Source organism: Lolium perenne, chromosome 5 (assembly GCF_019359855.2).
Source record: "Lolium perenne isolate Kyuss_39 chromosome 5, Kyuss_2.0, whole genome shotgun sequence".
Taxonomy (NCBI): Eukaryota; Viridiplantae; Streptophyta; class Magnoliopsida; order Poales; family Poaceae; genus Lolium; species Lolium perenne.
The window spans coordinates 21,101,338-21,236,506 of record NC_067248.2 but is presented as its reverse complement, the minus strand read 5'-3'; the positions used below and the strand labels follow the sequence as shown (position 1 = coordinate 21,236,506).

Below are 135,169 nucleotides of genomic sequence, written 5' to 3'. Positions count from 1 at the left end.
CAATCACAGTCAAAGGAAGCTTTGCCTTAGCCGATAAGTGTGATAAGGATTTTCATCGGCTATCAGAAACTTTCGGGATGCAAGCTGAGTATTTGGCGTCAAAAAGCATGACTGATTACGACGTACTGCCAGACGTTGGAAGGCCAAATAAAGAATCAACTTTCAATACCGAGAAAAATTCTAAGGAGGTGCAGATTCACCCGACAGACCCGAAAAAGACGACATCTATCGCAAACGACATGGATATCGCATAGGAAAGCGCGCTCGTCGAGTTCCTCCGTGAGAACTGGAAAATCTTCGCATGGTGTCCAGCTGACATGCCAGGAGTACCCAGGGAACTTGCCGAGCACCACCTAAACTTGGATCCATTAGCGAGACCAATCAAACAACCTTTGCGGCGTTTTTCGGAACCAAACCGCAAAGCTATGCTGTCAGAAATCAATCGACTACGAGAAGCTGGTTTTATCAAAGAGATATTCACAGAAGCCACATGGGTAGCAAATCCTGTGTTGGTGCCGAAGAAAAACACTAAGGTCCTTCGCATGTGCGTCGACTTTACGTGTCTCAATAAACATTGTCCAAAGGATCACTTTCCCCTCCCGAGGATCGATCAAATTATCGACTCCACGGCTGGATGTGAACGTCTTTCCTTCCTGGACGCATATTCTGGTTATAACCAGATCAGATTGAAAGAAGAAGATGAAGTAAAGACCGCGTTTATTACACCTTACGGCGTGTTTTGCTACAGAACAATGCCCTTTGGTCTAAAAAATGCGGGAGCAACATATCAGAGGATGATGCAGAAGTGTTTGGCGACACAGATTGGGAAAAACGTGCAAGTATACATCGACGATGTCGTCATAACGTTAAAAAAGGGGACAACACTGATCGAGAATCTCAAGGAAACTTTTGACAACCTCGACAAATTCTGCCTGAAGTTGAACCCGACGAAGTGTTCTTTTGGCGTCCCAGCAGGAGAACTTCTAGGGTTTCTAGTCTCAGCAAGAGGGATTGAAGCAAATCCTGATAAAATACAAGCTATCGTAACAATGAGAAAGCCAACAAAGTTAAAAGAAATACAACAGCTAACTGGGCGAGTCGCAGCTTTGAGCAGATTCGTCGCCAGGCTGGGAGAAAAAGCGTTACCATTCTACGCTTTGATAAAGCAAGGAGATAAATTCCAGTGGAACGAAGAGGCCGACAGAGCCTTCGAGGATTTGAAGCGCACAATCTCGACACCACCAATTTTGGTGGCGCCGAAGGAAAAGGAACCTCTCCTGCTGTATATTGCAGCCACGCCCCAAGTGGTGAGCACGGTGCTAGTTGTCGAAAGAGAAGAAGAAGGAAAACTCCACGGAGTACAGAGGCCAGTATACTTCATCAGCGAAGTTTTATCGCCATCAAAACAAAGGTACCCTCAGTACCAAAAGCTAGCATATGGAGTGTTCACAACAACACGAAAATTGCGCCACTATTTTTCGGCACACCCGATCATAGTGGTCAATGAAGCTCCCTTGTCAAATATACTAAACAATCCAGAAGCTACGGGTCGTGTCTCCCTTTGGGGAATAGAACTTTCCCCTCGGGACATCACGTATGAAAAAAGAAAAGCAATCAAGTCGCAAGTTCTGCCGGACTTCATCGCAGAGTGGATGGAGTTGCAAAACACAGGACCCCCAGACTTGTCAAGAACCTGGTCCATGAACTTTGATGGGTCCAAAAGACTAGAAGGAGCTGGCGCAGGAGTAGTACTCATATCACCTGAAGGCGACAAGTTGAAATATGTCCTTCGGATGACGTTCCCTAACGCATCCAATAACGAAGCAGAATATGAAGCTCTCATACACGGGATGAAGATGGCGAAAGCTTGCGGTGCAACTCGACTAAAAATCTTTGGCGACTCACAATTGGTGGCTCAGCAAGTTATGAACCAATGTGACGCAGTCAATGATAGCATGATGGCATACAAGGAGGTGTACAACGAGCTCGAAAAGTTGTTTGATGGATGCGAAGTAAATCATATTAGCAGATTGAGCAACGACGAAGCCGACGTTCTTGCAAACATCGGGTCGCAATGCCTTGCAGTTCCGCCAGGTGTATTTTGGGAAGAGATAACAGAGAGATCTACAAAATCGACAAAATCAAAAAAGAAGGAGAAGAAACCCTCGGGGGCTACCAAGGAAGAGCAAGAGGAAGAAGAAGATCAGGACCTGGTAATGGTGATACAGATACCATGGATGCAGACGTACATATCATACATCCTCAGGAAAGAAATACCCGATGATCCAGTTGAGGCAAGGCGAGTAATTCGACGCTCCAAGGCTTTCACGGTGATCAAAGGAGAATTGTACAAGCGAAGTATTTCAGGCGTCCTGGAAAGGTGTGTCACACCCGAAGAAGGAAGAATAATTCTGAAGGATGTACACGAAGGAATATGTGGCCACCACGCAAGTAGTCGAGCTATTGCAGCCAAGGTTTTTCGGGCAGGATTCTACTGGTTGACAGCAATAGAGGACGCCAAGGAAATAGTAAGAACTTGCGACGCGTGTCAAAGGTTTGCCGCAAAACCTCATTCTCCAGCAGCAGAACTAACACCAATACCATTGTCATGGCCCTTTGCCCAATGGGGACTTGATATGGTGGGCAAGTTACACAAATCCTGGCCAGGAGGAAAGGAATGCATGCTAGTAGCTGTCGACAAATTTACAAAGTGGATAGAAGCAAAGCCGATAAATTCACCCGACGGAGCGTCCGCAGTAAAATTCATAAAAGGCCTCGTCTTCAGATTTGGAGTGCCCCATAGCATCGTCACAGACAATGGCAGCAACTTCACATCCCACGAATTCAAAGATTATTGCGAAGAAGTGGGTATCAAGTTACACTTTGCGTCAGTTGCGCACCCGCAGACCAACGGCCAAGTCGAGAAAGCTAATGGAATCATCTGCAACGGCATTAAGAAACGCTTATTAGCGCCACTGGAGAAAGCTCGACACACCTGGCCAGAGGAGCTGCCCAGTGTATTATGGAGCATACGAACAACACCAAACACAGCAACACAAGAAACTCCGTTCTTCTTGGTTCATGGAGCAGAAGCAGTACTACCAATCGAGATAGAGCATAACTCTCCACGAGTCGTAGAATATGATGACGAGGTATCGAGAAAAGCGCTAGAAGATGACGTCGATGCACTTGACGAAGCTAGAGACGAAGTATTGTCTCGGGTAACCAAATACCAACAGGACTTGAAAAATTACCACAGTCGACGTTTGCGGCCAAGATCCTTTCAGGTGGGAGACCTAGCTCTTCGGCTCACGCAAAAAAGTCATGAAAAACTCGAGTCACCATGGCTAGGCCCCTACATTGTCACGGAAGTAATTGGAGGAGGAGCATACAGGATAAAGGACAAGAAGACAGGGGTGGAGGAGCAAAACCCCTGGAACGTGGCGCAACTCAGGCGGTTCTATGCCTAGAGTTGAAATATAGTCCTTGTAAAACTTCAATGTACTGAAACGCCCGCGAGTTTTCAGACGCACTCTTTTCCTTTTTCGGGGCACCGAGTGGGGCCGGGAAAGGTTTTTAATGAGGCGGGCTCGCGGTGCTGCAATATAATAAAGATAGTGTCAATATAACTTTTCTTTATCGACATGCTCAAAGTCTCCGACCCGACGAATTTCAATATAGTTCCTCGAAAAAAGAAAAGCCTTGCCTTGGTATTAAAATACCTCGTGAGTCAATAAAAATACAAAATAGTACTCAACAAAGAAGCTCGGGGGCTGATATTCGCCAAAACTACATATTAAATAAATGCCTTGGTTCAAAACCTCGCAATACACAAATACAGTAAATAGCCACCGAAACACTCGGGGGCTAGACAAATATAGAAATATGATGATTGCTTCACAATATAATCACAATCATGGGTTACAAAGAAGAGTTATCTACCAAAGGAAAATAATTAGTCATGATTCAATATGTCATCAAGGGTAATTCTGTTTTCTTCAGGAGCAGCGCCAAGAAAATCAGCATAATGACCATCTGCAAAAAAGTCGGCATCCATCCGAAGAAGGTCTTCAATCATTTCTTCGGCTATAGGCGAAACCTTCGTGTTAATTCGGTCGACACCAACTCTTCGGCGCCTTACCTTCTCATGAACTTTCGCAACAACTTGGGTCAGGTCAAGATTTGAGTGGCAGATCTGAAGCATGATAAGAGCAAATCTGGCGCCAGCTACCAGTTGAGCTCTGACAAAATCATGGATCTTGTGGGCATCCTTAAATTTCTCCATTAACTCGGGAAGAGTTTTTGGTTGAACGTTCCGAGGAAACATGGAGTTATAAACCATAGACAGGGTCCTGGTACAGAAGTCAAGGAAGTCGCGAGTTTGAGAGGTGCGATCCTGAAATCTGACAATCTGGCGGGTCCTCTCTGGAGTAGCCCAAAACAGAGAACCATGGTCAAGGGAAAGGTTAACAAGGAGGTTCGTCCTAGTATTTACCCTCTCTTCTTCGGCAACAGCATCAGTAAAGGAACCTATTAAAACAACGAAGCAGAAAACTTTAAGAGACGTAGCATGAAGACGGAAGATATCGGAGGATGAAACAAGCATACCCGACATATCCGCACTGGCTTCATTCATTAACTCGAGCATGAAATTTTCTCGACTAGTCGCCTTTTCAGCCTCGGAAGCAGCGATTTCCTTAGCAGCCACGGCCTCGCGAGCTTGCTGAAGTGCAATTTTTTCGGCTTCAGATGACTTACGGGACTTTTCCATCATCACAAGTGTTTGCTTCTTTGCATACTGAAGTTGCTGCCGAAGTTCATCCAATTCTCGCGGCAAGGAATCTTCGACAGGTGTAGCATCAGCAAGAGTTCTCCTTGAGCGAGAAGAAGAAGGCGAAACATTGGAAGGAGCGGAAGATGGAGTATAGTTATCAAATACCAACTGAAATTTAATAAAACAAGACAACATCAATCAACAAGCAAAGATAGAGTTTTCATTAATCTTTCGGAATAATTACAAAGGCCTTACAGTGGAACTAATGAAGTACGTGTCGCCAAATAACTACTTTGGCGACAAGAGCAAAAGAAACAGAGAAAAATAAAGAGGCATGCAACTAGACCTCCGGCCTTGATGAGCTAGGAGTCAAAGCTGGTTTGATCCCGAGATAGGCCAAGATTTTCTTTGTGTTGGGCTTGGCTGCCTTAATCAGCGACCTCCATCTTGATTGCTCTATCTGATCGGTGTCGCCAACTTTCATCCAATCAACAGTCTGTTGGCTGTCAGCAACCAGGGCAACAGTGCTTTCGACAGCAATCTTCATGTTTTCCTGACGCATCTTCAGTCCAAGGTCCTCTGATGAATTGAAGCTCTTGGCAAGGGCAAGGAAAGTCGGGGGCCCTCTACTTCCAACTAAACCCTAGCCTACAATCCATAGGCATTGACAAGTTGATACCCTGTCACCTGGCCGCGCTCAACCTCGCCCTCGCAGCTCCGACGGACTCCACTATGGTCACCGCCATGACCGGCTCTGGCTATGGTCCGGCCACAGGGGGTCTACCACCACTGCCATATGGCTACCCTGGTTACGGTGGCTACGGCGGTTATGGTGGCCACGGTGCTGCTGGCGGCTTTCCGCCACCGTATGGGTACCCCAACTATCAGGGCTACCCGGGTTATCCCATGCTAGGGTTGCCAGGGCTCGGTGCTCCGTCGCTGGACGTCAATGGCTCTACCTCAACATCGCCATCGTCTGGACCTGTGCAGCTGTCTACGCCGACACCCTCAACTCAGCCAGGCCTCTTTCCGAGCCAGGGAGTTCCACCGGTGGTGAATATTGCCTCGGCGATTACTATACGCCTGACGAGTGACAACTACTTGTTCTGGCGTGCGCAAGTTGGACCTCTACTCCGCAGTCATCTTCTGATGGGATATGTAGATGGTACCATTGTGTGTCCTGACCCTCATGTTGCTGTGCCTTATGCCGAGGGTGTTCATCATGTTCCAAACCCGGCACACCAACATTGAACACAACAGGACCAAGCTATTCTGTCAGGGTTTGTCTCCTCCATGACTGAGGGTGTTCTTGGGATGATTATGTTCTCCGGCACCTCTCGTAAAGCTTGGGAGACTTTGAGTGGAGCTTTTGCCTCTACCTCCATTGCCAGATCCTCTGCTATTCGACAGGAGATGGCTGAGCTTAAGAAGGGAACCAAGACTGTCAACACATACTTTCACTAGATGAAGGCGCTCTCGGATTCTCTCACTAGCATTGGCGAGCCTCTGCGTGATGCAGAGTTTGTCTCATATATTCTTGCTGGACTTGATGAGGAATATGATGCTTTGTACCAAGTGGTGACTAATCGCACTGTGCCCATACCAATCCATGATTTGTTCTCACAACTTCAGGCAATGGAACAGCGGAAACTGGCCCAGCGTCGCTCAGGCAACTCGACGCACTACCCTGCTGCTCATGCCGCCGCTGTCCCTCCAGTCGCCTATGGCGCGACGCGCGGTGGACCCCGGCCTTCTTCACCAGCACCAACGTCTCCGTTCACGCCGTCTGCCAAGCAGGCGCCTCCGGCCACCTCTTCCAAGACTGGCCGAGGTCCTATTGTTTGCCAGCTCTGTGGCATCCCGCGGCATGTGGCGTCCAAGTGCTATAAAAGGTTCAACCGTGAGTTTCTTGGCCTTGGCAATGATGGGAGCAACACGGAGAAACAACTAGCCATGGCGATGACCGCCTCTCATGGTCCTCAAGGCACCACCTCGACGACCGTTGATCCAGCTTGGTATGTGGATTCTGGCGCTATGCATCACATCACCCACGAGCTCGACAAGCTCACTACACGCGAGCCCTATCACGGCACCGACCAGGTTCACACAGCTAATGGTTCAGGTATGCGCATTCATAATATTGGTCAAGCTACTCTTGCTACTCCGTCTTCTAGGTCTCTAGCTCTTAAAGATGTCCTCCATGTTCCTAAAGTCACTCGTAATTTATTGTCTATGAGTAAACTTTCACATGACAATAATGTCTTTATTGAACTCCATCCTTATGATCTTTTTGTTAAGGACCTGGACACGAGAGCACCCATCCTTAGAGGACGTTGCAGCGGCGGTCTCTATGAGATTAAAGCACCTGTCATCAAGCAATCCCTTTCCAGTGTCAAGGTGTCTCTTGATATGTGGCATCATCGTCTAGGACATCCAGCATTACAAGTCATTCAGAATGTTCTTCGTAGTCATGAGTTACCATCTACACATGAGTCCAATAAAATTGAGTCAGTTTGTGATGCTTGTCAACAAGGAAAGAGCCATCAGTTACCCTTTTCCTTGTCTACTCGTGTAACAAAATTTCCATTAGAGATCATTTACTCTGATGTGTGGGGCCCTGCCCAAACTTCTGTCAGTGGACATCGTTTTTATGCCAGTTTTGTTGATGCTTATAGTCGTTTTACTTGGCTCTACTTGCTCAAACATAAATCTGATATCTATGATGTGTTTATTCAGTTTCAGAAACATGTTGAACGCCTCCTAAATCGTAAGATTATTCATGTCCAAACTGATTGGGGTGGAGAATATGAAAAACTTCATCCCTTCTTTCACAACTTGGGTGTCTCACATCGTGTGTCCTGTCCTCACACACATCAACAGAATGGTACGGTCGAACGTAAGCACCGGTATATTGTTGAAACTGGTCTTACTTTGCTTGCTCATGCATCTGTTCCTCTATGCTACTGGAATGATGCCTTTGCTACAACTTGTTTTCTCATTAACAGGCTTCCTAGTCGCACCATTAATATGAAGACTCCTCTTCAGCGGCTCCTTAATGAAACACCTGATTACACCTTTTTTAAGGTTTTTGGGTGTGCTTGCTGGCCACACCTTCGACCCTATAATAATCATAAACTTGATTTCCGCTCGAAGAAGTGTGTGTTTCTGGGCTATAGCTCTCTTCACAAGGGATACAAATGTCTACATGTTCCATCTAATCGTGTCTATATCTCTAGGGATGTTGTCTTTGATGAAAATGTTTTTCCCTTTGTTAATATGCCAAATTCTCATAATGTACCACCTGTCTCGGAGTCATCCTTACTTCTAGCTGACCAATTTATGGATGTTGCAAATTCCTCGCATTTGCTTGCTAACCATGGTGCAGGTATCGGTCGCGGCAGTCGTCTTGAAGTGTACGTTGATCCGGTGCTGCCTGTGCATGGCTTCGCCTCGGGCTGCGGGCAGCCATGCAGCGAGCCGCCTTGGCGGCCTCCTGCTCCTTCGGCCTCGGGCTCCGTCCGGCTAGAGCCGCTCACCGAGCCGCCGGCTGACTCTGTCTCGGGCTTTGGCCCCGACCGTGTGGACTCCACGCCGGGCTCGCCTCGCACGCCTGAGCCAACTGCATGCAGCGAGGGACCCTTGCTGTCCCCTGCTCCATCAGTCAGTACGCCGGCGCTTGCCCCGCCTGCTGCGCCGATCGGGAGCAGGCCTGTGTCCCCAGCTCTGACAGCCTCACCGCCTGCCACGCCTGCTCCGACACCGTCGCCACCTTCGACGTCAGCACCTCCTCCGCCACCACCGGCTCCTCCAGCTGGTCCTATCACTCGTTTGCGTCGCGGTATTTCGCAACCTAAACAACGAACTGATGGTACAGTGGCCTGGTCTTGTGTGCTTGCTGCTCATGCTGCCCTCAAGCACACACATGAACCTCGTGACTACAAGGAAGCTCTGCGTACTCCTCATTGGCGTGAAGCTATGGAAGTTGAGTTTTCTGCGTTACAGGCTAATGGTACATGGAATCTTGTACCTCCTGTTGCTGGTGTTAACCTGATTGATTCATGGTGGGTGTTCAAGGTGAAACTTCATGCAAATGGTTCTGTTGAGAGATACAAGGCACGACTTGTTGCTAAAGGCTTCAAACAGCGTTATGGTCTGGATTATGATGAGACTTTCAGCCCTGTGGTCAAGCCTACTACTATTCGTTTGTTGCTCTCTATGGCTCTCTCTCGGCGTTGGCACATTCGACAGCTTGATATTCAGAATGCCTTTCTGAATAGCTTCTTGGATGAGGAGGTATACATGAGACAACCTCCTGGTTTTGTTGATTCTGATAAGCCTGGTCATTACTGCAAGCTTGTTAGATCTTTATATGGACTGAAGCAGGCACCTCGTGCTTGGCATGCTCGTCTCAGTTCTGTGTTAGGCTCTTTGGGGTTCTCTCCTTCAGTGGCCGATACGTCTTTGTTTGTTCTGCGCCGCAAGGAGGTTACAATCTATCTCTTGGTCTATGTTGATGACATTATTGTTCTCAGTTCTCTGTCAGCTGCTATTCCTCGCCTGATCAGTCAGCTCCGGTCTGAGTTCTCTGTCAAGGATCTCGGTGTTCTGCACTACTTTCTTGGGATTGAGGTATCTTCGCCTACTTCTGGTAGTCTGGTTCTTCGACAGCGCAAGTATGCTCTTGATCTTCTTGCACGAGATGGTATGTTGAAGTGTACACCTGTGACTACTCCCATGGCGTCCTCTGAGCGCTTATGCAACACTGATGGTGATCCGCTCTCTTCTGAGGAGGCTACTCAGTACCGTAGTATTGTTGGCGGTCTACAGTATCTTACAGTCACACGTCCTGATCTATCGTTTGTGGTGAACAAGGTGTGTCAGTATCTTCATGAGCCTCGTACACCTCATTGGTCTGCTGTCAAGCGTGTTCTACGCTATGTGCGGTATACTGTGGACACTGGTTTGCATCTCCGATCCTCCTCCTCTACTCTACTTTCAGCCTTCTCTGATGCTGACTGGGCTGGAAATATTGATGATCGGCGATCCACCGGGGGACATGCTATCTTTTATGGAGGAAATCTCATTGCCTGGAGTGCTCGTAAGCAGTCTACAGTTTCCAGGTCAAGCACTGAGTCTGAGTACAAGGCCCTTGCTAATGCTACTACTGAGCTTGTTTGGGTACAGTCTTTGCTTCGTGAACTTGGTGTTCCTCAAGGTCGACCTCCAGTTTTGTGGTGTGACAATATTGGTGCTACATACTTGTCAGCCAATCCAGTTTTTCATGCTCGGACAAAGCATATTGAAGTGGATTTTCTCTTTTTCCGTGAGCGTGTTTCTCGGAAGCAACTTCAGATTCGGTTCATCTCTTCAAAGGATCAAGTTGCTGACATTTTTACTAAACCTCTCCCGTTACCATTGTTTGAACATTGTAAACGCAATCTCAGTCTTTCACTAGTTGAGATTGAGGGAGGGTGTTAGAATATACGTATGACTTGTATACGTATAGGTATAGGACTCTGTACTTGTACCTCATGTATAATAAAACGATCCCTACCCGACGAGGCACGTCGGGTCAGCGCAATCTCTCTTTCCCTAGTTACGCTTTCATACGCAACATTGAATTACTGTTATAAATAATAATCATTAGAATTATTGTTGGATAATTATTTTAGGTGAATTCAATTGAGGATGACATTTTTAGGAAGAATTACTTTGAAAAATTACTGATAAGTCTGGTGTTGTCAGAAAAGTCTGATAAACTTTTGACTAATGTACACTCTGCGTGGGTTCTCTCACTTGTAGAAAAGAGGGCTTTGGTTTTTTTCTCTAACGGGCATTAGCACCGGATTTGGTACGAATCGGTGCTAAAGGGGTCATTAGCACAGGTTCGCGCGGTCTGGACTTTCAGGGGACCAACCGTGACATTAGCACCGGTTCGTGCGGGACCTTTAGCACCGGTTCGTAACACGAACCGGTGCTAAAGGGTTGGCGTCAGCCGCGGACCCTTTAGCACCGGTTCGTGTTAAGAACCGGTGCAAAAGTTTTTTCTGCTCCCCACGCACCTCCACCCCCCTCCCCCATGTGGATCGCCTTTTTTAACACAGTAAAATAGAAAACAAAATGATAGAAAATTTAAAAAATAAAGTATATTGAGATACATGTATGTTACGCAAACTACTATTAGGGAAAATTAACAAATTTGAATTTCAAATTTTTTTTGCATAAGAAGTTTAGAAAAAGGTAAAATGGCATTAACTTTTGCCTACGACATCGGAAAAAGCGTATAATATATCAAAACGATCGTGGGAAAAAGTTAAATCCGGCCGGGTTCATCATCATAGTGGCATTCTCCGCCGCGATGAGCTCCGCCACGGCACAGTGCTCCTCGGCGCGTGCTCTCCTCTCCTCAATGCCGGCCTTGCGCTTTGCATCCTTCCAGAGCGTTTTCCACTTTGCCTCTTTCTCCTTGGCCTTCGCCTCCATCATCTCCTTCTTTACCGCCAAAGTTTTCATGAACAACTCCTCTTTGGATTTGACCATTGATGTCTACGGGTGCTTCTATTCCTGTAGACAGTGTTGGGCCTCCAAGAGCAGAGGTTTGTAGAACAGCAGCAAGTTTCCCTTAAGTGGATCACCTAAGGTTTATCGAACACAGGGAGGAAGAGGTCAAAGATATCCCTCTCATGCAACCCTGCAACCACAAAGCAAGTAGTCTCTTGTGTCCCCAACACACCTAATAGGTGCACTAGTTCGGCGAAGAGATAGTGAAATACAGGTGGTATGAATATATATGAGCAGTAGCAACAGCGCCAGAAAAGTGCTTGCTGGCGTGTAGTTGATGGTGTTAATATTGCGGACAGTACAGATGCAGTAGAACAGTAAACAAGCAGCGATAGCAGTATTGGAAACAAGGCCTAGGGATCTGATATGTCTCCGACGTATCGATAATTTCTTATGTTCCATGCCACATTATTGATGTTATCTACATGTTTTATGCACACTTTATGTCATATTCGTGCATTTTCTGGAACTAACCTATTAACAAGATGCCGAAGTGCCAGTTCCTGTTTTCTGCTGTTTTTGGTTTCAGAAATCCTAGTAACGAAATATTCTCGGAATCGGACGAAATCAACGCCCAAGTTCCTATTTTCACCGGAAGCATCCAGAACACCCGGGAAGGACCAGAGGGGGGGGCACTGGGCCCCCAGATCATAGGCCGGCGCGGCCCAGGCCCTGGCCGCGCCGCCCTATGGTGTCGTCGCCCCTTCGACCCTCCTGCGCCGCCTCTTCGCCTATATAAAGCCCCTGGATCGAAAACCCTGATACGTTCGACGAAAACCACAGAAACCTTCTAGAGCCGCCGCCATCGCGGAGCCAAGATCTGGGGGACAGGAGTCTCTGTTCCGGCACCCTGCCGGAGCGGGGAAGTGCCCCCGGAAGGCTTCTCCATCGACACCGCTGCCATCTCCACCGCCATCTTCATCACCGCTGCTGCTCCCATGAGGAGGGAGTAGTTCTCCATCGAGGCTCGGGGCTGTACCGGTAGCTATGTGGTTCATCTCTCTCACATGTACCTCAATACAATAATCTCATGAGCTGCTTTACATGATTGAGATTCATATGAGTTTGTATCACAATTTATCTATGTGCTACTCTAGCAATGTTATTAAAGTAGTTTTATTCCTCCTGCACGTGTGTAAAGGTGACAGTGTGTGCACCGTGTTAGTACTTGGTTTATGCTATGATCATGATCTCTTGTAGATTATGAAGTTAACTATTGCTATGATAGTATTGATGTGATCTATTCCTCCTACATATGCATGAAGGTGACAGTGTGCATGCTATGTTAGTACTTGGTTTAGTCTTTTGATCTATCTTACACTATAAGGTTACTTAAATATGAACAAATTGTGGAGCTTGTTAACTCCGGCATTGAGGGTTCGTGTAATCCTACGCAATGCGTTCATCATCCAACAAAAGTGTAGAGTATGCATTTATCTGTTCTGTTATGTGATCAATGTTGAGAGTGTCCACTAGTGAAAGTGTAATCCCTAGGCCTTGTTCCTAAATACTGCTGCGTTACTACTGCTTGTTTACTGTTTCACTGTGTTACTACTGCTGCAATACTACCACCATCAACTACACGCCAGCAAGCTATTTTCTGGCACCGTTGCTACTGCTCATATATATTCATACCACCTGTATTTCACTATCTCTTCGCCGAACTAGTGCACCTATTAGGTGTGTTGGGGACACAAGAGACTTCTTGCTTTGTGGTTGCAGGGTTGCATGAGAGGGATATCTTTGACCTCTTCCTCCCTGAGTTCGATAAACCTTGGGTGATCCACTTAAGGGAAAACTTGCTGCTGTTCTACAAACCTCTGCTCTTGGAGGCCCAACACTGTCTACAGGAAAGGGAGGGGGAAGTAGACATCAAGCTATTTTCTGGCGCCGTTGCCGGGGAGGAAAGGTAAAAGGTACTCACACTCCGGACCTCGGCTACCAAGCTATTTTCCGCCGTCGTAAGTACTCAAAGCTATTTCCTTTAGATCCTGCAATTGCATCTTTTTGTTTCTTTTTTACACTAGTTTGGCATAATGGACAAAAATGAGCTTCTTCTGCTATTTCCTGATTTAAAACATGGATTGTTTGATGCGAAAATTAAAAAACCTATGGAATCTTATTTGCATGCTGGTAGTAATATTAGTATGAACGCTTTGAACACCATTGTTGATAATGATATAGAAAGTTCTAAGCTTGGGGAAGCTAGTTTTCATGATCTTTTTAGTCCCCCAAGCATTGAGGAGAAAATTTTCTTTGATGATACTTTGCCTCCTATTTATGATGATTATAATGATAGTGGTCTTTTAGTGCCGCCTACTATGGAGAGTAATTTTTATGATGATAATACTATGCCTCCTACACTTGATGAGAATAATAATGATAGCTACTTTGTCGAATTTGCTCCCACTACAACTAATAAAATTGATTATGCTTATGTGGAGAGTAATAATTTTATGCATGAGACTCATGATAAGAATGCTTTATGTGATAGTTATATTGTTGAGTTTGCTCATGATGCTACTGAAAGTTATTATGAGAGAGGAAAATATGGTTGTAGAAATTTTCATGTTACTAAAACACCTCTCTATATGCTTAAAATCTTGAAGCTGCACTTGTTTTATCCTTATATGCTTGTTGCATTATGCTTCATGAACTTGTTTACTTACAAGATTCCCTTACATAGGAAGCATGTTAGACTTAAATGTGTTTTGAATTTGCCTCTTGATGCTCTCTTTTGCTTCAACTACTATTTCTTGCGAGTGCATCATTAAAACTGCTGAGCCCATCTTAATGGCTATAAAGAAAGAACTTCTTGGGAGATAACCCATGTGTTATTTTGCTACAGTACTTTATTTTATATTTGTGTCTTGGAAGTTGTTTACTACTGTAGCAACCTATCCTTATCTTAGTTTTGTGTTTTGTTGTGCCAAGTTAAGCCGTTGATAGAAAAGTAAGTACTAGATTTGGATTACTGCGCAGTTCCAGATTTCTTTGCTGTCACGAATCTGGGTCCACCTCCCTGTAGGTAACTCAGAAAATTATGCCAATTTACGTGAGTGATCCTCAGATATGTACGCAACTTTCATTCAATTTGAGCATTTTCATTTGAGCAAGTCTGGTGCCATTTTAAAATTCGTCAATACGAACTGTTCTGTTTTGACAGATTCTGCCTTTTATTTCGCATTGCCTCTTTTGCTATGTTGGATGAATTTCTTTGATCCACTAATGTCCAGTAGCATTATGCAATGTCCAGAAGTGTTAAGAATGATTGTGTCACCTCTGAATATGTTAATTTTTATTGTGCACTAACCCTCTAATGAGTTGTTTCGAGTTTGGTGTGGAGGAAGTTTTCAAAGATCAAGAGAGGAGTATGATGCAACATGATCAAGGAGAGTGAAAGCTCTAAGCTTGGGGATGCCCCGGTGGTTCACCCCTGCATATTCTAAGAAGACTCAAGCATCTAAGCTTGGGGATGCCCAAGGCATCCCCTTCTTCATCGACAACATTATCAGGTTCCTCCCCTGAAACTATATTTTTATTCCATCACATCTTATGTGCTTTGCTTGGAGCGTCGGTTTGTTTTTGTTTTTATTTTTGTTTGTGTTTGAATAAATTGGATTACATCATGCTTGTGTGGGAGAGAGACATGCTCCGCTGTTGCATATGAACACATGTGTTCTTAGCTTTTAGTATTCATGGCGAAGTTTCTCCTTCGTTAAATTGTTATATGGTTGGAATTGGAAAATGATACATGTAATAATTGCTATAAATGTCTTGGGTAATGTGATACTTGGCAATTGTTGTGCTCATGTTTAAGCTCTTGCATCATATGCTTTGCACCCATTAATGAAGAAATACATAGAGCATGCTAAAATTTGGTTTGCATATTTGGTTTCTCTAAGGTCTAGATAATTTCTAGTATTGAGTTTGAACAACAAGGAAGACGGTGTAGAGTCTTATAATGTTTTCAATATGTCTTTTATGTGAGTTTTGCTGCACCGGTTCATCCTTGTGTTTGTTTCAAATAAGCCTTGCTAGCCTAAACCTTGTATCGAGAGGGAATACTTCTCATGCATCCAAAATACTTGAGCCAACCACTATGCCATTTGTGTCCACCATACCTACCTACTACATGGTATTTTCCGCCATTCCAAAGTAAATTGCTTGAGTGCTACCTTTAAAATTCCATCATTCACCTTTGCAATATATAGCTCATGGGACAAATAGCTTAAAAACTATTGTGGTATTGAATATGTAATTATGCACTTTATCTCTTAATAAGTTGCTTGTTGTGCGATAACCATGTTCACTGGGGACGCCATCAACTATTCATTGTTGAATTTCATGTGAGTTGTTATGCATGTCCGTCTTGTCTGAAGTAAGAGAGATCTACCACCTTATGGTTAAGCATGCATATTGTTAGAGAAGAACATTGGGCCGCTAACTAAAGCCATGATCCATGGTGGAAGTTTCAGTTTTGGACATATATCCTCAATCTCAAATGAGAAAATTATTAATTGTTGCTACATGCTTATGCATAAAAGAGGAGTCCATTATCTGTTGTCTATGTTGTCCCGGTATGGATGTCTAAGTTGAAGAATAATCAATAGCGAGAAATCCAATGCGAGCTTTCTCCTTAGACCTTTGTACAGGCGGCATAGAGGTACCCCTTTGTGACACTTGGTAAAAACATGTGCATTGTGATGATCCGGTAGTCCAAGCTAATTAGGACAAGGTGCGGGCACTATTAGTATACTATGCATGAGGCTTGCAACTTATAAGATATAATTTACATGATACATATGCTTTATTACTACCGTTGACAAAATTGTTTCATGGTTTCAAAATCAAAGCTCTAGCACAAATATAGCAATCGATGCTTTTCCTCTATGGGGGACCATTCTTTTACTTTTATGTTGAGTCAGTTCACCTATTTCTCTCCACCTCAAGAAGCAAACACTTGTGTGAACTGTGCATTGATTCCTACATATTTGCTTATTGCACTTATTATATTACTCTATGTTGACAATATCCATGAGATATACATGTTACAAGTTGAAAGCAACCGCTGAAACTTAATCTTCTTTTGTGTTGCTTCAATGCTTTTACTTTGAATTATTGCTTCATGAGTTAACTCTTATGCAAGACTTAATTGATGCTTGTCTTGAAGTGCTATTCATGAAAAGTCTTTGCTTTATGATTCACTTGTTTACTCATGTCATATACATTGTTTTGATCGCTGCATTCACTACATATGCTTTACAAATAGTATGATCAAGGTTATGATGGCATGTCACTCCAGAAATTATCTGTGTTATCGTTTTACCTGCTCGGGACGAGCAGAACTAAGCTTGGGGATGCTGATACGTCTCCGACGTATCGATAATTTCTTATGTTCCATGCCACATTATTGATGTTATCTACATGTTTTATGCACACTTTATGTCATATTCGTGCATTTTCTGGAACTAACCTATTAACAAGATGCCGAAGTGCCAGTTCCTGTTTTCTACTGTTTTTGGTTTCAGAAATCCTAGTAACGAAATATTCTCGAAATCGGACGAAATCAACGCCCAAGTTCCTATTTTCACCGGAAGCATCCAGAACACCCGGGAAGGACCAGAGGGGGGGGGGCACTGGGCCCCCAGACCATAGGCCGGCGCGGCCCAGGCCCTGGCCGCGCCGCCCTATGGTGTCGTCGCCCCTTCGACCCTCCTGCGCCGCCTCTTCGCCTATATAAAGCCCCTGGATCGAAAACCCTGATACGTTCGACGAAAACCACAGAAACTTCCAGAGCCGCCGCCATCGCGGAGCCAAGATCTGGGGGACAGGAGTCTCTGTTCCGGCACCCTGCCGGAGCGGGGAAGTGCCCCCGGAAGGCTTCTCCATCGACACCGCTGCCATCTCCACCGCCATCTTCATCACCGCTGCTGCTCCCATGAGGAGGGAGTAGTTCTCCATCTCTCTCACATGTACCTCAATACAATAATCTCATGAGCTGCTTTACATGATTGAGATTCATATGAGTTTGTATCACAATTTATCTATGTGCTACTCTAGCAATGTTATTAAAGTAGTTTTATTCCTCCTGCACGTGTGTAAAGGTGACAGTGTGTGCACCGTGTTAGTACTTGGTTTATGCTATGATCATGATCTCTTGTAGATTATGAAGTTAACTATTGCTATGATAGTATTGATGTGATCTATTCCTCCTACATATGCATGAAGGTGACAGTGTGCATGCTATGTTAGTACTTGGTTTAGTCTTTTGATCTATCTTACACTATAAGGTTACTTAAATATGAACAAATTGTGGAGCTTGTTAACTCCGGCATTGAGGGTTCGTGTAATCCTACGCAATGCGTTCATCATCCAACAAAAGTGTAGAGTATGCATTTATCTGTTCTGTTATGTGATCAATGTTGAGAGTGTCCACTAGTGAAAGTGTAATCCCTAGGCCTTGTTCCTAAATACTGCTGCGTTACTACTGCTTGTTTACTGTTTCACTGTGTTACTACTGCTGCAATACTACCACCATCAATTACACGCCAGCAAGCTATTTTCTGGCACCGTTGCTACTGCTCATATATATTCATACCACCTGTATTTCACTATCTCTTCGCCGAACTAGTGCACCTATTAGGTGTGTTGGGGACACAAGAGACTTCTTGCTTTGTGGTTGCAGGGTTGCATGAGAGGGATATCTTTGACCTCTTCCTCCCTGAGTTCGATAAACCTTGGGTGATCCACTTAAGGGAAAACTTGCTGCTGTTCTACAAACCTCTGCTCTTGGAGGCCCAACACTGTCTACAGGAAAGGGAGGGGGAAGTAGACATCAGGATCATACTTTCACTAGTGGACACTCTCAACATTGATCACATAACAGAATAAATAGATAGATGCTAGACTCTACACCCTCTTGTTGGATGATGAACACCACTAACTGTGTAGGATTACACGAACCCTCAATGCCGGAGTTAACAAGCTCCACAATATTCGATGTTCATGTTTAAATAACCTTAGAGTGCATGACAGATCAACATAACCAAACCAAGTACTAACATAGCATGCACACTGTCACCTTCACGCTACGAAAGGAGGCATAGATCACATCAATACCATCATAGCAATAGTTAACTTCATAATCTACAAGAGATCATAATCATAGCCTACGCCAAGTACTAACACGATGCACACACTGTCACCATTACACCGTGCAGGAGGAATAAACTACTTTAATAACATCACTAGAGTAGCACACAGATAAATTGTGATACAAAACACATTGCAATCATAAAGAGACATAAATAAGCACTTCACTATGCCATTCATAACAGTGAATAAGTATTCTGTGAAATATAGCCTAAGAGACCCACACGGTGCACACACTGTCACCTTTACACACGTGGGACAAGGAGTCTCCGGAGATCACATAAGTAAAATCCACTTGACTAGCATAATGACATCTAGATTACAAGCATCATCATATGAATCTCAATCATGTAAGGCAGCTCATGAGATTATTGTATTGAAGTACATAGGAGAGAGATGAACCACATGGCTACCGGTACAGCCCCGAGCCTCGATGGAGAACTACTCCCTCCTCATGGGAGACAGCAGCGGTGATGAAGATGGCGGTGGAGATGGCAGCGGTGTTTGCTTCTTGAGGTGGAGAGAAATGGGTAAACTGACTCAATATAAAAGTAGAAGAAAGGCCCTTCGCAGAGGGAAGCATTGATTGCTATATTTGTGCTAGAGCTTTTATTTTGAAAACATAAAGAGAGCATAAAAATAAAGTTTTGAGAGGTGTTTGTTGTTGTCAACGAATGGTAGTGGGCACTCTAACCCCCTTGCCAGACAAACCTTCAAAGAGCGGCTCCCATTTTATTTTATTTTTGTGTGGCACTCCTTCCAACCTTTCTTTCACAAACCATGGCTAACCGAATCCTCGGGTGCCTGCCAACAATCTCATACCATGAAGGAGTGCCTTTTTATTTTAGTTTTATTATGATGACACTCCTCCCCACCTTTGCTTTCTCAAGCCATGGCTAACCGAATCCTTCGGGTGCCGTCCAACAATCACATACCATGGAGGAGTGTCTATTTTGGTTAATTAATTTGGGACTGGGAATCCCATTGCCAGCTCTTTTTGCAAAATTATTGGATAAGCGGATGAAGCCACTAGTCCATTGGTGAAAGTTGCCCAACAAGATTGAAAGATAAACACCACATACTTCCTCATGAGCTATAAAACATTGACACAAATCAGAGGTGATAAATTTTGAATTATTTAAAGGTAGCACTCAAGCAATTTACTTTGGAATGGTGGAGAAATACCATGTAGTAGGTAGGTATGGTGGACACAAATGGCATAGTGGTTGGCTCAAGTATTTGGATGCATGAGAAGTATTCCCTCTCGATACAAGGTTTAGGCTAGCAAGGTTATTTGAAACAAACACAAGGATGAACCGGTGCAGCAAAACTCACATAAAAGACATATTGTAAACATTATAAGACTCTACACTGTCTTCCTTGTTGTTCAAACTCAATACTAGAAATTATCTAGACCTTAGAGAGACCAATTATGCAAACCAAATTTTAGCAAGCTCTATGTATTTCTTCATTAATAGGTGCAAAGTATATGATGCAAGAGCTTAAATATGAGCACAACAATTGCCAAGTATCACATTATCCAAGACATTTTAGCAAATTACTACATGTATCATTTTCCAATTCCAACCATATAACAATTTAACGAAGAAGAAACTTTCGCCATGAATATTAAAAGCTAAGAACACATGTGTTCATATGAACCAGCGGAGCGTGTCTCTCTCCCACACAAGCATTTATTCAAACAAAAACAAAAACAAAAACACACAGATGCTCCAAGTAAAGCACATAAGATGTGACCGAATAAAAATATAGTTTCAAGAGAAGGAACCTGATAATTTGTCGATGAAGAAGGGGATGCCTTGGGCATCCCCAAGCTTAGATGCTTGAGTCTTCTTGAATTATGCAGGGGTGAACCACCGGGGCATCCCCAAGCTTAGACTTTTCATTCTTCTTGATCGTAGTATATCATCCTCCTCTCTTGACCCTTGAAAACTTCCTCCACACCAAACTCGAAACAAACTCATTAGAGGGTTAGTGCATAATCAAAAATTCACATGTTCAGAGGTGACACAATCATTCTTAACACTTCTGGACATTGCTCAAAGCTATTGGAAGTCAATGGAACAAAGAAATCCATCCCACATAGCAAAAGAAGCAATGCGAAATAAAAGGCAGAATCTGTCAAAACAGAACAGTCCGTAAAGACGAATTTTATTGAGGCACCAGACTTGCTCAAATGAAAATGCTCAAATTGAATGAAAGTTGCGTACATATCGGAGGATCACTCACGTAAATTGGCATAATTTTCTGAGTTACCTACAGTGAATTTTGCCCAGATTCGTGACAGCAAAGAAATCTGTTTCTGCGCAGTAATCCAAATCTAGTGTGAACCTTACTATCAACGACTTTACTTGGCACAACAAAGCACAAAACTAAGATAAGGAGAGGTTGCTACAGTAGTAAAAACTTCCAAGACTCAAATATAAAATAAAAATACTGTAGCAAAATAAACACATGGGTTATCTCCCAAGAAGTTCTTTCTTTATCGCCATTAAGATGGGCTCAGCAGTTTTAATGATGCACTCGCAAGAAATAGTATTTGAAGCAAAAGAGAGCATCAAGAAGAAAATTCAAAACACATTTAAGTCTAACATGCTTCCTATGCATAGGAATCTTGTAAATAAACAAGTTCATGAAGAGTAAAGTGACAAGCATAGGAAGATAAAACAAGTGTAGCTTCAAGATTTTAAGCATATAGAGAGGTGTTTTAGTAACATGAAAATTTCTACAACCATATTTTCCTCTCTCATAATAACTTTCAGTAGTATCATAAGCAAACTCAACAATATAACTATCACATAAAGCATTCTTATCATGAGTCTCATGCATAAAATTATTACTACTCCCATAAGCATAATCAATTTTATTAATTGTAGTGGGAGCAAATTCAACAAAGTAGCTATCATTATTATTCTCATCATCAAATATAGGAGGCATATTGTAATCATAATCAAATTTATCCTCCATAACAGGCGGCACCAAAAGACCACTATCATTATAATCATCATAAATAGGAGGTAAAGTATTATCAAAGTAAATTTTCTCCTCAATGCTTGGTGGACTAAAAAGATCATGCTCATCGAAGCCAGCTTCCCCAAGCTTAGAATTTTCCATAGCATTAGCAACAATAGTGTTCAAAGCATTCATATTAATAACATTCCCATTAGCATGCATATAAAGTTCCATGGGTTTTTTAATTCTCTCTTCAAACACATCATGTCCTAATTCAAGATAAAGTTCATAAAGATCTCTCATATTTTTGTTGTTTTCCATTATGCCTTACTAGTGTAAACAAGAAACAAAAAGATGCAATTGCAGGATCTAAAGGAAATAGCTTCGAGCACAAACACAATGGCGCCAGAAAAGTACTGTTACCTGGAACCGGAGTATGAGTGCCTTTTACCTTTCCTCCCCGGCAACGGCGCCAGAAAAGTGCTTGATGTCTACGGGTGCTTCTATTCTTGTAGACAGTGTTGGGCCTCCAAGAGCAGAGGTTTGTAGAACAGCAGCAAGTTTCCCTTAAGTGGATCACCCAAGGTTTATCGAACTCAGGGAGGAAGAGGTCAAAGATATCCCTCTCATGCAACCCTGCAACCACAAAGCAAGAAGTCTCTTGTGTCCCCAACACACCTAATAGGTGCACTAGTTCGGCGAAGAGATAGTGAAATACAGGTGGTATGAATATATATGAGCAGTAGCAATGGCACCAGAAAAGTGCTTGCTGGCGTGTGGTTGATGGTGGTAATATTGCGGACAGTACAGATGCAGTAGAACAGTAAACAAGCAGCGATAGCAGTATTTGGGAACAAGGCCTAGGGATCATACTTTCACTAGTGGACACTCTCAACATTGATCACATAACAGAATAAATAGATAGATGCTAGACTCTACACCCTCTTGTTGGATGATGAACACCACTAACTGTGTAGGATTACACGAACCCTCAATGCCGGAGTTAACAAGCTCCACAATATTCGATGTTCATGTTTAAATAACCTTAGAGTGCATGACAGATCAACATAACCAAACCAAGTACTAACATAGCATGCACACTGTCACCTTCACGCTACGAAAGGAGGCATAGATCACATCAATACCATCATAGCAATAGTTAACTTCATAATCTACAAGAGATCACAATCATAGCCTACGCCAAGTACTAACACGATGCACACACTGTCACCATTACACCGTGCAGGAGGAATAAACTACTTTAATAACATCACTAGAGTAGCACATAGATAAATTGTGATACAAAACACATTGCAATCATAAAGAGATATCAATAAGCACTTCACTATGCCATTCATAACAGTGAATAAGTATTCTGTGAAATATAGCCTAAGAGACCCACACGGTGCACACACTGTCACCTTTACACACGTGGGACAAGGAGTCTCCGGAGATCACATAAGTAAAATCCACTTGACTAGCATAATGACATCTAGATTACAAGCATCATCATATGAATCTCAATCATGTAAGGCAGCTCATGAGATTATTGTATTGAAGTACATAGGAGAGAGATGAACCACATAGCTACCGGTACAGCCCCGAGCCTCGATGGAGAACTACTCCCTCCTCATGGGAGACAGCAGCGGTGATGAAGATGACGGTGGTGTCGATGGAGAAGCCTTCCGGGGGCACTTCCCCGTCCCGGCGGCGTGTCGGAACAGAGACTCCTGTCCCCCAGATCTTGGCTTTGCGATGGCGGCGGCTCTGGATGGTTTCTCGTACCGTGGTTTTTCCGTATCGTGGTTTTAGGTCTGGGACCTTTATATAGGCGAAGAGGCGGAGTCGGAGGGGCGACGAGGCGGTGAGGGGGTATGGCGGCGCGGCCAGGGCCTGGGCCGCGCCAGCCACCCTCCTGGGGCCCCTGTGGCCCACCTCTGGTCCTTCCCGGGTGTTCTGGAAGCTTCGTGGAAAAATAGGATGCTGGGCGTTGATTTCGTCCGATTCCGAGAATATTTCCTTACTAGGATTTTTGAAACCAAAAACAGCAGAAAATAGCAACTGGCCCTTCGGCATCTCGTCAATAGGTTAGTTCCAGAAAACGCATAAATATGACATAAAGTATGCATAAAACATGTAGATATCATCAATAATGTGGCATGGAACATAAGAAATTATCGATACGTCGGAGACGTATCAACCATCACATCGATCTTGAGGGACAATGATGCAACCTTTCCTTGTCTCTTGATCTTTTCCTTGGTTGCCTTGCATCCATCAAGCCGCTTCTTGTTCTTCTTGGCCTCAAGCATGTCATCCTCCTTCATGTCCTCCAACTCATTAAGCTTGTGCTTTGGCGGTGGCGCCTCTTGTTCCCTAAACTTCCATTTCGGATTGTGCTCAAGAAGGGCATAGCAATGAGCGAAATTGAACGGTATGTTTTTTAAACCCGGCATTTCCCGAAACCTTTGTTGCGCAATAGCTTCCCAATCGCCGATGTTAGTGTTGCTCGGTGGCGCGTTCCTCACGCCCTCGACGCAACCTAACCACCGGCTGCACGCCAACTTGATGGTGTCCCATCGGCCTTGGAGCAAGCGGTAGGAGTGAACCGGAGTAGTAGAGAGAGGTGGCATCAACTGGAATAATTTATCCTCGATGCGTTGCCAATACCTCTTGCAGGTTTGGTCGGTGCCGGTCATGGAATCCATCGAAACCGCCTCCCAAGCACGGATCAAGATCACATCTTCAAGTTTGGTGTAGTTGCCGGTCCGGATCGCTCCCCCTTCGCCTTGGCAACCGCTCCATCGGACATTCCCTCCTCGGTCTCTTCCATTTCATCTTCTCCCTCGCCGATGGTGTATTCTTCGTCCTCAAACTCCTCGCCCTCGAGCCCCTTGCTTGTGACGGTAAAGCACACGTCCGTTGGGAACCCCAAGAGGAAGGTATGATGCGTACAGCAGCAAATTTTCCCTCAGTAAGAAACCAAGGTTATCGAACCAGTAGGAGATGAAGATCACGTGAAGGTTGTTGGTAAAGGAGTGTAGTGCGGCGCAACACCAAGGATTCCGGTGCCAACGTGGAACCTGCACAACACAATCAAAATACTTTGCCCCAACTTAACAGTGAGGTTGTCAATCTCACCGGCTTGCTGAAAACAAAGGATTAAACGTATGGTGTGGAGAATGATGTTTGCTTGCAGAAAACAAAAGAGAACAATGATTGCAGTAGGTTGTATTTCAGATGTAAAAGAATGGACCGGGGTCCACAGTTCACTAGTGGTGTCTCTCCAATAAGATAAATAACATGTTGGGTAAACAAATTACAGTTGGGCAATTGACAAATAGAGAGGGCATAACAATGCACATACATATCATGATGACTACTATGAGATTTACTTAGGGCATTACGACAAAGAACATAGACCGCCATCCAGCATGCATCTATGCCTAAAAAGTCCACCTTCGGGTTAGCATCTGCACCCCTTCCAGTATTAAGTTGCAAACAACAGACAATTGCATTAAGTACTGTGCGTAATGTAAACAATACAAATATCCTTAGACAAAGCATTGATGTTTTATCCCTAGTGGCAACAACACATCCACAACCTTAGAACTTCTTGTCACTATCCCAGATTCAATGGAGGCATGAACCCACTATCTAGCATAAATACTCCCTCTTGGAGTTACAAGTATCAACTTGGCCAGAGCCTCTACTAGCAACGGAGAGCATGCAAGATCATAAACAACACATATATGATAGATCGATAATCAACTTGACATAGTATTCCATATTCATCGGATCCCAACAAACACAACATGTAGCATTATAAATAGATGATCTTGATCATGATAGGCAGCTCACAAGATCTAAACATGATGGCACAATAGGAGAAGACAACCATCTAGCTACTGCTATGGACCCATAATCCAAGGATGAACTACTCACGCATCAGTCCGGAGGCGGGCATGGTGATGTAGAGCCCTCCGGTAATGATTCCCCTCTCCGGCAGGGTGCCGGAGGAGATCGTCTAAATCCCCCGAGATTGGATTGACGGCGGCGGCGTCTCAGTAACTTTTCTCGTATTTTGGCTCTCGGTACTAGGGTTTTCCGATACGAAGGAATATATAGGCGAAGGGGCAGCGTCGGGGGAGTCCCGAGGTGGGCTCCCCACACCTCGGCGCGGCAGGAGGTGGGGTCGCGCCGCCCTATGGGGTGGCCCCCCTACTGGCTGTCTCCGACTCTTCTTCGATGTTCTGGAACACTCCGTGGAAAATAGGGCCGTGGGCTTTTGTTTCGTCCAATTCCGAGAATATTTCCTGTGTAGAATTTCTGAAACCAAAAACAGCAGAAAACAAGAACTGGCGCTTCGGCATCTTGTTAATAGGTTAGTCCCGGAAAATGCATAAAAATGATATAAAGTATGAATAAAAAATGTAGGTATTGTCATAAAACTAGCATGGAACATTAGAAATTATAGATACGTTGGAGACGTATGAAGCATCCCCAAGCTTAGTTCCTACTCGCCCTCGAGTAGGTAAACGATAAAAAAAAATTCTGAAGTGACATGCAACCAACATAATCTTGATCAATACTATTGTAAAGCATATGAGATGAATGAAGTGACTCAAAGCAATGGTTTATAGTTTGCTAACAAAAAGATAATGACTAAACAACTGAATCATATAGCAAAAACTTTTCATGAATAGTACTTTCAAGACAAGCATCAAAAAGTCTTGCATAAGAGTTAACTCATAAAGCAATAGATTCTTAATAGAAGGTTTTGAAGTAACACAAAGGAAGATTTAAGTTTCAGCAATTGCTTTCAACTTTCAACATGTATATCTCATGGATAATTGTCAACACAAAGTAATATGATGAGTGCAATAAGTAAGCATGTAAGAATCAATGCACACAGTTGAAACAAGTGTTTGCTTCTAAGATAGAAAGAAGTAGGTAAACTAACTCAACATAAATCATGTGCTAGAGCTTTTCAAGTTTTGAAATCATATAGAGAGCATAAAAGTAAAGTTTTGAGAGGTGTTTGTTGTTGTCAACGAATGGTAGTGGGCACTCTAACCCCCTTGTCAAACAGACTTTCAAAGAGCGGCTCCCATGAAGGACGTTATCTCTACCAGCAAGGTAGATCATCCCTCTTCTCTTTTGTTTACACATGTACTTTAGTTTTATTTATGGATGACACTCCTCCCAACCTTTTGCTTTCACAAGCCATGGCTAACCGAATCCTCGGGTGCCTTCCAACATTTCACATACCATGGAGGAGTGTCTATTTGCAAAATTAAGTTGCTTACTGATGAATCAGGGCAAAACATGTGAAGAGAATTATTAATGAAAGTTAATTAATTGGGGCTGGGAACCCCGTTGCCAGCTCTTTTTGCAAAATTATTGGATAAGCGGATGAAGCCACTAGTCCATTGGTGAAAGTCTGCCCAATAAGATTGAAAGATAAAACACCACATACTTCCTCATGAGCTATAAAAACATTGACACAAATAAGGAGTAATAAAGTTTTGAATTGTTTTAAAGGTAGCACATGAAGTATTTACTTGGAATGGCAGAAAAATACCACATAGTAGGTAGTTATGGTGGACACAAATGGCATAGGTTTTGGCTCAAGGATTTGGATGCACGAGAAGTATTCCCTCTCAGTACAAGGCTTTGGCTAGCAAGGTTGTTTGAAGCAACACAATTATGAACCGGTACAGCAAAACTTACATAAGAACATATTGCAAGCATTATAAGACTCTACACTGTCTTCCTTGTTGCTCAAACACTTTTACCAGAAAATATCTAGACCTTAGAGACACCAATCATGCAAACCAATTTTCAACAAGCTCTACGGTAGTTCTCCACTAATAGGTTTAAACTACATGATGCAAGAGCTTAAACATGATCTACTTGAGAGCTCAAAACAATTGCCAAGTATCAAATTATTCAAGACAATATACCAATTACCACATGAAGCATTTTCTGTTTCCAACCAAATAGCAATAAGTGCAGCAGCTTTCAACTTTTGCCATGAACACTAAAAGTAAAACGAAGAACACCGGTGTTCATATGAAAAAGCGGAGCGTGTCTCTCTCCCAAACAAGCATGTTAGGATCCGATTTATTCATACAATGAAAATAACAAAACAAAAATAAAAACACACAGACGCTCCAAGTAAAGTACATAAGATGTGACGGAATAAAAATATAGTTTCACTAGAGGTGACCTGATAAGTTGTTGATGAAGAAGGGGATGCCTTGGGCATCCCCAAGCTTAGATGTTTGAGTCTTCTTGAAATATGCAGGGATGAACCACGGGGGCATCCCCAAGCTTAGACTTTTCACTCTTCTTGATCATATTATATCATCCTCCTCTTCTTGATCCTTGAAAACTTCCTTCACACTAGACTCAAAGCAATCTCATTAGAGGGTTAGTGCATAATCAAAAATTCACATGTTCAGCAAGGACACAATCATTCCCAGCACTTCTGGATATTACCCAAGGTTACTGAAATTTAATGGAGCAAAGAAATCCATTCAAACACAGTAAAAGAGGCAATCCGAAATAAAAGGCAGAATCTGTCAAAACAGAACAGTCCGTAAATACGAATTTTTTCGAGGCACTTAACATGCTCAGATGGAAAAGCTCCAGTTGAATGAAAGTTGCATACATATCTGAGGATTACTCATGATTTTTTTCAAGATTTTTAGATTTTTATACAGAGAGAAAAAATGCAAAACCGTGACAGCTAGAAATATGTTTCTGCGCAGACATCCAAATCTAGTATCAACTTTCTATCAAAGACTTTACTTGGCACAACAATGCAAGAAAATAAAGATACAAAGGTATTGCTACAGTAGTAACAATCACCTTGACTCAAATATAATACAAAAATTGCAGAAATAAAATAATGGGTTGTCTCCCATAAGCGCTTTTCTTTAACGCCTTTTAGCTGGGCGCAGAAAGTGAAAATCAAGTAACATCAAGAGAAGAAGAATCAACATCATAATTTGTTCTAATAATATAATCAAAAGGTAACTTCATTCTCTTTATAGGAAAGTGTTCCATACCTTTCTTAAGAGAGAATTGATATTTAATATTTCCTTCTTTCATATCAATAATAGCACCAACGGTTCAAAGAAATGGTCTTTCCAAAACAATAGGACAAGATGCATTGCATTCAATATCCAAAACAACAAAATCAATGGGGACAAGGTTATTGTTAACCGTAATGTGAACATTGTCAATTCTCCCCAAAGGTTTCTTTATAGAATTATCAGCAAGATTAACATCCAAATAACAATATTCCAAAGGTGGCAAGTCAAGCATATCATAAAGTTTCTTAGGCATAACAGAAATACTTGCACCTATATCACATAAAGCATTACAATCAAAATCATTGACCTTCATTTTAATGATGGGCTCTGATACGTCTCCAACGTATCAATAATTTCTTATGTTCCATGCTACTTTATTGATGATACCTACATGTTTTATACATACTTTATGTCATATCTATGCATTTTCTGGCACTAACCTATTAACAAGATGCCGAAGAGCTAGTTGTTGTTTTCTGCTGTTTTTGGTTTCAGAAATCCTAGTAAGGAAATATTCTCGAAATTGGACGAAATCAACGCCCAGGGGCCTATTTTTCCACGAAGCTTCCAGAAGTCCGAAGAGGAGACGAAGTGGGGCCACGGGGCGCCGCCACAGTAGGGCGGCGCGGCCCAAGCCCTGGCCGTGCCAGCCTGGCGTGTGGGGCCCCCGTGACGCCTCTTGACCTGCCCTTCCGCCTACTTAAAGCCTTCGTCGCGAAACCCCCAGTACCGAGAGCCACGATACGGAAAACCTTGGGGGATTCTGGAGATCGCCTCCGGCACCCTGCCGGAGAGGGGAATCATCTCCCGAAGGACTCTACACCGCCATGGTCGCCTCCGGAGTGATGTGTGAGTAGTTCACCCCTAGACTATGGGTCCATAGCAGTAGCTAGATGGTCGTCTTCTCCTCATTGTGCTATCATTGTTTGATCTTGTGAGCTGCCTAACATGATCAAGATCATCTATCTGTAATACTATATGTTGTGTTTGTTAGGATCCGATGAATAGTGAATGCTATGTTATGTTGATTATCAATCTATCATCTATGTGTTATTTATGATCTTGCATGCTCTCCGTTGCTAGTAGAGGCTCTAGCCAAGTTTTTGCTTGTAACTCCAAGAGGGAGTATTTATGCTCGATAGTGGGTTCATGCCTCCATTAAATCTGGAACAGTGACAGAAAGTTCTAAGGTTGTGGATGTGCTGTTGCAACTAGGGATAAAACATCAATACTATGTCTAAGGATATATTTGTTGATTACATTACGCACCATACTTAATGCAATTGTCTGTTGTTTGCAACTTAATATTGGAGGGGGTTCGGATGATAACCTGAAGGTGGACTTTTTAGGCATAGATGCATGCTGGATAGCGGTCTATGTACTTTGTCGTAATGCCTAATTAAATCTCACACTACTCATCATAACATGTATGTGCATGGTCATGCCCTCTCTATTTGTCAATTGCCCAACTGTAATTTGTTCACCCAACATGCTTATTCTTATGGAGAGACACCTCTAGTGAACTGTGGACCCTGGTCCATTCTTTTACATCGAATACAATCTACTGCAATACTCGTTCTACTATTCTCTGCAAACATCATCATCCACACTATACATCTAATCCTTTGTTACAGCAAGCCGGTGAGATTGACAACCTCACTGTTACGTTGGGACAAAGTACTTTGGTTGTGTTGTGCAGGTTCCATGTTGGCACCAGAATCACTGGTGTTGCGCCGCACTACACTTCGCCGCCATCAACCTTCAACGTGCTTATTGGCTCCTACTGGTTCGATAAAACTTGGTTTCTTACTGAAGGAAAACTTGCCGCTGTACGCATCACACCTTCCTCTTGGGGTTCCCAACGGGCACGTCGACTGCGTGCTAGCATCAAGGCTTTTTTCTGACGTCGTTGCCGGGGAGATCAAGACACGCTGCAAGGGGAGTCTCCACTCCCAATCTCTTTACTTTGTTTTTGTCTTGCTTTATTTTATTTACTACTTTGTTTGCTGCATTATATCAAAACACAAAAAAATTAGTTGCTAGCTTTACTTTATTTACTGTCTTGTTTGCAATCTCCATATTAAAAACACAAAAAAATTAGTTACTTGCATTTACTTTATCTAGTTTGCTTTATTTACTGTTGCTAAAATGGGTACTCCTGAAAATACTAAGTTGTGTGACTTCACAACCACAAATAATAATGATTTCTTATGCACACCTATTGCTCCACCTGCTACTACAGCAGAATTCTTTGAAATTAAACCTGCTTTACTGAATCTTGTTATGAGAGAGCAATTTTCTGGCGTTAGTTCTGATGATGCTGCTGCCCATCTCAATAATTTTGTTGAACTATGTGAAATGCAAAAGTATAAGGATGTAGATGGTGACATTATAAAATTAAAATTGTTTTCTTTCTCATTAAGGGGAAGAGCTAAAGATTGGTTGCTATCTCTGCCTAAGAATAGTATTGATTCATGGACTAAATGCAAGGATGCTTTTATTGGTAGATATTATCCTCCTGCTAAAATTATATCTTTGAGAAGTAGCATAATGAATTTTAAACAATTGGATAATGAGCATGTTGCCCAAGCATGGGAAAGAATGAAATCTATGGTTAAAAATTGCCCAACCCATGGACTGACTACTTGGATGATCATCCAAACCTTTTATGCAGGACTGTATTTTTCTTCGCGGAACTTATTGGATTCAGCTGCTGGAGGTACCTTTATGTCCATCACTCTAGGCGACGCAACAAAGCTTCTTGATAATATGATGATTAATTACTCTGAATGGCACACGGAAAGAGCTCCACAAGGTAAGAAGGTAAATTCTGTCGACGAAACCTCTTCCTTGAGTGATAAGATTGATGCTATTATATCTATGCTTGTGAATGGTAGGACAAATGTTGATCCTAATAATGTTCCTTTAGCTTTATTGGTTGCCCAAGAAGAACATGTTGATGTGAACTTCATTAAAAATAATAATTTCAACAACAATGCTTATCGGAACAATTCTAGTAACAACTATAGGCCATATCCTTATAATAATGGTAATGGTTATGGTAATTTTTATGGGAATTCTTACAACAATAATAGTAATACACCCCCTGGACTTGAATCCATGCTTAAAGAATTTATTAGTACACAAACTGCTTTTAACAAATCTGTTGAAGAAAAGCTTGGGAAAATTGATATACTTGCTTCTAAAGTCGATAGTCTTGCTGCCGATGTTGATCTTTTGAAATCGAAAGTTATGCCTAATGAAAATAAAGATATTAAGTCATTTGCTACAGCAAACGCCATCCAAGTTAGAATTAATGAGAATATAAGATTGATGGCCGAATTGCGTGCTAGGTGGGAGAAAGAAGAAAATGCTAAAGAAGACAAAGTAGTTAAAGTTTGGACTATTACCACCACTAGCAATGCTAATGCTTCACATGTTGCTGCACCTCCTACTATTAATGGTAAAAGAATTGGTGTTGGCAATGTTTCCACTTCTAATGCAAAGCGTGAAAAACTGCCTGAAACTGCTAAAACTTGCTGAAACTGCCTGTGATAAAACTGCTGAAATTTTTTCTAATGTTGGGGATAATGATCCCATTGCTTTAGATCATAATGGTTTAGATTTTGATGATTGTCACATCTCTGAAGTTATAAAGTTCTTACAAAAACTTGCTAAAAGTCCTAATGCTAGTTCTATAAATTTGGCCTTTACAAAACATATTACAAATGCTCTCATAAAAGCTAGAGAAGAGAAATTAAATCTTGAAGCTTCTATTCCTAGGAAGTTAGAGGATGGTTGGGAGCCCACCATTAAGATGAAGGTCAATGACTTTGATTGTAATGCTTGATGTGATCTTGGTGCAAGTATTTCCGTTATGCCTAGGAAAATCTATAATATGCTTGACTTGCCACCATTGAAAAATTGTTATTTGGATGTTAATCTTGCTGATAATTCTACAAAGAAACCTTTGGGGAGAGTTGATAATGTTCACATTATGGTTAACAATAACCTAGTCCCCGTTGATTTTGTTGTCTTGGATATTGAATGCAATGCATCTTGTCCCATTATATTGGGAAGACCTTTTCTTCGAACTGTTGGTGCTATTATTGATATGAATGAAGGTAATATTAAATATCAATTTCCTCTCAAGAAAGGTATGTAACACTTCCCTAGAAAGAGAATGAAGTTACCTTTTGATTCTATCATTAGAACAAATTATGATGTTGATGCTTCGTCTCTTGATAATACTTGATACACACTTTCTGCGCCTAGCTGAAAGGCGTTAAAGAAAAGCGCTTATGGGAGACAACCCATGATTTTACTACAGCAATTTTATTTTATATTTGAGTCTTGGAAGTTGTTACTACTGTAGAAACCTCTCCTTATCTTAATTTTGTTGCATTGTTGTGTCAAGTAAAGTCTTTGATAGTAAGGTTCATACAAGATTTGGATTACTGCGCAGAAACAGATTTCTTGCTGTCACGAATCTGGGCTGAATTCTCTGTAGGTAACTCAGAACATTCTGCCAATTTACGTGAGTGATCCTCAGATATGTACGTAACTTTCATTAAATTTGAGCATTTTCATTTGAGCAAGTCTGTTGCCTCGTAAAAATTCGTCTTTACGGACTGTTCTGTTTTGACAGATTCTGCCTTTTATTTCGTATTGCCTGTTTTGCTATGCTTGATGGATTTATTTGTTCCATTAACTTTCAGTAGCTTTGTGCAATGTCCAGAAGTGTTAAGAATGATTATGTCACCTCTGAACATGTGAATTTTGATTGTGCACTAACCCTCTAATGAGTTGTTTTGAGTTTGGTGTGGAGGAAGTTTTCAAGGATCAAGAGAGGAGGATGATACAATATGATCAAGGAGAGTGAAAGCTCTAAGCTTGGGGATGCCCCGGTGGTTCATCCCTGCATATTTCAAGAATACTCAAGCATCTAAGCTTGGGGATGCCCAAGGCATCCCCTTCTTCATCGATAACATTATCAGGTTCCTCTAGTGAAACTATATTTTTATTCCGTCACATCTTATGTACATTGCTTGGAGCGTCTGTTTGTTTTTTGTTTTTGTTTTGTTTGAATAAAATGGATCCTAGCATTCATTGTGTGGGAGAGAGACACGCTCCGCTGTTGCATATGGACAAATATGTCCTTAGGCTTTACTCATAATGTTCATGGCGAAGGATAAACTGCTTCATTAATTGTTATATGGTTGGAAACGAGAAATGCTACATGTGGTAATTGGTAGAATGTCTTGGATAATTTGATACTTGGTAATTGTTATAGATCATGTTTAAGCTCTTGCATCATATACTTTGCACCTATTAGTGAAGAAATACATAGAGCTTGTTGAAATTTGGTTTGCATGATTGGTCTCTCTAAAGTCTAGATATTTTCTAGTAAGGGTTTGAGCAACAAGGATGACAGTGTAGAGTCTTATAATGCTTGCAATATATTTTTATGTGAGTTTTGCTGCACCGGTTCATACTTGTGTTTGCTTCAAATAATCTTGCTAGCCTAAGCCTTGTATTGAGAAGGATTACTTCTCGTGCATCCAAATCCTTGAGCCAATAACTATGCCATTTGTGTCCACCATACCTACCTACTACATAGTATTTCTCCGCCATTCCAAAGTAAATTGCTTGAGTGCTACCTTTAAATTTCTATCCTTTATCTTTACAATATATAGCTTATGGGACAAATAGCCTAAAAACTATTGTGGTATTGAATATGTACTTATGTATTTTATTTCTTATTAAGTTGCTTGTTGTGCGATAACCATGTTCCTGGGGACGCCATCAACTACCCTTTGTTGAATATCATGTGAGTTGCTATGCATGTTCGTCTTGTCTGAAGTAAGGGCGATTTACCATGAGTTGAATGGTTTGAGCATGCATATTGTTAGAGAAGAACATTGGGCCGCTAACTAAAGCCATGATCCATGGTGGAAGTTTCAGTTTTGGACAACAATCCTCAATCTCTTATGAGAAAATTATTTGTTGTTGAATGCTTAATCATTAAAGAGGAGTCCATTATCTGTTGTCTATGTTGTCCCGGTATGGATGTCTAAGTTGAGCACTACAAGAAAATCATCACGTGGAGACGCTATATATGAGACGCATTTGTTTTCGTCTCTACAACAGTGGAACAGACCAACGTAAAGACGCTTGTTTAGACGTTCCACATGGCGTCTCTAATTTGATGTTTATCAGGTAGCAAAATAAATAAGCTTGGTAATTTGTAGGTGCCTGTGGACGAATCTTAAGACGTTTTTGAATGCGTCTGGTCAATTAATATTTTTAAGAGAAAAAAAAGTATTTTTTGTTGGGTCAAAAATAACTATAGACCTAATATGCGTGTGAAATACAAACTATACGTAGAGAAACACAAAAGTGGACACACGCTGGATTAAAATAGCGAAATTCAAACCGATGATCACTAGATCTATTTTTGTTTCCCACGACCACACAAATAAACGGTTGTACATTACTTGCTTTCTCTGATTATAAAGGATGGTTACGATATAGAAAATGTCATTTATGGAGATACAATAGCGGTCTAATACACCTCGATGATCTCTAAAACATATAAAACTTTTTTTAAATAATTTTTCTTGAACTTGGTTCCTATTACGGGAGAATTTTGGCACATATTATACAAAAGATTTTCTTGTTTTGCTTTGGCGCTAACATTTTTGTTTTTCCTAATTGGTTCTAACTTTGTACTGTATGTTTTAGCGCCTACTAAGAAAAATATTCCCGCTTAATTTTTTTTCCGTTTTGCCGCTAACTGGGTTAGTTTAGTACTTACAAGGGAAAAAAATCCGTAATATATACCGTAGCTCAAATTTCCCCCTCGCATCGATCATTCTTTAGAAGAGGAGGGGAAACCCTCGCCTGCATCTCTGCAGCCGCCACCCCCTTTCTTGATATGCTCATCAAAGATCAGATCCGCCACCGTGTGCCACCGCCTTCGTGCTCCATCGAATCTATCTCGTGTAGATGTTAGACCTCCACTATTAAGTTAATCTAGGGCGGCCGGTGAAGGCGGCGCCACCGCTGCCGTCGCGGACAACGGCGAAGAGGTAGGGGTTGATGCGGCCTGCGGGTGCTGCGGCAGGTGTGTGCGTGTGCGATGGGTGGGGTAACTGGGTGTATGGGGTTCCGTGGATCCATCTGATCCAGAAGGCAGGCAGCATCCTGCTCAACGCCAATCCGCTCTTTCAGGTACCAAGAAAAACTCGGTCTTTTTTTTTGTTCAGAATCTGCTGCTCATCTTTTCTATTCATATACTCTTTTCCAGGCCATACTTATTTGTAGAGTACACAACCGTGTGAAACCAGTGTCGATGGGAATACCAGTTGATAAGAGGCTACGCATATTGGTTATTATTCGTTCTTAAATCACGGGCTCTAGCACTAGCACCTACTAGTTGTACGAGAATGCAAGAGCAGCTTGCTATTAGGAGTGTTTGTTTATTTTGTTCATCTTAGCTCTTTAGTAAAATGGAATAAGTCAGTCCAGTAAAAAAAGATGTATGAATTAGTCAATGAAATAAATATACTGACTTGTAGTTACTTCTGCAACCTTTTTTTTTTTGCTGATAGTATACAAATCTATTGTTGTTCTAGACGTAACCTATACAGATCCAAGCATAATTGTTTGCTGATAGTTTACCAATCTGTTTAATGTATTGATGTTTGGCATCTGACACGTAATGCATAACATATCAAAATCGAAGTGTTCCTATGTCTGGCGCTTCATAACCACAAACTTGTTAATTCAGTTTTTTTCCAACCCATATGTTAAAGCAACCAAAGCTGATGGTAATCAAATTAGCATACTGAATTACGAATCATTTCACAATACAGAAAGGCTAACTAATTTTTTCATTTCTCTAGGAAAGATATTATGTTGAGTATACCTCTATGACTGCGAAAGATCATTTTTAAGAACGAGATGCAGAAAATGTAGAGCTCAATGAAGATGGTTTACAAGGTCCACCAAAGATCCATAATATATTAACAGGGATGCCACATGAAAACAAGATCACTAAGGCATATTCACGGCTTTTACTCAGTTATGACATTGCGCCTATTTATTTAGCATGAACTGAACTGCGCTTCAACTGTAGGAAGGACACAAAAAATGTATGCTAAAGAACATCAGGGTTGTGTACCAAGCTAGGAGATTACTAAGCAGGTATATGCTACCGTGGATTTGCATTTCGAATCAGTATGGTTGCATTGTTTTTTCTACAAGTAATATTATTGATTATGTTTGTTCATTCACAATTGCAGCAATGTCCTGAAAATATTGGCAAAGAGAGCTATGTCAATTCATCTTTAGGACGTCGGTGCATAACTGTCATAGATGCTTTGGGGGATGTTATTGCTTGGCCTAGGTTCTGTGTAAGTACGTTTTCATACGTACAAGCAATATATTCCTTTGTTAGTTTTGAATGCTTACTTAATTATTTATTTATAAACTTTGTCTGTTGTAGATCAAAAAGAAGAAATCGAGCTCAAACCAGACAAATAATAACCTGGTATATTACATTCTTCTCTTTTTTCTTAATAACGGAAGACTCGGGAAATATGCAATGATTTGGTTTTAATACTTGCATCCACCTATGTTATGGCTAGATACTTGAGCGTTTGTAATTTTGCAAAACTTTTACTTATCAATTATTTCGAATAGGACAAGGTACTTGTACCTTACTTGCTCCTCTCCCTGACATTTTATCATGCCTCTTCTATTTCTTCTCTGTGACAAACATGCAATTATTTGTACCGTTGTCCATCCCATGTACATGTGAGCAAAACCAACAGTCAATCGGCCAGCTTGTTGAGTACTCCGGTGTGGTTTCTAAGGAACTTCCTCTTGGAAGCATGACTAGAACTGATGTCAAAACAGATTCAGCGAGCTGGTTGAGAGTGGATAGCTCCGGTTAAGTTCAGGAGTTGAGCATGGAATTGCTAACCTGGCAACACGTGTACATAGGACATCTTCAAATGCATCTTATGACTATGCAGATATCGCCAATACACGGAAGGCAACATAAGTTTCTAGATATTTAATCCCTCTGGCAGAACGGTGCAAACTTTAGCTAGGAATAGCAGATCTTTGTCATGCAGAAGCAGTCTTGGATCTTTTTTTTATCTAATCAACTGAGCTTGTCATCTGACCCTCTACTAACTTTTTCCACAGAGTTTCTTACTTTGGACGTGACTTGCATTTCAGGTAAAATCTGGAGCTAAATAGGACTGAAATGAATGAAGATGGAGAGGGCAAAGCATTTGTTTCCGCCTCGATAAATCAATGGAGGGATATTTGCTGTCATTTTTGAGAGATAATTGTTATATAGGATTTTTATGATTTTTCTGTTCAGGATCTTTCCCGATGTATCTGTGAATTATTGATATGAATATTCTATTCAGTTTTGAATTTCTTTTAGTATTAATGTATTTATTACGGTTTGCTCTATACATTTCAGAGTTCGTTCGTTACAATGGTCATGCCTTGTACTTGAACCTAAATACGAAGAAAAATTCAGTTTATTACTTGAATTTCTGAATAAAAATAAATTATGCCAGCGCACATCAGTTTTGAGACGCTATATCCAAAAGTAAATGAATATATGTATGTATATACATAATTTATATAAGATGAGTACCCTGTGTATACGATGTACATACGATGTATAGATTAATACATCATCTCTAAAATATATTAAGACGCTAACATGGTGTGTTTATTAAAACGTCTCTACGCAGGTAGACATGCTTTGGAGCGTCGGTATGATAGCGTCTTTATGTTTTAGCAAGCGTCATTCCGTTACTTGAGACGGTGCACAAGGAGACGATCCTATGACGCTTTATGAAAGCGACTATACAACCACGTAGAGATGAAATTTCGCGTCTCTAGCCTTTAAACTTAGCGTCTTTACTTGTTAGTTGTGTTGTAGTGAGAATAATCAAAAGCGAGAAATCCAATGCGAGCTTTCTCCTTAGACCTTTGTACATGCGGCATAGAGGTACCCCTTTGTGATACTTGGTTAAAACATATGTATTGCGGTGATAATCCAGGTAATCCGAGCTAATTAGGACAAGGTGCGGGCACTATTGGTATACTATGCATGAGGCTTGCAACTTGTAGGATATAATTTACATAACACATGCTTTATTACTACAGTTGACAAAATTGTTTCTTGTTTTCAAAATAAAAGCTCTAGCACAAATATAGCAATCGATGCTTCCCTCTTCGAAGGGCCTTTCTTCTACTTTTATGTTGAGTCAGTTTACCTATTTCCTCCCACCTTAAGAAGCAAACACTTGTGTTAACTGTGCATTGATTCTTACATACTTGCATGTTTGCATTCATCATATTGCTTTATGTTGACAACTATCCATGAGATATACATGTTACAAGTTGAAAGCAACCGCTGAAACTTAATCTTCCTTTGTGTTGCTTCAATACATTTACTATGAATTTATTACTTTATGAGTTAACTCTTATGCAAGACTTGTTGATGCTTGTCTTGAAAGTACTATTCATGAAAAGTCTTTGCTATATGATTCAGTTGTTTACTCATTGTCTTTACCATTCCATTGGATCGCTGCATTCATTACATATGCTTACAATAGTATTGATCAAGATCATGATGGCATGTCACTTCAGAAATAATCTTTGTTATCGTTTACCTACTCGGGACGAGTAGGAACTAAGCTCGGGGATGCTGATATGTCTCCAACGTATCGATAATTTCTTATGTTCCATGCTACTTTATTGATGATACCTACATGTTTTATACATACTTTATGTCATATTTATGCATTTTCCGGCACTAACCTATTAACAAGATGCCGAAGAGCCAGTTGCTGTTTTCTGCTGTTTTTTTTGTTTCAGAAATCCTAGTAAGGAAATATTCTTGGAATTGGACGAAATCAACGCCCAGGGGCCTATTTTTCCACGAAGCTTCCAGAAGTCCGAAAAGGAGACGAAGTGGGGCCACGGGGCGCCGCCACAGTAGGGCGGCGCGGCCCAAGCCCTGGCCGCGCCAGCCTGGTGTGTGGGGCCCTGCTGGCGTGCAGTTGACGTGGGAGTTAGAAATCTCTGTGGTGTAATTTCCTTCACGTCCCCGGCAACGGCGCCAGAAATTTAGCTTGACACGCGTACAGCACGCGACCGTTGGGAACCCCAAGTGGAAGGTGTGATGCGTACAAGAGAAGTTTCCTCGCTTAGAAACCAAGGTTTATCGAACCAGTAGGAGTCAAGAAGCACGTTGAAGGTTGATGGCGGCGAGATGTAGTGCGGCGCAACACCAGGGATTCCGGCGCCAACGTGGAACCTGCACAACACAAACCAAGTACTTTGCCCCAACGTAACAGCGAGGTTGTCAATCTCACCGGCTTGCTGTAACAAAGGATTAGATGTATAGTGTGGATGATGATTGTTTGCAGAAAACAGTAGAACAAGTATTGCAGTAGATTGTATTTCAGCATAGAGAATTGGACCGGGGTCCACAGTTCACTAGAGGTGTCTCTCCCATAAGATAAACAGCATGTTGGGTGAACAAATTACAGTTGGGCAATTGACAAATAAATAGGGCATGACCATGCACATACATATTATGATGAGTATTGTGAGATTTAATTGGGCATTACGACAAAGTACATAGACCGCTATACATCATGCATCTATGCCTAAAAAGTCCACCTTCAGGTTATCATCCGAACCCCTTCCAGTATTAAGTTGCTAACAACAGACAATTGCATTAAGTATTGCGCGTAATGTAATCAGTAACTACATCCTCGAACATAGCACCAATGTTTTATCCCTAGTGGCAACAGCACATCCATAATCTTAGAGATTTCTGTCACTTCCCCAGATTCACGGAGACATGAACCCACTATCGAGCATAAATACTCCCTCTTGGAGTTACAAGCATCTACTTGGACAGAGCATCTACTAGTAACGGAGAGCATGCAAGATCATAAACAACACATAGATATAAATTGATAATCAACATAACAAGTATTCTCTATTCATCGGATCCCAACAAACACAACATATAGAATTACAGATAGATGATCTTGATCATGTTCGGCAGCTCACAAGACCCGACAATTAAGCACAATGAGGAGAAGACAACCATCTAGCTACTGCTATGGACCCATAGTCCAGGGGTAGACTACTCACACATCACTCCGGAGGCGACCATGGCGGCGTAGAGTCCTCCGGGAGATGATTCCCCTCTCCGGCAGGGTGCCGGAGGCGATCTCCTGAATCCCCCGAGATGGGATTGGCGGCGGCGTCTCTGGAAGGTTTTCCGTATCGTGGCTCTCGGTACTGGGGGTTTCGCGACGAAGGTTATTTGTAGGCGGAAGGGCAGGTCGAGGGGCGTCACGAGGGGCCCAGATGACAGGGCCGCGCGGCCAAGACCTAGGCCGCGCCGCCCTGTGCTCTGGCCGCCTCGTGGCCCCACTTCGTTGACTCTTCGGTCTTCTGGAAGCTTCGTGGCAAAATAGGACCCTGGGCGTTGATTTCGTCCAATTCCGAGAATATTTCCTTACTAGGATTTCTGAAACCAAAAACAGCAGAAACAAAGAATCGGCACTTCGGCATCTTGTTAATAGGTTAGTTCCAGAAAATGCACAAATATGACATAAAGTGTGCATAAAACATGTAGATATCATCAATAATGTGGCATGGAACATAAGAAATTATCGATACGTCGGAGACGTATCAGCATCCCCAAGCTTAGTTCCTGCTCGTCCCGAGCAGGTAAACGATAAACAAAGATAATTTCTGGAGTGACATGCCATCATAACCTTGATCATACTATTTGTAAAGCATATGTAGTGAATGCAGCGATCAAAACAATGTAAATGACATGAGTAAACAAGTGAATCATATAGCAAAGACTTTTCATGAATAGTACTTCAAGACAAGCATCAATAAGTCTTGCATAAGAGTTAACTCATAAAGAAATAATTCATAGTAGAAACATTGAAGCAACACAAAGGAAGATTAAGTTTCAGCGGTTGCTTTCAACTTGTAACATGTATATCTCATAGATATTGTCAACATAGAGTAATATAATATGTGCAATATGCAAATATGTAGGAATCAATGCACAGTTCACACAAGTGTTTGCTTCTTAAGGTGGAGAGAAATAGGTGAACTGACTCAACATAAAAGTAAAAGAATGGTCCTTCAAAGAGGAAAGCATCGATTGCTATATTTGTGCTAGAGCTTTGATTTTGAAAACAAGAAACAATTTTGTTAACGGTAGTAATAAAGCATATGTATCATGTAAATTATATCTTACAAGTTGCAAGCCTCATGCATAGTATACTAATAGTGCCCGCACCTTGTCCTAATTAGCTTGGACTACCGGGATTATCGCAATGCACATGTTTTAACCAAGTGTCACAAAGGGGTACCTCTATGCCGCCTGTACAAAGGTCTAAGGAGAAAGCTCGCATCGGATTTCTCGCTATTGATTATTCTCAACTTAGACATCCATACCGGGACAACATAGACAACAGATAATGGACTCCTCTTTTATGCATAAGCATGTAGCAAAAATTAATTTTCTCATTTGAGATTGAGGATATATGTCCAAGACTGAAACTTCCACCATGGATCATGGCTTTAGTTAGCGGCCCAATGTTCTTCTCTAACAATATGCATGCTCTAACCATAAGGTGGTAGATCGTCCTTACTTCAGACAAGACGAACATGCATAGCAACTCACATGATATTCAACAAAGAGTAGTTGATGGCGTCCCCAGGAACATGGTTATCGCACAACGAGCAACTTAATAAGAGATAAAGTGCATAAGTACATATTCAATACCACGATAGTTTTTAAGCTATTTGTCCCATGAGCTATATATTGTATAGGTGAAGAATGGAAATTTAAAGGTAGCACTCAAGCAATTTACTTTGGAATGGCGGAGAAATACCATGTAGTAGGTAGGTATGGTGGACACAAATGGCATAGTGGTTGGCTCAAATATTTTGGATGCATGAGAAGTATTCCCTCTCGATACAAGGTTTAGGCTAGCAAGGCTATTTGAAACAAACACAAGGATGAACCGGTGCAGCAAAACTCACATAAAAGACATATTGAAAACATTATAAGACTCTACACCGTCTTCCTTGTTGTTCAAACTCAATACTAGAAATTATCTAGACTTTAGAGAAACCAAATATGCAAACCAAATTTTAGCATGCTCTATGTATTTCTTCATTAATGGGTGCAAAGCATATGATGCAAGAGCTTAAACATGAGCACAACAATTGCCAAGTATCACATTATCCAAGACATTATAGCAATTACTACATGTATCATTTTCCAATTCCAACCATATAATAATTTAACGAAGAAGAAACTTCGCCATGAATACTATGAGTAAAGCCTAAGGACATACTTGTCCATATGCAACGGCGGAGCGTGTCTCTCTCCCACACAAAGAATGCTAGGATCCATTTTATTCAAACCAAACAAAAACAAAAACAAACCGACGCTCCAAGCAAAGCACATAAGCTGTGATGGAATAAAAATATAGTTTCAGGGGAGGAACCTGATAATATTGTCGATGAAGAAGGGGATGCCTTGGGCATCCCCAAGCTTAGACGCTTGAGTCTTCTTGATATATGCAGGGGTGAACCACCGGGGCATCCTGATACGTCTCCGACGTATCGATAATTTCTTGTGTTCCATGCCACATTATTGATGATATCTACATGTTTTATGCACACTTTATGTCATATTCGTGCATTTTCTGGAACTAACCTATTAACAAGATGCCGAAGTGCCAGTTGCTGTTTTCTGCTGTTTTTGGTTTCAGAAATCCTAGTAACGAAATATTCTCGGAATTGGACGAAATCAACGCCCAGGGTCCTATTTTGCCACGAAGCTTCCAGAAGACCGAAGAGGAGACGAAGTGGGGCCACGAGGTGGCCACACCCTAGGGCGGCGCGGCCTGGCCCTTGGCCGCGCCGACCTGTAGTGTGGGGCCCTCGTGTGGCCCCCTGACCTGCCCTTCCGCCTACTTAAAGCCTCCGTCGCGAAACCCCCAGTACCGAGAGCCACGATATGGAAAACCTTCCAGAGACGCCGCCGCCAATCCCATCTCGGGGGATTCAGGAGATCGCCTCCGGCACCCTGCCGGAGAGGGGATTCATCTCCCGGAGGACTCTACGCCGCCATGGTCGCCTCCGGAGTGATGTGTGAGTAGTCTACCCCTGGACTATGGGTCCATAGCAGTAGCTAGATGGTTGTCTTCTCCCCATTGTGCTTAATTGTCGGGTCTTGTGAGCTGCCGAACATGATCAAGATCATCTATCTGTAATTCTATATGTTGTGTTTGTTGGGATCCGATGAATAGAGAATACTTGTTATGTTGATTATCAATTTATATCTATGTGTTGTTTATGATCTTGCATGCTCTCCGTTACTAGTAGATGCTCTGGCCAAGTAGATGCTTGTAACTCCAAGAGGGAGTATTTATGCTCGATAGTGGGTTCATGTCTCCGTGAATCTGGGGAAGTGACAGAAATCTCTAAGATTATGGATGCTTATTTGTTGCCACTAGGGATAAAACATTGGTGCTATGTTCGAGGATGTAGTTACTGATTACATTACGCGCAATACTTAATGCAATTGTCTGTTGTTAGCAACTTAATACTGGAGGGGGTTCGGATGATAACCTGAAGGTGGACTTTTTAGGCATAGATGCATGCTGGATAGCGGTCTATGTACTTTGTCGTAATGCCCAATTAAATCTCACTATACTCATCATAATATGTATGTGCATGGTCATGCCCTCTTTATTTGTCAATTGCCCAACTGTAATTTGTTCACCCAACATGCTGTTTATCTTATGGGAGAGACACCTCTAGTGAACTGTGGACCCCGGTCCAATTCTCTATACTGAAATACAATCTACTGCAATACTTGTTTTACTGTTTTCTGCAAACAATCATCTTCCACACAATACGGTTAATCCTTTGTTACAGCAAGCCGGTGAGATTGACAACCTCACTGTTTCGTTGGGGCAAAGTACTTTGGTTGTGTTGTGCAGGTTCCACGTTGGCGCCGGAATCTCTGGTGTTGCGCCGCACTACATCCCGCCGCCATCAACCTTCAACGTGCTTCTTGACTCCTACTGGTTCGATTAAACCTTGGTTTCTTACTGAGGGAAACTTGCCGCTGTGCGCATCACACCTTCCTCTTGGGGTTCCCAACGGACGTGTCAACTACACGCATCAAGCAAATTTCTGGCGCCGTTGCCGGGGAGATCAAGACACGCTGCAAGGGGAGTCTCCACTTCCCAATCTCTTTATTTTGTTTTTGTCTTGCTTTATTTTATTTACTACTTTGTTTGCTGCATTATATCAAAACACAAAAAAAATTAGTTGCTAGCTTTACTTTATTTACTGTCTTGCACTCTATATAAAAAACACAAAAAAATTAGTTACTTGCATTTACTTTACTCATCATGTTTCCTTTTAATTTTACCACGAAAAACATACCGGTAGGACGTGGGTCTATAATTGGGAGAAATAATATAGAAGAATTTTTCAATCATGTCAGTACCGTTGAAGATTTTGAAGATAGACACTTGGTAGAACTTGCTCCTACTTATGAAATTGCCGCTGCTGCTTTAGTTCATATGATGGAAACTAAATTTGTTAATCTCAATCCTATAATCCAACACATGTTTCTTACACTCGGTGATATGGAAGAAGGGGAAAAGAAAGACTTTGTTTTAGAAACCCTTCTTAGAGAATTTGGTGGTATAGCAAGAGAGGCTAGAAAGGTCTTTGCTAAATATGATATGCTTGGTTCTTATACCAATTTTGTTAGTCTCCTTGAAAAGATGGATATGGATAGAATAAAGTACACTAATAATATTAATGATGGTGGGGAGATCAAAGCAACAATACCATGTAAGCTCCTAGCGATGAATGATGCACTAGAAAATAATTATGCTTGGCTTGTTCCTGAAAATTTGTTTGATGAGAGTAGCAAGCCCAAGACTAATGAAAAGGGGGACGCTAAAACTTATGTATCTAATATACTATGCCTGGTTGAGAAAACTCCGCATCCCGCTGTAGATGCACCATCTCTTGATAATACTTGATACACACTTTCTGCGCCTAGCTGAAAGGCGTTAAAGAAAAGCGCTTATGGGAGACAACCCATGGTTTTTACTACAGTACTTTGTTTTTATTTTGTGTCTTGGAAGTTGTTTACTACTGTAGCAACCTCTCCTTATCCTAGTTTAGTGTTTTATTGTGCCAAGTAAAGTCGTTGATAGTAAAGTTCATACTAGATTTGGATTACTGCGCAGAAACAGATTTCTTTGCTGTCACGAATCTGGGCTGTTTTCTCTGTAAGTAACTCAGAAAATTATGCCAATTTACGTGAGTGATCCTCAGATATGTACGCAACTTTCATTCAATTTGAGCATTTTCATTTGAGCAAGTCTGGTGCCTCGATAAAATTCGTAAATACGAACTGTTCTGTTTTGACAGATTCTGCCTTTTATTTCGCATTGCCAGTTTTGTTATGTTCGATGGATATTTCGATTCCATTGACTTTCAGTAGCTTTGTGCAATGTCCAGAAGTGTTAAGAATGATTATGTCACCTCTGAACATGTATATTTTGATTGTGCACTAACCCTCTAATGAGTTGTTCTAAGTTTGGTGTGGAGGAAGTTTTCAAGGATCAAGAGAGGAGGATGATACAACATGATCAAGGAGAGTGAAAGCTCTAAGCTTGGGGATGCCCCGGTGGTTCACCCCTGCATATATCAAGAAGACTCAAGCGTCTAAGCTTGGGGATGCCCAAGGCATCCCCTTCTTCATCGACAACATTATCAGGTTCCTCCCCTGAAACTATATTTTTATTCCATGACATCTTATGTGCTTTACTTGGAGCGTCGGTTTGTTTTTATTTTTGTTTTGTTTGAATAAAATGGATCCTAGCATTCACCTTGTGGGAGAGAGACACGCTCCGCTGTAGCATATGGACAAGTATGTCCTTAGTTTCTACTCATAGTATTCATGGCGAAGTTTCTTCTTCGTTAAATTGTTATATGGTTGGAATTGGAAAATGATACATGTAGTAATTGCTATAAATGTCTTGGGTAATGTGATACTTGGCAATTGTTGTGCTCATGTTTAAGCTCTTGCATCATATACTTTGCACCCATTAATGAAGAAATACATAGGGCATGCTAAAATTTGGTTTGCATATTTGGTCTCTCTAAAGTCTAGATAATTTCTAGTATTAAGTTTGAACAACAAGGAAGACGGTGTAGAGTCTTATAATGTTTACAATATGTCTTTTATGTGAGTTTTGCTGCGCCGTTCATCCTTGTGTTTGTTTCAAATAACCTTGCTAGCCTAAACCTTGTATCGAGAGGGAATACTTCTCATGCATCCAAAATCCTTGAGCCAACCACTATGCCAATTGTGTCCACCATACCTACCTACTACATGGTATTTCTCCGCCATTCCAAAGTAAATTGCTTGAGTGCTACCTTTAAAATTCCATCATTCACCTTTGCAATATATAGCTCATGGGACAAATAGCTTAAAAACTATTGTGGTATTGAATATGTACTTATGCACTTTATCTCTTATTAAGTTGCTTGTTGTGCGATAACCATGTTTCTGGGGACGCCATCAACTATTCTTTGTTGAATATCATGTGAGTTGCTATGCATGTCCGTCTTGTCTGAAGTAAGAGAGATCTACCACCTTAATGGTTAGAGCATGCATATTGTTAGAGAAGAACATTGGGCTGCTAACTAAAGCCATGATCCATGGTGGAAGTTTCAGTTTTGGACATATATCCTCAATCTCAAATGAGAAAATTAATTGTTGCTACATGCTTATGCATAAAAGAGGAGTCCATTATCTGTTGTCTATGTTTTCCCGGTATGGATGTCTAAGTTGAGAATAATCAATAGCGAGAAATCCAATGTGAGCTTTCTCCTTATACCTTTGTACAGGCGGCATAGAGGTACCCCTTTGTGACACTTGGTCAAAACATGTGCATTGCGATGATCCCGGTAGTCCAAGCTAATTAGGACAAGGTGCGGGCACTATTAGTATACTATGCATGAGGCTTGCAACTTGTAAGATATAATTTACATGATACATATGCTTTATTACTACCGTTGACAAAATTGTTTCTTGTTTTCAAAATCAAAGCTCTAGCACAAATATAGCAATCAATGCTTTCCTCTTTGAAGGACCATTCTTTTACTTTTATGTTGAGTCAGTTCACCTATCTCTCTCCATCTCAAGAAGCAAACACTTGTGTGAACTGTGCATTGATTCCTACATACTTGCATATTGCACTTATTATATTACTCTATGTTGACAATATCCATAAGATATACATGTTACAAGTTGAAAGCAACCGCCGAAACTTAATCTTCCTTTGTGTTGCTTCAATGCTTTTACTATGAATTATTGCTTTATGAGTTAACTCTTATGCAAGACTTATTGATGCTTGTCTTGAAGTACTATTCATGAAAAGTCTTTGCTATATGATTCACTTGTTTACTCATGTCATATACATTGTTTTGATCACTGCATTCACTACATATGCTTTACAAATAGTATGATCAAGGTTATGATGGCATGTCACTCCAGAAATTATCTTTGTTATCGTTTTACCTGCTCGGGACGAGCAGAACTAAGCTTGGGGATGCTGATACGTCTCCGACGTATCGATAATTTCTTGTGTTTCATGCCACATTATTGATGATATCTACATGTTTTATGCACACTTTATGTCATATTCGTGCATTTTCTGGAACTAACCTATTAACAAGATGCCGAAGTGCCGATTCTTTGTTTTCTGCTGTTTTTGGTTTCAGAAATCCTAGTAACGAAATATTCTCGGAATTGGACGAAATCAACGCCCAGGGTCCTATTTTGCCACGAAGCTTCCAGAAGACCGAAGAGGAGACGAAGTGGGGCCACGAGGTGGCCACACCCTAGGGTGGCGCGGCCTGGCCCTTGGCCGCGCCGACCTGTAGTGTGGGGCCCTCGTGCGGCCCCCTGACCTGCCCTTCCGCCTACTTAAAGCCTCCGTCGCGAAACCCCCAGTACCAAGAGCCACGATACGGAAAACCTTCCAGAGACGCCGCCGCCGCCAATCCCATCTCGGGGGATTCAGGAGATCGCCTCCGGCACCCTACCGGAGAGGGGATTCATCTCCCGGAGGACTCTACGCCGCCATGGTCGCCTCCGGAGTGATGTGTGAGTAGTCTACCCCTGGACTATGGGTCCATAGCAGTAGCTAGATGGTTGTCTTCTCCCCATTGTGCTTAATTGTCGGGTCTTGTGAGCTGCCGAACATGATCAAGATCATCTATCTGTAATTCTATATGTTGTGTTTGTTGGGATCCGATGAATAGAGAATACTTGTTATGTTGATTATCAATTTACATCTATGTGTTGTTTATGATCTTGCATGCTCTCCGTTACTAGTAGATGCTCTGGCCAAGTAGATGCTTGTAACTCCAAGAGGGAGTATTTATGCTCGATAGTGGGCTCATGTCTCCGTGAATCTGGAGAAGTGACAGAAATCTCTAAGATTATGGATGTGCTGTTGCCACTAGGGATAAAACATTGGTGCTATGTTCGAGGATGTAGTTACTGATTACATTACGCGCAATACTTAATGCAATTGTCTGTTGTTAGCAACTTAATACTGGAGGGGGTTCGGATGATAACCTGAAGGTGGACTTTTTAGGCATAGATGCATGCTGGATAGCGGTCTATGTACTTTGTCGTAATGCCCAATTAAATCTCACTATACTCATCATAATATGTATGTGCATGGTCATGCCCTCTTTATTTGTCAATTGCCCAACTGTAATTTGTTCACCCAACATGTTGTTTATCTTATGGGAGAGACACCTCTAGTGAACTGTGGACCCCGGTCCAATTCTCTATACTGAAATACAATCTACTGCAATACTTGTTTTACTGTTTTCTGCAAACAATCATCTTCCACACAATACGGTTAATCCTTTGTTACAGCAAGTGATACGTCCAAAACGTATCTACTTTCCCGAACACTTTTGCTATTGTTTTGCCTCTAATTTGTGTATTTTGGATGCAACTAACACGGACTAACGCTGTTTTCAGCAGAACTGTTCTGGTGTCTCGTTTTTGTGCAGAAATCTAACTTTCGGGAAAATCCTCGGAATTTATGCAGAAGGCCCTATTTTCCCAGAATAATGACGGAGCCAGAAGGACAATTAAGGTGGAGGCCCGAGGGCCCCACACCATAGGGTGGCGCGGCCTAGGGGGGGCCCGCGCGGCCCTGTGGTGTGGCCCCCTCGGCCGGCCTTCGACGCCCTCCTTCGGACTATTTATCGGCCTCGACCTAAAAACGCACGGGGAGAAGTCGAAGTCGCCAGAAACCCTCCAGAACGCCGCCACATCGCGAAACTCCGTCGCGGGAGCCAGAAGTCTCCGTTCTGGCACTCCGCCGGGACGGGGAATTGGAGGAGATCATCGCCATCATCACCGCCAACGCCTCTACATCAACCAGCCATGTTTCCCCCATCCATGTGTGAGTAATTCCCCCGCTGTAGGCCGAAGGGGATGGTAGGGATTGGATGAGATTGGTCATGTAATAGCATAAGATTGTTAGGGCATAGTGCCTAGTGTCCGTAATTGGTACTTTGATGATATTGTTGCAACTTGTTATGCTTAATGCTTGTCACTAGGGCCCGAGTGCCATGATCTCAGATCTGAACATGTTATTGCTTCATCAAGATATTCATTGTTTATGGTCTTACCTATAAGTTGTATACACATGTCGCTGTCCGGAACCGATGGCCCCGAAGTGACAGAAATCGGGACAACCGGAGGGAATGGTAGCGATGTGAGGATCACATGTGTTCACGGAGTGTTAATGCTTTGCTCCGGTACTCTATTAAAAGGAGTACCTTAATATCCAGTAGTTTCCCTTGAGGCCCGGCTGCCACCGGCTGGTAGGACAAAAGATGTTGTGCAAGTTTCTCATTGCGAGCACGCACGACTATATATGGAACACATGCCTATTGATTGCTTTGTACTTGGACACCGTTTTATTATTATCTGCAAATGCCCTGCTATGATTGTTACATGAGTTTCTCTCATCCATGCAATGCCCGTCATCCGTCCCCGTGCCTACAGTATTTTAATCCTGCTGTTTACTAAAATCACTACTGCTGTCTCCGTTATTCTGCTGCTGTTATTTCACTACTGCCATTGCTTATAAAATCGTTACTCTTGATAAACTCTTGCGAGCAAGTCTGTTTCAGTGCAGCTGAATTGACAACTCATTGTTAAGGCTTCCAAGTGTTCTTTGTCTCCCCTTGTGTCGAATCAATAAATTGGGTTTTACTTCCCTCGAAGACTGTTGTGATCCCTATACTTGTGGGTCATCAAGACTATTTTCTCGGCGCCGTTGCCGGGAGCATAGCTTTATTTGGAAGTTCACTTGGATTAATATTGTTCGCTGCAAATTCTCCATCATGGGTAAACCTCGCGATACTAAGATCGCCATATTACCATCCACTACAAGAAAAGGTACAATTCTGAATACCTCTGCTGCTCTTGATTCACCGTCTGTGATTGATAAACTTGTTTCACCGCCGCATGCTTCACATGCGGGTACTTCTGCTGAATCTGAAAACTCTCATAATATTGATAATATTTCTGCTGTGCTTGATGATAGTGGTTCTTTGGGATCTTTTCTAGATGCTACAATTGCTAGGTCTAGACAAATTGAAAATACTGAAACTCCTAATGCTACTACACCTGTTAATTCACCTGAACTTGATTATTTTAGTGATGATCCTGATGAAGATTATGTGGAGCTTAATGATGATTTTATTGAAAAATGCAATGCTACTACTGATGCAAGAAAAATTAAAAAGTTGCTTGCAGAACATGCTGTTAGATATAAACTGTCTCCTGATCCAAAATTTGCCACATCTCCCATAAACATTAGGGATAAAGATTATGATTTTTCTCTTGATCTATCTCATATAGCTATTGTTGAGAAAACACCCTTTTGTGGTACTGAAAAAGAAAGTGCTGTTGAACACATGACTGAGTTATCTACTCTAAGTAGCTTGTTTTCTGATGATGTCAAGATGCGTACTTACTTTGTTGCTAAAATCTTTCCATTCTCATTAAAGGATGACGCTAAAACTTGGTATAATAGTTTGCCGCCTAATTCTATTAAAAGTCCGAAAGAATTGCTTGATGTTTTCTTCCGAAAATACTTTCCTGCTAGTGCTCAACATATTGCTTTGCAGAGAATTTATAATTTTGACCAGGGAGATGAAGAGAAATTGCCTGAGGCTTGGGCGAGATTTTGCTCTCTTATTAGAGCTCGGCCTGATCATGATCTGGAAAAGCATGATTTACTTGATATATTTTATAGCGGGCTAACCATTGAGTCTAGGGCATACCTGGATAGTTGTGCTGGTTGTGTTTTCAGGAAAAGAACTCCAGGGCAATATTTGAAGAATTATTGGCTAAAATAAGCCGGAATCATGATGATTGGACTACGCCTGAACCAACTTCAACGCCAATATTGAAGAAGAGGGGTATGATTAAATTGAATGATGAAGATATGAGGGAAGCCAAGAAGTCTCTCAAGGAGAAAGGTATTAAATCTGAAGATGTGAAGAATCTACCTCCTATAGAAGATATATGTGAGATAATTCCCCCTTCATCCATGATTGAGGTAAACTCCCTTCAACGCTTTACTAGGGAAGATATTCCGTATTCGAAACCTCCTGCACGATGCTTAGATGAGTTTGATAATTATATTGTTAAGCAAGAAAATTTTAATATTAGAGTAGAGAATCATTTAATGGAAAATTCTCGAGCTATTAGTGAATTGCATGATATTGTGGAGAGAACCTCCAATGATGTTAAGATGCTTGTTAAACATTTTCATATGATTCAAACTCAAATTGATCAACTCACTAAAGTGCAAAATGACTTGTTAGGGAATAATTCTAAAGAGAAACATGCTTATGAAGTAACAACTAGAGGTGGTGTCTCTACCCAGGATCCTCTATATCCTGAAGGGCATCCCAAAATAATTGAACAAGATTCTCAACACATTGAACCTAGTGCTCCTTCTAAGAAGAAAAAGAAGAAGAAACATAAAAATATTGTAGAATCCTCTGAACCTGTTAATGATCCTAATAGTATTTCTATTTCTGATGCTGAAACTGAAAGTGGTAATGAACATGATAATGATAAAGATAATGATAAGAATGATGCTCCTGATAAAGAAGAGGTTGAAGAAGAACCTGAAAAGCATGCTAAAAATAAAAAGTACACTAAAGAAGACTTTATTGCTGAGAAACATGGTAATGAAAGAGAACCTTGGGTGCAAAAGCAAATGCCTTTTCCTGCTAAGAAACTAAAATCAAAGGAAGAAGAACACTATAATAAATTTTGCGATTGGATGAAACCTTTATTCTTGCAAATCCCTTTGACTGATGCTATTAAATTGCCACCTTATTCAAAGTATATGAAAGATATTGTTACTAACAAAAGGAAAATCCCCAATGAGGAAATTTCCACTATGCTTGCTAATTACTCTTTCAATGGCAAAGTTCCAAAGAAGTTGGGCGACCCAGGTATACCTACTATTCCTTGTTCTATCAAGAATAATTATGTTAAAACTGCTCTATGTGACTTGGGAGCCGGTGTTAGTGTTATGCCTTTTTCTCTTTATAAGAGACTTTACTTAGATAAGTTGATACCTACTGATATATCTTTACAAATGGCTGATAAATCTACTGCTATTCCTGTTGGTATATGTGAGGATGTTCCTGTTCAAGTTACTACTAACTGCTTAATATTAACTGATTTTGTTGTGTTGGAAATGCCTGAAGATGATAATATGTCTATTATTCTTGGGAGACCTTTTCTTAACATCGCAGGGGCTGTTATTGATTGCAATAAAGGAAAGGTTACTTTCAATGTTGATGATAGGGAGCATACCGTTTATTTTCCCAAGAGGATTGAGAAAGCGTGTGGAGTTAATACTATTTCTAATGTGAGAACTATCAAAGTGGGAACTATTGATTGTCCTATATATGAGCCTAAAGAAGAATATCAAACTCTCGTGATTGGATCCATATCAATACAATTCAAGGTAACATGATTGATTTGAGGTTTATTTCTTCTTATGCTATGAAAAAGTTATTTGGTGACAAGACTTGATCAACCTTGTTAACGAATACTTTTTATATGCATAAAGGAGGTAAACAACATATCTTTCTCCCTCCATTTGCTCTAGTTGCTGTAGCACTTTTAGTTTGCAAAGTTCCTTAGTTAATTGGAGATTTCAAAAATTTTCCTGGCCAGTAATATTAAATTAAATACCCAGAAATGTGCGTTTTTCAAAGTTTTCAAAAATTCGCAAAAATTATACCGTTGGTCCTATTTTTCAATGAGGCACTTGGGAGCACCAGAGGATGACCTGTGGGGCACCAGAGGGCGCCAAACCACAGGCCGGCGCGGCCAAGGAGGTGGCCGCGCCACCATGTGGTGTGGGCCCCCCTTTGCCCCACTTTGTCATCTCTCTCTCCCAGCACCTTCTCTCTCCCGAAAAAACTCGTACCAAGTTCCTCTCTCTCGCGTTTTTGCTCCAGAGCTCCAGATTTCTCGATCTCTTTGCTCAGCCCAGATTTCCTGCTGAAATTTGGCACATTTGCTCCTTGGTATGTGACTCCTCCACCCATCCAAGTAGAATTTTGTTTGGTTGAGTATATCTTGAATATTTTGCTGCTGTAGGTAACATGTCTAGTGAGCTTGCATGCTTGTTCTAAGTGGTAGAAACTAGTTTTGATGCATGATTAGTACTCTAGCCAGTTCCTATGGTAGTTTCCCCTTGATTATATGTCACCGAATCAAATTTTATATCATTTGTTAAAAATTTCAGAGAAGCTATGAAGAAGTTCAACTTTGGAGAGTTGTTCAAGAAAGGGACAACCAGCACCGGGAGGCCTTCTAGGGCCGCCACCCGGATTAGGCGATCATACAATGAAGACATCATCGCGCCTAGCTTCGCGCCCGAAGAGGACAACGGGGCTCCTAATGCTTCGTCTTTTCCATGCTATGATTTTCTTAGGAATGCAGGGATATTGGAGGATTTCTTCACCCTTGTCAACAGGGCAGGGTTAACCACCTATGTGGAAGATGAAAGGGAGCAATACTACATGCTCACCAAAATCTTCGTCGAGAGTTTCCAGTTCAACAACAAACAATATGAGCCGACGGTTGCATTCAGGATCTATGGTAATCCTGTTACTATGAAATTGGAGGATTTTTGTCGTGCATTGGATATTGTCCCTGTAGGTACAGCAAGAAGGATTGATGACAACCCCCAGGACTTGTTGGAGCTCTATCGAGGGATTACCGATGATGATTGTCGCACCATTCAGCGTGGCAAGATAAGGAACATTCAACTCCCCGCCATTAAGTATTTTGCATACTACATTGCTACTAGCATTCTTGGTAGGGAGAACACTAGCAACATTTCTAGTTACCATCTTGCTTTCTTGAATATTGCACTTACTGGTCAGACATCTTATCACCTTGGTGCTCTTATCGCTCGCCGCCTGACTAACAGGGGGCCTATTTTTGGAGGAACTATTGCACTGCGCGTTTTAACATATCTAAATCTTCCTATTGATCCTAATGATGTGCCATTGGCCCCTAGGAGACTCGATATTGCTGCTATGAAGAGTCATCATTTTGTTACCACTGATTCTACTTTAGATAATATGGTCTATAGAATGTTGTTTTCTGACGGGGATGAGAAGGAAATTCCTCTTCCCCAACCAGGTTTGTTCAGTATTGACAGGCAATCATGGTCGTGCACTAAGGAGGAAGTGGATGAACATTTGAAGATAAAAGACTTCCACCAGCAACATGACTCCGAGGACGCCGGGGCCTCCTACGACCACACCGTCACGTATCCGGGTGCTTCTTCTAGCACATACCCGGAATACGATCCATCTTCGTCATACTACGGAGACACTACCTCATGGGATCGATGGGATTGAACTCCACTTAGGCCAAAAGCCTAAGCTTGGGGGGAGGCATACCGGCATCACTCATTTTTTTCATATTATGGTTGCTGGATACTTGCACATACTTGTTTTGTTTGTTTGAGTGGTTTTCTAATGAGAGGAAGATGATATTTGGGGAAGTGCTGCCTGAAAACAGATTCTGGAATGTTACCGTAAAAATTCTCAAAAATAGCTAGAGCGTCATTTTGAGCTGCCAATTTTTGAGCAGGTTCCCCAGGTTGTTATCTAACTTTCATTAGTTGAACACTTTTCGATCTGAGCAACTTAAGATTTTTGTAAAAATCGATTTCTGTACTGCTGTCAGGTTGTGGCAGATTTCTGCCATCTCGCTTTTCTGTGTTTCTTTTAGTTTGCTATTTCTTGTTTTTGTTTTGTTTCTTTCCCAAAACACAAAAAGACCAAAAATATTTCTGTTGTTTCTCTTCACCATTTGTTTGCTTTGGTTTCTTGCATTTGTTTCACTTTATTTGCTATTGCCAGTTTGCTATAAGAAAACCCAAAAAGATTTTGCTTTGTTTGTTTGTTTCCTCTTGTTCTTATTTGCAATTTGAAAACACCAAAAATATTTGCTGTTCTTCTTTGGTTTGTAAAGTTCTTTATGAGTTCAATGGTCTTCGGTGGCTGGAGCGTGGTTTTCATTTCATATTATCCAAGCTACACAAGTGAAAAGGCAATAATGACGATCTACGACAATCTGATTGTGGTGAGAGGCTGGTATGAACTCTATTTGTTTTCATTTTTGTACATATACTCATCCATGTGAGCATGCTTAGTTGGTTCATGTGAGGTATATGTTATTTGAGAAAGTCTAGTAGTTTATGATCTCTCATGTTTAGCTCCAATCTATTAATATGAGTAGCATGTCATGGATGTTTGCTTGCATTGCTTTATTCATAAGTAAGTATGGCATTGTGGTATCCTCCTCTGAATAATTCATTTATATCGACTTGGCACATGCTCACGCATGCATATGACTGAACAAAAAGTCAATTAAGCCTCGATGATCTATATTGCTTCAGAGTTCTTGTATCACTTTTATGCCTCCGTTAATTTATTTTGCCGCAAGCATGATTATGACGATTCTTTGCTCTCTTGATTTGTCGCTCCCTAGTCTATTGCTAGCCTTCACTTGTACTGAGCGGGAACGCTGCTCGTGCTTCCAAACACCTGAAAACCAAGTTGTTCCAAAAGTGTCCACCATAAATACCTATGCATGGCATTTCAAACCATTCCAAGTAAATTCTCATGCGCTACCTTTAAAACCTTCAAAATGCTTCTCAATTTGTGTTTATGTTTCATAGCTCATGAGGAAGTATGTGGTGTTTAGCTTTCAACCTTGTCATTTACTTTTGACGGACTCTCATATGGACTAGTGGCACATCCGCTTATCCAATAATTTTGCAAAAAGAGCTGGCAATGGGATTCCCAGTCCCGAATTAATTAACTTAAATAGACACTCCTCCATGGTTTGTGATTGTTGGACGGCACCCGAGGGATTCGGTTAGCCATGGCTTGTGTAAGCAAAGGTTGGGGGGAGTGTCATCATCATAATGAAAATAAAATAAAAGGGCACTCCTTCATGGTATGAGATTGTTGGCAGGCACCCGAGGATTCGGTTAGCCATGGTTTGTGTAAGAAAGGTTGGAAGGAGTGCCAAATAAATATGCAATAATTCATGGGAGCCGCTCTTGAAAGTCCGGTTGGCGAGGTAGTTGGTGTACCCATTACCATTCGTTGACAACAACAAACACCTCTCAAAATAATTTTACTCCTGTCTTTATAAAAATGAAAAGCTCTAGCGCACGTTAATCCCTGCTTCCCTCTGCGAAGGGTCAATCTTTTACTTTTATGTTGTGTCTCCATTATTTCTTTGAGCACTATCTTGAGAGCACAACTGTCATTCTTAGTATAATATGCTTGTCTCAAAATATGATTGATTGTGGTATAACTTTGATGCATTTATCTTTTGACAATCACTACTTCTAGTCTTTCTATGAACTCCAGAGGTGCCCGGGCATTTATGTTTTGCCAACCAAATACAGGCAAGCGAGATACCACTTTATCATACTCTCTTATGAACATTGCAATCCTGCTTATATACATGATTCATGATGCTTATTATTAATTGTTGGTACCTCTTCATGATTGACATAGCTGTTAGATGATCTTATTTACATGTATCTCATTATGAATTGCTTAAGTATTAGCCATAGCATGAGAATATATACATCATATGAGCAAATGTGTTCGTGAAAGTTCTTTTATCGCTCAGTTGTTAACTGAATTGCTTGAGGACAAGCAATAAGCTAAGCTTGGGGGGAGTTGATACGTCCAAAACGTATCTACTTTCCCGAACACTTTTGCTATTGTTTTGCCTCTAATTTGTGTATTTTGGATGCAACTAACACGGACTAACGCTGTTTTCAGCAGAACTGTTCTGGTGTCTCGTTTTTGTGCAGAAATCCAACTTTCGGGAAAATCCTCGGAATTTATGCAGAAGGCCCTATTTTCCTAGAATAATGACGGAGCCAGAAGGACAATTAAGGTGGAGGCCCGAGGGCCCCACACCATAGGGCGGCGCGGCCCAGGGGGGGCCCGCGCGGCCCTGTGGTGTGGCCCCCTCGGCCGGCCTCCGACGCCCTCCTTCGGACTATTTATCGGCCTCGACCTAAAAACGCACAGGGAGAAGTCGAAGTCGCCAGAAACCCTCCAGAACGCCGCCACATCGCGAAACTCCGTCGCGGGAGCCAGAAGTCTCCGTTCTGGCACTCCGCCGGGACGGGGAATTGGAGGAGATCATCGCCATCATCACCGCCAACGCCTCTACATCAACCAGCCATGTTTCCCCATCCATGTGTGAGTAATTCCCCCGCTGTAGGCCGAAGGGGATGGTAGGGATTGGATGAGATTGGTCATGTAATAGCATAAGATTGTTAGGGCATAGTGCCTAGTGTCCGTAATTGGTACTTTGATGATATTGTTGCAACTTGTTATGCTTAATGCTTGTCACTAGGGCCCGAGTGCCATGATCTCAGATCTGAACATGTTATTGCTTCATCAAGATATTCATTGTTTATGGTCTTACCTATAAGTTGTATACACATGTCGCTGTCCGGAACCGATGGCCCCGAAGTGACAGAAATCGGGACAACCGGAGGGAATGGTAGCGATGTGAGGATCACATGTGTTCACGGAGTGTTAATGCTTTGCTCCGGTACTCTATTAAAAGGAGTACCTTAATATCCAGTACTTTCCCTTGAGGCCCGGCTGCCACCGGCTGGTAGGACAAAAGATGTTGTGCAAGTTTCTCATTGCGAGCACGCACGACTATATATGGAACACATGCCTATTGATTGCTTTGTACTTGGACACCGTTTTATTATTATCTGCAAATGCCCTGCTATGATTGTTACATGAGTTTCTCTCATCCATGCAACGCCCGTCATCCGTCCCCGTGCCTACAGTATTTTAATCCTGCTGTTTACTAAAATCACTACTGCTGTCTCCGTTATTCTGCTGCTGTTATTTCACTACTGCTACTGCTATAAAACTGTTACTACTGATAAACTCTTGCGAGCAAGTCTGTTTCCAGGTGCAGCTGAATTGACAACTCCGCTGTTAAGGCTTCCAAGTGTTCTTTGTCTCCCCTTGTGTCGAATCAATAAATTGGGTTTTACTTCCCTCGAAGACTGTTGCGATCCCCTGTACTTGTGGGTCATCAGCAAGCCGGTGAGATTGACAACCTCACTGTTTCGTTGGGGCAAAGTACTTTGGTTGTGTTGTGCAGGTTCCACGTTGGCGCCGGAATCTCTGGTGTTGCACCGCACTACATCCCGCCGCCATCAACATTCAACGTGCTTCTTGACTCCTACTGGTTCGATTAAACCTTGGTTTCTTACTGAGGGAAACTTGCCGCTGTGCGCATCACACCTTCCTCTTGGGGTTCCCAACGGACGTGTCAACTACACGCATCACATCCCCAAGATTAGAGCTTTCACTCTCCTTGATCATGTTGTATCATCTCCCTCTCTTGATCCTTGAAAACTTCCTCCACACCAAACTTAGAACAACTCATTAGAGGGTTAGTGCACAATCAAAATATACATGTTCAGAGGTGACATAATCATTCTTAATACTTCTGGACATTGCACAAAGCTACTGAAAGTCAATGGAATGAAAATATCCATCGAACATAACAAAATAGGCAATGCGAAATAAAAGGCAGAATCTGTCAAAACAGAACAGTTCGTATTGACGAATTTTATTGAGGCACCAGACTTGCTCAAATGAAAATGCTCAAATTGAATGAAAGTTGCGTACATATCTGAGGATCACTCACGTAAATTGGCATAATTTTCTGAGATACCTACATAGAATTTTGCCCAGATTCGTGACAGCAAAGAAATCTGTTTCTGCGCAGTAATCCAAATCTAGTATGAACTTTACTATCAACGACTTTACTTGGCACAACAAAACACTAAACTAAGATAAGGAGAGGTTGCTACAGTAGTAAACAACTTCCAAGACTCAAAATAAAAACAAAGTACTGTAGTAAAAACATGGGTTGTCTCCCATAAGCGCTTTTCTTTAACGCCTTTCAGCTAGGCGCAGAAAGTGTGTCAAGTATTATCAAGAGACGAAGTATCAACATCATAATTTGTTCTAATAATAGAATCAAAAGGTAACTTCATTCTCTTTCTAGGGAAGTGTTCCATACCTTTCTTGAGAGGAAATTGATATTTTATATTACCTTCCTTCGTATCAATGATAGCACCAACAGTTCGAAGAAAAGGTCTTCCCAATATAATGGGACAAGATGCATTGCATTCAATATCCAAGACAACAAAATCAACGGGGACAAGGTTATTGTTAACGGTAATGCGAACATTATCAACTTTCCGCAAAGGTTTCTTTGTAGAATGATCGGCAAGATTAACATCCAAATAACAATTTTTCAGCGGTGGCAAGTCAAGCATATTATAAATTTTCTTTGGCATAACAGAAATACTTGCACCAAGATCACATAAGGCATTACAATCAAAATCATTGACCTTCATCTTAATGATGGGCTCCCAACCATCCTCTAGCTTTCTAGGAATAGAAGCTTCGCGCTCTAATTTCTCTTCTCTAGCTTTTATGAGAGCATTTGTAATATGTTGCGTGAAAGCCAAATTTATAGCACTAGCATTAGGACTTTTAGCAAGTTTTTGTAAGAACTTTATAACTTCAGAGAGGCAATCATCAAAATTCAAACCATTATAATCTAAAGCAATGGGATCATCATCCCCAATGTTGGAAAAAATTTCAGCAGTTTTATCACGAGCTTTCATGAGTTTAGCGGTTTCAGCGCTTTGCATTAGAAGTGGAAACATTGCTAACACCAATTCTTTTATTATTATTAGTAGGAGGTGCAGCAACTTGTGTAGCATTAGTATTATTAGTGGTGGTAATAGTCCAAACTTTAGCTATATTATCTTCTTTTTCATTTTCTTCTCTTTCCCACCTAGCACGCAATTCGGCCATCAATCTTATATTCTCATTAATTCTAACTTGGATGGCATTTGTTGTAGTAGTAATTTTATTATCTATATCCTCAGGTTTAGCAGCCATTTTATTAATTAAAGAAGATTGTGACGCAGACATGTATGAGATTCGGTTTTCAGCATTAGCAAGTTTAGTTTGCAACCCAGAGATCTCCCTATTCAGATTTTCAAGTTGATTCCCTATATTCTTCAACAAGGTAGATTGCTCATTCATAGTTTTAGTAAACAATTTATTTTGCTCATATTGTGATTGCATAAAGCTCTTGGTGGATCTTTCAATTTCTAGCATCTTTTCTTCATTAGGTGAAACATATCTACCATAAGAGTTACCATTAGCAGGATATGGCCTAGAATCATTGTAATTGTTATTTTTAATGAAATTCACATCAACATATTCTTTTTGAGCAACCAATGACGCTAATGGAACATTATTAGGATTAACATTAGGCCTACCATTCACAAGCATAGACATAATAGCATCAATCTTATCACTCAAGGAAGAGGTTTCTTCGACAGAATTTACCTTCTTACCTTGTGGAGCTCTTTCCGTGTGCCATTCAGAGTAATTGATCATCATATTATCGAGAAGCTTCGTTGCTTCACCAAGAGTGATGGACATAAAGGTACCTCCAGCAGCTGAATCCAATAGGTTCCGCGAAGAAAACTCCAGTCCTGCATAAAAGGTTTGGATGATCATCCAAATAGTCAGTCCATGGGTTGGGCAATTTTTAACCAAAGATTTCATTCTTTCCCATGCTTGTGCAACATGTTCAGTATCTAATTGTTTAAAATTCATTATGCTACTCCTCAAAGATATAATTTTAGCAGGGGGATAATATCTACCAATAAAAGCATCCTTGCATTTAGTCCATGAATCAATACTATTCTTAGGCAGAGATAGCAACCAATCTTTAGCTCTTCCTCTTAATGAGAAAGGGAACAATTTTAATTTTACAATGTCACCATCTACATCTTTATATTTTTGCATCTCACATAGTTCAACAAAATTATTAAGATGGGCAGCAGCATCATCAGAACTAACACCAGAAAATTGCTCTCGCATAACAAGATTCAAGAAGCAGGTGTTTAATTTCAAAGAATTCTGCTGTAGTAGCAGGTGGAGCAATAGGTGTGCATAAGAAATCATTATTATTTGTGGTTGTGAAGTCACACAACTTAGTATTTTCAGGAGTACCCATTTTAGCAACAGTAAATAAAACAAACTAGATAAAGTAAATGCAAGTAACTAATTTTTTTTTTGTGTTTTTGATATAGCAAACAAGATAGCAAATAAAGTAAAAATAGCAACTAATTTTTTTGTATTTTGATTTAGTGCAGCAAACAAAGTAGTAAATAAAACTAAGCAAGACAAAAACAAAGTAAAGAGATTGGGATGTGGAGACTCCCCTTGCAGCGTGTCTTGATCTCCCCGGCAACGGCGCCAGAAATTTAGCTGCTGGTGTGCAGTTGACGTGGGAGTTAGAAATCTCTTTGGTGTAATTTCCTTCACGTCCCCGGCAACGGCGCCAGAAATTTAGCTTGACACGCGTACAGCACGCGACCGTTGGGAACCCCAAGTGGAAGGTGTGATGCGTACAACAGTAAGTTTCCCTCAGTTAGAAACCAAGGTTTATCGAACCAGTAGGAGTCAAGAAGCACGTTGAAGGTTGATGGCGGCGAGATGTAGTGCGGCGCAACACCAGGGATTCCGGCGCCAACGTGGAACCTGCACAACACAAACCAAGTACTTTGCCCCAACGTAACAGCGAGGTTGTCAATCTCACCGGCTTGCTGTAACAAAGGATTAGATGTATAGTGTGGATGATGATTGTTTGCGAAAACAGAGAACAAGTATTGCGAGATTGTATTTCAAAGTATAGAGAATTGGACCGGGGTCCACAGTTCACTAGAGGTGTCTCTCCCATAAGATAAACAGCATGTTGGGTGAACAAATTACAGTTGGGCAATTGACAAATAAAGAGGGCATGACCATGCACATACATATTATGATGAGTATAGTGAGATTTAATTGGGCATTACGACAAAGTACATAGACCGCTATCCAGCATGCATCTATGTCTAAAAAGTCCACCTTCAGGTTATCATCCGAACCCCTTCCAGTATTAAGTTGCTAACAACAGACAATTGCATTAAGTATTGCGCGTAATGTAATCAGTAACTACATCCTCGAACATAGCACCAATGTTTTATCCCTAGTGGCAACAGCACATCCATAATCTTAGAGATTTCTGTCACTTCCCGCATTCACGGAGACATGAACCCACTATCGAGCATAAATACTCCCTCTTGGAGTTACAAGCATCTACTTGGCCAGAGCATCTACTAGTAACGGAGAGCATGCAAGATCATAAACAACACATAGATATAAATTGATAATCAACATAACAAGTATTCTCTATTCATCGGATCCCAACAAACACAACATATAGAATTACAGATAGATGATCTTGATCATGTTCGGCAGCTCACAAGACCCGACAATTAAGCACAATGAGGAGAAGACAACCATCTAGCTACTGCTATGGACCCATAGTCCAGGGGTAGACTACTCACACATCACTCCGGAGGCGACCATGGCGGCGTAGAGTCCTCCGGGAGATGATTCCCCTCTCCGGCAGGGTGCCGGAGGCGATCTCCTGAATCCCCCGAGATGGGATTGGCGGCGGCGACGTCTCTGGAAGGTTTTCCGTATCGTGGCTCTCGGTACTGGGGGTTTCGCGACGAAGGCTATTTGTAGGCGGAAGGGCAGGTCGAGGGGCGTCACGAGGGGCCCAGATGACAGGGCCGCGTGGCCAAGACCTAGGCCGCGCCGCCCTGTGCTCTGGCCGCCTCGTGGCCCCACTTCGTTGACTCTTCGGTCTTCTGGAAGCTTCGTGGCAAAATAGGACCCTGGGCGTTGATTTCGTCCAATTCCGAGAATATTTCCTTACTAGGATTTCTGAAACCAAAAACAGCAGAAAACAGCAACTGGCACTTCGGCATCTTGTTAATAGGTTAGTTCCAGAAAATGCACGAATATGACATAAAGTGTGCATAAAACATGTAGATATCATCAAGAATGTGGCATGGAACATAAGAAATTATCGATACGTCGGAGACGTATCAGCATCCCCAAGCTTAGTTTCTGCTCGTCCCGAGCAGGTAAACGATAAATAAAGATAATTTCTGGAGTGACATGCCATCATAACCTTGATCATACTATTGTAAAGCATATGAGCTGAGATCAAATCATTCAAAGCAAGTATCTATATTGTTATAAGAGATGATAATGCAAGAGGTAGACAAGCTAGAAGTTTTCATGAACTATTGCTTTAAAGACATGCAACCGTACAAAGTTCATTAAAGATGTATTAAGTATTCAGCATAGAAGTTCTATCCTTCATTCCAAGCATCAAGTAAATTTTCACAACATAAGAAGGATTCAGTCAAGTAAACATAAACATGAACATCATGAATCAACTGTTTCGAAGTCTACTCAACCGGTGAGCGCAAGTATTTGGTATTAGCACCATGATGTTATGGCATAAAGAACGTTAATGGGGGTTTGGAAGGCCAAATGGAAGAAAGGCTTGCAAAGCTGTAAATGACCATTAGACAAGAGGAAGCCTTATGATCGAAGCTATGCAAGGAGTAGTGATTGCCATGCAACGGATGCACATAGAGCTATATGTGTATGAAAGCTCTCCAATGGAACTTGTGGGGGTGCATCCAACTTGGTTGCTCACGAAGACCTAGAGCACTTTTGAGGAGGCTCATCATTGGAATATACAACCCAAGTTCTATAATGTAAATTCCCCACATAGTTATACTAGTAAAACATGAAAACTCTCTCATATGAATGTAGGTGCTAAACATGAGCACAAATGATGACTATGAATAACGCGGGTGCTAAAACATGAGCACAAGTGTGGATAAAAGATAGTAATGCTGCCCCCTTTTTCTTTATTCTCTTTTTTTTATTTTTATTTTTTTTTTCTTTTTTTTTTCATTTTTTTTTCTTTCTTTCTTCTTTTTTTTTCTTTTTGATGGCCTCCACGGCTCTTTTCATTTTTAGGGGCAACATTCTAATATGGCAACACACTTTTTGGTATAAATAACTCATAATGAATGAAACATGATGTATGAAAATGTATGCCTCTGCCAGTGTAGCAGGATGTGCAATGATCTAGCGTAACATGGGTAAACCACACATCAGCTGTATATGATCATGCAAAGCAATATATAATAAATGACAACATGGCATGTAATGTAAAATGGATGTTGCATGGCAATATTTCTCGGAACAGCTATGGAAATGCTGTGGTAGGTAGGTATGGTGGCTGTTTTGAGGAGATGTATGGGCTTATGTGTAGGAGAACAAGAGAAAGTTCTCCCACGGGTTTGGATGTACCGGCGAAGTATGCACAATTCTCAATGTGAGCAAAAGGCAATGCACAGTACCGAAGAGGCTAGCAAATTTGGATGGTGGAAGTGCCAAAAACAGTAGCTTAACATTAGTCAAAAAGAACTCACAAGCTTATTGCAAACAACTAGCAGGTTCATCATTAAGAGCATGATTAAAATTTACTCCAAGGAGGGCCGTTCACGGTGGCACAAGTACCCCGCTAGCTCCCTCGACCTTCAGCACAACTTAGTTATTACGATGAACTCTCAGACATGGAAAGCTATCAAGTCCAACTACGCCTTCAACTATTTAAATAGAGTTTGTAGTACGGCACAAGCTTAAAGACAACAATCCACTACTAATTTTAACTTATTTATCCAGCAAGCCTTACCATCTAAATTCCTCAAAACATTTGCAAAGAATCAAGTTATCAAAGCTCAATGTTCTACAAGTATTTTATTATACACTACCACATGCAACATTTCCCGTTTCCAACCATACAACAATTTAACGAAGAAGAAACTTCGCCATGAATATTATGAGTAAAGCCTAAGGACATACTTGTCCATATGCAACAGCGGAGCGTGTCTCTCTCCCACACAAAGAATGCTAGGATCCATTTTATTCAAACAAAACAAAAACAAAAACAAACCGACGCTCCAAGCAAAGCACATAAGATGTGACGGAATAAAAATATAGTTTCAGGGGAGGAACCTGATAATGTTGTCGATGAAGAAGGGGATGCCTTGGGCATCCCCAAGCTTAGACGCTTGAGTATTCTTGATATATGCAGGGGTGAACCACCGGGGCATCCCCAAGCTTAGAGCTTTCACTCTCCTTGATCATGTTGTATCATCTCCCTCTCTTGATCCTTGAAAACTTCCTCCACACCAAACTCAAAACAACTCATTAGAGGGTTAGTGCCCAATCAAAATGTACATGTTCAGAGGTGACATAATCATTCTTAACACTTCTGGACATTGCACAAAGCTACTTAAAGTCAATGGAATCGAAATATCCATCGAACATAACAAAACAGGCAATGCGAAATAAAAGGCAGAATCTGTCAAAACAGAACAGTTCATATTGACGAATTTTATTGAGGCACCAGACTTGCTCAACTGAAAATGCACAAATTAAATGAAAGTTGCGTACATATCTGAGGATCACTCACGTAAATTGGCATAATTTTTTGAGTTACCTACAGAGAATTTTTCCCAGATTCGTGACAGCAAAGAAATCTGTTTCTGCGTAGTAATCCAAATCTAGTATGAACCTTACTATCAACGACTTTACTTGGCACAACAAAACACTAAACTAAGATAAGGAGAGGTTGCTACAGTAGTAAACAACTTCCAAGACACAAAATAAAAACAAAGTAATGTAGTAAAAACATGGGTTGTCTCCCATAAGCGCTTTTCTTTAACGCCTTTCAGCTAGGCGCAGAAAGTGTGTATCAAGTATTATCGAAGGATGGTGCATCTACAGCGGGGTGTGGAGTTTTCTCAACTATGCATTTTATCTTTTCTATGTGAGTTTCAGAGGCTCCCTTTTCATTAGTCTTAGGTTTGCTACTCTCATCAAACAAATCTTCAGGAACAATCCAATCAAAATTCGTTTCTAGTGCCTCGCACATTCCCAAGAGCTTGCAAGGTATTGATGTTTTTATATCCCCCTCATAATTAACTTCATTAGTGTACTTTTGTCTATCTTTTTCCATCTTCTCAAGGGTACTGGCAAAGTTGGTATAAGAGCCTAGCATATTATATTTAGTGAAGACTTTTCTAGCTTCTCTTGCTATTCCCCCAAATTCTTTAAGAAGGGTTTCTAATACAAAATCTTTCTTTTCTCCTTCTTCCATATCACTGAGTGTAAGAAACTTATGTTGAATCACAGGATTAAGATTAACAAATCTAGCTTCTAATGCGTGTACTAAAGAAGCAACAGCAATTTCATAAGTAGGAGCAAGTTCTACCAAGTGTCTATCTTCAAAATCTTCAACCGTACTAATATGAGTGAAAAAATCTTCTATATTATCTTTCCCAAGGATAGACCCTCGGCCTACCGATACATCTTTAAGAACAAACTTAGGAGGAAACATGATGAAATAAGTAAAGTAAATATAAGTAACTAATTTTTTGTGTTTTTGATATAGCAAACAAGATAGTAAATAAAGTAAAACTAGCAACTAATTTTTTTGTATTTTGATTTAGTGCAGCAAACAAAGTAGTAAATAAAACTAAGCAAGACAAAAACAAAGTAAAGAGATTGGATTGTGGAGACTCCCCTTGCAGCATGTCTTGATCTCCCCGGTAACGGCGCCAGAAAACAGTCTTGATACGCGTACAGCACGCGACCGTTGGGAACCCCAAGAGGAAGGTGTGATGCGTACAGCGGCAAGTTTTCCCTCAGTATGAAACCAAGGTTTAATCGAACCAGTAGGAGCCAAGAAGCACGTTGAAGGTTGATGGCGGCGAGATGTAGTGCGGCGCAACACCAGGGATTCCAGCGCCAATGTGGAACCTGCACAACACAAACCAAGTACTTTGCCCCAACGAAACAGCGAGGTTGTCAATCTCACCGGCTTGCTGTAACAAAGGATTAGATGTATAGTGTGGAAGATGATTGTTTGCAGAAAACAAAGAAACGATGTGCGAGATTGTATTTCAGTATAGAGAATTGGACCGGGGTCCACAGTTCACTAGAAGTGTCTCTCCCATAAGATAAATAGCATGTTGGGTGAATAAATTACAGTTGGGCAACTGACAAATAAAGAGGGCATGGCCATGCACATACATATTATGATGAGTATAGTGAGATTTAATTGGGCATTACGACAAAGTACATAGACCGCTATCCAGCATGCATCTATGCCTAAAAAGTCCACCTTCAAGTTATCATCCGAACCCCCTCCAGTATTAAGTTGCTAACAACAGACAATTGCATTAAGTATTGCGCGTAATGTAATCAATAACTACATCCTCGGACATAGCATCAATGTTTTATCCCTAGTGGCAACAGCACATCCATAATCTTAGAGATTTGTCCACTTCCCCAGATTCACGGAGACATGAACCAACTATCGAGCATAAATACCCCCTCTTGGAGTTAAGAGTAAAAACTTGGCCAGAGCCTCTACTAATAACGGAGAGCATGCAAGATCATAAACAACACATAGATATAAATTGATAATCAACATAACATGGTATTCTCTATTCATCGGATCCCAATAAACACAACATATAGAATTACAGATAGATGATCTTGATCATGTTCGGCAGCTCACAAGACCCGACAATTAAGCACAATGAGGAGAAGACAACCATCTAGCTACTGCTATGGACCCATAGTCCAGGGGTAGACTACTCACACATCACTCCGGAGGCGACCATGGCGGCGTAGAGTCCTCCGGGAGATGATTCCCCTCTCCGGCAGGGTGCCGGAGGCGATCTCCTGAATCCCCCGAGATGGGATTGGCGGCGGCGGCGTCTCTGGAAGGTTTTCCGTATCGTGGCTCTCGGTGCTGGGGGTTTCGCGATGAAGGCTTTAAGTAGGCGGAAGGGTAGGTCAGGGGGCGACGCGAGGGGCCCAGGAGACAGGGCGGCGCAGCCAAGGGTGGGGCCGCGCCGCCTGCCCTCCTGGCCACCTCGTGGCCCTACTTCGTTGACTCTTCGGTCTTCTGGAAGCTCCGTGGCAAAATTGGACCCTGGGCGTTGATTTCGTCCAATTCCGAGAATATTTCCTTACTAGGATTTCTGAAACCAAAAACAGCAGAAAACAGCAACTGGCACTTCAGCATCTTGTTAATAGGTTAGTTCCAGAAAATGCACGAATATGACATAAAGTGTGCATAAAACATGTAGATATCATCAATAATGTGGCATGGAACATAAGAAATTATCGATACGTCGGAGACGTATCAGACGCCGCCGCCGCCAATCCCATCTCAGGGGATTCAGGAGATCGCCTCCGGCACCCTGCCGGAGAGGGGAATCATCTCCCGGAGGACTCTACACCGCCATGGTCGTCTCCGGGGTGATGTGTGAGTAGTTCACCCCTGGACTATGGGTCCATAGCAGTAGCTAGATGGTCGTCTTCTCCTCATTGTGTTATCATTGTTTGATCTTGTGAGCTGCCTAACATGATCAAGATCATCTATCTGTAATACTATATGTTGTGTTTGTTGGGATCCGATGAATAGTGAATGCTATGTTATGTTGATTATCAATCTATCATCTATGTGTTATTTATGATCTTGCATGCTCTCCATTGCTAGTAGAGGCTCTGGCCAAGTTTTTGCTTGTAACTCCAAGAGGGAGTATTTATGCTCGATAGTGGGTTCATGCCTCCATTAAATCTGGGACAGTGACAGAAAGTTCTAAGGTTGTGGATGTGCTGTTGCCACTAGGGATAAAACATCAATGCTATGTCTAAGGATATATTTGTTGATTACATTACGCACCATACTTAATGCAATTGTCTGTTGTTTGCAACTTAATACTGGAGGGGGTTCGGATGATAACCTGAAGGTGGACTTTTTAGGCATAGATGCATGCTGGATAGCGGTCTATGTACTTTGTCGTAATGCCCAATTAAATCTCACACTACTCATCATAACATGTATGTGCATGGTCATGCCCTCTATTTGTCAATTGCCCAACTGTAATTTGTTCACCCAACATGCTTATTCTTATGGAGAGACACCTCTAGTGAACTGTGGACCCCGGTCCATTTTTTTACATCGAATACAATCTACTGCAATACTCGTTCTACTGTTCTCTGCAAACATCATCATCCACACTATACATCTAATCCTTTGTTACAGCAAGCCGGTGAGATTGACAACCTCACTGTTACGTTGGAACAAAGTACTTTGGTTGTGTTGTGCAGGTTCCACGTTGGAGCCGGAATCACTGGTGTTGCGCCACACTACACTTCGCCGCCATCAACCTTCAACGTGCTTCTTGGCTCCTACTGGTTCGATAAACCTTGGTTTCTTACTGAGGGAAAAATTGCCGCTGTACACATCACACCTTCCTCTTGGGGTTCCCAACGGGCACGTCGACTGCGTGCTAGCATCAGGCTCCCAACCATCTTCCAACTTCCTAGGGATAGAAGCTTCAAGTTTTAATTCCTCTTCCCTAGCTTTAATGAGAGCATTTGCAATATGTTTTGTAAAGGCCAAGTTTATAGCACTAGCATTAGGACTTTGATACGTCCAAAACGTATCTACTTTCCCGAACACTTTTGCTATTGTTTTGCCTCTAATTTGTGTATTTTGGATGCAACTAACACGGACTAACGCTGTTTTCAGCAGAACTGTTCTGGTGTCTCGTTTTTGTGCAGAAATCCAACTTTCGGGAAAATCCTCGGAATTTATGCAGAAGGCTCTATTTTCCCAGAGAACTGACGGAGCCAGAAGGACAAACCAGGTGGAGGCCCGAGGGCCCCACACCATAGGGCGGCGCGGCCCAGGGGGGGCCCGCGCGGCCATGTGGTGTGGCCCCCTCGGCCGGCCTCCGACGCCCTCCTTCGGACTATTTATCGGCCTCGACCTAAAAACGCACGGGGAGAAGTCGAAGTCGCCAGAAACCCTCCAGAACGCCGCCACATCGCGAAACTCCGTCGCAGGAGCCAGAAGTCTCCGTTCTGGCACTCCGCCGGGACGGGGAATTGGAGGAGATCATCGCCATCATCACCGCCAACGCCTCTACATCAACCAGCCATGTTTCCCCCATCCATGTGTGAGTAATTCCCCCGCTGTAGGTCGAAGGGGATGGTAGGGATTGGATGAGATTGGTCATGTAATAGCATAAGATTGTTAGGGCATAGTGCCTAGTGTCCGTAATTGGTACTTTGATGATATTGTTGCAACTTGTTATGCTTAATGCTTGTCACTAGGGCCCGAGTGCCATGATCTCAGATCTGAACATGTTATTGTTTCATCAAGATATTCATTGTTTATGGTCTTACCTATAAGTTGTATACACATGTCGCTGTCCGGAACCAATGGCCCCGAAGTGACAAGAATTGGGACAACCGGAGGGGATGGTAGCGATGTGAGGATCACATGTGTTCACGGAGTGTTAATGCTTTGCTCCGGTACTCTATTAAAAGGAGTACCTTAATATCCAGTAGTTTCCCTTGAGGCCCGGCTGCCACCGGCTGGTAGGACAAAAGATGTTGTGCAAGTTTCTCATTGCGAGCACGCACGACTATTTATGGAACACATGCCTATTGATTGCTTTGTACTTGGACACCGTTTTATTATTATCTGCAAATGCCCTGCTATGATTGTTACATGAGTTTCTCTCATCCATGCAACGCCCGTCATCCGTCCCCGTGCCTACAGTATTTTAATCCTGCTGTTTACTAAAATCACTACTCGTCTCGTGTTACTCGCTGCTGTTATTTCACTATCTATCGCTATAAAACTCGTTACTGATAAACTCTTGCGAGCAAGTCTGTTTCAGTGCAGCTGAATTGACAACTCCGCTGTTAAGGCTTCCAAGTGTTCTTTGTCTCCCCTTGTGTCGAATCAATAAATTGGGTTTTACTTCCCTCGAAGACTGTTGCGATCCCCTATACTTGTGGGTCATCAAGACTATTTTCTGGCGCCGTTGCCGGGGAGCATAGCTTTATTTGGAAGTTCACTTGGATTAATATTGTTCACTGCAAATTCTCTATCATGGGTAAACCTCGCGATACTAAGATCGCCATATTACCATCCACTACAAGAAAAGGTACAATTCTGAGTATCTCCGCTACACTTGATTCACCATCTGTGATTGATAAACTTGTTTCACCGCCGCATGCTTCACATGCGGGTACTTCATTGAATCTGAAAACTCTCATAATATTGATAATATTTCTGCTGTGCTTGATGATAGTGGTTCTTTGGGATCCTTTCTAGATGCTACAATTGCTAGGTCTAGACAAATTGAAAATACTGAAACTCCTAATGCTACTACACCTGTTAATTCACCTGAACTTGATTATTTTAGTGATGATCCTGATGAAGATTATGTGGAGCTTAATGATGATTTTATTGAAAAATGCAATGCTACTACTGATGCAAGAAAAATTAAAAAGTTGCTTGCAGAACATGCTGTTAGATATAAACTGTCTCCTGATCCTAAGTTTGCCACATCTCCCATAAACATTAAGGATAAAGATTATGATTTTTCTCTTGATCTATCTCATATAGCTATTGTTGAGAAAACACCCTTTTGTGGTACTGAAAAAGAAAGTGCTGTTGAACACATGACTGAGTTATCTACTCTAAGTAGCTTGTTTTCTGATGATGTCAAGATGCGTACTTACTTTGTTGCTAAAATCTTTCCATTCTCATTAAAGGATGACGCTAAAACTTGGTATAATAGTTTGCCACCTAATTCTATTAAAAGTCCAAAAGAATTGCTTGATGTTTTCTTCCGTAAATACTTTCCTGCTAGTGCTCAACATATTGCTTTGCAGAGAATTTATAATTTTGACCAGGAAGATGGAGAGAAATTGCCTGAGGCTTGGGCGAGATTTTGCTCTCTTATTAGAGCTCGGCCTGACCATGATTTGGAAAAGCATGATTTACTTGATATATTTTATAGCGGACTAACCATTGAGTCTAGGGCATACCTGGATAGTTGTGCTGGTTGTGTTTTCAGAAAAAGAACTCCAGACGACGCTGAAGAATTATTGGCTAAAATAGGCCGGAATCATGATGATTGGACTACACCTGAACCAACTCCAACGCCAATATTAAAGAAGAGGGGTTTAATTAAATTAAATGATGAAGATATGAGGGAAGCCAAGAAGTCTCTCAAGGAGAAAGGTATTAAATCTGAAGATGTGAAGAATCTTCCTCCCATAGAAGATATATGTGAGATAATTCCTCCTTCATCCATGATTGAGGTAAACTCCCTTCAACATTTTACTAGGGAAGATATTCCGTATTCAAAACCTCCTGCACAATGCTTAGATGAGTTTGATAATTATATTGTTAAACAAGAAAATTTTAATATGAGAGTAGAGAATCATTTAATGGAAAATTCTCGAGCTATTAGTGAATTGCATGATATTGTAGAGAGAACCTCCAATGATGTTAAGATGCTTGTTAAACATTTTCATATGATTCAAACTCAAATTGATCAACTCACTAAAGTGCAAAATGACTTGTTGGGGAATAATTCTAAAGAAAAACATGCTTATGAAGTAACAACTAGAGGTGGTGTCTCTACCCAGGATCCTCTATATCCTGAAGGGCATCCCAAAAGAATTGAACAAGATTCTCAACACATTGAACCTAGTGCTCATTCTAAGAAGAAAAAGAAGAAGAAGCATAAAAATGTTGTAGAATCCTCTGAACCTGTTAATGATCCTAATAGTATTTCTATTTCTGATGCTGAAACTGAAAGTGGTAATGAACATGATAAAGATAATGATAAGAATGATGCTTCTGATAAAGAAGAGGTTGAAGATGAACCTGAAAAGCATGCTAAAAATAAAAAGTACATTAAAGAAGATTTTATTGCTGAGAAACATGGTAATGAAAGAGAACCTTGGGTGCAAAAGCAAATGCCTTTTCCTGCTAAGAAACTAAAATCAAAGGAAGAAGAACACTATAATAAATTTTGCGATTGGATGAAACCTTTATTCTTGCAAATCCCTTTGACTGATGCTATTAAATTGCCTCCTTATTCAAAGTATATGAAAGATATTGTTACTAACAAAAGGAAAATCCCCAATGAGGAAATTTCCACTATGCTTGCTAATTACTCTTTCAATGGCAAAGTGCCAAAGAAGTTGGGCGACCCAGGTATACCTACTATTCCTTGTTCTATTAAGAATAATTATGTTAAAACTGCTCTATGTGACTTGGGAGCCGGTGTTAGTGTTATGCCTTTTTCTCTTTATAAGAGACTTTACTTAGATAAGTTGATACCTACTGATATATCTTTGCAAATGGCTGATAAATCTACTGCTATTCCTGTTGGTATATGTGAGGATGTTCCTGTTCAAGTTACTACTAACTGCTTGATATTAACTGATTTTGTTGTGTTGAAAATGCCTGAAGATGATAATATGTCTATTATTCTTGGGAGACCTTTTCTTAACACCGCAGGGGCTGTTATTGATTGCAATAAAGGAAAGGTTACTTTCAATGTTGATGATAGGGAGCATACCGTTTATTTTCCCAAGAGGATTGAGAAAGCGTGTGGAGTTAATACTATTTCTAATGTGAGAACTATCAAAGTGGGAACTATTGATTGTCCTATATATGAGCCTAAGGAAGAATATCAAACTCTCGTGATTGGATCCATATCAATACAATTCAAGGTAACATGATTGATTTGAGGTTTATTTCTTCTTATGCTATGTAAAATTTATTTGGTGGCAAGACTTGATCAACCTTGTTAACGAATACCTTTTATATGCATAGAGGAGGTAAACAACATCTCTTTCTTCCTCCACTTGCTCTAGTTGCTGTAGCACTTTTAATTTGTAAAGTTCCTTAGTTAATTGGAGATTTCAAAATTTTTCCTGGCCAGTAATAATAAATTAAATACCCAGAAATGTGCATTTTTCAAAGTTTTCAAAAATTCACAAAAAATATACCGTTGGTCCTATTTTTCGACGAGGCACCTGGGAGCACCAGAGGATGACCTGTGGGGCACCAGAGGGTGCCACACCACAGGCCGGCGCGGCCAAGGAGGGGGGCGCGCCACCCTGTGGTGTGGGCCCCTCCTTGCCCCACTTTGCCATCTCTTTCTCCCAGCACCTTCTCTCTCCCGAAAAACTCGTACCAGGTTCCTCTCACTCGCGTTTTTGCTCAAGAGCTCCAGATTTCTCGATCTCTTTGCTCAGCCCAGATTTCTTGCTGAAATTTGGCACATTTGCTCCTTGGTATGTGACTCCTCCACCCATCCAAGTAGAATTTTGTTTGGTTGAGTATATCTTGAATATTTTGCTGCTGTAGGTAACATGTTTAGTGAGCTTGCATGCTTGTTCTAAGTGGTAGAAACTAGTTTTGATGCATGATTAGTACTCTAGCAAGTTCCTATGGTAGTTTCCCTCAATTATATGTCACCAAATCAAATTTTTATATTGTTTGTTGAAAATTTCAGAGAAGAGATGAAGAAGTTCAACTTTGGAGAGTTGTTCAAGAAAGGAACAACCAGCACCGGGAGGCCTTCTAGGGCCGCCACCCAGCTTAGGCGATCGTACAACGAGGATATCATCGCGCCTAGCTTCGCGCCCGAAGAGGACAACGGGGCTCCTAATGCTTCGTCTTTTCCATGCTATGATTTTCTGAGGAATGCAGGGATATTGGAGGATTTCTCCACCCTTGTCAACAGGGCGGGCTTAACCACCTATGTGGGAGATGAAAGGGAGCAATACTACATGCTCACCAAAATCTTCGTCGAGAGCTTCAAGTTCCACAACAAGCAATATGAGCCGACAGTTGCATTCAAGATCTATGGTAATCCTGTTACTATGGGATTGGAAGATTTTTGTCGTGCATTGGATATTGCCCCTGTAGGTACAGCAAGTAGGATTGATGACAACCCCCGGGACTTGTTGGAACTCTATCGAGGGATTACCGATGATGATTGTCGCACCATTCAGCGTGGCAAGATAAGGAACATTCAACTCCCCGCCATTAAGTATTTTGCATATTACATTGCTACTAGCATTCTTGGTAGGGAGAACACTAGCAATATTTCTAGTTACCATCTTGCTTTCTTGAATATTGCACTTACTGGTCGGACATCTTATCACCTTGGTTCTCTTATTGCTCGCCGCCTGTCTAATAAAGGGCCTATTTTTGGAGGAACTATTGCACTGCGTGTTTTAACTTATCTAAGGCTTCCTCTTGATCCTAATGATGTGCCATTGGCCCCTAGGAAACTTGATATTGCTGCTATGAAGAGTCATCATTTTGTTACCGCTGATTCTACTGTAGATAATATGGTCTATAGAATGTTGTTTTCTGACGGGGATGAGAAGGAAATCCCTCTTCCCCAACCAGGTTTGTTCAGTATTGACAGGCAATCATGGTCGTGCACTAAGGAGGAGGTGGATGAACATATGAAGATACAAGACTTCCACCAGCAGCATGACTCCGAGGACGCCGAGGCCTCCCACGACTACACCATCACGTATCCGGGTGCTTCTTCTAGCACATACCCGGAATACGATCCATCTTCGTCATACTACGGAGATATTACCTCATGGGATCGATGGGATTGAACTCCACTTAGGCCAAAAGCCTAAGCTTGGGGGGAGGTATACCAGCATCACTCATTCTTTGCATATTATGGTTGCTGGATACTTGTACATATTTGTTTTGTTCGTTTGAGTGGTTTTCTAATGAGAGGAAGATGATATTTGGGGAAGTGCTGCCTAAAAACAGATTCTGGACTGTTACTAGAAAAATTCGTGCGCACAGCCAGAGCGTTATTTTGAGCTGCCAATTTTTGTGCAGGTTCCCCAGGTTGTTATCTAACTTTCATTAGTTGAACACTTTTCGAGCTGAGCAACGTAAGATTTTTGTAAAAATCGATTTCTGTACTGCTGTCAGGTTTTGGCAGATTTCTGCCATCTCGCTTTTCTGTGTTTCTTTTGGTTTGCTATTTCTTGTTTTTGCTTTGTTTCTTTTCCAAAACACAAGAAGACCAAAAATATTTCTGTTGTTTCTCTTCACCATTTGTTTGCTTTGGTTTCTTGCATTTGTTTCGCTTTATTTGCTATTGCTAGTTTGTTACAAGAAAACCCAAAAAGATTTTGCTTTGTTTGTTTGTTTCCTCTTGTTCTTGTTCTCAAATTCGAAAACACCAAAAATATTTGCTGTTCTTCTTTGATTTGTAAAGTTCTTTATGAGTTCAATGGTCTTCGGTGGCTGGAGCGTGGTTTTCATTTCATATTATCCAAGCTGCACAAGTGAAAAGGCAATAATGACGATCTACGACAATTGGATTGTGGTGAGAGGCTGGTATGAACTCTATTTGTTTTCATTTTTGTACATATACTCATCCATGTGAGCATACTTAGTTGGTTCATGTGAGGTATATGTTATTGGAGAAAGTCTAGTAGTTTATGATCTCTCATGTTTAGCTCCAATCTATTAATATGAGTAGCATGTCATGGATGTTTGCTTGCATTGTTTTATTCATAAGTAAGTATGGCATTGTGGTATCCTCCTCTGAATAATTCATTTATATCGACTTGGCACATGCTCACGCATGCATATGACTGAACAAAAAGTCAATTAAGCCTCGATGATCTATATTGCTTCAGAGTTCTTGTATCACTTTTATGCCTCCGTTAATTTATTTTGCCGCAAGCATGATTATGACAGTTACTGCTCTCTTGATTTGTCGCTCCCTAGTCTATTGCTAGCCTTCACTTGTACTGAGCGGGAACACTGCTCGTGCTTCCAAACACATGAAAACCAAGTTATTCCAGAGTGTCCACCATAAATACCTATGCATGGCATTTCAAACCATTCCAAGTAAATTCTCATGCGCTACCTTTAAAACCTTCAAAATGCTTCTCAATTTGTGTTTATGTTTCATAGCTCATGAGGAAGTATGTGGTGTTTAGCTTTCAACCTTGTCATTTACTTTTGACGGACTCTCATATGGACTAGTGGCACATCCGCTTATCCAATAATTTTGCAAAAAGAGCTGGCAATGGGATTCCCAGTCCCAAATTAATTAACTTAAATAGACACTCCTCCATGGTTTGTGATTGTTGGACGGCACCCGAAGGATTCGGTTAGCCATGGCTTGTGTAAGCAAAGGTTGGGGGGAGTGTTATCATCATAATAAAAAATAAAATAAAAAGGCACTCCTTCATGGTATGAGATTGTTGGCAGGCACCCGAGGATTCGGTTAGCCATGGTTTGTGTAAGAAAGGTTGGAAGGAGTGCCAAATAAATATGCAAATAATTCATGGGAGCCGCTCTTGAAAGTCCGGTTGGCGAGGTAGTTGGTGTACCCATTACCATTCGTTGACAACAACAAACACCTCTCAAAATAATTTTACTCCTGATTTCAAAAATGAAAAGCTCTAGCGCATGTTAATCCCTGCTTCCCTCTGCGAAGGGTCAATCTTTTACTTTTATGTTGTGTCTCCATTATTTCTTTGAGCACTATCTTGAGAGCACAACTGTCATTCTTAGTATAATATGCTTGTCTCAAAATATGATTGATTGTGGTATAACTTTGATGCTTTTATCTTTGACAATCACTACTTCTAGTCTTTCTATGAACTCGAGGTGCCGGGCATTTATGTTTTGCCAATCAAATACAGGCAAGCGAGATACCACTTTATCATACTCTCTTATGAACATTGCAATCCTGCTTATATACATGATTCATGATGCTTATTATTAATTGTTGGTACCTCTCCATGATTGACGTAGCTGTTAGATGATCTTATTTGCATGTATCTCATTATGAACTGCTTAAGTATTAGCCATAGCATGAGAATATATACATCATATGAGCAAATGTGTTCGTGAAAGTTCTTTTATTGCTCAGTTGTTAACTGAATTGCTTGAGGACAAGCAATAAGCTAAGCTTGGGGGGAGTTGATACGTCCAAAACGTATCTACTTTCCCGAACACTTTTGCTATTGTTTTGCCTCTAATTTGTGTATTTTGGATGCAACTAACACGGACTAACGCTGTTTTCAGCAGAACTGTTCTGGTGTCTCGTTTTTGTGCAGAAATCCAACTTTCGGGAAAATCCTCGGAATTTATGCAGAAGGCCCTATTTTCCCAGAGAACTGACGGAGCCAGAAGGACAAACCAGGTGGAGGCCCGAGGGCCCCACACCATAGGGCGGCGCGGCCTAGGGGGGCCCGCGCAGCCATGTGGTGTGGCCCCCTCGGCCGGCCTCCGACGCCCTCCTTCGGACTATTTATCGGCCTCGACCTAAAAACGCATGGGGAGAAGTCGAAGTCGCCAGAAACCCTCCAGAACGACGCCACATCGCGAAACTCCGTCGCGGGAGCCAGAAGTCTCCGTTCTGGCACTCCGCCGGGACGGGGAATTGGAGGAGATCATCGCCATCATCACCGCCAACGCCTCTACATCAACCAGCCATGTTTCCCCCATCCATGTGTGAGTAATTCTCCCGCTGTAGGTCGAAGGGGATGGTAGGGATTGGATGAGATTGGTCATGTAATAGCATAAGATTGTTAGGGCATAGTGCCTAGTGTCCGTAATTGGTACTTTGATGATATTGTTGCAACTTGTTATGCTTAATGCTTGTCACTAGGGCCCGAGTGCCATGATCTCAGATCTGAACATGTTATTGTTTCATCAAGATATTCATTGTTTATGGTCTTACCTATAAGTTGTATACACATGTCGCTGTCCGGAACCAATGGCCCCGAAGTGACAAGAATTGGGACAACCGGAGGGGATGGTAGCGATGTGAGGATCACATGTGTTCACGGAGTGTTAATGCTTTGCTCCGGTACTCTATTAAAAGGAGTACCTTAATATCCAGTAGTTTCCCTTGAGGCCCGGCTGCCACCGGCTGGTAGGACAAAAGATGTTGTGCAAGTTTCTCATTGCGAGCACGCACGACTATTTATGGAACACATGCCTATTGATTGCTTTGTACTTGGACACCGTTTTATTATTATCTGCAAATGCCCTGCTATGATTGTTACATGAGTTTCTCTCATCCATGCAACGCCCGTCATCCGTCCCCGTGCCTACAGTATTTTAATCCTGCTGTTTACTAAAATCACTACCGTCCGTCTGTGTTACTCTTTCTTTGTTATTTCACTACTGCTACTGCTATAAAACTGTTACTACTGATAAACTCTTGCGAGCAAGTCTGTTTCCAGGTGCAGCTGAATTGACAACTCCGCTGTTAAGGCTTCCAAGTGTTCTTTGTCTCCCCTTGTGTCGAATCAATAAATTGGGTTTTACTTCCCTCGAAGACTGTTGCGATCCCCTATACTTGTGGGTCATCAGACTTCTAGCAAGTTTTTGCAAGAACTTAATAACTTCAGAGATATGACAATTATCAAAATCAAAATCATTATGATCTAAAGCAATGGGACCATTGTCCCCAACACTTTGAAAAATTTCAGCACTTTTATCACAAATAGTTTCAGCAGTTTTAGGCAATTTTGCACGCTTTGTAGTAGAAGTAGAAACATTGCCAACACCAATTATTTTACCATTGATAGTAGGGGGTTTAGCAACATGTGAAGCATCAACATTACTAGTGGTGGTAATAGTCCAAACTTTAGCTATATTATTCTCTTTAGCAAGTTTTTCTTCTCTATCCCACCTAGCATGCAATTCAGCCATCATTCTAATATTGTCATTAATTCGAACTTGGATAGAATTTGTTGTAGCAAATGACTTAATATCTTTAGTTTCATTAGGCATAACTTTCAGTTTTAAAAGATCAACATCAACAACAAGACTATCAACCTTAGAAGCAAGAGTATCAATTTTACCAAGCTTTTCCTCAACAGATTTGTTGAAAGCAGTTTGTGTACTAATAAATTCTTTAAGCATGACTTCAAGACCAGAGGGTACACTCCTACTATTGTTGTAAGAATTACCATAAGAATTACCATAACCATTACCATTATTAGAAGGATATGGCCTATAGTTGTTACCAAAATTAGTCCTATAAGCATTGTTGTTGAAATTATTATTTTTAATGAAGTTCACATCAACATGGTCTTCTTGAGCAACCAATGAAGCTAAAGGAACATTATTAGGATCTACATGAGATTTACCATTAACAAGCATAGACATAATAACATCAATCTTATCACTCAAGGAGGAGGTTTCTTCAACAGAATTTACCTTCTTACCTTGAGGAGTCCTTTCAGTGTGCCATTCAGAGTAGTTGATCATCATATCATCAAGAAGCTTTGTTGCAGCACCCAAAGTGATGGACATAAAAGTACCTCCAGCAGCTGAATCCAATAGGTTCCTTGAAGAAAAATTTAATCCTGCATAAAAGGTTTGGATGATCATCCAAGTAGTTAGTCCATGGGTAGAGCAATTCTTTACCAAAGATTTCATTCTCTCCCGTGCTTGGACAACATGTTCATTATCCAATTGCTTAAAGTTCATAATGCTACTTCTCAAAGATATAATTTTAGCAGGAGGATAATATCTTCCAATGAAAGCATCTTTACATTTAGTCCATGAATCAATACTATTTTCAGGCAAAGATAGCAACCAATGTTTAGCTCTTCCCCTCAAGGAGAAAGGAAACAATTTCAGTTTTATAATATCCCCATCTACATCCTTATACTTTTGCATTTCACAAAGTTCAACAAAATTATTAAGATGGGCAGCAGCATCATCAGTACTAACACCAGAAAATTGCTCTCTCATAACAAGATTTAGTAAAGCAGGTTTAATTTCATAAAATTCTACTGTAGAAGCAGGTGGAGCAATAGGAGTGCATATGAAATCATTATTATTTGTGCTAGTGAAGTCACACAACTTAGTGTTCTCAGGAGTATTCATTTTAGCAATAATAAATATAACCGAATTAAATAAAGTAAAACAAGTAACTAATTTTTTGTGTTTTCGATATAAAGAAAGCAAACAAGACAGAAAATAAAATAAAGCATGACAATAAACAAAGTAAAGAGATTAGGTGTGAGAGACTCCCCTTGCAGCGTGTCTTGATCTCCCCGGCAACGGCGCCAGAAAAGTAGCTGCTTGTGACGGTAAAGCACACGTCCGTTGGGAACCCCAAGAGGAAGGTATGATGCGTACAGCAGCAAGTTTTCCCTCAGTAAGAAACCAAGATTATCGAACCAGTAGGAGATGAAGATCACGTGAAGGTTGTTGGTGAAGGAGTGTAGTGCGGCGCAACACCAAGGATTCCGGTGCCAACGTGGAACCTGCACAACACAAGCAAAATACTTGGCCCCAACTTAACAGTGAGGTTGTCAATCTCACCGGCTTGCTGAAAACAAAGGATTAAACGTATGGTGTGGAGAATGATGTTTGCTTGCAGAAAACAAAAGAGAACAATGATTGCAGTAGGTTGTATTTCAGATGTAAAAGAATGGACCGGGGTCCACAGTTCACTGGTGGTGTCTCTCCAATAAGATAAATAACATGTTGGGTAAACAAATTACAGTTGGGCAATTGACAAATAGAGAGGGCATAACAATGCTCATACATAGCATGATGACTACTATGAGATTTACTTAGGGCATTACGACAAAGAACATAGACCGCCATCCAGCATGCATCTATGCCTAAAAAGTCCACCTTCGGGTTAGCATCCGCACCCCTTCCAGTATTAAGTTGCAAACAACAGACAATTGCATTAAGTACTGTGCGCAATGTAAACAATACAAATATCCTTAGACAAAGCATTGATGTTTTATCCCTAGTGGCAACAGCACATCCACAAGCTTAGAACTTTGTGTCACTGTCCCAGATTCAATGGAGGCATGAACCCACTATCTAGCATAAATACTCCCTCTTGGAGTTACAAGTATCAACTTGGCCAGAGCCTCTACTAGCAACGGAGAGCATGCAAGATCATAAACAACACATATATGATAGATCGATAATCAACTTGACATAGTATTCCATATTCATCGGATCCCAACAAACACAACATGTAGCATTATAAATAGATGATCTTGATCATGATAGGTGATACGTCTCCAACATATCTATAATTTCTGATGTTCCATGCTAGTTTTATGACAATACCTACATGTTTTGCTCGCACTTTATAATGATTTTATGCATTTTCCGGAACTAACCTATTAACAAGATGCCGAAGCGCCAGTTCCTGTTTTCTGCTGTTTTTGGTTTCAGAAATCTTACACAGGAAATATTCTCGGAATTGGACGAAACAAAAGCCCACGATCTTATATTTCACGGGAGGTTCTAGAAAACCGAAGGAGAGTCGGAGGCGGCCAGCAGGGGGCCCAAAACACAGGGCGGAGCGGCCAGGCCCCCAGGCACGCCAGCCTATGGGGAGGCCACCCCCTGGCTCCACCGACATCGCCCCTTCGCCTATAAAAAGCTCCGTCTCCGAAAACCCTACGAGAACCGACGATATTCCACGAAGAGTTCCGTAGCCGCCGCCATCGCGAAGACAAGTTTCAGGGGACAGAAGTCTCTATTCCGGCACGCCGCCGGGACGGGGAATTGCCCCCGGAGTCATCTCCATCGACACCACCGCTATCTTCATCGATGTTGCTGACTCCCATGATGAGGAGGGAGTAGTTCTCCCCCGAGGCTGAGGGCTCTACCAGTAGCTATGTGGTTCATCTCTCTCTCACATGTGATCTTTATGTGATCATGAGCTTTGTATCACTATTAATCTATGTGCTACTCTAGTGATGTTATTAAAGTAGTCTATTTCTCCTTCATGATGTAATGTTGACAGTGTGTGCATCATGTAGTACTTGGCGTAGGTTATGATTGTAATCTCTTGTAGATTATGAAGTTAACTATTACTATGATAGTATTGATGCGATCTATTCCCCCTTTCATAGCTATTGTTGACAGTGTGTATGCTATGTTAGTACCCGGTCTAAATTGCAACGGTCTATTATGCACTCTAGAGGTTACTTTAATATGAACTCCGGATGTTGTGGAGCTTGTTTGCTCCGGCCTCAGGTGTGCTTTTATAGCCCTACACAATGAATGGTGTTTGTTATCCAACAAGAGAGTGTGAGAAAGTAGCATCTATTTATTCAGTTATGTGATCATTGTTGAGAGTGTCCACTAGTGAAAGTATGATCCCTAGGCCTTGTTTCTAAGCATTGAAACACCGTTTCCAACAAGTTCTGTTACATGTTCGCTTGCTGCCATCTTTATTTCAGATTGCAATTACTACTTACAATCATCTATATTACCTGTATTTCACTATCTCTTCGCCGAACTAGTGCACCTATACATCTGACAAGTGTATTAGGTGTGTTGGGGACACAAGAGACTTCTTGTATCTTAATTGCAGGGTCGCTTGAGAGGGATATCTTTGACCTCTACCTCCTTGAGTTCGATAAACCTTGGGTGATTCACTTAAGGGAAACTTGCTGCTGTTCTACAAACCTCTGCTCTTGGAGGCCCAACATTGTCTACAGGAATAGAAGCGTGCGTGGACATCAAGCTATTTTAATGTTCATGGCAAAAGTTGAAAATTGCTTCGTTCGTTGCTATTTGGTTGGAAACAGAAAATGCTTCATGTGGTAATTGGTATATGGTCTTGAATAATTTGATACTTGGCAATTGTTTTGAGCTCTCAATAGATCATGTTTAAGCTCTTGCATCATGTAGATTGCACCTATTAGTGGAGAATTACTGTAGAGCTTGTTGAAATTTGGTTTGCCTCATTGGTCTCTCTAAAAGTCTAGATATTTTCTGGTGAAAGTGTTTGAACAACAAGGAAGACAGTGTAGAGTCTTATAATGCTTGCAATATGTTCTTATGTAAGTTTTGCTGTACCGGTCCATACTTTTGTTTGCTTCAAACAACCTTGCTAGCCAAAGCCTTGTACTGAGAGGGAATACTTCTCGTGCATCCAAATCCTTGAGCCAAAACCTATGCCATTTGTGTCCACCATACCTACCTACTATGTGGTATTTCTCTGCCATTCCAAAGTATATTGCTTGCGTGCTACCTTTAAAATTTCATTCCATGTCTTTGCAATACGTAGCTCATGGGAAAATAGCTTAAAAACTATTGTGGTATCGAATATGTAGCTTATGTATCTTATTTCTTATAAGTTGCTTGTTGAGCGGTAACCATGTTTCTGGGCACGCCGTCAACTATTACACCTTTGTTGAATATCATGTGAGTTGCTATGCATGTTCGTCTTGTCTGAAGTAAGGGTGATTTGTCATGATTAAATGGTTTGAGTATGCATATTGTTAGAGAAGAACATTGGGCCGCCAACCAAAGCCATGTATCATGGTGGAAGTTTCAGTTTGTACATTAATCCTCAACCTCTTATGAGAATATTATCTGTTGTTGAATGCTTTAAGCATTAAAGAGGAGTCCATTATCTGTTTTCTATGTTGTCCCGGTATGGATGTCCTCAAGTTAAGATCTATCAAAAACGAGAAATCAAATGCGATCTATCTCCTTGGACCTTTGTATAGGTGGCATAGAGGTACCCCTTTGTGACACTTGGTTGAAACATATGTAATGCAATGATAATCCATGGAAATCCGAGCTAATTAGGACATGGTGCGAGCACTATTGGTATTCTATGCATGAGGCTTGCAACTTATAGGATGTTTTATGCATAACACATATGAATTATTACTACCGTTGACAAAATTGTTTCTATGCTTTCAAAATAAAAAGCTCTAGCACATAGAGTAATCCATGCTTCCCTCTGTGAAGGGCCTTTCTTTTACTTTATGTTGAGTCAGTTTACCTACTTCTTTCTATATTAGAAGCAAACACTTGTGTCAACTGTGTGCATTGATTCCTACATACTTGCTTATTTGCACTCATCATATTACTTTGTGTTGACAATTATCCATGAGATATACATGTTGAAAGTTGAAAGCAACTGCTGAAACTTATATCTTCCTTTGTATTGCCTCAAAACCTTCTATTAAGAATTTATTTCTTTATGAGTTAACTCTTATGCAAGACTTATTGATGCTTGTCTTGAAAGTACTATTCATGAAAAGTCTTTGCTGTATGATTCAGTTGTTTAGTCATTATCTTTACCATTGCTTTGAATCACTTCATTCATCTCATATGCTCTACAATAGTATTGATAAAGATTATGATAGTAGCATGTCACTTCAGAAATTATCCTTGTTATCGTTTACCTACTCGAGGGCGAGTAGGAACTAAGATTGGGGATGCTTGATACGTCTCCAATGTATCTATAATTTCTGATGTTCCAGGCTAGTTTTATGACAATACCTACATGTTTTGCTCACACTTTATAATGCTTTTATGCATTTTCCGGAACTAACCTATTAACAATATGCCGAAGCGCCAGTTCCTGTTCTCTGCTGTTTTTGGTTTCAGAAATCTTACACAAGAAATATTCTCGGAATTGGACGAAACAAAAGCCCACTATCTTATATTTCATGGGATGTTCCAGAACACCGAAGGAGAGTCGGAGGCGGCCAGCAGGGGGCCCAAACCACAGGGCGGCGCGGCCAGGCCCACAGGCGCGCCAGCCTATGGGGAGGCAGCCCCCTGGCTCCACCGACATCGCCCCTTCGCCTATAAAAAGCTCCGTCTCCGAAAACCCTACAAGAACCGATGATATTCCACGAAGATTTCCGTAGCCGCCGCCGTCGCGAAGACAAGTTTCGGGGGACAGAAGTCTCTGTTCCGGCACGCCGCCGGGACGGGGAATAGCCCCCGGAGTCATCTCCATCGACACCACTGCCATCTTCATCGACGCTGCTGACTCCCATGATGAGGTGGGAGTAGTTCTCCCCCGAGGCTGAGGGCTCTACCGGTAGCTATGTGGTTCATCTCACTCTCCCATGTGATCTTTATGTGATCATGAGCTTTGTATCACTATTAATCTATGTGCTACTCTAGTGATGTTATTAAAGTAGTCTATTCCTCCTCCATGATGTAATGTTGACAGTGTGTGCATCATGTAGTACTTGGCGTAGGTTATGATTGTAATCTCTTGTAGATTATGAAGTTAACTATTACTATGATAGTATTGATGCGATCTATTCCCCCTTTCATAGCTATTGTTGACAGTGTGTATGCTATGTTAGTACTCGGTCTAAATTGCAACGGTCTATTATGCACTCTAGAGGTTACTTTAATATGAACTCCGGATGTTGTGGAGCTTGTTTACTCCGGCTTGAGGTGTGCTTTTATAGCCCTACACAATGAATGGTGTTTGTTATCCAACAAGAGAGTGTAGAGTAGCTTTATTTAATTATGTGATCATTGTTGAGAGTGTCCACTAGTGAAAGTACGATCCCTATGCCTTGTTTCCAAATATCGAATCATCGTTTATTTACTGTTCTACTGCATGTTTACTTGCTGCCATATTTATTTCAGATTGTTATTACCACTCATAATCATCCATATTACTTGTATTTCACTATCTCTTCGCCGAACTAGTGCACCTATACATCTGACAAGTGTATTAGGTGTGTTGGGGACACAAGGGACTTCTTGTATCGTAATTGCAGGGTTGCTTGAGAGGGATATCTCTGACCTCTACCTCCCTGAGTTCGATAAACCTTGGGTGATCCACTTAAGGGAAACTTGCTGCTGTTCTACAAACCTCTGCTCTTGAAGGCCCAACACTATCTACAGGAATAGAAGCGTGCGTAGACATCAAGCTATTTTCTGGCGCCGTTGCCGGGGAGGTAAGGTAAAAGGTATTCACATCCTCCGACTACTAAGCTATTTCCTAGCACTGTTGCCGGTGTGTGAGTGCTCGAAGCTATTTCCTTTAGATTCTGCAATTATATCTTTTTGTTTCTTGTTTTTTATTTCACTAGTTAGGCTTAATGGAAAACAACAAAAAATAGAGATCTTTATGAACTTTATATTGAATTAGGACATGATGTGTTTGAAGAGAAAATTAAAAAACCCATGGAAATTTGTTTGCAAAATAGTTGTAGCAATGTTATTAGCATGAACTCTTTGAACACTATTATTGATAAAGCTATGGAAGAATTTAAGCTTGGGGAAGCTGGTTGTGATATTTTTAGTCCCCCAAGAATGGAGGAGAAAATTTACTTTGATGATAGTTTGCCTCCCATTTATGATGATTATAATGATAGTGGTATTTTGGTGCCACCTACTATGGAGGATAAAGTTTATTATGATTATACCATGCCTGCAATTTATGATGATTACAATAATGGTTGTGATAGTTTTACTCCCACTATTACTAATAAAATTGATTATGCTCATGTGGAGAGTAATGATACTTTTATGCATGTGAATAAGAATGCTTTATATGATAGTTATATTGTTGAGTTTGTACATGATGCTACTGAAAGTTATTATGAGAGGGGGAAACATGGTTATATGCATCTTAATAATATTAAGTTTCCCCTCTTTATGTTGAGAATCTTGAAGTTGCGCTTGTGTTGCCTTTCTATGCTTATTGCATTATGCTTACATGACTTGTTTATTTACAAGATTCCTTTTTATAGGAAGTGGGTTAGGCTTAAATTTGTTTCATACTTGATTTTTGATGCTCTCTTTTCTTCAACTCTCATCCTTATGTGAGCATCATTAAAATTACTGAGCTCATCTTAATGGCTATAAAGAAAGCACTTCTTGGGAGATAACCCATGTTTTATTTTGCTACTGTTTTGTTGTGTCTTGGAAGTTGTTATTACTGTAGAAACCTCTCCTTATCTTTATTTTACTGCATTGTTGTGCCAAGTAAAGTCTTTGATAGTAAGGTTGATACTAGATTTGGATTTCTGCGCAGAAACAGATTTCTAGCTGTCACGAATTTGAGTAGATCTCTCTGTAGGAAACTCAGAAAAATCTGCGAAAAATCATGAGTAATCCTCAGATATGTATGCAACTTTCATTCAATTTGAGCTTCTTCATCTGAGCATGTATGCCTCTAAAAAATTCATCTTTACGGACTGTTCTGTTTTGACAGATTCTGCCTTTTATTTCACATTGCCTCTTTTGCTATGTTGAATGGATTTCTTTGTTCCATTAACTTTCAGTAGCTTTGGGTAATGTCCAGAAGTGTTAGGAATGATTGTGTTACCTCTAAACATGTGAATTTTTGATTATGCACTAACCCTCTAATGAGTTTGTTTTGAGTTTGGTGTGGAGGAAGTTTTCAAGGGTCAAGAGAGGAGGATGATACAATATGATCAAGAAGAGTGAAAAGTCTAAGCTTGGGGATGCCCCCGTGGTTCATCCCTGCATATTTCAAGAAGACTCAAGCATCTAAGCTTGGGGATGCCCAAGGCATCCCCTTCTTCATCGACAACTTATCAGGTCACCTCTAGTGAAACTATATTTTTATTCCGTCTCACATCTTATGTGCTTTACTTGGAGCGTCTGTGTGCTTTTATTTTTGTTTTGTTATCTTAGTTCTCTGAATAAATCGGATCCTGTCATGCTTGTGTGGGAGAGAGACACGCTCCGCTTTTTCATTTGAACACTTGTGTTCTTCGTTTTACTTTTAATGTTCATGGCAAAAGTTGAAAACTGCTTCGTTCATTGCTATTTGGTTGGAAACAGAAAATGCTTCATGTGGTAATTGGTATATGGTCTTGAATAATTTGATACTTGGCAATTGTTTTGAGCTCTCAATAGATCATGTTTAAGCTCTTGCATCATGTAGATTGCACCTATTAGTGGAGAATTACTGTAGAGCTTGTTGAAATTTGGTTTGCATCATTGGTCTCTCTACAAGTCTAGATATTTTCTGGTGAAAGTGTTTGAACAACAAGGAAGACAGTGTAGAGTCTTATAATGCTTGCAATATGTTCTTATGTAAGTTTTGCTGTACCGGTCCATACTTGTGTTTGCTTCAAACAACCTTGCTAGCCAAAGCCTTGTACTGAGAGGGAATACTTATCTGTTGGAGATATGCCCAAGAGGCAATAATAAAATGGTTATTATAATATATCTTTAAGTTTATGATAATGTTTACATACCATGCTATAATTGTATTAACCGAAACATTGATACATGTGTGTTATGTGAACAACAAGGAGTCCCTAGTAAGCCTCTTGTATAACTAGCTTGTTGATTAATAGATGATCATGGTTTCGTGATCATGAACATTGGATGTTATTAATAACAAGGTTATGTCATTATATGAATGATGTAATGGACACACCCAATTAAAGCGTAGCATAAGATCTCGTCATTAAGTTATTTGCTATAAGCTTTCGATACATAGTTACCTAGTCCTTATGACCATGAGATCATGTAAATCACTTATACCGGAAAGGTACTTTGATTACACCAAACACCACTGCGTAAATGGGTGGTTATAAAGGTGGGATTAAGTATCCGGAAAGTATGAGTTGAGGCATATGGATCAACAGTGGGATTTGTCCATCACAATGACAGATAGATATACTCTGGGCCCTCTCGGTGAAATGTCGTCTAATGTCTTGCAAGCATATGAATAAGTTCATAAGAGACCACATACCACGGTACGAGTAAAGAGTACTTGTCAGGAGATGAGGTTGAGCAAGGTATAGAGTGATACCGAAGATCAAACCTCGGACAAGTAAAATATCGCGTGACAAAGGGAATTGGTATCATATGTGAATGGTTCATTCGATCACTAAAGTCATTGTTGAATATGTGGGAGCCATTATGGATCTCCAGATCCCGCTATTGGTTATTGGTCGGAGTGAGTACTCAACCATGTCCGCATAGTTCACGAACCGTAGGGTGACACACTTAAAGTTGGATGTTGAAATGGTAGAACTTGAATATGGAATGGAGTTCGAATATTTGTTCGGAGTCTCGGATGAGATCCCGGACATAACGAGGAGTTCCGGAATGGTCTGGAAAATAAGATTCATATATAGGATATCATTTTATGTGAATTAAAATGATCCGGAAGGTTCTATGGAAGGTTCTAGAAGGTTCTAGAAAAGTCCAGAAGAAACCACCAAGGAAGGCGGAGTCCCGGTGGGACTCCACCTCCCATGGCCGGCCAACCCTAAGGGGGAGGAGTCCCAAGTGGACTCCCCAAAGGGGGCCGGCCACCCCCTCCCAAGGAAGGTGGAACTCCCACCTCTAGTGGGAGTCCTAGCTTGGGTAGGTTTCATGAGTTATGGAAGGTTTTGGTTTGGGGTCTTATTCGAAGACTTGTAGACCAACTCTTGGGTGTTCCACCTATATAATGAGGGCCAAGGGGAGGGGGCCGGCCACCCCAAGACCACAGCCTGGCCGCCCCCCTCAAGTGGCCGGCCACCCCCTCCCAAACCCTAGCCGCCCCCTTCTTCTCCATAAGCTCCCGCACGCTTAGCGAAGCTCCGCCGGAGTTCTCCACCGCCACCGACACCACGCCGTCGTGCTGTCGGATTCAAGAGGAGCTACTACTTCCGCTGCCCGCTGGAACGGGGAGGTGGACGTCATCTTCATCAACAACCGAACGTGTGACCGAGTACGGAGGTGCTGCCCGTTCGTGGCACCGGAGGGATCATGATCAAGATCTTCTACGCGCTTTTGCAAGCGGCAAGTGAACATCTACCGCAGCAACAAGAGCCTCATCTTGTAGGCTTTGGAATCTCTTCAAGGGTGAGACTCGATAATCCCCTCGTTGCTACCATCTTCTAGATTGCATCTTGGCTTGGATTGCGTGTTCGCGATAGGAAATTTTTTTGTTTTCTATGCAACGTTATCCTACAGTGGTATCAGAGCCGTGTCTAACTGTCTATGCATAGATGGTTGCACGAGTATAACACAATGGTTTTGTGGGCGTTGATGCTCTTGTTATCTTTAGTTTGAGTACTTTGCATCTTTGTGGCATAGTGGGATGAAGCGGCTCGGACTAACTTTACATGACCGCGTTCATGAGACTTGTTCCTCGTTCGACATGCAACTTGTATTGCATAAGAGGCTTTGCGGGTGTCTGTCTCTCCTACTATAGTGAAGATTCAATTTACTCTTCTATTGAAAACATTAGTATCAACGTTGTGGTTCATGTTCGTAGGTAGATTAGATCTCTCTCGAAAACCCTAAACCACGTAAAATATGCAAACCAAATTAGAGACGTCTAACTTGTTTTTGCAGGGTTTGGTGATGTGATATGGCCATAATGTGATGATGAATATGTATGAGATGATCATTATTGTATTGTGGCAACCGGCAGGAGCCTTATGGTTGTCTTTAAATTTCATGTTGAGTAGTATTTCAAAGTAGTTGTAATAGTTGCTACATGGAGGACAATCATGAAGACGGCGCCATTGACCTTGACGCTACGCCGACGATGATGGAGATCATGCCCGAAGATGATGGAGATCATGTTCGTGCTTTGGAGATGAAGATCAAAGGCGCAAAGACAAAAGGGCCATATCATATCACATATGAACTGCATGTGATGTTAATCCTTTTATGCATCTTATTTTGCTTAGATCGCGACGGTAGCATTATAAGATGATCCCTCACTAAAATCTCAAGATAATAAAGTGTTCATCCTTAGTAGCACCGTTACCAAGACTTGTCGGTTCGAAGCATCTCGTGATGATCGGGTGTGATAGAATCAACAAGTACATACAACGGGTGCAAGACAGTTTTGCACATGCGGATACTAAGGTGGCCTTGACGAGCCTAGCATGTACAGACATGGTCTCGGAACACGTGATACCGAAAGGTAGAGCATGAATCATATGGTTGATACGATGAACACTTTGAGTGTTCGCCATTGAAATCACACCTTGTCTCGTGATGATCGGACTTAGGTGCGGTGGATTTGGTTCGTGTGATCACTAAGACAATGCGAGGGATATTGTTTTGAGTGGGAGTTCACCTAGATTTTTAATTATGTTGAATTAAAATTTGAACTCAATTTATCATAAACATAGTCTGAGTAGTATTTTGAATTAATTTTGTAGTACTGGCATCCGTTTACTACTATGCGCTAGTCTTGTAATTGAGATAGAAATACCGTTAAAATCTGACAAGAAACTTTACGGACTGGTACCGTATTGTTAAAGAATCAAAATATAATTAAGTCCTATTGCAAACTTTTAGTAAACCTCACATTGTTGATTCAAAGAACTATGGTTTCAATTAGTACCTAAAGTTATCTTGTCTCCGTGAAACTTGAAGTTCAAATCTGTTTGAAAAGTAAGGAGCTGAAAATTTAGTTTTCAGAAATAATCAAGGTATGAGATATATGTGATATCTAAAGACCTTATTGCAAGATGATAGATTATAATTTAGTGAGACTACATAAACTCATAAGTTTTATGGGAATGTACGAAGGTTGAAGACGCAAGGCGTCCCAATCCTCCAACTATTGGGGCACTAACGATATTCGCATATCCATGAAGTGATTGTCCTTAGTATGCACCGTTGCTATGACTCGTAGTTTCGAAACATCACGTGATGATCGGGTGTCATAGATTCTACGTGTGCATACAACGGGTGCAAGCCAGATTTGCACATACGAATACTAAGGTTAAACTTTATGAGCCTAGCATGTACAGACATGGTCTCATAAAGTCGTCATGAATTGATGGATAAAATTATAAGTGAAATTGTTCATCATATTAAAAGATTACTAATAGTGAAATCCGGAACACTTGTCATATGATGATCAACTTCAAAAGTAAGAACCTCAAGATTATTGGTATTTGACCAACAAATCTAGAAGTTATTGATGTTGAAGTGTTTTTCTGAATAATGAGGAAAGCTAAAAGAGAAACTACAAAAGATATTTTGGCAGAAAGAAATAAAAGACTAGAAAGTCTAGCTCAGGTGTATATAAATGATATACATGTTATGGTTGTATTCTTAGTTAGGTCACACAATGAAATTCTTGGGTATTTATACCATATTGGTTGGTATGAAGTGTCATACAAAACAACGCAATACAAGAATACAATGGCCTAAGTGACTGACAAGGAATATGATAGGAATGCACGTCTGGAACAAAAATAAAGTGTTATTATGTTCATCGTTGGCATTCTATCTAGCCCTTAGAATTTATAATAAAGAACTTAATAATTGTTATTTTGCTCTTGTCAAATAAAAACAATGAGTTGTTCAAATTATGACATTACTCCATGTACGATGGATAAGTTATTATAAATTTTAAAGGTGAAACACACATACATAACACTGGCGCTAAAATGCCGTAAGGCAAATGATTTGAATTCCACTTATTTGTGGAACCGCTATTTAGGTCATGTTGGAAAGGAACGCATGAAGAAACTCCATGCAAATGGATTATTGGAGTCATTTGATTTATGAATCATTTGGCGCTTGCAAATCTTTTCTAAAAGGATGACTAAAATACCGTTCATAGGCCAAGAGTTGAACGGGCAACTAACTTAGTGAAAACATACATGATGATGTATGTGGTTCACTGGACATAGTTGTGTGCGGGAGATTCTTCTACTTCATGAAAACTTCAATCAATGAATTGAGTATATATATATGTGGATATATTCGATAAGGAAGAAGTTTGAAACATTTGAATAGGTTCAAATAAATTTTAGCATGAAGTGGAAATCATCGTAATAGAAAAGTCAAATATCTATGATTGGATCATAGTGGAAATATTTGAATTACTAGTTTTAGCGAACATCTAAGAGAGGTATGAAATTGTTCTACATCTCACGTTTCTTGGAGTATCATAGTGATGATGAAGTATCCGAGAGATGTATCCAAAACTTGTTGGATTAATGATAAGATAAAATATTATGACGCCATTATATTTTTGTGGATTATGCTTTAGTGACTACCGCTTTTACACTAAATAGAGCATCATCATGATTCGTAGAAATGACACCATACGAGTTATGGCATGGGTATAAACCCTAATAGTCCTTTCTTTAAATTATGGTCTAAAAGTTTACAACCAAAATCAGATAAATGTCTTTGTTGGTTATCCGAAAGAATTGATTGGGAATTCTTTCCACTATGAAGTAAACGACAAAAGTGTTTGTTAATGTTACTTGCTTATTTCCAAGAAATTGTTTTCTAGCGAAATATTTGAGTGGGAGGACAATAGAACTTGATAAGGTTTATGAACCTGAGCATAATGATCAGAGTAGCGCAGCATCGGAAATTGGTTCCGGAAGCGACCACGACGATCATGGCTTCCATGACTACAAAGTGTTTTAGCCATGGAGATCAAAGTACATATTGAACCTTGTAGGTATGGTTTACTTTGTGATCAAATAAATGATTTGTGGACAAAGGATTGATTGTGAACAATGATAAACCAACTACAAACAAAGAAGTTATGATGGGCCCTGACTCCGTTAAAATGGCTATACGCCATGAAATCCAAGATAGATAAATACTTTTTGAAAGTAAATAGATCTATAAAATTGATGGACTTGGATGAAATATCCTTGAAGAAGCTCGACTTGTCGAAAAGTTGTTTACGACAAAGTTCAAAGAGTTGACTACGATAAGATTAGATCTTCCGTAGCAATGCTTCTATGTGGATTATTCTAGTAATCACTACATATTTCTTTTATGAGATATGCTAGTAGGATGGCAAAATACATTACTTATCAGACGTGTGTATTAAAGGTGTATACAAGATACAACCAATTGTTTTGCTAGTCCGTGGAATACTAGATAGGTATACAAACTTCAATAAGATGAAGTGAGTATCACGGAGTTGGAATCTTCACCAGATGAAATAGTCAAAGAGTTTTTGATTTCATCAGAAACGATGAAGAGGCTTGCATTTGCAAGAAATTAAGTGGGAGCGCTGAGACATATTTATAATACTTTATGTAGATGACATATAGTTGGTTATAAATGATGTAATTATATACTTGATTAAAAGGTTTCATTGAGAAATTAACTTCAATGAAAGGATATGGACTGAAACAAATTTAGTGTCAAGATCTATGAAGATAGATTGAAACACATAACAAGTTTAAGTCAAAGTACATAGAATGGATATTGAAGTAGTTCAATATAGAAATATTAAGAAAATGTTCTTGTCATGTGAAGGTTTAACAAGACTTGAGTGTATCTGACACTCGATGAGTAAAAACACATGAGTGATTTTAGATCATGAATAATATGTACATAATCAGATATCTTGTGCTCTAAAAAGTTAGAAGCATATACCAGAATGATTCATGTGATGATCATTGAAAAACAGTAAGAATATTCTTGAGTACTTAAGAAGAACCAAGAATATATATATAGTTTTTGTATGAAGAAATGACAAACAAATCGCTGTAAAGTGTTGCACCGATATTTGTTTTGTCACATATGAAAATAATTTTTCAATCTCAAATTAGACTAAGTGTTGTTTAAAAGGTAGCACAATGAGCTAGAAGTTGTCTATGCTAGATTTAGAAGAGTTCTAAATATTGTGACGGATTCTACAAAAGAAGGAAGAATATGTCATTGTTTTGACAATGACAAATAATGTTAAAGTCAAGAGGTTCTTTGAGAACTTGGTGTAGTTCCGGCAGAGTCAGAACTTTGAAGCTATATTGTGTGTGACAATATTAGTGACATATTTCAGATCGCGGAATTAAGGTTCCACCGGAAGACCAAACATATTTAATGCCGACTCATTTGGAAATGAGTGATGCGTTGAGACGCAAATGAATTACAAAATACATACAGTTCTGAGCATGTCAGATCCGTTGACTAAAACCTCTCCCGTGAGAAAAATATGATAAAGCACCGGAAGGCCAAGGTGTTATATCTTTACAAATGTAAACTAGATTATTGACTCTAGTGCAAGTGGGAGACTGTTGGAGATATGCCCAAGAGGCAATAATAAAATGGTTATTATAATATATCTTTAAGTTTATGATAATGTTTACATACCATGCTATAATTGTATTAACCGAAACATTGATACATGTGTGTTATGTGAACAACAAGGAGTCCCTAGTAAGCCTCTTGTATAACTAGCTTGTTGATTAATAGATGATCATGGTTTCGTGATCATGAACATTGGATGTTATTAATAACAAGGTTATGTCATTATATGAATGATGTAATGGACACACCCAATTAAAGCGTAGCATAAGATCTCGTCATTAAGTTATTTGCTATAAGCTTTCGATACATAGTTACCTAGTCCTTATGACCAAGAGATCATGTAAATCACTTATACCGGAAAGGTACTTTGATTACACCAAACGCCACTGCGTAAATGGGTGGTTATAAAGGTGGGATTAAGTATCCGGAAAGTATGAGTTGAGGCATATGGATCAACAGTGGGATTTGTCCATCCCAATGACGGATAGATATACTCTAGGCCCTCTCGGTGAAATGTCGTCTAATGTCTTGCAAGCATATGAATAAGTTCATAAGAGACCACATACCACGGTACGAGTAAAGAGTACTTGTCAGGAGACGAGGTTGAACAAGGTATAGAGTGATACCGAAGATCAAACCTCGGACAAGTAAAATATCGCGTGACAAAGGGAATTGGTATCATATGTGAATGGTTCATTCGATCACTAAAGTCATCGTTGAATATGTGGGAGCCATTATGGATCTCCAGATCCCGCTATTGGTTATTGGTCGGAGTGAGTACTCAACCATGTCCGCATAGTTCACGAACCGTAGGGTGACACACTTAAAGTTGGATGTTGAAATGGTAGAACTTGAATATGGAATGGAGTTCGAATATTTGTTCGGAGTCTCGGATGCGATCCCGGACATCACGAGGAGTTCCGGAATGGTCCGAAGAATAAGATTCATATATAGGATATCATTTTATGTGAATTAAAATGATCCGGAAGGTTCTATGGAAGGTTCTAGAAGGTTCTAGAAAAGTCCGGAAGAAACCACCAAGGAAGGCGGAGTCCCGGTGGGACTCCACCTCCCATGGCCGGCCAACCCTAAGGGGGAGGAGTCCCAAGTGGACTCCCCAAAGGGGGCCGGCCACCCCCTCCCAAGGAAGGTGGAACTCCCACCTCTAGTGGGAGTCCTAGCTTGGGTAGGTTTCATGAGTTATGGAAGGTTTTGGTTTGGGGTCTTATTCGAAGACTTGTAGACCAACTCTTGGGTGTTCCACCTATATAATGAGGGCCAAGGGGAGGGGGCCGGCCACCCAAAGACCACAGCCTGGCCGCCCCCCTCAAGTGGCCGGCCACCCCCTCCCAAACCCTAGCCGCCCCCTTCTCCTCCATAAGCTCCCGCACGCTTAGCGAAGCTCCGCCGGAGTTCTCCACCGCCACCGACACCACGCCGTCGTGCTGTCGGATTCAAGAGGAGCTACTACTTCCGCTGCCCGCTGGAACGGGGAGGTGGACGTCGTCTTCATCAACAACCGAACGTGTGACCGAGTACGGAGGTGCTGCCCGTTCGTGGCGCCGGAGGGATCGCGATCAAGATCTTCTACGCGCTTTTGCAAGCGGCAAGTGAACGTCTACCGCAGCAACAAGAGTCTCATCTTGTAGGCTTTGGAATCTCTTCAAGGGTGAGACTCGATAATCCCCTCGTTGCTACCGTCTTCTAGATTGCATCTTGGCTTGGATTGCGTGTTCGCGATAGGAATTTTTTTGTTTTCTCTGCAACGTTATCCTACATTATCGTGCATCCAAATCCTTGAGCCAAAACCTATGCCATTTGTGTCCACCATACCTACCTACTATGTGGTATTTCTCTGCCATTCCAAAGTAAATTGCTTGTGTGCTACCTTTAAAATTTCATTCCTTGTCTTTGCAATACATAGCTCATGGGAAAATAGCTTAAAAACTATTGTGGTATTGAATATGTAGCTTATGTATCTTATTTCTTATAAGTTGCTTGTTGAGCGGTAACCATGTTTCTGGGGACGCCATCAACTATTACACCTTTGTTGAATATCATGTGAGTTGCTATGCATGTTCGTGTTGTCTGAAGTAAGGGTGATTTGTCATGATTAAATGGTTTGAGTATACATATTGTTAGAGAAGAACATTGGGCCGCCAACCAAAGCCATGTATCATGGTGGAAGTTTCAGTTTGGACATTAATCCTCAACCTCTTATGAGAATATTATCTGTTGTTGAATGCTTTAAGCATTAAAGAGGAGTCCATTATCTATTTTCTATGTTGTCCCGGTATGGATGTCCTCAAGTTGAGATCTATCAAAAACGAGAAATCAAATGCGATCTATCTCCTTGGACCTTTGTATAGGTGGCATAGAGGTACCCCTTTGTGACACTTGGTTGAAACATATGTAATGCAATGATAATCCATGGAAATCCGAGCTAACTAGGACAAGGTGCGAGCACTATTGGTATTCTATGCATGAGGCTTGCAACTTATAGGATGTTTTATGCATAACACATATGAATTATTACTACCGTTGACAAAATTGTTTCTATGCTTTCAAAATAAAAAGCTCTAGCACAAAGAGTAATCCATGCTTCCCTCTGCGAAGGGCCTTTCTTTTACTTTATGTTGAGTCAGTTTACCTACTTCTTTCTATCTTAGAAGCAAACAGTTGTGTCAACTGTGTGCATTGATTCCTACATACTTGGTTATTTGCACTTTGGGTTGACAATTATCCATGAGATATACATGTTGAAAGTTGAAAGCAACTGCTGAAACTTATATCTTCCTTTGTATTGCCTCAAAACCTTCTATTAAGAATTTATTTCTTTATGAGTTAACTCTTATGCAAGACTTATTGATGCTTGTCTTGAAAGTACTATTCATGAAAAGTCTTTGTTGTATGATTCAGTTGTTTAGTCATTATCTTTACCATTGCTTTGAATCACTTCATTCATCTCATATGCTCTACAATAGTATTGATAAAAATTATGATAGTAGCATGTCACTTCAGAAATTATCCTTGTTATCGTTTACCTACTCGAGGGCGAGTAGGAACTAAGCTTGGGGATGCTTGATACGTCTCCAATGTATCTATAATTTCTGATGTTCCATGCTAATTTTATGACAATACCTACATGTTTTGCTCACACTTTATAATGATTTTATGCATTTTCCAGAACTAACCTATTAACAATATGCCGAAGCACCAGTTCCCGTTTTCTGCTGTTTTTGGTTTCAGAAATCTTACACAGGAAATATTCTCAGAATTGGACGAAACAAAAGCCCACTATCTTATATCTCACGGGATGTTCCAGAACACCGAAGGAGAGTCAGAGGCGGCCAGCAGGGGGCCCAAACCAGAGGGCAGCGCGGCCAGGCCCCCAGGCGCGCTAGCCTATGGGGAGGCCACCCTGGCTCCACCGACATCGCCCCTTCGCCTATAAAAAGCTCCGTCTCCGAAAACCCTACGAGAACCGACGATATTCCACAAAGAGTTCCGTAGCCGCCGCCATCGCGAAGACAAGTTTTGGGGGACAGAAGTCTCTGTTCCGGCACGCCGCCGGGATGGGGAATTGCCCCCGGAGTCATCTCCATCAACACCACCGCCATCTTCATCGACGATGCTGACTCCCATGATGAGGTGGGAGTAGTTCTCCCCCGAGGCTGAGGGCTCTACCGGTAGCTATGTGGTTCATCTCTCTCTCCCATGTGATCTTTATGTGATCATGAGCTTTGTATCACTATTAATCTATGTGCTACTCTAGTGATGTTATTAAAGTAGTCTATTCCTCCTCCATGATGTAATGTTGACAGTGTGTGCATCATGTAGTACTTGGCGTAGGTTATGATTGTAATCTCTTGTAGATTATGAAGTTAACTATTACTATGATAGTATTGATGCGATCTATTCCCCCTTTCATAGCTATTGTTGACAGTGTGTATGCTATGTTAGTACTCGGTCTAAATTGCAACGGTCTATTATGCACTCTAGAGGTTACTTTAATATGAACTCCGGATGTTGTGGAGCTTGTTTACTCCGGCTTGAGGTGTGCTTTTATAGCCCTACACAATGAATGGTGTTTGTTATCCAACAAGAGAGTGTAGAGTAGCTTTATTTAATTATGTGATCATTGTTGAGAGTGTCCACTAGTGAAAGTACGATCCCTAGGCCTTGTTTCCAAATATCGAATCATCGTTTATTTACTGTTCTACTGCATGTTTACTTGCTGCCATATTTATTTCAGATTGTTATTACCACTCATAATCATCCATATTACTTGTATTTCACTATCTCTTCGCCGAACTAGTGCACCTATACATCTGACAAGTGTATTAGGTGTGTTGGGGACACAAGAGACTTCTTGTATCTTAATTGCAGGGTTGCTTGAGAGGGATATCTCTGACCTCTACCTCCTTGAGTTCGATAAACCTTGGGTGATCCACTTAAGTGAAATTTGATGCTGTTCTATAAATCTCTGCTCTTGGAGGCCCAACACTGTCTACATGAATAGAAGCGTGCGTAGACATCAATAGGCAGCTCACAAGATCTAAACATGATGGCACAATAGGAGAAGACAACCATCTAGCTACTGCTATGGACCCATAGTACAAGGATGAACTACTCACGCATCAGTCCGGAGGCGGGCATGGTGACGTAGAGCCCTCCGGTGATGATTCCCCTCTCCGGCAGGGTGCCGGAGGAGATCTTCTGAATCCCCCGAGATGGGATTGACGGCGGCGGCGTCTCAGTAACTTTTCTCGTATTTTGGCTCTCAGTACTAGGGTTTTCCGATACGAAGGAATATATAGGCGAAGGGGCAGCGTCGGGGGAGTCCCGAGGTGGGCTCCCCACACCTCGGCGCGGCAGGAGGTGGGGCCGCCCCGCCCTATGGGGTGGCCCCCCTGCTGGCCGTCTCCGACTCTTCTTCGATGTTCTGGAACACTCCGTGGAAAATAGGGCCGTGGGCTTTTGTTTCGTCCAATTCCGAGAATATTTCCTGTGTAGAATTTCTGAAACCAAAAACAGCAGAAAACAGGAACTGGCGCTTCGGCATCTTATTAATAGGTTAGTCCCGGAAAATGCATAAAAATGATATAAAGTATGAATAAAACATGTAGGTATTGTCATAAAACTAGCATGGAACATAAGAAATTATAGATACGTTGGAGACGTATCACCCCTCCTCCAATCCGTCGTTGTAGTCACCGTAATCCGCAAGCGGCGGCGAGTCGATGTGGACGGTAGCATGGTTGAGCATGTCAATGTACGACTCCGGCGGTCAACGGCAGGAATTTCGTCGACCACCTTGTGTGCATCACCCGACTCTGGCGGAGCCATCACCATCGTCGTCGTCAAGGCAGTCAGCGACGCCATCTTGGCAGCGGGTGGCTTCTTCGCAGCCTTCTTTGCCACCTTCTTCAGTGCCGGCGCCAGGGCCGACACCTTGCTGCTCGGCCGCTTCACCCGCTTGGCCGGAGCGGGAGGGGCAACTGCAGCGGGAGGCGCGGGGATGACGTGCTTCCCCAGCCGCTTCCGCTTTCCCGGAGCAGCAACAACGGGAGGCGCGTCAACCAGAGCGCCTTCAGTGGCGGCTGCCGCTGGATCCAGATGCGGTCGGTGGAGCTGGTCCGCGCGGCTCGGCCTAGCCCGGGAGTAGCGGCAGGTTGATTGCATCCATGTTGGTTCGGACGCTGGGGCTGCGGTGGCTGGAGATGGCCGGGGACGGCATAATCCGAAGCGGTATGTGGGGTGGAAGCGGGAACGTGCGAGCTGAAAATTCTTCCGCGCCAACGTGGGGGAGAAGATGGGGTTCGCGCTCGCGCGGCCTCTCCAACCCGAGAAGTTGGGGTTTCCACGGCGCGAATCGGGTGGCCCATTATTTTGGAAATGAGGGTCCGATGCGGGATCTAAACGGTCCCTTTTTTTGTCTCTGAACCGAAAATCGGCGGTTATTATGCGGGATCGAATGGGGATCTGCTAGAGAAATAGAGATGCTCTTAGTGACAGGCGCACGCTAAGGTCATCGGATGGCGCGACAGAATCGGATCGTGAGATAGTTAGTTCCCTGTAATCGCCTTTAGAGCATATACAATGGTGATATCTTAGCGGTGCCACGTAGGATAAATGCTCTTAGCATAATCTTTCTCACCACAAATTTAGGATGTCTCGTTGCTAAAGATAAGAGTAAAAAACAACTCATTCTACATCATATTTTATTGTTATATCCATATTATGTAGTAGGATTAAAATAAGACAGTCGTATCAACCATTGCACATGCGCTGAATAACAGAATCAGAAATGTCGCACGTTTACATGCGATCTGTGTTTTCTGTTTTTGCAGTGCAACGTTCAGACTTTCAGTTTGGTAACTACAAGAACCGTATCCCACCTCACCCTCTTTTGTTGATAGGAGTGAGAGGAGATGGAAAGAATATGGCGTGCGGGCCCATATGTATTCTCTAGGTGACGTGGGCGACAAAACAAAGTCAAACCCAGTTGATAAGGAGTTGTCTCCTAAACCTAAACGGTTCGGAGAGTTGTGGGGCCGGTGTAATAACTTGGACCAAATTTGTTGTATTCCGATCTCTCTCAAACCAAATTATCTTGGTCGTCGGTGCATGGCTGCGCCGGCGGATGCGCCTCTGCGGCTGCCACATCTCCCGGCGGACATCTTCATGGAGATCTTGTCCCGCGTGGGCGACGCCGTCGCCGTCGTCCGCTGTGCGGCCACCTGCAAAGCATGGCGCCGCCTCATCCTAGAGCCGTCCTTCCCCTCACCCCTCCTCGGATTCTTTTTCCGGGACACTTCTCCAAAGCGACCCCATCGCCGCCGGTACCTCGGCCGTCCCACGCGATTCCTCCTCATCGGCCGCCCTCATTCCGTCTTCCACTTGTCCCACTTCTTGCCGAACGCGGCCAGCCTCAGCGGATTCGACGCTGTCGCGTCAGGCGGACATGGGCTTATTGCGCTCCGCCGTGTCAAGGGCTACTCTTGCGACTCCATCAGGATCTGTGTCTGCAATCCCATGGCCGGGACCTCCACCTTTCTCCCCCCACTCCCTGTCCCTGACATATCGTTCCTCGAGAGCCTAGCATTTCTGGACGCAGATGGCTCCTCGTTCCGCTTGCTTGCATCGACGAAAAGATATCCAGACGCACACGCACCAGACGAGATGCTCCTGCGCGTCTTCTCCTCCCAAACAGGACAGTGGGGCATGGCGGTGACAGCCCAACTGCCTGACAACATGGCGGTCTACCTCCGCTTCCCTGCCGTCGTCCACCATGGCGACATCCACTGGATATGTTACAACCATCGGTTCGCGGTGGACGCAGTACTGGCCGTGCGCCTCGGCCAGACCGAGGCGTCGGCGCGCCGAATTGACCTTCCGCTGCACGCGGGCATAAACCGCCGCAACGAAGGGGCACTTCGCCTGTTCAGTTCAGCTTTGGGGTGTCTCTCTTTGGTTTATGTGGATAATAAACCTGTCATCTCCATCTGGAATTTTCAAGACGACGGCACGTGGGCGCTTCACAAGACGGTACATCTCATGTCCGATCCTTTCGCACTTTGCAGGCCCTCTATCGCAGCAATGTGCGACCAGAGCGGCTCCTTGTTCTTGACTCATGCAGGCAGTCACTACGGGAAAATCAGGCACTGCCGTGCAGCCAAACTTTGCCGTGAGCTGCTGCACGGCAAAGATTTCTTTGCCGTGCGTAGCAGGAAGAGCGCACGGCAACGAAAAAATGCACGGCAAAGTATTAGCGCAGCGCACGGCAAAGAAACATATCACGGCAAAGAAAGATATGGCGCACGGCAAAGAAGTGTCTCACGGCAAAGAATTGGAGAAGCGCACGGCAAAGATTTTGGGACGGCAAAGTTTGGCTGTAGTGAGTGGCCTTTTCATGGTGAACCTCGAGACAGGGATGACGTCCAAAGTATGCGATGCCTTTTGCGACAAGTACGAGTGCCCATACATGCCGGATTTGAGGTCTTGCCTGGGAGCCATGAAAAGTTTCTGATGCATGTGTTGGATCAAAATTCAGATTCCTATTCTTATACAATACGATATAGTTCAATGCCTATTAAGATAGAAGTGTTCAGTTTTGTTTGGATGTATTTTACTACTTGTCTACTACTTTTATCTGTGATGCATCACCTTTTTCTTGTGTGAATATATCACTTTTTTATTTTCACACTTACAGCTCTATAATGTTACTGAGGTTCGGCGCTTTGTACTCCCTCCGTCCATAAATAAGTGGACGTACGAGATTTTCAAGGTAAATTAGTAAAAGGAGAGAAAATTTGCATTGGGAAGATGCAATCAACATCTCTCCCCTCTTTAATTATTTCATCTCCAATAGGCTAAGTGCATGTACAAAATTAAGATAACATGTGTTGAATGTTATTGGATTTGATTTCCGTGCGATGAGAGAGAAACAACTTTTGCTAATTTAAAATGCATTGGGAACATAGAAGTACACTCTTTCATGGACAAATATTTTGGCTAAATGTCCACTTATTTGTGGACGGAGGGAGTATTTGGCTTGCTTATTGCCTAGATACTTACTATGAAAACATTGGCTGCAAGGATGCCAACATTACTCTGAACTTTCGTGTCTATTTCTAATGAAGGTCCTCTAGTCTAGTGCCAAATTCAAATTCGAATGGGATTATAGTTCACATGCCCAAAAGGGTTTTTGTCACGCTGGAAGAAATTGGAGTAAATTGCTCTTATATCTTCTATATCTAAAATTCTAAATAGCAACCCTCCACCACCTCATTTTTCTATCGTTCCGTGTGTCCACGTCATTCATTAATTTGTACAACCTACTATTCATGCAATCAAACGACGGAACATCCACCCCCTCCATCGCTTTGTCATACTTTTTTCTTAGCAACTCACACACCTTTATTCAAGAAATAGCAACAATGTTTGCAGGCATGTTAAGCCACTTGGTGGTGCTAAGAGCCATACATGGCGCCCCAGTGGCAGCATAGTTGAGAATCTTACCAACCTATGGGCTTCTTCGTTCGTCTCCCTTCTTTCATGGCTGACAAAAGTATCACTTCTCTGTCTCAATCTCTCCCTTATTCATGTAACACATTGCTAAATACACCGAGATACTTGCCCTGCAAACCTTTGATCACTTCGAGGCAATCTGTGGCCACTTGAGTCGGTCCGATATTAAGATCCGCCGCCAGGTCGAGCGCTTCCCTGCATGCTAAAGCTTCCAAGCATGCAGGATTCGCCAGTCCCTCAAAAACCACAGCTGAGGCTCTGAGATATACACCTTCCCTCGATCGGCATACCACGCCAACCGAACCTTTCACGTCCGACTTGGCCACTGCCGCGTCGACATTCATCTTTGTCCGACCAGCCATGGGCTCAATACATCCTCCCTTCGCTTTCCTCGCAGGTCTCTTCCCCTGTCCAACCTCGCTGCTTACGCTACAAGCCTCCAGGTTGCTAAGAAACTTTTCTACAAAAATTACAGTACTCATAGGGCTTTGGAACAGATCCTCGTGGGTAACCTTTCTGCGTGCATGCCATATAGCACATAGAGTAACAAGCATTCTCACCTGGTCTTCCTTCTTCATTGTCTCAATCATGGAGAACAACCACTGCTTCGTCATCGGTTCTACCGACATCGAGACATGCTCGGCAATGTCTGCTTCGGTTAAGGCCCAAACACACCGCCACATATTGCACTCGATAAGAGAGTTCCACCAAGAATCCTCTTGTCCACATATCGAGCAAGCAGCGTTGGGTGTTTATGTTACACCGGACATCACCCATCGGTAGAGAGTGCTTGGCTAGCCTCTAGATAAAGACTCGCAACTTTGACGGAACCGCGATCTTGCATAGCTTAGTCCAAGACCCTCCTTCCGTCGATGAGCTGGAAGAAGCCGTCCACTCATCTAGCCAATCTTCATGGGTTCTCTTTGTTGCAGCCAGAGCGCGATATGCTGACCTAACTGAAAATAATCTTGTTCTCTCATAATGCCATGCCAAGATATTCTCTTGAGTTCTTGAACATAGAGGTATATTCCGTGATCAACATCCATCGGCCAGAAAAATTCTTCCAATTTAGATAAATTCCATCCGATGATGTATATATGGTCAATAAAATCTCTTACTTTCAAGGTGCACTGACCTTCTTTGTTGCCACAGGTCGCAACTTCTCGTCCCGAGGCAGCCAATTCTGGCTCCAAATCTCTATTGTACGACCGTCACCAATCCTCCTTATAAGCCCAATTTTCAGGGTATCTCTTCCTTCGATGATAGCACGCCAAACTGGAGATGGGTGGGAACCCAAGCTCGTTGATAAGATGTCACCGCTAGGAAAATAAACAGCCTTCAAAACCCTTGCGATGAGAGAGTTGGGTTCCTGAAGTATCCTACATGCATGCCTCGCCAATAGTGCTAGGTTGAAAAGCTTGATATCTCGGAACCCCAACCCTCATGCAAACTTCGGTTGAGTCATCTGTTGAAATATTGGGCCTACACTTAGTGGCTCATACTAGATTTTAGATTTTCCTATAAATCTCAAAGCCCACATAGTGGCAGCCTTGTGAGTTTGAGCCCAAGTTGGTGGCAGCTCACTAGGGAGTGGTAAGAGGTGGGAAGTTTAGTCCCACATGGAAAGTTGGGAGGAAGTTAGACCACCTTATAAGGTGGGTTGTTCCACCACTAGTAAGTGAGTAAGAATAGGAGTGGTTCACGCGCGCTCCTCCTCCTCGCTCGTCTCGACACAACGCGCGCCGCGCTTGTGGTGAGTGGATTGAGCCTCGAGCCGAGACTTTCCTTATTTTTTGCAGCTCAGGAAAACGAATAGAGTCCTAGACGGACGCGTCGCAGTTAGTCGGTTCGGGTCGCTCCCGGACCGTGGGCTATCTGTAACCGACTCGAAACGTGCGTGCAACGTGGCGTGGCCCACGTTGCCTAGTGTTTCCTGAGCCTATATAATCTCCTGCCCGGCTACCACAGAAATACATCTAATACACGAGTTAGGTTCTGCCACCTCTCTCTGCTTGCGGCGCCATCGTAGCCTACTCCATCCCGCGCGCCGATGTGCATCGGCGAACGGGAGAGCAGGTCTCCGGAACCGCTCGTCCTTGCGATCCTGTACGGGAGAGGACGAATTAGGTTTTTGGGAAGCGCTCTGCGCGACTGCTCAAGTTCTTCATCACGGGTCTACTTCGACCCATCGTCCCCGTCGTCAACAACGTTATTGCTGCGACATCGTCTGCTACACCTTCACCGCCATCTCCACCAGATCGGTACGTGCGACATATCTCGATCTGTTCAGAATGGATGTTGTATTGTTTGCTCTGCTACTGTTCATCTTGATAACTGCATCTAGTATGTTCGAGTTTCACATGTTAGTAGTTACTGTCGCCATGCTTAATATTCTGGAATTAATCATGGAAATTGTGCCTAATTATCCAACATCATCTTCTCCCATAAGACCCAACATCTCCTTCTCTGCCCCTCCTTACTAACCCACCAGAACTTCTGTAGTAAAGAGTTAATATGATCACATAAACCTCTCGGCAAATTGAAACACGACATGTAAAAGGCTGGAACATCCTAGGCCACGGATTTTATCAAAATTTCCTTGCCGCCCACAGATAGCAGTTATTCCGTCCACCCCGGTGCCTTTTTCCAAACTTTATCTCTCAAGTACTTGAAAGCACCACCCTTGGATTTCCCCACATCCAAGGGCATGCCAAGATATTTCTCATTTAGATTCTCTTCTGAACCTCGAGTGCAATCTTTATTCCTTCTCTTAATAATTTTGGGCAGCCCCTACTGAAGAAGATAGATGACTTATCAATATTGATTGTTTGTCCGAAAGCATTAGAATACATTGCCAACATTTCCTTGACCTCCGAGGCACCCTCACTACTTGCTTTGACAAAACAACAGGCTATCATCTGCAAAGAGGATGTGGTTGACCGGCGGGGAGGAAGGAGCCACCATTATATCATTGATCGCCGATGATTGATCTCTATTTTTTAGGAGGCACGAAAGGCTCTCTGCTGCCAACAAAAACAAGTAAGGTGAGATGGGATACCCCTGACGAATACCCCGCGAAGGGTGAAACTCCTCTTGCGTTGCACCATTAAAGATTTAAAGAGTGCCGAAAAGGATACTGTAGAAACCAGTCCCATGATTAATGCGACCAACGAGCTGCTAAAGCCAAGCTTCGACATAATAGCTTCCAAATAACACCACTCTATGCGATCATCCTCATGTCGAGCTTCAAAGCACATAACCGGTGTTTTTTGGCCTTGTTTCTCTTCATGAAGTGCAAGCACTCATAAGCGGTGATAATGTTATCCGTAATCAACCTCCCTGGAACAAATGCGGATTGCTCCTCAGATATAATCTCTAGAAGTATCTTCTTCAATCTATTTTCCACCACTTTCGATGCAATCTTGTAAAAAACATTACATAGACTTAGGGCTCGCCACCTTGGGAATCATAACTATGAAAGTTTTGTTCACCACTCCCGGGCTATCTTCTCTCGCCAAAACCATTAAAATGGCTTTTGTACCTCATCTTCACACAAGTTCCAATTCCGCTAGAAAAAATATGCAGGAAAACCATCCGGCCCTAAGGCTTTTATAGGATACATCTCATAGAGGGCTGTTTTCAACTATGTAGCATCAAAGGGGGGCGTCCAGCCCTTGGTTCATAATAAGTGAGCTAACCTTTACTGGCACCACGTTCAGAACCTCCTCCATACCCTGGACTCCTTTTGACGTGTAGAGATGCCTATAGAAGTTACTCGTCATTCTACCGAGCTCATCTTCATTTGTCTCTAGAGTTCAATCAGACAATGAGTCTTCAGTAACTCAGCAATCTTGTCCTTCTTTTTTTCCTTCGAGCACTACGGGAACGCGCCGAGGTGTCGACACCCGTCATGCCGTCGGCACAGCTAGAATGGCCGTCGGCACAATCCTGTGCCGACGGCAGCCGTCGGCACCTCGCCGTCGGCACAATACGTTCTCGACACAGATCCAGTTGTCCTGTGCCGACGGCAAAGCCGTCAGCATAGAAATAACGCGAATTTGTTTTTTTTTAATATTTTTTTTCAAAAAATTGTTTTCCTAATTTTTTTATCTCCCACATGGATGATATTAACTCTAACTACACTTAATATTAGGTCAAATTCCACTTATGATCAAACTTCCCGGTCGGTCACCCATCCTCACATTACTCCACCCCTAGCACGTTGAACTTCTTTGTTCCATCTAGACTAGATTCCATGAAAGAAACGACACCTTGTTGATAATACTACCATATCAATCCTATTAACCTCTATTCTTTGATGTTGCACATCTTTATTTTTTTGAATTTCAACCAATTACCCACATAAACTACAATGAATAAGCATATTAATGTTGAATTCAAATGACAATAAAATGATTTTATTTTTTTCTTTTCTATTTAATATGTAATTATTAATATTTTTAAATCCGTAAAACAGAATTTGACAAATAATATGTCTAAATCGATCAGAAAAATGAGAGGAATCCAAATATAACATTTATATATTATATTTTGAACCTAAAAAATGATTTTTCCAAAAAATCATGAGGATTAGATATGTACCTGTAGTTCAAATCTGACTGACTTTTTACCGATTTGGCAGGAATTGGTCTATTTTCACGAGGGTTGGGAGAAAACATTTAAGATGCCTCGGTTGGGAAATTATGCATTTAAGGTGGTCTAGTATTTTTTTAAAATGGAGTGGTACCATTGTGAAACTTTAATTTGGTGGCTGCTTCACAAAATACTCTGTTTTCGGCAACTAAAAAAAATAGAAAATGGCTTTTTCGTGCGATGAAAAGGAAAATTTCGTTCTGCAACATCATAAGATATCCCAAGATGCACATGTGTGCACAATATGAGCACATTATCACAAACTACAACGCAATTCTATCCATAACATTGGTCGTTTGACGTAAATGTCATGAAAATTCGAACATGATAGCTCATTTTGTGAAGGATTTTTTGTGATGTTTGCAATTTTCGAACTTTAATATTTTTCCTTGCAACTATGACACATAATATGACACCACGCGAAGGTTTCACATTGTTTGGATCGTTTTCGAATTTTTTATGCGCATTTCAAACTATATTCAAAACGGCGGGCAAGAAGATCCTTTGCCCGGGGCAGAGGCTCGCCAAACTTGCACTAGATCTCTAATGAAATAGCATGTTGTGAACCTAAAAATAATTTTTACAAAGAATCCTAAGCATTATATCATGTACCTGTAGTTCAAATCTGGTCGGCCTCCTACCGATTCGGCAGGAATTTGTCATTTTCATGAGGGGTGGACGGAAAGGTTCCATATACACAGGTTAAGAAATTGTCCATATTATGTGGTCTAGTATTTTTGGAAAATGTGTTGGTACCAATGTGAAAATTTAATTTGGTGGTTGCTTAAAAAACACCCCATTTTCGACACCTCAAAAATAGAAAATGGTTTTTTCGTGCGATGAAATGGAAAACTTCCTCCTGCAACATCGTAAGACATCCCAAGATGCACATGTGTGCATAATATGGGCACATTATCACAAAATATGCCACGATTCTATCCGTAACATTGGTTGTTTGACCTAAATGTCATGAAACCTCGAACATGATAGCTCATTTTGTGAAGGATTTTTTTGTGATGTTTGCAATTTTCCAACTTTAATATTTTTTCTTGCAAATATGACACATAATATGACACCACGCGAAGGTCAAACATTGTTTGGATCGTTTTCAAAATTTATATGCCCGTTTCAAACTATATTTAAAACGGCGGGCAAGAAGATCCTTTTCCCGGGGCTGAGGCTCACCAAACTTGCACTATATCTCTGATGAAATAGCATGATGTGAACCTAAAAATGATTTTTACAAAAAAACATTGAGCATTATATCATGTACCTGTAGTTCAAATCTGGTCGGCCTCCTCCTAATTCGGCAGGAATTTGTCATTTTCATGAGGGGTGGACGGAAAGGTTCCAGATACACCGGTTAAGAAATTGTCCATATTATGTGGTCTAGTATTTTTGAAAAATGTGTTGATACCAATGTGAAACTTTAATTTGGTGGTTGCTTCACAAAACACCCCGTTTTCGACTCCTCAAAAATGGAAAATGATTGTTTCGTGCGATGAAATGGAAAACTTCCTCCTGCAACATCGTAATACATCCCAAGATGCACATCTGTGCACAATATGAGCACATTATCACAAACTATGCCATGATTCTATCCATAACATTGGTTGTTTGACCTAAATGTCATGAAACCTCGAACATGATAGCTCATTTTGTGAAGAATTTTTTGTGATGTTTGCAATTTTCCAACTTTAATATTTTTCTTTGCAAATATGTCACATAATATGACACCATGCAAAGGATTCACATTGTTTGGATCGTTTTCAAATTTTATATGCCCGTTTCAAACTATATTCAAAACGGCGGGCAAGAAGATCCTTTTCCCGGGGCTGAGGCTCACCAAACTTGCACTAGATCTCTAATGAAATAGCATGTTATGAACCTAAAAATGATTTTACAAAAAATCCTAAGCATTATATCATGTACATGTAGTTCAAATCTGGTCGGCCTCCTACCGATTCGGCAGGAATTTGTCATTTTCATGAGGGGTGGACGGAAAGGTTCCATATACACCGGTTAAGAAATTGTCCATATTATGTGGTCTAGTATTTTTGAAAAATGTGTTGGTACCAATGTGAAACTTTAATTTGGTGGTTGCTTCACAAAACACCCCATTTTCGACACCTCAAAAATAGAAAATGGTTTTTTCGTGCGATGAAATGGAAAACTTCCTCCTGCAACATCGTAAGACATCCCAAGATGCACATGTGTGCATAATATGGGCACATTATCACAAACTATGTCACAATTCTATCCATAACATTGGTTGTTTGACCTAAATGTCATGAAACCTCGAATATGATAGCTCATTTTGTGAAGGATTTTTGTGATGTTTGCAATTTACCAGCTTTAATATTTTTCCTTGCAAATATGACACATAATATGACACCACGCGAAAGTTTCACATTGTTTGGATCGTTTTCAAATTTTATATGCCCGTTTCAAACTATATTCAAAACGGCGGGCAAGAAGATCCTTTGCCCGGGGCTGAGGCTCACCAAACTTGCACTAGATTTCTGATGAAATAGCATGTTGTGAACCTAAAAATGATTTTTACAAAAAATCCTGAGCATTATATCATGTACCTGTAGTTCAAATCTGGTCGGCCTCCTACCGATTCGGCAGGAATTTGTCTTTTTCATGAGGGGTGGACGGAAAGGTTCCAGATACATCGGTTAAGAAATTGTCTATCTTATGTGGTCTAGTATTTTTTGAAAAATGTGTTGGTACCAAAGTGATATTTTAATTTGGTGGTTGTTTCACAAAACACCCCGTTTTCGACACCTCAAAAATGGAAAATGGTTTTTTCGTGCGATGAAATGGAAAACTTCCTCTTGCAACATCGTAGGACATCCCAAGATGCACATGTGTGCACAATATGGGCACATTATCACAAACTATGCGATGATTCTAGCCATAACATTGATTGTTCTTTGTGAAAGCCATAAAACATCAGACATGATAGCTCATTTTTTGAAGATTTGTTGAGATATTTGAAATATTCCATGTTTCATATTTTTCCAACATAGATCTTATTTTTCTGAAAATTTTGATATATTATTTGTATTTTTCTGAATTATAATGATTTAGTTATGATTTTTTGAAGATTAATGTGGTAAAATGGAAAATAGCTAGCCGTCAGCACATGGCTGAAATATGTGCCGACGGCAGTCCTGATGCTGTTACTTCGCCGTTACGGCGGAGAGGCTGTGCCGACGGCCGAAACTGTGCCCGTCGGCACAGACCTTCATGTGTCGACGGTTTTCCTGTGCCGACGGCTAACCTGCTGGCCTAGCCGGAACGGGTCCTGTGCCGACGGCCCCGATATTTTGCCGTCGGCACAGGATCTGGCCGTCGGCACCTCGGCGCGTTCCCGTAGTGGAGTAGCACACATGCGGAATTTTTTTGCGTTTTTATCCTTAGCCGTTAGACGTTGTATCCTCGACTACTGGCGCCACGTCACCTCTTCTCTTTCTAGTGATTCAGCCAGCTGTTCCGTGACCTCTTTCTCTTGGGGGGTCGGCCCGATTCTGTCAGGCGCACTCCGCATCACCCCAAGCTCCCGCTCCAACAAACGAATTTGATGTTGCACATTCCCAAAAGACTGCTTTCCCCATCCTGCTAAACTGCTCAACACCCTCGACAGCTTGTACTGCAAGTCATCCACCGTATATCCCACACCTGCTGAACTCTAATTCTGTTTCAGCATATCGGCAAACTCATTATGGCTTTCCCACATAACCTCATACCTAGTAGTCACCTGACGTCGTCCGCCGCCACGTCCAGCATGGCCATGTCCCTCCTCTTTGCCTGACCAGAATCCTCCAGAAGTGTCTGCTAATTCCATGTCATGTGTTCAAGAAATGATAAAGATGCACATATATACGCTGATACGCATACAAATCCAAATACTAGGTGGCTAGAGATAGGGCTGATTAAACCCTAAAATGCTGGAGCGCGGAGCTGCCATCAAGGCCCTTCTCCCTGAAGTGTCGGAGCATCTCCTCCACTCTGGTGCTTCGCTCAGGGCTCGGGTCACCCTCCGGTATGATCGGGCCGTACACCCTCGTGGACGAGGCGGCGCCATGCGATAGGAAGAAACAGGCCACCGAGACCCGAGGTCCAACGCTCTTGGACACCACACGGTGCTCCACGCTCTTGAACCTGTCGTTGGAAATGAGCTGCAGGAAGTCGCCAATATTGACTATGAGCGTTCCGGCCACGGCCGGCACGTCCACCCAGACCGGCTGCAACTTTTCATCCTCAACGATTACCTGGAGGCTGCCGACACCATCCTGGAGTAGCACCGTGAAAAAGCTCGGGTCAGAGTGCCTGGTGGTTCCCATCGTGAGGCGTGGCTCGGGACACGCCAGGTAGTAGTGGGCCACGATGTTCATCCCCTCCAGGCACCCGGCGTCGTGCTCGAGGTGCCCACGGTGGAGGCCCAGAGCCTCGGACAGCAGCTCCAGCACCGTGCTGCCCAGCGTCCGCACCGACCTCGCGTAATCCGTCACCATGCCTCTGCACGCCGGCGGGATCTCCTTTGCCGTCGGCCCGTTCGGTTCCATCTCAAAGTACAGGCTGTCGTGCCAGTTAGTCGTGTTAGCACTAATCTTGACTCAAGACATCGGACGAGTGGCTGAGCTGATCCGGTATCGCGTCGTGTACGTGAGTGGCGCAATTCCATTACTAGTTTGTTAGCTAGCCCATGCATGCCCATGTGTTTGGCCGGGTAGTGTGTGGATGACTGGTGTGGTGTGCGTGCATGTAGATCATGAGTTAGTGGCAGTAGAAATAGGATCAGGTAGTTGCCTGCGTGTGCGTGCGTGAGTGCTAGATGGTGTTAGTGGCTTACGCACAGGTCCTGCCTATATAAGTGGTCAGAGTGCAGAGCGTGCAAAGGCATCTAGGTGAAGAAGAGATGTAGTTTCCAATGGTTAGTGCGTGTCTGTTCATAGGTCCTGGTGTGTCCAGAGTCTTGTGTACTCAGTGTGTGTTCAGTGAGCTGAAGAGGAAGAAGAGTAGGGCGTCAGTGCGTCCACGGCGGCGTTCGTGCGCCGGCCGGAAAAATACTGTGTTGTCTCCCTTCTTCTACATCCGTCTGTGCGGTTGCGAGAGAGAGAGGGCAGCAGCGTTTGTCGCCGAAGGGCTGGTTCGGCGTGTGTCACCGAGGCCAGCCCCAACAAGCCGCCGGCGACTGGAACAGATCGAAGTTAGTCTGGTACCTCACACGCCTGCCGTCGTCCCGCGTGTAGTACACACGCTTCGCCTCCGTTGGCTCCTCGTTGAAACTCCGCACCGCCGCGAGCATCTGCGACATGGCTGCCTCCGGCATGCCGTGGTTCACCGCCTAGAAGAAGCCCACTGTCTCCGCGGCCGACTTCACCTCGCCGACTAGCTCGGCTCTCCGGGACGGTGTCCACGCTCCAGTGAGGTCGATTACCGGGATGCCGAAGTGGTGGTCATGAGTATTGTCGAGTGCGAGGGATCCCGGCGGCAGGGCCGGCTCTGACCCATGGCCACCTTGGGCGACGGCCTGGGGCCCACGCCAGGGAGGGCCCCAAAATTTCATCCTCCCATGTATATCTATCTAGCCGTATGTTGGGTAAAAGGAAAAATATGCAGCAGCCCACCACAGGCCCAACAAGGCAGGTAAACACACGCACAGATGCATGGTTGAAACCCCAGCCGCCAAGCCTTCCACGTGGATTGTTCGTCTTCGACTCGCCCGCTTGCCTGCTCGATCCGCCTCCGTTCAGCTGCTCCTCACGAGACATCACGCCTTGCTAATCTGTGCCATCCGGTAAGTTCATATAAATCTTTTATCTAATTCATTGTTTAAAATGAATCCAATCTAATACATGATTAAATAACTCAATCGTCTCTTTAGCTAGCTAGCATGCTAGATTAGGGTTCTTTGAGAACGGTTTGATCAGATTAGTAGACATAAAAATATTTAGGGTGGACCTCAAAGTTTTCAAAGTTCTTCTCATTTAAGTATTGATGCTTGAACTTGAAAGAGTTGTAAGCCGGCCGTGTATATCGATCGACCTTGTCGTACAATTGCGGGCACGGGCACTAGCAAACAGAATACGAAAAATATTTGTAAACACAAGTATATGTTCATGCACGACAAATGAATACAAGATAAGTAATGAAGATTTGTCATTGTTTGTGTAACACTGGCGGTGCCAAATTTCTTATTGGTCAAACAGTACATGTACAAAAAAATCATGTTTCTTCAGCAGACATTGTAGGTGGGGCATTAATTTCTCGTCTGCGCCCTGGACCCTATATTTTGCTACTCTTTTAGATTTTTTGATTTAAGTGCTTGATAATTATTTATATACATCACAGACTAAGAGGTTGGAAGTTAACTTTTGCTAATATTTTATAAGTAAAAATATACAAATATATGTCTATAAATTTTGGCATGCGAACATAAGGGATTAAAAGGGCCCGTGTCATCAACCTCGCCCTAGGGCCCTGCAAAATATAGAGCCGGCCCTGCCCGGCGGGTGGTGGAAGATGGACGGTACGGTACTGACGCCGGCGACGACGAGGCCCTTGACGCTGGACTTGGTGTCGTCGAAGGCCTTGAGCTCTTGGAAACGATCCAACGCAGAAGCCATTATTGGAACTAGCTAGAATTGACGCTAGCTACCTGTCTGTACCGAGCTACTTGTATCAGTTTGTATGTACTCCAACACTCCTTCCTTTGTCTTTTTCTTTTGCAGAACCTTGCCTTCGTTGGAAATTTTGTGGATCAGCCGTCTTCACGTCGTAGCTCTTCTAACCGCTAGCTACTACATGTCACCATCCACATCCACATCTTTTGTGGACTGTGGAATCAATCGGATTCATAATGCCAATACTCTGAAGCCACATAATTTGATTATCAGAAGCAAAATGGTAAACACAGTCAACTATTCCATCCGTCCACGGATAATCCACAGATAATTGCATATTTAGATATTTTTTAAGCAAAACTTATTAACTTTGACTAACTACCTAGATAAAAGTTGCAGCATTTATGATATTACTTTAATATGGCTAGATTCATTTTGACATGTAGTTTTAATGTGTCACATATGTTGCTATTTGTGGAAAAAATTAGTCTAAGTTTTTTTTTAAAAGAGGTTTTGTGGTACCCTCAAATCAATTATAGCAGACGAAGAGTAATGTATTTCCATGTGTTTAAAATGAATCCAATCTAATACATGATTAAATAACTCAATCGTCTCTTTAGCTAGCTAGCATGCTAGATTAGGGTTCTTTCAGAACGGTTTGATCAGATTAGTAGACATAAAAATATTTAGGGTGGACCTCAAAGTTTTCAAAGTTCTTCTCATTTAAGTATTGATGCTTGAACTTGAAAGAGTTGTAAGCCGGCCGTGTATATCGATCGACCTTGTCGTACAATTGCGGGCACGGGCACTAGCAAACAGAATACGAAAAATATTTGTAAACACAAGTATATGTTCATGCACGACAAATGAATACAAGATAAGTAATGAAGATTTGTCATTGTTTGTGTAACACTGGCGGTGCCAAATTTCTTATTGGTCAAACAGTACATGTACAAAAAAAATCATGTTTCTTCAGCAGACATTGTAGGTGGGGCATTAATTTCTCGTCTGCGCCCTGGACCCTATATTTTGCTACTCTTTTAGATTTTTTGATTTAAGTGCTTGATATTTATTTATATACATCACAGACTAAGAGGTTGGAAGTTAACTTTTGCTAATATTTTATAAGTAAAAATATACAAATATATGTCTATAAATTTTGGCATGCGAACATAAGGGATTAAAAGGGCCCATGTCATCAACCTCGCCTTAGGGCCCTGCAAAATATAGAGCCGGCCCTGCCCGGCGGGTGGTGGAAGATGGCCGGTACGGTGCTGACGCCGGCGACGACGAGGCCCTTGACGCTGGACTTGGTGTCGTCGAAGGCCTTGAGCTCTTGGAAACGATCCAACGCAGAAGCCATTATTGGAACTAGCTAGAACTGACGCTAGCTACCTGTCTGTACCGAGCTACTTGTATCAGTTTGTATGTACTCCAACACTCCTTCCTTTATCTTTTTCTTTTGCAGAACCTTGCCTTCGTTGGAAATTTTGTGGATCAGCCGTCTTCACGTCGTAGCTCTTCTAACCGCTAGCTACTACATGTCACCATCCACATCCACATCTTTTGTGGACTGTGGAATCAATCGGATTCATAATGCCAATACTCTGAAGCCACATAATTTGATTATCAGAAGCAAAATGGTAAACACAGTCAACTATTCCATCCGTCCACGGATAATCCACAGATAATTGCATATTTAGATATTTTTTAAGCGAAACTTATTAACTTTGACTAACTACCTAGATAAAAGTTGCAGCATTTATGATATTACTTTAATATGGCTAGATTCATTTTGACATGTAGTTTTAATGTGTCACATATGTTGCTATTTGTGGAAAAAATTAGTCTAAGTTTTTTTTAAAAAGAGGTTTTGTGGTACCCTCAAATCAATTATAGCAGACGAAGAGTAATGTATTTCCATGTGTTTAAAATGAATCCAATCTAATACATGATTAAATAACTCAATCGTCTCTTTAGCTAGCTAGCATGCTAGATTAGGGTTCTTTGAGAACGGTTTGATCAGATTAGTAGACATAAAAATATTTAGGGTGGACCTCAAAGTTTTCAAAGTTCTTCTCATTTAAGTATTGATGCTTGAACTTGAAAGAGTTGTAAGCCGGCCGTGTATATCGATCGACCTTGTCGTACAATTGCGGGCACGGGCACTAGCAAACAGAATACGAAAAATATTTGTAAACACAAGTATATGTTCTTGCACGACAAATGAATACAAGATAAGTAATGAAGATTTGTCATTGTTTGTGTAACACTGGCGGTGCCAAATTTCTTATTGGTCAAACAGTACATGTACAAAAAAAATCATGTTTCTTCAGTAGACATTGTAGGTGGGGCATTAATTTCTCGTCTGCGCCCTGGACCCTATATTTTGCTACTCTTTTAGATTTTTTGATTTAAGTGCTTGATAATTATTTATATACATCACAGACTAAGAGGTTGGAAGTTAACTTTTGCTAATATTTTATAAGTAAAAATATACAAATATATGTCTATAAATTTTGGCATGCGAACATAAGGGATTAAAAGGGCCCATGTCATCAACCTCGCCCTAGGGCCCTGCAAAATATAGAGCCGGCCCTGCCCGGCGGGTGGTGGAAGATGGCCGGTACGGTACTGACGCCGGCGACGACGAGGCCCTTGACGCTGGACTTGGTGTCGTCGAAGGCCTTGAGCTCTTGGAAACGATCCAACGCACAAGCCATTATTGGAACTAGCTAGAATTGACGCTAGCTACCTGTCTGTACCGAGCTACTTGTATCAGTTTGTATGTACTCCAACACTCCTTCCTTTGTCTTTTTCTTTTGAAGAACCTTGCCTTCGTTGGAAATTTTGTGGATCAGCCGTCTTCACGTCGTAGCTCTTCTAACCGCTAGCTACTACATGTCACCATCCACATCCACATCTATTGTGGACTGTGGAATCAATCGGATTCATAATGCCAATACTCAGAAGCCACATAATTTGATTATCAGAAACAAAATGGTAAACACAGTCAACTATTCCATCCGTCCACGGATAATCCACAGATAATTGCATATTTAGATATTTTTTAAGCAAAACATATTAACTTTGACTAACTACCTAGATAAAAGTTGCAGCATTTATGATATTACTTTAATATGGCCAGATTCATTTTGACATGTAGTGTTAATGTGTCACATATGTTGCTATTTGTGGAAAAAATTAGTCTAAGTTTTTTTTTAAAAGAGGTTTTGTGGTACCCTCAAATCAATTATAGCAGACGAAGAGTAATGTATTTCCATGTGATTGCAAGTCCAACTTCTGTTTCTACTAGACATATCCAAGCTTGAATAAAGAGACCAGATTGGTGAAAACAATAGACGACTACTTTGGAACTTATATCTTTACTGTTCATGTTCATGCCTGAATAAATAGACCAGGTCAATCGAATATAATAGATGTATACCTGGACCAAATAATTTTCAAATAATTTTTTCAAATAAGTGTCTTCAATGTTTACTTTTTTTCACATATGTTGCTATTTGTGGAAATAATTTTTCAAATAATTTTTTTGCAAATACTATCTTCAATGTTTACTTTTCAATTAATTTTTTCGCAACAACGCGTAGTATGTGTGATTACAAGTACAATTTTTGCACACTAAATTTGAGTAGTATCCAAGTTTACATTAATGAGTGTCTGCTAATTCCATTTCATGTGTTCAAGAAACGATAAAGATGCACATATGCATACAAATCCAAACGCCAATTCGGATCACAAGTACTAGGCGTCTAGAGATAGGGCTGATTAAATCCTAAAATGCTGGAGCGTGGAGCTGCCATCGAGGCCCTTCTCCCTAAAGTGTTGGAGCATCTCCTCCACCGTGGTGCTTCTATACAGCTGAGGGCTCGGGTCACCCTCCGGTATGATTGGGCTGTACACCGCCGCGCCATGCGACTGGAAGAAACATGCCACCGACACCCGAGGTCCAACGCTCTTGGACACCACACGGTGCTCCACGCTCTTGAACCTGTCGTTGGATATCAGCTGCAGGAAGTCGCCGATATTGACGATGAGCGCGCCGGCCACGACCGACACGTCCACCCATACGGGCTGCAGCTTTTCACCCTCGACGATTACCTGGAGGCCGCCGACGCCGTCCTGGAGTAGCACTGTGAAAAAGCTCGGGTCAGAGTGCCTGGTGGTTCCCATGGTGAGACGCGGCTCTGGACACGCCGGGTAGTAATGGGCCGCGATGTTCAGCCCCTCCAGGCCCTCGGTGGCATGCTCGAGGTACCCACGGTGGAGGCCCAGAGCCTCAGACAACAGCTCCAGCACCGTGCCGCCCAGCGTCCGCACCGACCTCGCGTAATCCGTCACCACCCCTCTGCACGCTGGCGGGATCTCCTCTGCCGTCGGTCCGTTCGGCTCCATCTCAAAGTAGAGGGTGTCGCGCCAGTTAGCCGCTGGTGACTGGAACAGATCGAAGTTAGTCTGGTACCTCACACGCCTGCCGTTGTCCCGTGTGTAGTACACGCGTTTTGCCTCCACTGGCTCCTCGTTGAAGCTCCGCACCGCTGCGAGCATCTGCGACATGGCCGCCTCCGGCACGCCGTGGTTCACCGCCTGGAAGAAGCCCACAGTCTCTGCGGCTGACTTCACCTCGCTGACTAGCTCGGCTCGCCGGGACGGTGTCCACGCGCCAGCGAGGTCGATTACCGGAATGCCGGAGTGGTGGTCATGAGTATTGTCAAGTGCGAGGGATCCCGGCGGGTGGTGGAAGATGGCCGGTACGGTACTGATGCCTGCGTCGACGAGGCCCTTGACGCCGGACTTGGTGTCGTCGAAGGCCTTGAGCTCTTGGAAACGATCCACCGCAGAAGCCATTATTGGAACTAGAATTTGACGCTAGCTGTTTGTACCAAGGCAGCTACTTGTATCAGTTTGTATGCACTCCAACACTCTTTCCTTTGTCCTTTTTGTTTTGCAGAACCTTGCTTTGATGGAAATTTTGTGGTTCAGCCGTCTTCACGTCGTGGCCTTCTCCCAACGATCATCCTCATAACCGCTAGCTACTAGCAGTACATGTCACCACCACATCTAATGTGGACTGTGGAACCAATCGGATTCATAATGCAAATACTCGAAGCCCTGAAGCCACACAGTTTGATTATCAGAAACAAAATGATAAACACACTCAACTACCCCATCCGTCCACAAAAAATTGCACATTTGGATATGCTTTAAGTAAAACTTATTGACTTTGACTAACTCCCTAGATAAAAGTTGCAGCATTTATGATATTACATTAATATTACTAGATTCATCTTGACATGTAGTTTTAATAATCTAGTAATTTAATGTCACATATATTGCTATTTTGTGCAAAAATTTAGTCAAAGTTTGAAAAATTACTTCCAAAAAAAGTACAGTTATTTAGTGCGTGGATTTAGAATTTTCTCTTACTTTGTATGTGTCAAGAGACAACTCAAAATACCTTGACTTTTCCAAAATCGGAAGCACTTCCTTTTTCATTACACTATTTTGAAAACCTAAAGACTCGACCGAATGGATTGCTATACAAAGAACTCCTTCGTTGAAGCGTTATCTAGAAGATGTTGCTTGACACAATTTTACCGTGTTACTGTTTTTCTAAAACAAATCATATATGGATTGTTAAACTGTTATATGTAGCTGTCTAGAGTTCATGTATGTCTCCGGTATTGTACCGTGTATATGGTCCCACATGTAATGTCCTTGGTATATATATAAGTCACACCGGCGGCCCAATTAGGGTTTTAACGCCTCCCATAATATTTTCACATGGTATCAGAGTTCGGTTCTTCCAAACACATCTGATCCGCCGCCGCCATCGCTGACGATCAAGCCCGGCTCATCGTCGTCCCCTTCGCGGATCAAGGGAGTCGCTGCAAGCTGCAGCCATGTTGTTCGGGGCGTCTTCTTCCTCGACGCTCGCCGGGAATCTCCCCTCTGTTGGTGTTACAGAGAAACTCACCCGCGACAACTTTCTCCTGTGGCAGGCTCAGATCTTGCCGGATATCCGCGGTGCACAGCTCTATGGCTTCCTGGATGGATCAATTCCGGCACCTGACAAGGAACTCATCTCCAAAGATCAGGACGGGAAGGAAGTAAAAATCCTGAATACTGAATACGCGTGATGGAACGCCCAGGATCAATCTGTCCTCGGCTATCTTCTTCGAAACATGTCAAGGAAAGTGTTGACTCAGATGGTCGGGATCAAGACCTCGGAAGGAGTTTGGGCTGCTGTAACGGAGATGTTCTCCTCGCAGTCCAGATCACGCGTGGTGCACCTGCGCACACAGTTGAATCAGTGCCACAAGGAAAATAAAACAGCGGCTGTTTACTTCAATCAGATAAAAACTTTGGCAGATGAGATGGCTGCCACCGGCAAACCACTGGATGATGACGTTATATCATATGTGCTTGCCGGACTTCAAGATGAGGCATACAACGGTTTCGTTGCTGCTATCACTGCCTTGATCAAGACCCGGAAATTTATTAGTCTGAGTGATCTGTATTCTCAGCTGCTCACATATGAATCCAGGCTGGAGGGTCAAAGCCCGACTGGTGAACTCTCAGCCAATGCTGCAATGTGTGGTGGCCATGGAGGTGGCTACCGAGGTGGACGTGGTGGTGGACGGAGCAACTACCAGGATCAGCGTCCTGATCAACGCTATGAGCAGCGGAATTATCAAGACCAGCGCTATGATCAGCGTGGTAGTTATGAGCAACGTGATCAGCGTGGATACAATGGATATAATCCGCGTGGAGGTGGAAATGGAGGCCGCAACCAGAGGTACCGTGATGGTGCCAGAGACAAGTGCCAACTTTGTGGCAAGGATGGTCAGACAGCAGTAAACTGTTGGAAGAGATTTCAGAAGAGTTACCGCGGTCCAGAAAAATCAGTAGGGGCAGCTGCTAGATCATATGGATCCTATGGAGTGGACTCCAACTGGTACTCTGATTCTGGTGCAACTGACCACATTATTGGAGAGCTGGACAAGCTACATGTGAGGGATCGGTTTAATGGCAATGATCAGATTCACACGGGTAGTGGTACAGGTATGGATATACACCATGTTGGTCAATCTGTTTTTCATACCGCTAATCATGACTTGCATCTTAAAAATATCCTTCATGTCCCTGAAGCCACAAAAAACCTTCTATCTACTAGTCGCCTCACACGTGATAATCATGCTTTTGTTGAGTATTGGCCTGACTCTTTCTTTGTCAAGGATCAGGACACGAGGGAGGTTCTGCTCCAAGGTAGATGCGTTGACGGGTTGTACCCTCTACCACCACCATCATCATCATCTTCCCCGGGTCGGCAAGCTCATGGAGTCATCAAATCATCTTCGTCATTGTGGCATAGGCGTCTAGGACACCCTTCTTCGGTTGTGGTTCATCAAGTTCTTAGGGATAATAAAATTTTGTTTGGCGATTCAAATAAAGAGTCTGTTTGTGATGCTTGTCAAATGGCTAAGAGTCATCAATTACCATATCCAAAGTCATCTAGTGTATCCACATCCCCTCTTGAGCTTGTATTTTCTGATGTATGGGGCACTGCCTCAGATTCGTTTGGGCGTTTTAAATTGTGGCACCCCCGGGATCAGGGTTAGACAAATACCAGATCTTCGTCCGACATAAGCCTAACCTTGAGCTCGAGAGACTACAGTGAGAGAATCGGTAACAAAACAGTGACTCTACGACTCAAAAGAATATATTACAACTCTTAACAGAGTAAGATCCAGATTATTACACGCAGAGGTCACTGACCCAACATTCAACAAGCAACGGAAGCAAATTATGTTATTCTAAATAACAAGATAGCAAAGGGCTTAAGAAGCCATAACATAAAGCGACGTCCCAGCCCATAAGTCGCAGGCTGCTGCCTGGGAACTCCAAACTAACCGTCGATATTAACGTAGAACCCACCTTCGGCTGCAGAGACATCATCTGAAACAAAAGCATGCAAAGCTGAGTACAGGGACTCAGCAAGACTTAGTACAACCTTTTAGCAAAGCGGGTATGCGGGCTTTCTGTAGATCTTCTTTTGCGTAAAGCCAGTTTTCTTTTGTAAGACAAGAGAGAAGAGAAGTTCGACTACTCAGAACCTTTAAAAAAGGGGATAAGTGAGCGACAACTCAATCTCTATTGATCATAATCTTGTATCCACCAATCTTCATCATCTCGAACCACTATCCTCGGATCACCCCCTCAACACCCGGAGAAGGTATCCGTAAACACACATTGTTTGCCAAGTTTTACGATTAGGTTAAAGTTGTCTATGATCACAGAATCCATTCCCAAGTCGTCCATAACCGTGGACACGGCTTTTCGAAAAGATTTAACCCTGCAGGGGTGCACAACTTTACCCACACGTGCCAACCGACTCTTAGTGCCAACGTTTGAGCTTTCTTCCTTGGAAAGGCGGCAGAGGGTGGTCGACCACGACCTTTACCTTGCTGTCGCCGAGACCATGAGTCACGCGCTAAGGATTATTCCGCCGTAACGGGTGTAATATCCCAGGTAATGGGGTTACAAAATTAGAGGAAACAGATGTGTGCATTGCATTCATGCATAGAAAATCTGGGGAATTTTCGCGCTTTAAAGTAAAACAGTCACAGTAACTGAAGTTTCACTTGATCTTGGTGGAATTGAACTAGCTCATCAAGTCAAGCGCTATAAACCTCAATGTGACTTTGTTAAACCTTGTTTTGGGTAGAGATGATTTGATCTAAGGGGTTAGATCAAATGGAACTAATAATCAACACAACAACACTTTACTCAATGATCAACTACTTGATCTTATTAAAGATCACAACATAATATTCCTTGCCATAACATATGAACATCCATTTAATTGGAAATCAAGTAACAATAACTGGAGAAACTATTTTTCACTTATCTTCTCCATGTCTTAAAACTAATCCATGATCCTACCATGAACCTCATGGTATTCATTTTACTACATTCTTGGAAACATGACAAGGAGATCAACTCTAGAAATATATATCCTTCTCTATTCCAAATAGTAAGCATCAAACCTAGAGAAGTGAGAGTTCTATACTACTTATTAGAGGATCAATGATAAACCCTGAACTAAACCTTGGATATACATCCAAGTATTCAAATCATCATCTTCAAGAGGAACCCTAGAGTATTATTCAAGTCCTTCCCAAATGAGAGAGAGACCACTCATACCAATCTTAGGTTTACCTATTTAAGAATAAAGGACAACCTTTGAACTAAAGTATTAGGAGATTAACCATTTCATCTTGGAGTGGTGAGACAACCTAATACCACATGGAATAAGATTATATCCATGGATTGATAAGGAAAGGAGGAGATTAATTCAACCAAGATAGCCAAGTGGAGTTTTAGACTAAATACCTAATGAGATATTGTGAATACCCCATAAACCCTAGAATCACCATTCCTATATGAGAGAGCTCAAGCTTTGGTACTACACTCAAGTTAGTTGAGGCAACACTTGAGTTTGAAGGAAAGAACTATCCATATACCCAGATGATAATATCAACATTGTCTAAGTAGAATCCTAACAGAATATCTCAGGCATTTTCCTGGGATATAACCTATTGAAATAACCACAGCCATGTTCACCCAAGAAACTATAAGAGAGATATTATACCTTAGTTAATCAAGACAATACTTGATCTTAGAAGTAAGAAACTTAACTCAGGAGAGATACCTTAGGAAGCCAAACCTTGATCATTATAAAATTGAGTAATGATCATAAACCCTAAGAACTTGAGGTAAAGATATTAAGAACAAGTTGATCATGCCTAAACCATGATCATGCCCTTGAGAAATGTGAGGATAAGTTAAACCCTAATAGGATAAGTAGATATCATTCACCACATGAAATCATGGGGAGATCCTTAGTATGCAACAATAGGCTTATATCCTAAACCTTAACTTGTGAACCACTTGGTGATCACAAGTAGAATTCTACCACACATACATTCCACTTGTTCTTCATCTAAGAAAGCTTTAGAGTAAAACTCTATACTTTATATGGTGAGAAACCCTATATCCATACAACCAAAGTTAACTATAAAAAGAACTATAACCAATGTAGTTACTTAAATGATAAATTGAGGTTAATAATAGAAGCCGATTGGTAGAAGATAAAACTAATTCTCAATATCATGGTAACTAGAGGAGAACATAAAATGTTATGTAAACAACCACCTTATCATAGTAAGGGAGATTAAACCCTACCACATACAATATGATGTCATCCCATCTCTATAACCTAGAATTAAATCTCAACCTTAGTTTATGTATCACAATGGTGATCATAATGTAAACCCAGGCCACAATTGAGATTCCAACCAATTGCCATTAGATAAATATCATCAGGAACCTCGAATGGCATATTATTAAAATCTTAAGCTTCAATTATTGAACCTAAGTAAAACCCTTGTGATACATCTTATATTAACATCCTATTTGATGATCAACTACTTACCTATATAAATAAGACCCAACCTTGAGGAGAGTAATATCTACTCTAGATAGTTCAAAGTGTTAATAGATCATAACACAATTGCTAATTTAATATGAGATACCATCAAATCTACAAAACTAAAATAAAATGTTGCTCACATGAAATAACATGCAAGTGATTAAGTTCTCAAATAGGAACTAAGAAATAATCACAGTTTCAGAAATATCTGGAGAAGAAAGTATCAACTCTTAGATTTCTAAATTGAATGGAATTCATAACAAAAAGGAAAATGAAGTGAAAATATCAATTCATGTCTAATTGCTATTTTGAATAAGACACCAATATGCAATATAATCCAATACCAAATAATTATTTCAAATGAAATAGTGATGAAATAGTCATTGCATTACATCCTCATTGAATTAACATAATGAAGTACCTACAAAATAGAAAAGTGTTAAAATCTGAATTTAAATTAGCAAATATAAAACAGAATTGAAAACAGAAAAATAAAAACAGAAAAGAAATGAGAAGGACCTTACCTGGTCGTGTAGCCCACCAAGCAGCCCAGCAGCCTCAGCCCGGCACAGCCCATTGCGGCCCAGCATACCCCTTCGCGTGGATAAATATGAAGGAGACAACGTCGTCTTCGTCTTCGTCACTGGAGGCGCGGGAGCTCGCCACCGAGCCAACCATCGCCACGTCCCGCGTCACCGCCGGCGTTGTTGACCGCCAGCACACGGCATGGACCCTATAAAATGCGTAGAAGCCCTCAATTTCCCCTCTTTCTGTCTCAATCGACCAAAACATTGGAACCCTAGCTCGCCGGAGACCACACCGCCACACCGATTCCGGCCACCCCTGGAGCCGCCGTTGGGCTCAATAGGAGCGCCTTGATGTCCTCGTCCATCTGGTAAAAGGGCGCGTCAAGGGGAGCTCGGAGGAGAGCGAATTCGGTCTTTCCCTTCCGCAGTACCGCGGGGGAAATGTCGACCGCCGCGTCGTCTCTGTCCTCCATCGACCCCTCCTTCAAGCTCTTCACCATCAGGGTGAGATTCCGCTTCTCCTGAGCATTTTATTGCGCCCTAATTCGTGTCGTAGAAGCCCGTCACCGTCAACCACCATCCGCCGCCGTTGTTCGTGATCGGCGGCGAGGTTCCGATGACCAATAGCGAGCGGCGCAACCACCACTCGACTCGCCACAGTGTCCCGGTTCGAACAATCACGCACACGCACCCGCGGGAGCACTCCAGGGTCGACGCCATTCTTCACTGGCCGCCTGCAGGGAGCCACTGGTCGATTTTGACCAGTCAAGCCACCGTGGCTGGTGACGTGGCTGGGACCCCACCAGTCATTGACTGTGGGTGTACCCTGGCCGGGTGTGTTTAGCCAATTCATTTCAAATTTAAATTCCAAAAAATACTGCAGCTTCAAATAATTATAGAAAAATCATATTAACTCAGAAAAATAAAAATAAGGCATCAAAATTCTTATAAAAGTAAATTCTATTTAATAAAAATATAATATGAAATTTTTATTTTTAATAAAAATTTAATTATTTAATACTTACTATTTAAAGCCTTTAATTTTAATTCCAAATTTAATTAAAATTCAATAATTAAGAAAAACTTCTAAAATTAATAAAAACCAGTAAGCAAATTAGGAAAATATTAAAACTAATTTTCCTTTGCTTATAATTTATTAAATCCTTAATAGGAGGATTTAAACCCTAATTAATAATTATCTTAATTATTAATTATTTAAAAATAATAAAATGCCAAATCCAATATTAATTTTATTTCAAAGTTATTAATAACTTCAACCTTAAAGTGAAGTTATTAATTCAAGAACTTTAGGGTATTTAGAAAACCCTAATTTCATAAGTAATAGAACCAGGAACCCATAATTTAATGTGGAACCCTAAAACCCTAACTCTAATAGGAACCCTAGTTCCATTATTACATGTGAACCCTAATTTGCTTCTAACCTAAACCCAAGGTTAGAACAGATGATCATGGTACTTTATTTCAAATCATAGAGCCATCATTAGCAACTAAAAGACATACCTATATCCACATAAAATGTAGAACCCTATCACTAGCAATTTAGGATTCCATGTATGCATACTATTAAACCTAGTTGATCAAGTAGGATCAACCAGGTTTAAACCCTAGCTTCTACTGTCAAAACCATCAACCTTATTCATCCATGCTTAGCATCACACCTTTGTGATGAACCCCAATAGCATCTAGGCCAATATTTATCATTACCTAACCATATTCCACTAAACCCTGCTAGTACTGGATATTTATCAACCATCCTATTCAGGAGCCAATTACTCCTTACTTCATAGAACCAACAGTAAAACCTAGATCACTTCAACCCTAATTGATATACTTCTTATTATTTAAGAAGTATGTTCTTCAAAAGTTATTCTTTTGAAGAAAATAGGGAATCATCACCAACCCTGCTTATAAGGACCTATAAACCTTAGCCAGCTATCACTAGCAAGATAAACCAACCCTGACAACAACCATGCATAATGAATTGCTTAAGATGCCTAGGCTTATCTCAACCTTACAAGCCCTAGTTGCTGATGAATCCAACTATGTTGTGATCCATCTTATACTTACTCCAGAAACTACTTGGAACCAGAATAAATTATAGCAACCCACAAACCTAATTACCATACTTGATCTTTATCAAAGTACATGTTCTTCAAAAGTTATTATTTTGAAGTATATGATAATTAATCATTAACCATGCCATATAGTACTAAAACCAACCACTATTCATTACATGTTAGGATTATACCAAATGATATTGTTATGTGCTATTAGTATTATTATTATGATTTATTACAGCACCTGTATATGATAACAAGCAACAAATCCTTAATAAGAACCTTGTTTGTGAATCACTCTAAAAGTGCAACACACCCTGAACCAATCATTACAACTCACTGATCCTAAATCATCGGGGTTAGGTCACGCTTAGAGCGATTGCATCTCATACTTATGCATTATTGCATCCTTGCCAGTCTTTTAAACATCGTCCTTACCGGACGATGATGCTATTTCAGAATTTGGAGTTATTGTGTATCGAAGACCTTGTCTGCATAATCTTGCAGCCAAGAAAGGCAAGTTCATCGCTTGCTCATGTCATTTGTGTATTTCTATCCAATTACTTGCAAAGTACTATGGTTATCACTATTGCATAAAAACCAAAACCACTATTTTCATAACTATGAATATGACTATGTGGTGGGCAATGGAACCATGGATTGTGTTGATATGGTGGAGGTTCCATTGCAAGGGTTTATATCCATCTAGGATTAAACAACAAATGTCGCCAGTGATTCTTGTGCCGTAATACCCGTGTTAACCATAAGATCCGGAGTGGGACGGAGTAGTCAAAAGTGTTTCCACCTCTCGTTCATCAACGGATGCGCTTACCGTAGCAGTTGTATCTGGCAGAACAACCGGAGGGTGGGGATCCCATTCTAATTCCCCACGGTAAAGCATTGCTTGCCGTAGCAGTTGTGTCTTGCGGAACAACCGGAGGGTGGGGATCCCATTCTAATTCCCCACGGTAATGCGGTCTATGATGGGTTGCAGCTACCGGCGTAGGAGTGTATGGTAGAGCCCAAGACTCTTGTCGTCGTGGTCGGGGTCCACCCTGAAATTACGGGAATAATGGGACCGGCGTGGACCCAGGGTCGGGGCATGCAACAACGGGTGGGTGTTCGAGGTAGCGGAGGAACATGATTGGCTAGACCTTATACCGGGCCTCACACCATAGGAAGTGTGGACGAGCTCGCGGCTCGGTTGGCACCAAGGTTAAGATCTCTTATGGGTAAAGCAACACACCTCTGCAGAGTGTAAAGAACCGTGACCTGTCACTCCCTGTTCCGGGATATGGAATCGCTGAACGCGGCCGGAAAGGAGCTCCATGAAGTTCTAGTAAACCGGTGAAGGCTGACGGACATAGTTCTTCTGAATAAAAGCAACCTTTTGAAGAAATGGTTATGAAAACTTGCATTGGTATTAGACTTTCTGGTCTAATGCCATAGCTAGTGCATTAAACACCTCTTTCCTATAATGAACTTGTTGAGTACGCTCGTACTCATCCCACTCTTAAATCCCCATCTTAGATATGGAGGCATCGAAGGAGGATCTACAGTGCAACTCGAAGGCCGAGGAGTCAACAACTACTTCAAGAGACAGGACCCTGTCAGAGGAGTCATCTACCACATCCAACAAGGAGAAAACCTAGTTTAGCCATTGAATGGGACTAGCTTCCTAAACCTAGCTCCTACTTAGCTAGAATCTATTCATAGCCTCTATAGCTAGTCAAATACTCTACAGATCGAGTTCGTGATAGGATTAGACTACGAGTCGTTCTTCTGGAGTTTATTTGCAGATTTACCTCATTGTAAAGTAGGAGGCTGTGATGATCTTATGTAACAGAGTCAATGTTGTAATTCTATAGACATGCCTTGGACCCGCATATGTTTCTGTTGTACCACTCTGAGCGATATAATACTAGTGGAATGGTGTTTCATTGGTGTTATATCAGACTTGCATACTACACCATGCAGTGGTATGCCGGGTCACCACAACGGGTCAAGTCTCGAAGTCGGTCCTTAACGATGTGAGGCGAGGTGGGTTTCCCCAGAGGCCGCAACCCCCAGCCACCACGGCCACGCTTACCTACCTGTTATGTACCTTTACCCCCAAGCAAAATGCAATGCATATGACCAGATAACGCGCAAACTATGTGACTCATGGAATCTACTAGGCAAGTTAGTGAGTCGAGAGGGTACCATAATAGGGCCTCGTGTGGTTGTACGCTCGGTCTTGATTCAAGAGGCGAGAACTCGGTTCCTAGGGTCGGCAGAAACGAAACAACCCACCACATCCCAATGTGGCCTCTCGTCTGAGCCTTTAATCATGTTTAACAACATCTCTACACTTACCACGTCAACCTGTCATGCTAGATTCATTTCATTGTGAGGCTCCAGTCCGAAGACCGGAGTAGTAGCGTAACAAACTAAGCATGGCTAAGCATAAAGAGATAAAGGCTCTCGCGACGCACACATGCCAAACCTAGTTATGCTAGGAGCAGTGGATCAGGGTATCAAGGCTACAAAGGTGGAACATGCAATAGATAGGATAACTCTATCTATCGATAAAAGACAGTTGAATCGTATGCGATATGTACGAACCACAGATAAAAGCATTTCGAAATCATAGATGAACCAGGTTAGGGCTTGCCTTGTCCCTCAGCGGATGAGTACTGTTCTTCGGTGGCGTTGACGTCGGACTCCGGCTCAGATCCTATCGCGAAGAACCAAATACCGAAAAGGGAAATAAACATTCAAGACATGGCATAATGCAATGCGCATACAATATGAATGATATGTCATATTAAAGGAATTGATTAAACCCTAGGTGCATCGTCAGATTAAAGGGGTTCCGGCATCGGACACCGCCATATGAGAGGGGTGTATTAGGGTTTTCTAATAAGCTCCACCTTTAATTGTTTCAAATATGTATGAAACATGGATAATCAGCTAGGATTCAATTTTCTGATTATTTTGATATATAATTTTATATTTTTCTGAATAAATATGAATTATTTATCAATTACTGAAAAATAACCAGAAAATAGAAAAAGAAAATATGGCCTCACGCTGACGTCAGCATGACGTCAGCGCGGCCATGAGCTCCCTGGGAGCTCCGGTCGAACTCCAATCGGCCGATTCGGCCTGCGATTGAGGCGCAGGAGGGGGGAAAGACTCGGGGCGACGCAGGCGACCTTTTGGTGGTGGCGCCGCCCGCGTTTGGCCGCCGGAGCATGGCCACCGGCGAGAAGCGGCGGAGTCCGGGGCAGGTGCCCGACGCAGCGGGGGCTACGGAGGGGGAGAGGGCGAGGCGAGGGTGTAGAGGGACGCAGCGGCTCACCGTGGAGCTGGTAGAGGGCTTGGTGACGGCCGGGGAGCTTCGCCGGCGGCGAATCGACGGCGATGGACGCCGGCAGTAGACTAGGGTTAGGTTTTGGGGGAGGCGCGGGAGAGCGCGGGAGGAGGAGAAATAGAGCTAGGGTTCCTCGGGCGGCGTCGGCGGAGCCCTTATAGGCCGCCGGGGGCGGCGGAGAGCATCGGGGCCGGCCGGCGCATCGGGTGGCCGGCGAGCAGCCACCGAACTGCTTCGGTGCGCGGGGAGACGATGGATATTTTGCCAAAACCCCCCTAGGGGAGAATTGGGCTGGTGGGGTGCGGTGCTGTGCCGTTTGGGCCGTTCTGGGCGGCGGCCAGAGAGAGGAGAGAGGGAAGGAGAGATGGGCTGCGGCCCAGGGGAGAGATAAGAGAGTTCTCTCTCTCTTTTCCATTTTTTTCTGAATTATGTTTCTCCAAAATCTAAACCAAATTCAAATCTGTTTGAATGGAGTTTTTGAAACTCAAATTTTCCAGAGAATTTTCTAAAGACACATGGCCATATTTAGAAACAATACAACCATGTTGCTTAGTTTGAAGATCTTGAAAGATTTGAATGAGAAAGAATAATAGGGAAAATTGCATAACTGAAGACAATTCAACTTTGATGCACAATTTTACTCAAATGCAAACTACATGCATGAGATGCACATGAACACTCCTTTATTTAGATAAACAAGGCTGGGATGTTACAACTCTACCCCCCTTACAAGAATCTCATCCCCGAGATTCCTAAGTTTTAGAAAAGAAGGCAGGGTACTCAGATCGAAGACGATCTTCTCGTTCCCAGGTTGCTTCTGACTCAGAGTGATGAGACCACTGAACTTTCAGGAATTTGATGGTTTGACGCCGAGTTTTACGCTCAGCTTCATCAAGGATACGGATAGGATACTCTCGATAGGTCAGATCCTCTTGGAGATCAAGTGTTTCGTGATCAACACCACGGATGGGATCTTTGAAGCAACGTTTGAGTTGGGAAACATGGAAGACGTCATGAACTTCAGGAAAAGTTGGAGGGAGTTCCAACTTGTAAGCAAGTGTACCTCGTTTAGCAAGAATGCGGAAAGGACCAACATAGCGAGGAGCTAGTTTTCCTTTTATACCGAAACAATGGACACCTCTTAAAGGAGTGACTCGAAGATAAGCTTGCTCGCCAACTTCATAGCGAACTTCTTGATGATGACAATCATAACTGCTCTTTTGACGAGACTGAGCAGCTTTCAAACGTTCTCGGATAATCCCAACTTGATCTTCTG

The 135,169-nt window shown here is 42.0% G+C and overlaps 3 protein-coding genes and 1 pseudogene across 5 annotated transcripts; 2 read left to right on the top strand and 2 right to left on the bottom strand.

Annotated features, from left to right (window-relative positions):
- Positions 1-35,401: 35,401 nt before the first annotated feature.
- LOC127298808 (uncharacterized) lies at positions 35,402-38,028 on the top strand. 3 transcript variants are annotated; one of them, XR_011744606.1, is made up of 5 exons: positions 35,402-35,799; positions 36,707-36,774; positions 36,873-36,987; positions 37,076-37,120; positions 37,816-38,028. XR_011744606.1 is itself a non-coding variant. In XM_051328664.2 (4 exons), exons 1-4 carry the CDS (start codon positions 35,668-35,670, stop codon positions 37,834-37,836), a joined length of 309 nt encoding a protein of 102 aa, XP_051184624.1. In that variant the 5' UTR covers positions 35,409-35,667; the 3' UTR covers positions 37,837-38,028. The 3 variants fall into 3 exon arrangements, 1 of the variants encoding a protein (XP_051184624.1); XR_007850141.2 differs by having other exon boundaries at positions 35,405-35,799; positions 36,873-36,983; XM_051328664.2 differs by lacking the exon at positions 36,707-36,774 and having other exon boundaries at positions 35,409-35,799; positions 36,873-36,983.
- Positions 38,029-38,317: 289 nt separating this feature from the next.
- LOC127303182 (uncharacterized) lies at positions 38,318-105,128 on the top strand. The gene is made up of 4 exons (XM_071820694.1): positions 38,318-38,348; positions 98,494-98,532; positions 103,734-104,671; positions 104,739-105,128. Exons 1-4 carry the CDS (start codon positions 38,318-38,320, stop codon positions 105,126-105,128), a joined length of 1,398 nt encoding a protein of 465 aa, XP_071676795.1.
- Positions 105,129-114,720: 9,592 nt separating this feature from the next.
- Positions 114,721-118,610, bottom strand: LOC127303183 (1-aminocyclopropane-1-carboxylate oxidase homolog 1-like; annotated as a pseudogene).
- A 2,454-nt stretch (positions 118,611-121,064) lies between these two features.
- LOC127298810 (1-aminocyclopropane-1-carboxylate oxidase homolog 1) lies at positions 121,065-122,433 on the bottom strand. Its single transcript, XM_051328668.2, has one exon. It carries the CDS (start codon positions 122,284-122,286, stop codon positions 121,207-121,209), a length of 1,080 nt encoding a protein of 359 aa, XP_051184628.1. The 5' UTR covers positions 122,287-122,433; the 3' UTR covers positions 121,065-121,206.
- Positions 122,434-135,169: the final 12,736 nt, after the last annotated feature.

What these genes read in the sequence shown, in the direction of transcription:
- LOC127298810 (XM_051328668.2), bottom strand. Translation starts at nt 122,286, where the DNA reads ATGGCTTCTGCGGTGGATCGTTTCCAAGAGCTCAAGGCCTTCGACGAC.
- LOC127298808 (XM_051328664.2), top strand. Translation starts at nt 35,668, where the DNA reads ATGCGGCCTGCGGGTGCTGCGGCAGGTGTGTGCGTGTGCGATGGGTGG. An exon ending in TTGCTTGGCCTAGGTTCTGT is followed by an intron (nt 36,984 to 37,075) that starts GTAAGTACGTTT and finishes TGTCTGTTGTAG; the next exon opens with ATCAAAAAGAAGAAATCGAG. An exon ending in ACCAGACAAATAATAACCTG is followed by an intron (nt 37,121 to 37,815) that starts GTATATTACATT and finishes CTTGCATTTCAG; the next exon opens with GTAAAATCTGGAGCTAAATA.
- LOC127303182 (XM_071820694.1), top strand. Translation starts at nt 38,318, where the DNA reads ATGGTGTGTTTATTAAAACGTCTCTACGCAG. An exon ending in ATTAAAACGTCTCTACGCAG is followed by an intron (nt 38,349 to 98,493) that starts GTAGACATGCTT and finishes CCGCACGCTTAG; the next exon opens with CGAAGCTCCGCCGGAGTTCT. An exon ending in TCCACCGCCACCGACACCAC is followed by an intron (nt 98,533 to 103,733) that starts GCCGTCGTGCTG and finishes GGTGCATGGCTG; the next exon opens with CGCCGGCGGATGCGCCTCTG.